At 40.0% G+C, this 121,896-nt stretch overlaps 4 protein-coding genes across 6 annotated transcripts; 1 reads left to right on the plus strand and 3 right to left on the minus strand.

The window, feature by feature from the left end:
* Positions 1 to 23,903: 23,903 nt before the first annotated feature.
* On the minus strand, positions 23,904 to 36,524 carry RWDD3 (RWD domain containing 3). Its single transcript, XM_082054526.1, has 4 exons — positions 36,394 to 36,524; positions 30,297 to 30,781; positions 29,474 to 29,589; positions 23,904 to 29,375 (listed from the first exon to the last, which is right to left on the minus strand). The coding sequence occupies exons 1-4, from the start codon at positions 36,476 to 36,478 to the stop codon at positions 29,261 to 29,263; spliced, it is 801 nt and encodes a 266-aa protein (XP_081910652.1). The 5' UTR covers positions 36,479 to 36,524; the 3' UTR covers positions 23,904 to 29,260.
* Positions 36,525 to 42,305: 5,781 nt separating this feature from the next.
* Positions 42,306 to 49,527, minus strand: HCCS (holocytochrome c synthase). The gene is made up of 7 exons (XM_082052669.1): positions 49,394 to 49,527; positions 48,688 to 48,836; positions 47,817 to 47,965; positions 47,056 to 47,204; positions 45,842 to 45,961; positions 44,982 to 45,068; positions 42,306 to 44,732 (listed from the first exon to the last, which is right to left on the minus strand). Exons 2-7 carry the CDS (start codon positions 48,800 to 48,802, stop codon positions 44,534 to 44,536), a joined length of 819 nt encoding a protein of 272 aa, XP_081908795.1. The 5' UTR covers positions 48,803 to 48,836; positions 49,394 to 49,527; the 3' UTR covers positions 42,306 to 44,533.
* A 2,621-nt stretch (positions 49,528 to 52,148) lies between these two features.
* LOC309440273 (TLC domain-containing protein 4-B-like) lies at positions 52,149 to 86,581 on the minus strand. 2 transcript variants are annotated; one of them, XM_082053749.1, is made up of 9 exons: positions 86,420 to 86,581; positions 85,834 to 85,960; positions 84,531 to 84,706; positions 74,020 to 74,185; positions 69,306 to 69,395; positions 65,399 to 65,457; positions 63,453 to 63,547; positions 61,392 to 61,465; positions 52,149 to 58,667 (listed from the first exon to the last, which is right to left on the minus strand). In XM_082053749.1, exons 4-9 carry the CDS (start codon positions 74,172 to 74,174, stop codon positions 58,352 to 58,354), a joined length of 789 nt encoding a protein of 262 aa, XP_081909875.1. In that variant the 5' UTR covers positions 74,175 to 74,185; positions 84,531 to 84,706; positions 85,834 to 85,960; positions 86,420 to 86,581; the 3' UTR covers positions 52,149 to 58,351. The 2 variants fall into 2 exon arrangements, with proteins under 2 accessions (XP_081909875.1, XP_081909876.1); XM_082053750.1 differs by lacking the exons at positions 84,531 to 84,706; positions 85,834 to 85,960; positions 86,420 to 86,581 and adding an exon at positions 79,399 to 79,489.
* Positions 86,582 to 94,395: 7,814 nt separating this feature from the next.
* On the plus strand, positions 94,396 to 117,637 carry ALG14 (ALG14 UDP-N-acetylglucosaminyltransferase subunit). 2 transcript variants are annotated; one of them, XM_082054064.1, is made up of 4 exons: positions 94,396 to 94,966; positions 97,191 to 97,264; positions 102,124 to 102,246; positions 117,115 to 117,637. In XM_082054064.1, the coding sequence occupies exons 1-4, from the start codon at positions 94,840 to 94,842 to the stop codon at positions 117,343 to 117,345; spliced, it is 555 nt and encodes a 184-aa protein (XP_081910190.1). In that variant the 5' UTR covers positions 94,396 to 94,839; the 3' UTR covers positions 117,346 to 117,637. The 2 variants fall into 2 exon arrangements, with proteins under 2 accessions (XP_081910190.1, XP_081910189.1); XM_082054063.1 differs by having other exon boundaries at positions 94,449 to 94,966; positions 97,113 to 97,264; positions 117,115 to 117,622.
* The last annotated feature ends 4,259 nt before the right edge of the window (positions 117,638 to 121,896 follow it).

Raw genomic sequence — 121,896 nt, forward strand, 5'->3', positions numbered from 1 at the left:
CCAGCATAAGGGCTGCCTCTCCTAGGAGATGTAGAAAACAGTACATGCAGGATTCCACTTGGGAATAATCACTCACAAGCCCTCCTCTCTCTGGCTCCTTTCCACATTCTCCTCCATTCAGACAGACAGCTATATACACTTTGTGGTTTTGCTCTTTTTCCACACTGAGTTGAACTCTCAAAGGTGAATTCAGGCAAGAAAACCTAAGGTAGAAGCTGGTGCTGCAAACACATCACCAAATGGGTCCTCCCACTCTACCAGAGGGAAAGTGCTGTCTTCAGGAGAAGCTCATGTGTTGAGTAAACCGGGATGAGGAGAGAGAAGATAGGCATGCCTAAAAACAAAGGAATGTGTTTACAAACATCACAAAGAAACTATCCACGTTTACCTGCCACAAAACAAGTCCTGCAGTACTGGAACCATGACCAAGGGCATACAGGGAAGCCCAAAAGAGCCTAACCTGGGCAACCAGAAGTGTGTTTCAAACCAAATTGAATCAAGTGCACGTGCTTAGACTGATGGCAGTAGAGGTTTCCTTCTCCATTTTGGACATCAGCTCCTTTCTCTCCTTAGCCCATGTACCTGGCAAGCTCCCTGAGATGTCTCCAAAATTCCAGCAAGTATACCAATTTCTGATCATCCGAATGAGGCTGTTGCTAAGCAACACCTTTTCTCTCTCTCTTCCGAGTTTGGGGGTTTTTTGGTTCAATTACACTTTAAAAATCCAAGATGTGCTGGATGTGAGAAGAGAGAGAAGAGGTTGTTTAAAGTTTTACTAACACTATCACAGATTCTCAAACCAAATAAAAAAAAAAAGTAGTTAATATTCAGAACTTTCAAGTTTTTTACCAAAACAATGCCTCAAAAGAAGCTCACTTCTGTGGGAGACTAATTTTTATTTCCTATATTCTTCTCAGTCTTCAAATGAAAAACAAGTTTGTTAATAATATGATACTAATGCTTATGTACAGCCTGTCTTATACTTTAGGGGCTTCAGTGCTGATCAGCTTTCTTACATCCATGTAAGTTTAAGTAAACGTGTGAAACAAAAAAAACACATAAGAGGTGAACTGAAGCATGCAATACGAATGGGGGATTGTCTCTTAATTTCAATAGATTTTTGGATCAGACCTTAAGAAAAGAGTCAGGCCATCTATAAATTTCCTTGCAGACAATGCACATAAAATTATGAAGCCATTTCTGTAAAGCAGCTCATTAATTTAAAAGGGTGGCTGATCCCTGAAGGGAAGACCCACTTCAACAGGAAGGTTCTGATGTCACACCGGGATTTCATTAGTGCATCAGCTAGAAAAGATGCTAAAATAAAATGTAAATAACTAACTAATTATGCATGCACTACAAAATGGAGCGCCTCCAAAGTAATTAGAAATGTCCATACGTGGCAGTTGGAACTGTCGGCTGAGCACAGAGGGTTCGTGTTCTCCAGCTACGACAACTGAGCGATCATGGAGAGTTTCTATGCTGCAACAGGGCAAAAAAAGATAGCATTTCATAAGTGCGCTGTCTGCAACTAAATTTAAATTAATAAAATTACAAGGGATTGAACCATTGCCAAAGTGAGACATTCTGGGTTCATCCTTGTCTATCAGATACCTGTGTTAAGGAAGGCTGAAATCTTACATTAGCAGAGAGATGAAACTGGTTTTTTTTTTAACAGAGCTGAACGCGGTAAAGACAAATATAGTTCTGTATATTGCCAGCGAAAATAGCAGGAGCTACGAGAGAGGATGAACATCATGACAAGTTAGGAACTAAGATGTTTCCCTTTCCCTTCACCAATTAACATTTTCTTTTATTTTTGTGTCATTATTTTACCTGTAAAACCAAAGGATTCAATGTAAATGCTTCATTATTTTTTAGAACTCCTTGTTAGACCGTTTTAATCCTTGGCACAAAGAGATGTCATTTTGAAATTATTTTCCTTCTAATGAAAGTACCATCTTTGCTAGGAGACATAGGGAACTTTCTTTGTTGAGAATACAATTATGCAGAATGGCACAAATTTTGCTGTCATTTGTAATCCTAAAACACCCGTGGAGCTATTGAAGCTACATGGGCATTTCAGAGAAGAAGCTATTTTAACTCTTAGACACTCTCCACTTTTTTTGCAGCAAGAGCTGTCACTTCCCACTCAATTCTGCTAAGGCATCACTTCTCTGCTGCAGCCTGAACTGAGCCCTGTTCTGCCACAGTGATGTGATGTTCTGTACCTGGACCAGAGGTTCTGTACCTTCAGTCAGGTCACACCTGTAGGAGCATGACAGTGGGCATGGCCTCAGCCTAGTCCCTTCTCAAGCCTCCCCTCTGTTTTGATTTAGAAATGGGTACACTACGGAAGAGCCTCTTATGTCTCTCGTTCTTGGCTAGGTAGATGCTTCTGCTACACACTTTTTTTTTTGTCATATAGTAAAACAAGAAAACGCCCCTCAGTTTTAAGGTTCTTTATGGTTCACACTGTCACCCAAGCCACAGTTTCTCCTCCTATAGATCAAATTCCTGTGCTTTGTGCAAATGTCTATCTTGTTATTGCCTTTGTCATATCTACTCATAACTTTTCCTACTGCTCCCAGCATATAGCTGAAAATGCTCCTATGTAGGAAAGCCAGATCCCTCCTCCTCTCTTCTTTTTCAGAGCTCACATGTTACAAGAGGCACTCCAGCTCAACCAGCAATAATCTTGCATATGTTTGTGTAATTCCTTATATGCCACAGATCTCTTCTCTTTAAACCATACTGGATTAAAAACCCCAAACTACCAACTCCCTGAGGCTGTTCTGTATTTTACTTCTCTTGCGCCTTCAGGTGGAAAGCAGAGCTCGGTGACACCCCAAACCAAAGTCCAGCTCCAAAACAACATCAGGTCTAGTTACCAGGTACCCCTGCAAAACAAAAGCAGTCAACATCACACTTGTCATCATAGCCTACATTTTGGAACAGACGCTAGATAAAGTGTAAGCTGGTTTTAGTCTGTGTTTTCAGTGTACTTCTTAAGTCTGGTTTCAGATGCATGCTCCTGGAGAAAGCACCACTGTTCCCTCGCTCTCCTCTCATGATCCCCTGAAGCCAGCAAGTCTGCTTCATTAATAACTAAGGTTAAAAGACGAATAAATTTGAAGCAAATAATTACACTTTCCCAAACAAGGAAAGAGCTGACAGTCTGGAAGAACAGTGCCTTCTGGTGAGAAGATCCCAAGATTATCATGGGCTCAGTTGCGATTTCTGTGCAGTTCTTTTTTAAACCTTAGCATTCGTTTACCTTGGTGTTTGGGGTTTCTATCACAGGGCTGATTTTTGCATGTTTTAAGGGAGCAGCTCAGGAGCGAGGTGCGGATGGGAACACCAGCTGGCCCCTGCAGCAGCAGCGGGGCTGAGCAGGGTCCCCTCGCCCCAGCCTCACCAGCAACGCATGTTACATACATCGCATGTGGTGGTTGCCATGGGAACCACCTGCATTTTCCCAGGCAGAGAACACAGATGTGTGCAACCCACCAACTCGCTCGTTGTGAATTATTGCTTTCTCAAGGGTTCAGTAACTTACAAAGGCTCCTCTCCAGAAGTTGTTTGAAGTGTTATTGAATAAACTCTCTTTTGGGGGTATTGTAACCACACTGTGCCAAGAAAGGCAGGTCTCTGCCCAGAGAGAACGGGGAGCAAAGGGGTGGGAGGTGGGGTGTGCTGGGGGCAAAGGCCACCATCCTGCAGAGCTCCTGCACGGCCATGGATAGAAATGGCAGCATTCCAAGGAGGGATGTCCTGTATAGAAAAATTTCAGCTTAAATACATTGCGCATATTGTGGCTTTGATTGATCAATTATAGCATGTTTCACTGGAGCCACTACCGTAAGTCCTTAAAACCCCTGGTTTTGTTTTCTGTGTGTTATTTTTTTTAATAGCAAGTAATTTTCAAAAACACCTGCAAGTTTAAAAACCTACCTAGATTGCTACGTTGAAGCTGAAAATCAAGGACAGGGCATGAACCAGGTGGGTTTATTTTGGTATGATTATTAAATAAAAATAAATGCTCTTTTCAAAGTTTTAGAAGTGAAAAATATTCAGTTTAATGATGCAGGTATACTCAGTATACACTTTTAGAATTACACACACACCAAAAAAAAATAGTTAGAAATCCTTTGTGCATAGAATTTAGTCACCAAAATAAAATAAAATGAGCAGTGCATTCACAGTTAATTAATTATTTGCCTTGGTAAACTCTCCAGAAATAAACATAGAGTAAACTAGAAATCTTCTGGTCAAGGGGTGAACACTTGATTCTGAAAAGACAACCGATCCAAAGGGCAAAACACACCCAAATTTCTCTGGGAAGCATTTTCTGTGTGAGCTCTTACAACTCTATGTGCAGTCTTCAGCTTTTTCCTTTTTTTTTCTTTTTTTAGAAAATAAAGAAGGGGGAGCGCTGCTTCTGGTTTATAGGCTACAAGATGGGATTTGCAACATGCCATATTTTGTGTGGTCTATCAAGCTACTACTGGTTCAGGGAGCATACTATTTGCAACTGTTTTCCTGGATAATAACACCATGTGCAAGTGTTTTATACCTGAGTCATATAGAAGGTTTATAATCCAAATGTATAAATACTCAAATAACCTTGTGCTAAAGCAGGTAAGAAATGCTAGAGGGAAAACAAATAACAAGAAATCATGTTTGGGGAAGGAAAAAGAAGAAAAAAAAAAAAACACACACAAGGAGAGTGAGGGAAGGTGCTGCTGCTATTTTTCTAATGCACTGAGGTGGTTTGTGAGGAGCTTTACATTTCTGGAAGATAATGTTAAATTATAACCATACTTTATCCATTCAAATCATTAACAAGATGATTTAAGCTGTCTCCTACCGAGGACCTGATCTGAGGGTAGCAATACACAGGAAAGAAGGTGCTTCGCTGCTTGCTATATTCTGGAAGTATTACTTAAATTACATTCAAGTCATCAGATAATTATGAACTTTCTTTTCCTTTATATTTGTATGGAATATTTATTGAATTGCACAGTGTGCTTTTACAATAAAGTGCTTTTTACGTCGGTTTCTTTGTTCATCCAAAATAAAACTGACAGTTATCCTTTTATAAGCTATTCTGAGAACATTTTCTCTTCTTTGAAACTGATTGATGCACTGCTTTAAATGTTCCTGCAAATATCGTTTCAATTCAAGTTTCTGCATAATGTAATAAGAAGATAAAAGAATTCTATACTTCAACAAGAGACATTACAAAGCAACTAGAGACATTATCAAGGGCATTAACAAGCTCCTAATAGCAATAAAACCTTTTAACTGTCTGATGTAGAACACGCTCCCACCAAACCACCACATATTATGGTAATTGGCTTCAATTTCTGAATCTTTCATTGTAAAGTTATGAAGAGTTAGGTAGAACTGAAAACTGAACCTGGAATCCACAGTTTAGTTGCTTTAGTGTTTTCTTTACAATACACAGAATCAGCATGAGTCTCAGCTGCAGCAGCAGCATTTTATATTCCAGTTTAAGGCTGATGATTCTCATCTTAATCTTGTTTCTCAGTATTTAAATGTATATGGTTTCAGTCTTTCTAACAGCTTATCTTTTGAAGAGTATTACAGTGTGTGAATTAGTCATATTTCAGCCACTTCATATGCTCATTCACCGGAACACTGGAAGTTTAGAAAATTAAATATAACAACTTCAGAACTCTCGTTTTCCTTAGGAAATAACATGGGGTATGTTGCTTGCTTTTCTTTTCCAGGTTCCCTTCTCAAAAACGTAAAACTCAGGTTTCACCCAGTGTTCTATGAAAATAAATACAAAATTCAGCAAAAGTGAAACCAGAACCTGCAGGAGAAATGTGGAGAAGTGACATGAGGCTCTCTGGTGATTAACCTGCAGTGTAAAGCCATATGTCCCGCTGACATGTCTATCATACCACACCGTTCTTCATAGGCTGCCAACCTGTTTACTTGAGAAGGGCAATCCTGTCAGTATCTAGAATCATGGTCCAAAAAAGAAGCTGTCACTTCATGTCTCTGGAACCATCCTGGCTTAATGGACAAGATGCCAAGAAACAAAGTATAGCAAAAGAAACTCCAAGGGGGAAAAACAAACAAACAAACAAACAAACAAAAACCCTATAATGTTTCCAGCCCAAAGCTTGGTGTTCAGACACCACAAAACCCATCAGGCTTGATCTGCACTAAAATGGTTGGCTTTTGGGGCATATGTGCAAGGTTTACCGAAGAAACACACACTGGAAGCACAGAACGGGATGACTGGACTACAAAGAGGGAGGAGCTACCTCATTTCTGGAGTTCTTGCTGATGGCGTGCAAGAGGATCACTTGGACTTCAGCAAGATCATAAAAGCACAGCATGCAATTTCTATCTACTCTGGAAAAGTGGTTCCACTATTTCATGAAATGTTTAATGGCACAAGCCTTTCATTACAGTGTAAATTAAAGTAATCCTTTATTATCACCATTATCAAAGGCTGCTTTAATTAGACTCACTTAAAGGTTTGTTAAGGTTTTTGACAACAGAGCACACAATTATTACACAGTTACAAACATGCTTTCAGCACGGTTATTAACAAACCTCCTGAAGCCTACTCAGAACTAAAACAAAGCCAGGACAAAGAAAATCCCTTTCCCTAAAACCCTGAGAGTGTGCTCTCAGTGTGCTCTTCCTCCTGCAGTTATTGCAGAAGTTTGGAGGGTTTAAAAAAAAAAAACTTGAGGAGAAACAGAATAAACCTGCAATGACACCAATTATGTAGGTGAAACATTTTCTCAAAACATTGTAACTACTGTGACTTCACTTTCATATAACATGAAATGGAGTTTTTGCTTGACACCAGATTTTCCTTATAAATTCCACTGAAATCTGTATGGCCTTGCCTTTTGCTTATTCCAATCTACTGTATCTCTGGTGTTAACTCATTAACTCCTACGAGTGACATGTCAGCCTTGTGAGAACAAAAATGGCATCACTCAATGCCATATTATGTTACACGTTTCTGCAGTGAATCAAAGCCTACCGCTAATGTTGGTCTTTGTCATGGACCAGCCTTTACAATGGTGGCATTTTTAGGGCATTTTAGAAGAATTTCATTGCCAAAGAAAAACGTTTTCAAGTCGTTATTTTACAGGAAATAAGCAGAAAGAAGTCAACAATCGCAGAGCATGGGAAAGGGAATAATCAGGTACCACAACGCTGTCTTTAGTATATAGTCAAGATAAAAATCTCACTGATACGGCTTTGAGAAAGGGAGACACGTTAGTTATCCCCTGTAAACACGTTATCCTCAGATTATCGCTAAGGCTGAATGACAGCCCAGCCTTTCCAATAAACCAGACAGTTCGGACCTAAAGTTTAAATCACCGTATTAGCGTCTCAGAGCGAAAGAAAACTTATCCCGAGCGGCGTGGGGAATTAATTAAAACCCGCATTCCCGTTGCTGGGGGGAGCGGAGGGGCCGGCGGGGGAAGGGCCGGGGGGGCGGCAGCGGGAGCCCCGGCGGGACCCGGTGGCCGCCGCGGTCCACGAGCAGCCCCTAGCGGAGCCGGGAGGCGCGGAGCCGAAACCCCGTTCCCCGGGCCGGGCAGCCCCGCCGGTGCCGGCCCCCGCGGGGGTCTGCGCCACAGCCATGGGCACCCAGCGCAGCTCCGCTCCGCCCCCGCGCAGGCTGCTGGAGCACAGAACCCGTCGGCTTCTCCTGGTGCTCTTCCCGAATTTTTCTCCTCCTGGAATTCGGGGGAGGGGGGGCGGTGCGGGGAAGGGCAATGTTCCAAAATGTTGATTCGTCTCATGAAAACGTCACTGTCTTTAGAAAGAAGGTTGAACAGACAAGCTGCTGGACATTAAGGGGGAATCCTACTAGAAACTTCCTCTAATCGTGCCCTATGCTGTGTTTTAAAGGGCATCTATGATGTTCGGGGTCTAATATGGAACGCAGTTTTAGGCAATGAACCTCTCGTTTAGCGAAGACACCAGGAGGAGCCCCAAAGTGCCAAGATGCCCGGGAAGGCGGGAGAAACGCCCATGGAAGTTGGTCCCTGCTCCCCCGGGGCAGAGCTGCTGCTGGCCCCCCGGGGCTGCCCCACTCCCCCAGCACACCACCAGTAAAGCTCAAGCTGCTCCATGGCCTGGGCCTAAATTTAGTCTTAACAAAGACTGTTGAGCTCTTCAAGCCTGAACCGTTCTTCCAGTATACAGGAAAATGAAAGTGGTAAGATCAGACAGTTTCTGGTTACAAAAATCAGTTTGATTATGATTTAGAGAGATCACTGAAATCAAATAAACCACTGAAAGGGGGATAAAAAGCTCCTTTGTAAGTTTCTACTAAATGTCACTTTATTTGAACAAGAGAGAGAGGAATGAATGTGAGGAAAGCAAACAGTGTGAATAAACTCAGCCCTAACTAATGATTAATAATTGCTACTTATCTGACATCAAAAGGCCTCACAAGAGCCCTGTGGGACAGAGCCCTCACAGGCACCAGGCTGCTGTACAGAGACATGCTAAACCCCAGTCTGGGGATCACCAGGCTCCTGCATGTGGTGCCTCTACACAATATATCCTATGTCCTTGTAATTCCCAAATCACAGATGTCTGGACACACAGAGCACAAAGCAGGGCAGGTGCTGCTCAGCGCCAGGTGGCTGCATGAGCAGGGTGGGCAGCTCAGGACACCTCACAGTGACCCTGTGGACCTACCTATCTTGCAATAACCTTCTCATGAGGACAAACCAAACCACTACACACCATCTCCCCTCCTAATCCTGCCTCCCTTTCACAGACAGAGCTGGATGCTGTCTGTAAGTGCTCAGACACATCCCTGGGTCAGGACAGGATGAGCAGCCCATGTGCTGCCACTGAGCTGCAGGACCTGACTGCAGGAGTTTCTGTATCAGCAGAAAATGTGAGATGAAGTACATCTGCCTAAATCACAAATCAATCTTTAAATAAATAAATAAATAAATAAATAAAATTTAAAAATAAAGAAACAAAAAGACACTCACCTTTAAGATCCCCATTCGAAGTTTGAAGATCATTCCAGCAGTAGGAGAAGTGAGCAGGACTGGGCTCTTCTGAGTAAAAGCAGCTAAATTAGCCAACCAAAACAAATATAAGTGGTTAAATACAATCTAAAAAGACTACAGTGGGCAAACAGATCCTGGTCTAGAGTGTCCACAGAAAATCTGAAACCTAGACGTTTAAGAGCTTAAGTATTAGGGTGTCCACCGCTGAATTTTTGAACAATATATCCACCCATCCAGGCCATCCTAATTTGGATGCTTGTCAGCCTCCTTTTTAAAAGCTGTTTCTCTCATATTGATGTAACATACAAAGGAATGTCAGTGTATGAACCTGCTCAATAGGCAGAATAAACAACAAGCCACTGATCTTACAGAAAAAAAAAATCTCCCAGGAAAGAGTGGAAAAGTAGAAAAACCACAAGAATGTCTTACATTTGACTTCAGAGAAACCTGTTTACACAGTTTGCAGCATTACTTTATATCATAAGTGCATAAGCAATTTAAGGAGTTGTTACACAGTGTAACAGATGTTGAAATACTTTACAGATTTAACTAGCAAATAAAAGCCACACCACGTTGCTGTCACCTGCTTCAGCGCAGAGGGCAATCGGTGACCCCTCATTTTTATTTCACAGCATTAACTTCTTTCTCCATCACGGCCTTTCCCCTGAGTCCCCATTGCCTTCACCTTTCTGTCTCCCTGGGTCAAGGGCCCCATCTCCACACTGTTCCTGGGCCCCTATTTCAGCTTCCCCTCTCCCCCACCTTTCCACTTCTGAAGGACAAAAACAGCCAAAGCAGAGAGGCCAAAAGAGACTTATTCCATGGTCAGAGAGACCCAGGTGAGCCTCTCCTGACTCTCACCTGTCTCCTGCTGGGTCTCTGCTGCAGGTTGCCTCCAACACTTCATGAGGAATATTTTCCATTACATTTTTCATTTCCAACTCTCAACCTTTCTATCATACAATTTCAGGTTAAAACAGCAGGAATTTTGTACAGCTTATCTAGTTCAATATGATCTTTCTGTCAGCTGCTGGAAAAAGATTAGTAGATGTTGAAGACAAAAGCCAAAATCCAGCTGTGATTCACATCCAGCCTCACCCTAGAAACTTAACCACATCCCAAATACTGGAGTTTTTCTAACTGAAAACAAAGGGCTTGTACACGTGACCCATCATTTGTAACTTGAACACTCACCACAACACACTTTCCACTATCATAATCAGATTTTCCTTGGCTGTGCATGGTTTTTAGTGATTAACATATCATAACAGCTAAAACAGAAAATACTATGTAGTTTCAGCTACTGAACCTGTATTTAGGAGCTGCTCAGGACTGCCAATGCTGCTCTTGCTACAGGCAGGTAAAACAAGAGCATGAGAAGAGTCATGTTGGCTTAGACCACCCATGCACCCAGGCAAGGGCTCTAATCATGGCCAACAGGGAAAAAAAGGAGAACACATACACCTACAGGGATACTCCTGGCCATCTCTGCCCTTATAGATAATGCCTTTGTATTTAATAAGAAAATACACACCAAAAAAACCCCAAACCCTGGCATTTCCCCTTGCATTCCTAAAGGAAAAGAGAAAGCTGCTGACAAGAGGAATCTCTCCCCAAACCAATGGTTTTCAGTGTTCCTGCCAGCACAGCTCTTCCAGGAGATCCAGAGGAAGGTCTTGCCCTAAACACATAGCTGCTCTACAATGACACATGATTTATATGTATTATACTGGATTAGCAAAGAGATGAATGTTATTTCTGCCATTTTAAAACTATTCCCACATTTACACTTTATATATCATCTCACAGAAGGATCCGTACTCTTCCGTTAGCTATCACATCTGTACCCTGTACTCGTTTCTTCAATATTTTCCATCTCCCTTGTGTCAGAGCAGGGGCTCCTGGACCCCACTGTGTCACAGCAACTGATCCATCGGAAAAGGTGCACAGCCTTTGTAACATTCAGTGAAGTTTAACAGAGAGGACACTTTACTCCTCCCACCAGCCCATGCCTTGCAACTTCATAGTTGCCTGTGGAAAGGCAAAAAAGCTTGCGAGTCACTGTCTGCTTTCTGTTCCGAAGAATAATACCTTTATAATGGAATTTTCCAACAAGAAAATTAATCTGGCCATATAATCGATTAGGATAACTAAGAAAATCACAGCAGAATGTCTCTGCAGCAAAGTACCCAGATTCCAGAATTTTGCAAATCCCAGCCACTAACTGGCTTGATCTTCTAATTTACACTGACACCACATAACAATGACCCACCTACGTCTGACATAAAGCATAAATTAATGCTTGTTAAACAACAATGAGGGGAAGTGTAAGCCCTGCGTTCCTTATCTAATGCCTTCCCTCTCCTCTGCAGAGAGAAGAGGATTTGCTGTGTTCGGTCTATCATCTTCTTTGGTAAACACTAGTCACTGGAGTAAATCTGATAAGTAGGCTGACTTCTGACTCTTCGTACATATTTGTGTCATATATAAATATGTTGCTGGCGATATTTTCTGGTAGTAAACTTTATAAGGTTTTTCTAACCCATTAAACAGAGATGCATTATAGAAAAAAAATATAACATAAGGGAATGTCAAAGTATTATAAATATAGGATTAGGAAACTTGCCAGCAATATCTACTGCTGACAGCTGACTTTATTAAAGTTCATCAGCATTAATTGCCTCATTGTTGAACGACTTTTGCATGTAATTATCACCAGTCTAAACACAGATTGCCTCAGGTACAGTATCTAATGTGATCATGTGTTCCGAATCCTATTAAAACAGCTGAGATGTAGCAGAGATTATTCTCTCCCAAACAGTAAGAAAGTGAAAGAATCAACAGAAATAGGAGGAAATTTTTTTGCTTAGCCTAAATAGTGCTAATTTCTCTGTCTTATTCCAAGGTTTCCAGCAATGCTTTGGTGCCACAGATGCTGAAGCAAGACTTGGAGATGCCAACTCTATACCAGTGTCATTTATCTCAAGGACAAGTGAACATTCCTGTGCCCCACTAGAAAGAAAATGCCTGAGGCATGATTGCTAAAATGGGCTTTAAACGTCATGCTATATTTTAATAGACAGAAGGATGGATACATCAATGTCTAAAATAATAATTCTTAGACTATATTTATCAGAACAAGGCAAGGCTGGAATTGTAATTTGAAGAAGTCTGAGCTCTAGTATTGTGAGCTAATACCCAAGGAGAGAGGACACACAGACCCTTCTTTGAAATTCTATGCTGTTTTAAGATGTTTTCAAGATCTAAAGGCTCAGCATCAAAGATGAAATTTCATACTTTTTTTACACCAACCTAAAATCTTCACACCATATTGTCATCCCATTCCAAACCCCTACTTTCTCAATTAAAAAAAAAAAATCAATAACTATTGTCTTTCCTCAATGTACCAGCTCTTTTGAGACTCAACAGAATACACTCTACTCTTCTGAATCATTACATGCAATAGACACACAAAGATTTTTTTTAAAAAATAAATAACATTAGATTTTGAAATTTTGCTTGTAGATTAATATTTGAAGTCTTCAAAAAGATCATCTCAAAAGCCCCAATATCATCTTAGGAACGTTTTGCTCATCATAGCAAATTTTGTCAATGTGAAATACCCACTGTTCTCACATATATGCCTCCCTACACAAACACCTACCTATCATCTACCAGGGTTCTGGAGTGACTTTTCAGAGAAATTAATGTTCAGGATTGTGTTTCATCCCCAGATTTAACAGCAAAGGACTTCAAAGGTATGTTATGCAGTATTTAAAAATACAGCATGAAAAGCTATATTGAATAAGGTCTTTCAGCACTGAAAAAGGATTTGACTATGGAACACAGCTTCAGAAATTTTACAATAATTTTAAATGCTACTAAGCTGTTCTTGATTTGATGTTGTGTGTTGTCAGTGCTTTTGCAGTCTTCTTGTAAGAAAAGTAGCTGCAGACATAAATGCTTGAATAAAGTCAAGACTTGTCACATATTTCCTTCCCTTTACCCCTCTCCCTCCCCACATTGCTTTTTCTCTCAAGTTTATTAGCATTAATAACTGGAAGCACTGATGTAGCCTTTTAGGGTATTAGACCAAACCTGTAAATTAATGCATTGGTTCATCACAATTCATTAATCAAGCCTGTGCTGGATTTAACAGACAGCAGATTATTAAAGACACCAAATTACACAGACGAAAAAATCCAGCTCCCAGAGGGTCAGATGTAATGTGAATGGTTTTGCATAAAACCATAAACCTGCTATTAAATTAAAAACAGGCAAAAAATTATGTCCACTGCTTATCTAAAGTAATTTTTTTTAAAGGGAAGTTACGCTAATTTACTTCTTAACTGGTCCTGGTTACACAGCAAAGGACTAAAGGTTAACTGCAATGGCTCCTCTGATGCTTGGTTAAGCAACTTACACTCACATATCCTGACTGAGGTGAAGAAATTAATGAAATTACTACTGTAATTCATTACTAATGGAAAATTGTCAACACTTTCAGCTAGCAGTTCACACAAATATTCTGCAGACATGAAGACCCAGTGCAGTGACTCATGCTCTTAGACTTGCTACTCTTATTTCAAGCCCTAGCACCATTCATCACAGCTGAACTTTATGCCACGGTATCCAGCAAAGTTTAGCAACCTTTGATCTCAATAGCTGAGGTCTTTCTACTTCTGTGACATGGGTTTCTGATGGAAGAAAAACTAACATGTAATTTTCAGCATCAGTCCAAGGAAATGTTAAAATGAAGAGAGGAGAGAGGCAGAATCACTGCAACCAACATTCCAAGTATAACCAACATAGGAAAGACTGTAAATTGCCAACCAATGATGCCAAAAGCAAATAGTATAAATGAGTGTAAACTTTATATATCAATTACCAATTCAAAGGATAACATTTATAACAAATAGGGAGTGCTAAAATTTAGTGACCAGCCTCAACAAGACTGGCCCCTTGTGCTGCCCTGTTTCCACAAAAATAAGACAGGGTCTTATATTAATTTTTGCTCCAAAAGATGCTTACTTTTTTACATGGATAGCTGCCTGGACACTATTTAAGTTGATTTTTTAATGAACTGTAAGTAGGGCTTATATTTCGAGCATCCTCAAAAAATCCTGAAAAACCATGCCAAAGCTCATTTTTGGGGTAGGTCTTATTTGGGGGGAAAGAGGGTATATAGCTCTCTTTTGCCAGGTTTCCCTTTATATTCTTTACTAAACCACAGAACAGAATATCAAACTAAGACAGGATAGCAAAGTTGTCCATTCCTAAAGAGAGATTCATCTGTTACGATACAATAGTTGTCATCTACAGATAGCAAGAATATGTCATACACAGTGACTTTGACATAAATAAAACATTTAATATTATTTGACTGTATATAACATGAAAGTCCTAAAAAGACCATTCTTTTATATTCATTTATAGGAAAACGTTGTTTTATGCTTGTGGATTATGCTGGGAGGGAGCTAATAAAGATAACCTTTATGATCTTCCCATTGATTTGCTTTTTGTTTGTGAGCAAGAAAGATACAGTTTCTAATGGCCATAAATACACAAGAAACAAGAATTGTGCAGCATGATTCCCAATAGAGCAGCAGGGTGAAATTAAGCAGACAGAAATTAAAGTTTGAATATCAGTACATTTTTTCCCACCATGGGGAAAAGCAGAATTAGAAGAGGTAGGGAAATCTCTACCCAAATAGGAACTCAAGAAAGCACACCCAAAGCTGCTTGGACTCTGCTCTGTGCATCCCACCGTGTGAAATGGAAAGAAGATCTGCCACAAAAACGTTACCAGCATAGAGAGAGCTCTTAATGGAAGAACACAGCAGATTTGCTGTCATGTCTTTCCCTCCCTGCCTGTGGGGAGTGGGGCTTTGCAGAGGCTCAGCAAGCACAGCCAGAAAGTCCCTGTACATTACCTCTTCTAAGTGACAGATGGTCTCCTCAGGAGAAGCCAGTACAAGTAAAAGCCAGAAGGATGTGCACTAGGGGAGAGCCCCTCTGCAGACGTTACCCATTCCCTGTACTCTGTCCACAAACATCCCATCAGCTGCTTTCAGGGAGCGAGTGCAGAGGCAGACAGAATCCCCATGCACCCCAAATGGTGTTTCTCAGGCTGAGCTTTTGCCGAGTTAAAAAATGAGCATTTCTCCTAACTCAGTGAAGGATCCTACAAGAACTCAAACTCCAGCTAACCCTGGTGTCCCCGCACACACCGAGAGCAAAGTGGTGCACAAGGCATCTGTCTGCTTCACTTTGCAGTTTTACTCCCACAGATTAGTACAGCAGTAAAGCTCAAAAACTAGGTAATGCAACCTAGAAATCAAAGGAATTACAAGGTCTTCACAGACAAAGCTTGCTTGAAATGTATTTAATGTAAAAGCCTCTGGTTGTGTTATGTAAAACATTAAAACGAATTACACCTCTAAGTTAATTATCACTGAAATCAGCTGAGTACTGCCTTTGCATACACATCTATACTGATAGACTATAATATATGGTATCAAGTACAGTCCTTTTGCCAGTATCCCAGACCATATCTCTGCTTCAAACACTGGACTCATAACATATTACAATGCAAATTAGTAACTCTTCTATCAAGATGTTAGGCCGTTATTTGTAAACATCACTTTAGAGTTCAGTGAGATGGTATACACAGTCCCATTCTTCATGCCAACTGTCCTGAAATACCTGAGAGGGTTAGGAAGAACCTTAGCACACATATGTAACACTGCTGCAATAGCTGGACTTCTTTATATTACAAGGAGGTGAAAACAAGAACTAGTCTGACAGTAACAACAAAGTACACCTTCCTAGCACTATAAAATTACAACATTTCAATGTTGAATGTGTTCCTTAATTATATAAAACCCTGCAAAGAATAGCATGGTTTAAATTTATTATGCAAATGCTCTTAATTTATGACAGATTGCTACTTCAAATAGAAGTATTAAATCTCTATTAGATTTGTTGCAGTAATGCACTAATATGCATCACTAAGGTCTTAAATTTCTAAGCAGCAGTAGTGTTTGTTAGATGCAAATAAGGATTACCTTAATTAAAACACTATCCTCAGCATCTCAGAAGATTTAATCCAAATCTTTATATAGGGCACACTCATTATCTATCTCTAGTTAATAAAAATATGACCTACTTTGGTTACATTTCAGAATTTAATGTTGATTACCATTTTGTTAATAGAAATAAGATACTAAAGACTTTAAAGACAAGCCAAAAGCAATTTCACCAGCCTAATTAAAATACTATTTAATGGCCTCAGAAGGAGCTTTATATTTATTCATAACTGTAGAGGTAGACTTTCTAAAAATGTTTTTAAAATATCAGATTAGACAACAGACTCCTAAAAATATACCTAAGGATAACAAGTGAGATTTATAACAAATGAGCTTAAAGCAGAGCCTGAAGAGATTCAGAGGAGAACTCCTAAACCCCACAGGGACACTTTCCAACACACGAGCTGTTCTGATAAGCTCAACAAGACTCCCCACTTCTGTCGAAAGAGGCCCATACCATGTGTCTTTGCAGAAGCAAGGCTTAAATTAATCATAACACTCCAAATGTAGCGTCAAGTTACTGCTAAGTAGTAGTTTCCAAGGAGACATGATGCTTATCAAAATACTCTGATGCACTGCAGCCTGCCAGATCTAAGAGTATCTGAATGGGTTAGTGCACTGCTTAGCAAAACACAGCTTATTCTGGATTAAATCAGGGATGCAGCAGGCTCAGCAAGAAGGCAATGTTTTGGGAGAGCAGGGGGAATATATGTCCTCTCTGTAAAGCTTCTCTTGTACCTACTACTGCTGTATTAAACGGGATAAAGGGGGTCCAGAGAGACCACAGCCAGCTGAAGCATGTGGCCAGAGACACCGTGGGGCCACCGCTTGCCCAGAGCCATCCACTCACCTCTGTGGATTTCCCAAACCCATGCACAAAGTTGTTGTTCCACAGCTTTGCTCAGCAAACTGTAGCCTCCCTGTACATATCCTCTTCTCCATACAGAAAGGTTGGACAAAAGCATGCATCCTATAGAGACAGCGTATGAGGATTTGTCCTTCAAAACCCTTCATAGGTACCACTTTACAATATCCTAAACCGGGGGTGTCAAACTCATTTTCACCAGGGGCCACATCAGCCTTGCAGTTGCCTTCAAAGGGCTGAATGTAATTTTAGGACTGTATAAACATTTATGTTTGTTCCCTGTCCTACACCAAAATACTCCTTTTTAAAGGTAAGAATGTAAGGTGATGGCTGAATCCAAACCTTTGTCCTTTATCACCCAAAAACCTCTAGCGTATAGAGTTTCTCTTGCTAAAATGAATTCAGACTGGACACTTCTAGTTATTGCTAGGATAGGTTTATTGAAAGGTTTTGAGGGACTGGAGAATCTTCCTGCTTTCAAGAGACAAAATGTTTATGGCCTTCTACTAAGAGTTATTATGAATTCCTACATAGTAAACCTGAAAGTATTATGGGTGAATAATGCCACAAACTCTCACTAGGGTTCTCACCACAAGCGGAAATTTCCAATTTCATTAAGTCAATACATACTGTTTGCTCTTGATCTCCAACATGTAGACCCACCTGCTCCAACAAGGAGTCCAAGTAGCCAGTGGCTACACCAGGGGTTTACGAAGGCTGGGAGACCAAATGGCAGGTTCAGGCAAGACAACATTGTTCAAGGAAGAGACCATGGGAAGGTGTCGCGATGTGCACAGCTGAATGGGACCAGGGGAAGCTCCTGTGCAGAAGACGACTGTAGTTGGAAACACAAGGAGCAGGGCTGGAACAGCAGTGACCCTTGTCTGCTGCTTCTCCCCCTGAGTGACCCTTGTCTGCTGCTTCTCCCCCTGGCACAGGGCAGGGAGCTGGAGGGGCAGCGTGCCACTGAACCACTGGGCACCCTGTGGCCACCGGGACTGGCTACCTCTTGGGCAGCTGGCCAGCAAGTGGGGGCTGCTCCCCCCAGGGGAGGTAGGAGGCAGGCGTGACGCCCCTGGCACCCTGCAGAGCCTGGCTGCAGCCACGGGGCTCCATCCACACTTTCTGCCTCCACACATTGTGCCCTGCCTGGCACGTTCTGCTCCGTCCCACCGCACTGCTTTTAGCACTGGTTTTTAGTCCAATGTCTTTTTCCTTCTCCCTCATTCAGTATTTCCACTCTATTTCTTCTCTACTTTGTAATTATTTACTGGCCCTATATCACTAAAAAGGGATGCAAAAGCTCCTTCCCAACTGCCATATAAAAGTTCAGAAAAAACAAGGGTAACTATACATTATCCCCTCCATCTCTCTTGCCAGGCTCAGTCCAACAGCAGCAGCCATTGCAAACAGCCCTTTGGCTGCCACATGCCCAGGGACAGCAGTGTCCGATCCCAGCCCATCCCCCCCGCAGGTCCCCAGCCTCCTGGTGCACCCACCTGCTGGGCTGTCCCCTGCAACCTCTCAATGCTGGTCACTGAACACAAGGGGTTAATTTTATGAGAGAAGGAAATTTTTAAGCCTAAAAAAACTGATGACATTAGAAAGCTCATTGTAAATTTTACATAAAGAGGTCTTGTCTCTTTATCATGTACATAAATGTCACCCACTGAAAGACTGTTGTCACAAATGCCTCCCATGAGTGCCGGATCTGTCTGTAACGCAGCATATAAGAAGCTTGTTCTTCTGGAGATCTGCACTTTTCAGCAATTATTAATTCCTTAAACATTTAAAATAGACCTTTTCAATTGTGCTTTCACATCTTCAGGTCACTGCAGCAATCTCAGCCCATGTGGCTCATAGTCCCATTTTAGCATTCATTTTCAAAGACACATAAAACACCCAGACGAGCCAAGAGTCAAAAGCAGGCTCCTGAGGCTAAGATATGTTTTTCCCAAAAACTCTTCCATATGTTAATATAACTCCCTTTTACCAGGTTTCATGTATGAGACAAGGGATTCTAAAATATTCCTTATCTCAGGGAAAGCACAATAGTCAGGATTTTTCCCCTTTCAACTCTCAGCTACTCCTCTCCATGAGAGCATAGGCTGGAAAGACGATAAGGAGAGTATTCTAGCAGATCTATCCCTCTCTTCCTCTACTATTCAGAAAGCAAAAAAATAAAAATGCCATTACCTCCAAAATGGAGGCAGGCTTTTTGTGAGATAAGCCACTCCTCCACACCATGTATTCCACCAAAGAGATTCATATTGGGTTCAGTATCTTCTAATGGTTTCATCAGTTAATATTAAATTGGTTTCAGACAGGAAAAAAAAAAAAAAGAATGCTCCTTGCGCTGCACTAAATAATTTGCCTTTATATAGACTGCATAAACTACATTTCTGAAGAGGAACAAACAATTATTTTTCCATTTATATAAGTGATAGTGGATGGATTTTCACAGATTGACAGTCTGTATCCCATACTGTTGGTATTTTCCTGTGCAGTTGACTTTCACTATTTGGTCATTTTCTTGCACTTTACAGATGGGAAGATATTTCATGATAAAAACATATGGTGTAGCACAGAGCTCTGGAATTAAGGTCTTCCCATCCTCATGAGGGCAAGATGGTGCCTAATGTCAGGGCTAGAATTGCTCATACATAAAAACAACCTGTGTAACAACTTGGACAGTTAATGAGACAATGTGGCACATAACGTATGTGCGGTGACAGTCAGGTGTCCCTATTTCTTCCAGCCCCAGTGCAGGGGCCAGCCCGGCTGCAGTCACGCCGGCTGCTGCTCCTTCAGACAGCGGCTGTGCTCACACAGAGCGCAAGAGAAAGCGAGGAAGACCACTCACAGCTTTGGGCACAGACCCACGCCTGGAACAGGCAAACCTCTGCTCTGCTCTTCAGCTCAGCGCTGCAAAATGCAGCACCTGAAGCGACAGCCAGGCTGCCTCAACCACAAGCATCCTCCATCGGCAGCCGTGGCTTTACCACAGCCAGCTATGGTTTCCTGGGGAAATGACAGCTCCCCACTGAAAACTTAGGATGCTGCCATCATAATGTAATCACTACACAAGCACGTTTAATTGCTTTCCTCTATAGGTTCAGTATAAAAGGGGTTGTGAAACAAAATGGACCAAACAAAGAGCCATCTGCTAACCACCACACATTTCTGTTTTTTACCACACTGCACAATAATTTTGCAGAACTGACAAAGCTTCCTATTTCTGCGGAGGCTCAGTTTTCTACAGGTCACTGCAAAGTCCACCCTTTCTACTTTGTATCTGAAGGGAAATTACTATCTTTTGTAACAACTCACACAATATTTGACCTTGAGTGACAACCTGAGGTCTATTGCAGGTTATTTGTTCACATACTAGTTCTTGTTCAAAGGTTTTAGCATGTTCCAACATCCCCTCTGGCTTTAATAGGAAAATAAAACAAAACCAAAACCCACTCCTTACCTGTGCAGACAGTAGTCTCTCAAATACATCCCTTCACAACCTAAGAGCTACCACTTCAGATTGCCACAAGCTATGTTTTGTCATGAAAGTCATCTTTTCCCAGGCCCTTCTGCCTCTCCTGCTTGCCACTGGCCACTACAAAAATAAGTCTGTTACACAAGCAAAAAAAATCTTATGTTCAGGATAAAGAACCAGAGATATTCAGAAAGACTTTGATAATTCCATGTGAATGTGTTTTGAGTTTTGCTTGTGTTTGAATGAGAGCTACAGATTTGTTCAAAGTTCTGTTACCTCTTCATGGTATGCTTCCAGAAGTGCATCCCATTTCTTTCTGCTATTGGAAAATGGCATAAATAGAATCTCTTGCTGCTGGCTCAGGAAAAAGAAAAAAAATCCTTATCTCTATCTAGAAAAATCTTAGACCCCTCTGCTGCTACTCCTAAGAGTCTCTGCAAAACACTGAGTAACAGGAATTACATGCACTCACATCTGATAGTTTATTCCACAGCAGCTGAAATTTTATAACATCCATTGCTCCTCTTTTAATGATTTGCCGTCAATAAGAAATCTTCAGTGAGCTGTAATCCGTTCCTACTTCAGATCCATAGGAAACCTAACAACTAAAATTTCTCTTCGGACTCTCAATCTCACTGTATACCTGAAGGCAGAAAAACTTTATTTTGCTGCTAAACAATTATCCACAACTCATTTGTTTCAACTTAGCAATGAATTTATAGAAAAAAATCCATAAATTCCATTAGTAATAATCAATTATTTCCATTTTTTACATAGCTATTACTAATATGCAACTACATATGCAACTACAATGCAAAAAAACGCAATGATCAGCTTTTCATTGTCCCAGCCACCAAGAACATTCCAGCTTTCAAAACCAGTGCTCCCCAGTACCCAACAGCTCCACCTTCTACGACGACCCTCTTCCTTTGGAACTGATTACAAGCTTTCAATTTAGTTACCTGTTCCAATAGATTTGATCGGTTAAATAAATGTTTCTAAGCCAGCATCGGCGCCCCTGTGGGAGCCCAGCTTCCACGGCTGTATAAAAGCTGAGACCTTAAAAACGGTCGGCATGCTACCTGTACTGCCAAGCTTTGCCTTCAGCTGTCCCATTTCCCGCACAAAGAGCTCTTCAGCGTCAGCAACAGGCTCCACTGTAAAGAGACCTGTTCTGTGCTGAGCACTAACATCAGCTTCTACAGGAGCTCAGAAAGGTGGCAACTTCGAACCGGTTTGGGGACATGTTTTATTTCTGCTCTGCTTTATGATTGTCCTCCTTCTTAGGATAATTGTTTTCTGAGCAGCAATATGTAGACGAACAGCTTCTCCTGAGGTTTTATCACTATTTCTTTCGTTCTTTTAAAAAGTGTTCCCCTGATTCTCCAAAATTAGTCTGAAGAAAACCTGTAGCATCTTTTAACAATTAGTATTGTAGGAAGTAAATAACAATTCATAGCAAGCAGCTTTCAGCTCCCTTTCTGCAGCTGCCATAAAATAAAAATAATAAAAAGTAGCCAGGCGGCGCATGGCTGACGGGAAAGACACGCACCCTTTGCCAGGCTCCAGGCACTGCCCAAGCACTGTCCGGCCCAGAAACTCTGAGGACGCCCAACTGAGTTTGTAGCATTTGTCTTGTCAATGCAAAGGTAACACTGAAGTCCTCCTTTGTCAACACCAGTACCTCAGAAACATGATTCTGTGGAACTCTTGAAGCCATTCCTGTGGAGTATTTTCTTTCCCTCTCATTTTTGCTCTTATTAGGTGTGCCTTGTCTAACCCACAGTTAAAGAGCGGTTCTTAATGCCAATAGCAAATCCTTGACCCAGAATGGGTTTGCGGCACTTACATCTTTTAATGCCACTTGACCGCCATTATCATCCAAAATGACCTTCGTAATTAATGTGGAACTGAAATACATAAACGTCCCAAGATGCACTGTTTGAGCAAGGACCATCTAAAATTTCCACACTAGGTCTCTACAACAGCAATGCAGAAAAAGTCTCATAAAAATAAAACACTTAGCTGTGTTCTCTGATTCCACACCTAAACAGACATCTTTTTTTTTTTTTTTTTTTTTTTTTTTTTTTTTTTTTTTTTTTCTGAAAGTGATCTGTCAGTCCTCTTAGTCCTTGCTTTCCAGGACACCCATATCTGGCAGATAATCTGCTCCTGGGAGCTGCTGGTCACCTCTTCCATCGATGCTCCCAGCCACCCAGAGGTACTGTAGCCTGGTTTCCCAGTTTTACAAGACTTTTGGAGGTTGTTGCCTTAACAAAGCCTCTGCCATCCCTGGGTCATTTGAGAAAAATTTCTAAGAATTGCTCTAATTCCTTTGCAGAGAGCCTGCAGCTCTTGCGTGAGGTTAGTCATCTCTATACCTGGGAAAACTTCCATTACTTGTTCTCAGCTCTACACACCATTTCTGCTAAAAAGAGGAAATTACAATGAAGCAGCGTATTTATTTCAGGCATTTCTACTTGAAGCTTGGATGCAGTAGCAATTTCTTTGATCTATTCCCAAAGCTCTTTCCAGAGAGTAATCAATCAAAAAAACCTTTCTTTTGGCTTCTCTGCGAGCCACATCACCAGTGGTTTTATTGCTGTGTGTTCCTTTCTAACACTTCCACTTCTACCAAATAAAAATCAGCCTCTGGCATAGTTCTATCCACACAGCTCAGCTTCTGTTTAGCATCTCATATGGACAGTGTTCTCAAGTAACTCCATTATTTTACTTTAAAAAAGAACTGCTTTTGATATTATCTTGACTGAAAGGTACTCATAGCATCAACTACAATAAAAACATACCCTGCCTCTATACTACTACAGCATCAGTGATCGATCAGAGACCAACAAAGCCATTTTGTGTTGATGTGTTTGTAAGTGCAGCCCAAGAACAGTAAAGGTACACTGATTTTCGCACCTTCAGTCTCAAAATGGTGGCAGCGACTCTGCTCTGCAGTGTTCTCGGTGACAAGCACAGGTGTGAACCTCAGGTTACGAGGCCCCGTGTCACTAACACAAGAGGAGCCCCAGGCTGCTCTCCCAACGCGAAGCTCAGATCAAGCAGCAGCTGACCCTTCATCTTCTGCACAGGAAAAATTAGCTCACTTCTCCACATGAAGTTCAACTAATATCAGCTAAGTTATTCAGCAGAGCAGTTAGATGTCGCCAAAACTGGTCCCACAAAAGGCTAGAGAGCACCCACCTCCAACCAGCAGCTCCTGGAACGCAGCGAGTTGGACTGTTCAGTTCAGCTCCAGCAAACAGTGATCATTTGACTACTTGCCATATAAATCAGTCATCATTTCTTATTTGCAGGAATGTAAAAGGTGACAATAGGAAAAGAGGCACAAAGAAGAGTTATTGTTCTCATGCAGAGATCTTTTGTATTAAGTTTTATCCTAAAATGACCCTTTGCATCCAGGTTACAATAGCAATGCATACATACATTGAATCATAGACATTTACAGTGGGAAACACTAATAAAATATTGACCCCAATTCAATGATCAGCTATGTTCTAATGCAGGATACGAACAGATTACTTGTATTACATTAAGAAACACAATGAAAATTAAAAAATGTAATGATTATTATCTTATTAGCAAAAAATTAAAGCACCCAAATGCATAATTAACTGAAAATATTAAGGGATTTATTTGTAGAGTCAAAAAAATTCCCTAAATTATGTGTCTTTTAGGCAAAATTTTCTGTTACTCCAAAGAGTTCTCTTCACTACAGGTTAATACTGTGAGGTTAGAAAACACAAACTAATATTGACCTAAAAGCCAGTATATGAAAATAAAACAGAACAATAACCGTGAAATGCTATTAGCATATTTATATTTCAAGGTCTATTTATGTCTATAATTAAGCCTATAAGCAATCACAACTCATGCATAAAATAACATAAAATTAAGTATACATATAAAATATAAAACCAGAATAGAGTGCTGCCAGTGTTGCATGTGTTATGCACAAAGAGACAGGATGATAATGTTTAATACTACTATAAGATATATGCAAGTTGATTCCAGCAATTGCACTATTTCATAATATAAGCAATTTTAGTCTCAAACTCTGGCAGAAATACAGTGTGAGCAACATTTCATCTTCTTATTTCAAAGGAACTATAATATGATTATGTTTGTATTTTTCACAGATAAAGCTGAACAAATCAAGGGACACCAGGTTTTAAATCATGCACATGTAGGGTTTATTAAACTATTTTTAAAAGAAACCACGTAATCAAAATATTTTTCCCCTATGAAGTTTCTTTAGGCTCATTACAGTACTTCTGCATATAATTTATACTAATCTCGGCATTTTTTGTTTGTTATTCACAAAGAAATAAGAGACAAATAGCCTTATTATAGGACAAAGAGACAGAACTACAAACCCCACAAAACTTAGCCTTATTCACAAAACAATCACATCAACTTTCAATTTTTTTTAATTGATTATGTCAAGGATTTCCATACATGAGTTCTTACAGTGTCTCATTGTCCCTGTAACAGCAAATACCAAATGGGGCAGGTGTACAAGAACTATCTTAATGAGACTGAATAATTTTAAAAAGCTGGTGAATTCCCAATACTGATGATGTCCCCTGCTAAAAGTATTTCCCTCCTGTGGAACTTTGCATTACTTGCACTAAAGCCAGGCTCATCTCCTGAATGGTAGGCTACTTCACTGGATGTGCTGCTCATAAAGGTTTATTTCCAAGAGATTATAATTAAAACCTTTAAATATAAACAGTACCTATTAATGCTATAAATAATGCCTTGAAAGATTACTACAGAAAGGGTGTTTTATTCCTGCTCCTCTCTCTGCCAAGACAGAGATGGTTTTATCAACAGACCTCGGTCACAATGCTGGTGAGTAACGATTCTAAAAAACGAAACTGTAGAAAAGATTGATTTCTTGCAGAATGGAGTAATTTAATGTGTTACTACTCCAGTGTCCTCGTTTCTGCAGACAACACTACTCTGCTGTAGTAGTAGCATACATATGCAGCAAGACCCAATGTTACGTCTAGTAGTAAAAATTATCTGGATCTCACGTTGCCCCTTTGGTTACTTCAGTTTACACTTGCCACACAAAGGGTAACGAGAGAGAAAAGCTCCTCAAGTGACCAGACCATTCTTCTCCTCATACCACAGCAAATGCAGACATACAGCACTCAGGAATCATACAAAAGGAGTGGAAAAAGTAAACATGTGCCATTTGCCAGCAAACCTGCCTGATGCAGCTGGTGCCATCTATTCCCGAGACTAGTGGATGCGCATCCACGCAACGGCAGTCCCGCACAGCCTTCCGAGGACCAAGCACGTCTCTTCTGGATTAGAATGGATGCTTTGGGTGCCACGCATTCATGCAAAAACAGCTGTGCAAATAGGGCTGACCATGGGTTTGGGGTTTTGCTCCTATTTCTATGTATCTATCTTTCGTTGTCCTAAACACTTCATTCTTCCAAGAGTCATGCCTATTGCAACAGCTTTCATTTTAGCGTGGTTTCCAAAGGGAGCAAGAGTTCTGCAGCTGTGCTGTCCGTGTGGAAGCACGCATGTTTACGCTCCAAAATTCTCCTAGAACTTTTGAATTCAACTCACTTCAATTAAAATGAGAGGTTAACAGCCTGAAAGAAATCAAGTTTCTATGACTTTGATGAAAACAGGTAGGAGAGAACAAAAATGCTATTGATAATTGAATGATTTATGCAGACAGCACCATCAATATCAGGCACTGGGGGACCCACCTGGCAGAGCAGCATCGTAGATGTCACTTCCCAAAGAAAGGCTTCATGTGCACAATTGTTTAGCAACAAAGAAGTCCACAGGAAATGATGCTTTACTAATCATACTGGTCTAATAACTACTTACAATATAATATCCACAAGAAAGCTAGTTTATTTGTTAAATCACTTTTTTTCTTTGTGGATTTCTTTTTCCTTGCAATTGAATTGTCCGATTCTGATAGCTACATACACTTCAATAACTTTTTAGACAGTGATACACATTCTTTAACAATTCTCAGGAGTTTTGACTTAGTCTCCCTGCGTTTTGCTCTTCCGTGTCTGCTTCAGCTCCCTTGGAGGGCGGAACATGCATTTCAATGACTTCTGTGCCCCAGGGGCTCGGAGGCTTGCCCATCTCTTTTTGCAGTAAATGCAAACAAACCATCAGTTAACAGACAGCTGCAACATCCTTCCAAAAGAACAACCTTTAAAAATATTGTTTACTTGTCTGAACACAAGATATCCTCCTACCCTTCAAAATAAGTGACTGATTGATGGGTAGGAAAAAGCATTTGCTTTGACAGAATCAGACTGACATCAGTTTTCATGTTCTCTGCTGTCTGAATAGTATCAAGCTGATCAGATTTGTAATTCTTCTGAAGCACATCAAACCAAGCAAAAAACTGCAGTTCTTTCCTACGCTGGATTTGTTGATTTGTCCAATGTAAGTTAGTAACAACTTCAACTATGATAAAAATCCATTGTATAAACCGCCTTTTACAACTCCTGAAATACAGAAATCACCAAGATGCTTATCACAACTTCATTTGGCAGGAAGATGAGTACAGATCAGAAGAGAGCTGCAACTTACCCGATTGTCATTTGCTCCTTAACTTCTGTTACTTTTTTAATTGGCTATTGCAGAATGCTAGCTCTAACCAAATAATTAACCAAGAAAGCATCAGGCAATAATATACAAGAAAATATATGAGTTTATATCCAAGTGCAACTGGCAACCATTGATCCTACAAATGGCTTTTCTTATGCAGATAATTGCAGTAGGTGTCCAAGTAGGGAGGAAACGGTTGGAGGGTCTGCATCTAATCTTGCAAGAAAGATGACCACAACAACTGTGTGCCTCAACTATTTTTGCGGTCATAGGCAATTTGAGATCACATGATGAGGTACACTATTCAACCCACTTCCCAAAATCAGCCAAGAGCATATGCAATGGAATGATGTGCAACTTGGATAAGGCCCTGGCCAGACTTCAATGGCCAAGAACGTGATATAGGTTGTGCTGACTATTCTCCTTCCAGAAAAGTGGCACATTTTAAAGAAAAGATCTGGCTGAGGACATAAAATCCATCTGGCAAAACCTTGCAACATTTAGATGTGTAGAGATACTGATTACTTTTTCTTATGCTGCACATGCATTGCCCTTTTCTTATTTTTTATATTTGTCCTATCTACCACATAGTACAAGGGAAGAGCCTCTGCATCTTTTCAGGACTTTATACTCCACTAATACAGTTTTTCAGCATAGATATTTTAACAAAAATAGCTCAATTCTGAAACCTATAATTTAAAATATATGTTATTTTAATGTTTTAAAGATACTTGTTCTATTCTTCTTTATAAAAGCAAAAATTCATCTACATGTACACTTACAATGATAGAAAATTAGGAATCCACTTCAAAATAATACAGAACAGATTTGTAAAACCTGTTTAACCCAGTCTGTTTTCAACTGTGTCTGAAGTACTACATGTGCTACACACGAAAGACTCATTAAGAAGAGCTTTTACTCCTGTCTCATTAAATAAGCTTCAGTGCATAAAATAACACGCAACATATGTATTTGAGACACTCCATATTAGGAAAACTACCAAACCCATCAAAAATTTAAGAAACTCTCAAGTAGTCTATAACCCTTTACGTATTTGATATCTCAAACAGTAAAACCTAAAAATCTGAATAGTGTGCTTTAGTTGCTTTTCTTGTATACAGATATGATCTCACGGTCTGCGTATGAAACTGGAAATCAAAATGTCTTACATAATGATTTGCCAAACTACACTATGGGAACCAACCAAATTGTACCAGTCTTCCTCCACTACAATGGAGATAAATTCCTGTGCATTGAATTGATCAAATTTATTCAGTTAACAATGAATACTTGAGACATTTGGCTTCTGGGAGTGAGTTTTAGAGAGTAGTAAAGCATATGTTTAGTTACATCCTAAAACCAATTGAAATAGCATTCCTAGTTACTGAGAAACTCATTAGTTCAAAATTTTTTACTACTGGACAATTTATCTGGTCTTTGTAAAGAATGGTATCAGGTAAATTAGAAAACAAAGGACATTAATAATTACAAGAAATAAATATCCAGTTCTCCCTAGGCAAACAGAACTTCCACAACCTAATTTGTAAAAATGATGTCTATAATTTGAAACATCATATCAAAGCAAAACACATACTAGTGATTAAAAATATATATATATATATATTTATAAGCGCTGTCCAAGACCACTGACCAATCAAAAAAAACAAAAAGCTAAAGACAGGGAAATTTTAATAGGGAGTTATCACTTAGCAGCTTCTAAAATGACAGAACTCTTGAGAAACAGAAGCCTGAAGTCTGTATATATACTGCTCTGACAGTTTAATTGAATCAAGGTTATCTAAAGATGTACAGACAGTAAAACCAGATAAAGTGCAAAAAGGAATCCGTAAACTATCAAAGACAAGATTACAATTTGCTTTACCTTAGCTTTTTAATCAATTTAAATTCTCCAGTTGACTGTTTTTACACATTTTAGAATGAAAACTAACATTCAAAAAGACACTTCTAATTTTTTTCAAAAATTTATCAATTCTTAACATATGAATTACCTTCTCCTTCTTGCAAAAGGATTGCTACTTCTGGCATTTTTTACAAAAAAGCTTTAACAAATGAGTCCTTTTATCTTCCATCAGCATCTGTAGTCAACTACTGCTTGGGTCAAAGAGTCCAGTGTTTGCTTTTAATATTATTTTAAGAGAGGAGGCACAAACTCAGAGAAAAGAGCAGTAAGTCCTGCAGTTTCAAATTCCTTTTGTAGCTCATCCAGTGTTGAATATTCTTTGACTTCAAACGTCTGAAACCTACATTGTAAAAGGGAAACTCATGAATATGCCTAGATTTGTCAGAATGTAATTATCGATTCTATTACTTTTCTATCCACAACAGTACTAAATTATACCTTTTGTGCTGTGACTGTACTTGTGTCTCACACAGTACACTCATCATTTTCTCTTTGCATTTCTTTCCGCTTGAGTCCACATCCACCTTAGAAGTTTTCTGAAGAATCAAGTACTCCTAAATGACAAAAAAGAACAAGTTATTAAATGTCATCTAGTATCTTTGACGTTTAGTAAAATGCAAAAATCTACACGAAACATACAGATTTTTTCAGAATATAGCAATTAAACTTTGAAAGTGCCCATCCCAAAAAGTGCATGACTGCTTCTATTCACCAGCTTGAAGCTAAGTGCAGTCTTAAGTGATCTAGAGAACATGAGTTTGAAAAGCCAAAACATTCTCCTCCAACATCACCACAAAAACCTGCCTAATGCAGTGGGAGTTCGTAAGTACAAACTAGAAGTTCAAAGCCCAAGTGTGTGCTGGGAGCACCACATGGTCTAAGTCAAGCAAAGAGACAGTCAGTAACGAGTTAGAAAAACGTCTGTTATTAATTTCTCATCAGAAATTTTCTGTTTTCTGGGACACGTAGGAAATACAGGAGACTGAACCTAGGCATATTACAATCAGGAAACACAGGGAAGACAGGAGTATAATTACAGCAAAGAGATATAGGCCGCTGGTCTGCAAGTATCACTGGTTTCTTTCTCATAGAATATCTTCTTTTCCTTAAACACAGAATAAAGTTGTTGGGCCTTTCTACTCTTCTAATGATCAATCTGTTTCCAAAATTGTTCATCTTAGAAAAACACACACAAAATATTCAGACACATAGGTTTCAGTGGTAAATCGATAGAACTAGTCAACATTCATTGTTCCTGCACCTTAATGTTACTCCTGTCACCCTGAAGAAGAATCAATATTATCTTGCCCATGAACATCAGTCTTCCAGTCAGCCTTAGATCTGAAGCCCATTTTTCCACAGTTTTGACATATTTTGCCTTTGCTCTCATGTGATCTAAATGCAAAAGGATCATCCAGATACCATCCTCTGTACTTGTTCCACTTGACAAAGTAGTTTTTTCACTGCAAACTGTTGCTGATTGCTTAATGACGTATTTAAGATGCTGCTGTATCCAAAGGATCAGATCGTGTACCATGGGTTCAGAAAGATGCTTCTTTGCTTGTTCAAGTAATTTATCTTTCACGTCCATACACTGGGCCCTTGTAAGCTGGTCTGAGTTAACAGAAATATCTGGTAGAACTGATGGATAATTGACTGGTAAATGAAATAATAGCTTTAAAAGTACATCTGTATCCAGCAGTCCTTTCACGCTGATTTGAATTCTAAATGTGATTCCATGTGTCTCTGGAAAATATAAAAATCAAACAAACAAAAAAACATTAATAGTTTGCTTGAAGTTGAACTACATATATATTATTAAGCAATTTTCTTTAGCAATTCAACTCAAATAACTGCCATTCTAAACAAAATAAGGGATGTGGCAGGGAGGGGGGCACTTCAGGGGGGAACGGGTTGCAACCAATGGCTCAAGCTATTCTTGCAGGGAATCCTGAAATGAAACACTGCCATATCATACTGGAAGGAAAGTTATTAACACATTCTAAAAAGCATTCACACCTTTTGGCTCTTTCAAAGTCTAGACAAGCCAGTAATAAAGAATTGTCTCTCTTAGAAACACATAAGTCGGCTTCTACAGCTCAATAGCAGCAGCAAGGACAACTGAAAATGGAGACTTTTCTGGATGGACTCAGCACTGCCCTGACTTTGCTCCTAGAAAAATCCCTAAGACTTTAACATTAATACCAGTGAAAGGCAAACAGAGTAGTACTGAGTATTTTTTAGGACAACCATTCAAAAGCAGTTCCACAGTAAAGAGAGACTTGGAAATAAAAAAAGTCAGATTCGTTGTCCCCTACAACTTTCAGAGAAAATATGCTTAATTCTTTTCTGCCAACTTCTCTACATTTACAACATTTGGGTTGACATAATGAAAACATCTCTGCTGTACATCTCTCCCTAGATATTACATATATATATATGTATGCGTATACTTATAAAAATGTATGTGTATATATCTGCATATCAACTCAAAATCTTTTGTTGGTCTATTTCAGAATAGAATTATTTTCAGAGTGAAAACAATATATACAGTATGAACCAGGAAGGGCAAAAGACCACATCCTCCTGATAAATCACACAATCAAAGATGCTGAGTATGAAACTTACGTACAGTAGTTTCTGCAATAAAACCTTCTTGACTAAAACGTTTCACAGAAAAACAATACAAAACTTCATGAAGTGAAAAGCGGGGACAAAGACCTAACCTACTTTTGCTCCTCTGCCATGAAGAAAGAGGGTATCAGATAAAGATGATCTTCTTCAGATGTTCTCTGTTTCACCCCTTTGATGCATTCTAAACACTTCACCCCTTTTTCTTTAAAAAAAAATGCTAAAATGTCAGGTTGATTCATTCTATGAGGGCAAGAGAAGCCAGATTTGAAAGGCAGATTTGAGGAGAACTGGATTTCAGAGGAGCTCTTTTGAAGTGACTTGCCTTCTTCTCCCCCTACCTTATCTTACTTTCATTTAAATGACAGTCTGTTGAATTATGTTTGATTAGTACTGCTGATGCCACTAACCAGTCTCAGTGCTCTCTGTGATTTTATATTTGAACCCTACTAAATAAGTGAAAGAACCTGAAAGTGACTTGGACAGACAGAAGCACTTCAGAGAGCTTAGCCAAGGGCTTGTTTCCAAACCTCCCTCCTGGGTCATACAAAGAACTCCAGGTTAGGGTAGTAGCAAAATAATATAAGCAAACCCTCCAGACCCAATAATCAAACACGAGCATTATTATAAAGAAGACTCCAAACACCTACAACCTATTGCTACCTAAAGAGAATCAAATCCAGTGCTGAAAGTAGTGGATGCAAATCCAGCTACTTAAATGAACTTACACCAAATCATGCCCATATCTACAGGCACTACATGGCAAATCCTCATTCCCTGCCAACAGGAGTTGGTCTCCACTCTTCTAAGACCCTATGAAAGGTTCCAGGCTATTTTTAAGGCAAGTTTATCCCATCTGGCAGCACGTGGCTCTCATTCATGGGCAGCAGCTATGCAGGAGGACCTGAAGCCTTCACGTTCCAACCTCTGTCTTCTGCCCTGACAAACGTTTCTTACTGGGCACCAACTCCTCTGCCACTACACCAGGCTCAGTACACATAACCACAGGCAAGAAGAAAAGCCTTCAGTGCACCTCGTGGGACCCCCAGAACCTCCTGGCCACGATGAGGGTCCCCAAATGCACACAGCAGCCCTTGCCCACCCGCCCCCTTCCAGCTGCCCCTCGCCAGGTACATGCCAGCTGAAAGCGACCTGCACGGGGCAAAACGGGACCCGCGTTATTGTATTCCTGCCCATGAATCACTTTATTTTCAGCTGTGTTGCCAAGAAATTTTAAAATGCACAGCCTATAAACGAGTTGAATACTACTCTATTGCCAGCCTAATTACAGTGACAGAGAAACATGTTACCTTTCTGATAATCCTCCTAGGATTTTTTCACTAGCTTGTCACAACAGATCTCACCAACTCAGAACTGAGGGATAAACAGACCGGCCAACCTGGCCCCTTCGGCAAGGGCCTCCTGCTGCAGCCATCAGACTCTTAAGCCTGCGACAATCTCACACCTTTCGCTGTGATGATGAACTAATCCGAAGGCAGCGCACCCCAAGTTGCATCACCCTGAGCCAGCACGAAAAGCCCAGCCGTGCTCATTTACATCTGCCTCAGACTTACTTTTAAAAAGGAGAGCCAGTTCAAAATGTTTGTGGGGCTACGGCATCTAAAGTTTATTTAAACACTCCAGCATCCATTCTCTGCACCAGCACTGCAGCCGCTGGCAGAACAAAGAGCGAAGCACCGTCGCTTGGCGTGACGGGGCTCTACAGAAATATTTCCTTTGTTTGCACACGCTACAAGGGCTGAGTTGTCTCCACAGCAAAATGGTGATTATGTCTGAAATAAAAAGTTGGGTATGACCGTTCTGTTGGCATTTAATGTGCAAATAAGACTAAACTCAATACATTTTAACTCATTTTCCCCCATAGCTGCATACTTATCAGCATATTTAGCTCTAGCGTACTTCAGATTTTTCTTATGTTCCATGTCAACCAGACAGATAACTCCCTCCTCCCCTGCCCAAAGGCATTTTATGCAACACATGCAGTCTATTTTTAAATTCAGAAAATGGCATCTACTAACTTACAAGCTTAGAATATATAAATATATTTTTATAGCAAGCTTGGCGTGCAAACCAGAGCAGAACAGATTAACAAGTAAATTATGGATTTCTATCTGCAACACTAATCTTTGTAAATAGGTATGTAAGGTAAAAAAATATATGCTGTAATTATTTAAATTCATCAACACATTGGTTTTGATAAAAACATATTTTACATCCTGAATTGTTAAATTCTCGAAAGCCAAAGTTTTCAGCATACCAAGAGATCTGCAAAAAGTATTTTCTTATGTTTCTCAAAACCATAAATCCACAATGGCCTCCTTTTTGATGCTGTGGATCTACACGCAAATTACTCTTAATGTATTAGAGACAGCCTAACATAACAGTCTTACTGAAATTTACTTCTGTGCACTGTCAATGACAATCTATATGCTTTGAAGAGATAAAGCAAACATAAACTAATGAAGTTAACTGTATACAAAATTAAGGATTCTGTAGCTCCAAAGTAAAAGACATAGATTCCTAAAGTAAGAAAACTACCAACAAACGTTGTTGTAAATAATCTGTTCAATTCCAGCAGAAAGCAATGGAAATCAACCAGTTACTTATGATCCTAACATTTCATGAACTCGGCCTGGCTAAAGGCCCTGCAAGGTCACATAACATCAATATAATAGCCTGTTGCTGTTGTGGACTCATGGCACCTCACTTTACATTCCAGGAAGGTTTCTAAGCCTTTTAAATCCTGATAACTTATAAACACTAAATCATTTTTCTGTATACGAAGCACAGGGAAGTATGTGTGCATATTTCTCTAACAGGTTTGGAAGAAGAGAACCTGTATATGCAATGTTCAGATATGTTCACATTTTTTAAAAATAAGTATCTGCTAAGCCTGGAAACTATATTTGCAAACTATGCCTGAAATAACATTGCTGAACTTTTTGACTTTAAGAAAATAAAACTCAGCCAAAACATTTTATCCATCATATTTTTAAAATACACCTCTAAATACCAACCCAAAAAATGAAATGGCAGAACCACCTGCCTACACTGGAGCAAGAGGTGTGTCACGCAGATCTAGACACAAAACAACTCTGCTTTTAGATCACCCCAGTTACTTGTGCTCCACACGGACGCTATTGTCTTCATCTCTCTGAGGCTGTCTATACACAAAGTCCTCTTTTCACGTAACCACTTGCTGTTCTGCACAAATCTATTTCAACAAGTATTTTCAAATAAAAGTTTGAGGTTTATTCAATTAATTTCTTAGTAACTTTTTAGTTAAAGCGAGTCACTGAAGAGAAGCCACATGTAAGTTCATACCAAAGCAGTGAAAACTTATTTTCAAAGGATGGCTGAGGTTGGCAGGGACCTCTGGAGGTCCTGTCCAACTCCCTGCTCAAACAGGACCACCTACAGCAGGCTGCCCACAGCTTTTCAGTATCTCCCGGGATGGAGACTCCACAACCTCTCTGGGCAACCTGTTCCAGTGCTCTGTCACCCTCACAGTAAAAAAGTGTTTCCTTATCGATCCCAGTTCTTTCGGTCTGAATACAAGCACAGACCAAGCCTGATGGCAGGCCACCAATCCATTTTTAACAGTGTTCTCCAGGATTCTCCCGCAGTCCACCCAGCGGGAAGCTGCATGCTGGAATTGCTAGGAGCTGGGCAGCACACTGCAACAGCTCCCGGACACCAGGAACGGCCAGTGATACAGGATATATGCATATTCTGTGTGTGTATGTATGTATGTATTTATCTCCAACAAATGTACAGAAGAGTTGTCACACCTGTACTAGGCGCTAAGCAAAATGTCCTTATGCTCTGGATCTGAACAGACACGGACCCCTCTCATAGCCCACCTGAGGCTTTCTTTAAGCCTGACAGTGACTGCTGTTGTACACTGGAACTACCGAGATTTATTCTCCCTTGCTGAAGGGGCATCTTCGCAGCACTGTGACAGCACAGACTGATAAAAGTAATCTCTCGTGTTCTGACCAGCGTGGCCACCATGGGTGATGCAGAAAACACGGAGTAAAGGTGTCCACAGTCACTACGCTCCCAGGAGCAAGTACCGCACATCATCTCACCTTCCTACCTACAGCAAACACAGAAGATGAGCCTTAGTACCCTGTAACACCTACAGCAACATGCATATTGCTGAAGCCAGAGAACATTCAGCATGTCATAAGGCCCAGGTTATTGCCTTATCCCCAGAGATTACTCCAGGCTTCTTATGCACAACCACAGCTGCACTCCTCTTAAACATTACAGGACAAGTACCTGATCTTGTTACACGCGTGAGCTGCAACTGCTAATTCACCAGAACAGCAGCCAGCCCGTTCCCAGTGCTGCTCATCACCCACTGTTAATTACCCACGCGCCGCAATCTGCCAGAATTAAGGCGATCGCTAGTTAGGAACGAGTGGAACCCGCTGGCACCTGTCCCCTGCAGAGGCCGGCAGCACACACGCAGCAGGGCGCGCAGGCAGCAGGCATCTGCGGCGCGGCCGCTAACAGCCAGCGACTACCGCGGCGCTGCCGCCGGGCAGAGCCCCCGCAGCAGCTCCGGAGCGCCGGGCCGCCCGGGCGCGGCAGCGGGACGAGCCCCGGCCGAGCTGGGTCCCGCGAGGGCAGCGCGGCGAGACCCGGCCAAGCGGAGCGACCCGCGGCTCTGGGCACAGCAGCGCGGCCGCCTCCTTCACCTGAGACCGCCAGCACCTCGCAGGCGTCCGGCTCGCAGTAGATGGCGGCCAGAGCCGACAGCTCCTCCAGCGCCAGCTCCGACATGGCCGCGGCGCAGTGCGCGGGCCCGGATGGCGGCGGCGCCCCCTGCCGGCGGCGGGGGATCTCGCCGCCACCGCGGCCGGTGCCGCTCCCGCCCCGCGGGGGCTCGCCCGGCGCCGCCGGGCTCGGGCAGGCGGGCTGACGAGCAGCCCGGCAGGCTCCGAGGCAGCGAGCGGTAACCGGCAACACCAGGGGCGGTGGCGAGAGCCTCGCTCCCTCGGCGCCGAACGAAATGTCCGCCCGGTGCCGGCGCGGCGGTGTCTCGGGTGTCCGGCGGGCGCGGCCCTACCGGACCCACAGAAATACCGTCTGGTCGTCCGCAGGGGGAGACAATCTGCTGAAGCGCTGCCGCACACACTCGTAGGGGGAAGTTTTAGTAGAATATAAATCTACATTGCTTGTGTGTAACTACTGAGGGTTCATAATCCCGTGAACGGCATCCCCCTGAGGTCTCCTGCAGCCGACGGTGGTGCTGACTCCCAGCTAGCATCACTCAAAAGAAACAGTCAATACCTTCCATTATTACAAAATCACTTTTAACAGAAAGGGTTGGGTGGTTTACTTCTTCAGAAAAGTATATCATGCTATTTTCAGTTCCCTAAATTCTGCCGAAATGAGAAGGAACAGGAGGACCCGAGGTGCGGGGCGGCAGACGGAGCTGCCGGTGGCGCTGGGGAGAGCGGCCGCAGCTGCCAGGGGCTGCGCTGGGAACTGGCCTTGGAAGCGCCTCCTTCTATTGTTAAGAACTTTTCTTGCCCCTGGTCTTTCCCCCCTTCTCCTCATCCACTTTGCATATTCCATTTTACATGTTTAAATAAAAAACTCGATGTAAATGTCTTTTAAATTGACACTATCACAAGACATTGAGGTCCCTGTGAATAAGTTACTGCACTCTGACATTTGGAAGTCATCAAATGAGACAGTATAATGTCAGCTTGATATTTTTCACACTATGAAAATATCAGCTTCACGTCAAAAGATCTAAATTCCATCTTAATGTAATAAATTTTCTTGTATTCACAGACTAGTGAAAATGCTAAATATTTAAATTTGAAATGAACTTCTACAGTTACAATCTGGCCTTCATATTCCATTATTATTAAATTGGAAGTCAAGATCTTATTTTCATTCCTTTTTTTAATGATTTCTTCAAACATTGCAATGTTTGATAGAATGACATTAGCCATGTTCATTTCTCTAAATGGATGCTTTCCCATCAACATGTGGCAAATGAAGTTCGAAAAAAATCTTGCTTTTTAGAGTCAGCCTATATTAAACCAGCCTCAGCATCGTGTCATAAATCGATATGCCACTGACAATACCAGCATTTTCCACTTTGCCTGACAAGGCAAACAGAATGCAACCTTTCATACCTAGGTAAGATTAATCTTCCCAGTGTTATTTGAAAAAGTAGTATCCTTTGCTTTCCGCTGACTGTAATTATGGCCCAAATCAATTAGGTGTTGCGTCGAAAACCACTAGTGATTATATATAAAACTATACATTTAAACCTGTTTTCCTCTGACCTGAGAGGCGAATGAGAGAGGAGGAGTAGACAGACATCTGGAAAAAAAGTGACGATTTGGAAAATCCATCTACCTCTTCAACAGTCATTTCCATACCAGCTGCCGACCCAGCTACCGCACCTGTGAGCAACTAAAAGCACATGCTCGAGAAGGCACTGAAGGACCACTCCAAACAGTCCAAAAAACACTACGGTTGCCCATTTTGGGGTCACAAGACAAACACTAACAAGGAACCCATAACCTCTGCTGCAGCCGGGAACGGGATTCCTACCAGCCACAACGCTCCTTAACTGAGTTAAATAGCACTGATTTTTCAGACGCCTTAGAAAGAAGACATCATTTCTGTTACTAACAACTGCATTATCACAATGGTAGTTTTCCCAAAAGTGGCTCGTACAACAATGGTCAAGAGAAAGCAACATGAAAATCTGTAAAAATCACTCCAACTAATCTGAAAGGCAGAAGCTTAAAGAAAATAGAAGGAGTAGCAACCCCTGTAATTGTGAAAAATTGTGATAAAACATGGAGATGTTTTGCTCAGTATTCTCAAGTACAGGTAGTAGAAAAGTTATCTTTTTTTTTCCCCAAAGCACATGTTTTTTAAAGTTGGAATAAATTCATTTAACAAAAAAACCCAAACAAACAGAAAACAAACAAAAAGACCCACACACACACACAAAAAAAAAACCCAAACCACCAAACATGCTGCAAATTAAAGTTGCCAAAATTTGCGTGGTTTGTTCTATTCAAGATTTTAATGAAGTTTTGCTCTTTGGCTTTTGAAAATGTACGAATAAATTCTCATTTTTATATACATACATATATAAATATATATAAATATATATATATATATATATAAAGCCTTCTCTAATTTGAGGAAAAAAAAAGAGGAAAAATCTTTTCTATTAGTTTTCATTTTAAGTATTGTATGAGCAAGTTTTTTGAGGATTTGTGGTCTAGCATTGCTTTTTAAAGGCACTTGCATTTATCCTCCATGCATCATACTGCTCTAAGTCAATTCCCTAAGACACTTAATCTTTTGGCAGATGGAAACTCATTTTGAAAGTCTCCTAATGATCAATTAAAGCATTAGTTATCTCTACAGACAGGAGGTTTATGGGGTCACAGCCTTCAGAAGCTGGAGGCAAGAGCAGCAGCATGTTAAAAAAATAGCTAAAACTTTCTGTAGTTACCAGAAAACTGGCACTGGAAAATGAAAATCATTACTTAGTTTCTTTTGTGGATGTTCAGTTTGGACCATGGCCTCTCTTATAAAATAGTAACCATCACATTTATCTTCAACATATTATGGCAAAAATACCCCGTTAAAGACTATCTATTCTTTTATATACATTTTTTTTAACAGGGCCTAGTAACAATCCAAATATTTCCAATAAATTTACATTATCCTTTGAAAACTGGATTAATTCAGGCTCCAAAGACATGTACCCATGCTGCAAATATGCAGAACTATCTTGTGAGAAGCCGCCATTGGAATCAGTGGGACTGTTTCCAACGATTCCAGTGGCAAATAAAGCATCATTTCACACATGCTCAAGGCCACACATTTAGGTTTGGAGTCCAGACTAGTAGTCTGACCACAAGTTCTTATACAATTTGATGTAAAAGTAGTAAGACCAAATAGACACAACTGTCACATTCATAAAAGAATTTAACATTCTTTCTCTAGGAGTTTGGTAAGCCATTTTTCCTTGAAGTAGCTGCACATAGGAGTGATGAATCCATCTAGTAAAACTAAAAAGGATGCTTTCCACAAAATTACATATCCAGCATGACCCTAGAAGATTCCTACTATTACTAACATTGCCAAGAGAATCAACGCTTACTTGATTCACTACTTATAGATCTTTGCCTGCAATTTACCTTGCACAAAGTAAGACAGCGTAATACATAGAACACATTTTCTTCCACTGAGAGTAAAAATGCATGAAGTTTCCTACCAAAAATTGTTGAAAACTAGCAACGCTGTTTATTTTCAAAAAAGCAGATATGTAAAGATGTATGTGTGATTCCAAAGACATAAGCACAGCAAGCATTATGAGTAGCATATTCTATCCTCCAAATAAGTTCATCTTCCATATCAAGTACCTCTGTTTGTGGAACCTTACAACATGGATTTTCCTCCAGGTGTAAGCAAAGGAAGACAAAGGATTAAGGTGTAATTTAATTTAGTAAGTGTTGGGGACAGATCTCTTTAATAAGTAAAGGAGTTGCATTTTTTTTAATGGGCATTTCTACTCTCTATTAAAAAAATACAACATTAAGAGTCCAAAAATTAGGTTGTGCTCCTTAGTTTAGCAGTTCCCTTCATTTTCAGCTGCTAAGCTACAGCAGCTTTAGTATCTGTGCCTTCATCTTGTGAACTTTGGCACATTTGCTGTTATTCTCCCACACTTTGACACAAGAGTTGAACAAACAAAATGGGAGTGCGTAAGATGACACGCTATTTATGATAGTTTCCAGAGCACTAAGAGATCCTTTGCCACTCTCAAGCCTTTTGGAGGAAGAACAATAATCATAGTCATATTTTAGATTTCACATAATTATTTACAGAACACATGGAAGTCCTGATAGTAAATATTTTATGTAAATGTTAGCACTGTTGTCCCATTTAACACTAAACTAGCATACCTCTTTCACATCATAGTTAAAAAATGGTAATACAGAACACCATGTTTTGGCAGTAAAAAATAGCAATAATCAAAGGACACAAATACCTTCTTATCAGCAATACAATCTCGGTCTTCTATGACAAAGTAATAACAGAAATTCTAGGGCTTAGCTGAAAAATTCTTAAAGAGATTGGAGACAGAACCACTGGCCTACTATCAAAAGGATGGAGCAAAGTTGTTTCTAGGGGAGAAGGAAAAAAAAAAGGGAAATTAAAAAAAATAAATATTTAAAAAAAAGGTGACAGAAGAGCTATAGCCCCAACTTTCCAAAGTGTGTGCTACCAAAGGCAAAACATCACCGGATGACTCAGCCCAGGTGGGAACTCCCAGCATCCCAAACCTATGGATTACAGGACACCCGTGTTGGGCACACACCGGCAGGACATCCTGCGGGAGAGCAGAGCCGAGCCAATGCCACTCAGCACAGAGGGTGTTGTGGGCACAGCATCCCCGTGTTCGGCACCCCAGCTGCAGGCTGGTCACTGGCTGCCCGAAGTGATGCCATAGCAAGAGGCCAAAACCAGGTATTTGAGTGCAGAATGGTCTCCTGCTCCAGGCAGTGCAGATCACTACCGCTCTGGACTACATACATAGGGCCTGAGACCTGATTGCAGTTGGACCGTAGTGCCGGAGTCCTTTTCCATCAATTAGTCACAGAGATTGTAGTTTCTGAGCACCACTGTATCCCTGAAGAACCCATCTTCAGCTGCAGACAGACCAGGAGAACTCTCCCAACTTCTTTATCTGCAGGAGTCAAACAGAATAGGTCAAGCAGGGCTTCAACACAGTAAAGCAGAACACAGGTGAACTTTAGATACCTAAGTACAGAACTGATCTAAAAAGCAGCCCTGCTTTAGGGGCAGTGCCCATGTTTTCTCCTTTGCACGTGCCCGAGGTTAACCTGGTTTGAGATGCTGGGCTCCCAACTTCCATTTCAGCCTGACTGGGAACCTGATGCTGCTGCAGAATTCCCTGCAGGGCCTGATCAGCGTGCTTCTTGGAGCTTCATGAACTTTCCACACCTTTCTATACTTACAAAGAAAGGATATAAGTGTATTTATTTATGCATATACACACACGTTACCTTTAATCTAGCCTAAACAATAGTTTTACAGTTATAACATCCTTCCAAAAGATTAAAAAAAAAATCAATTTAAATCAGTGTTTTTCAAGTTTACACTAAAATTCTAATCACTGGCATCCATCTTCAGAGAAACAGTGTACTGCCAACATGTCATGCAGAAAGTAACCCAAACATAAAAGACAAAATTCCGTGTTTACTTCCTTAAGTCTTACTGCTTGTAAAAATGAATTATTTTAATTTACACTCCAAGGAGTATTTAAAAAAATAATAAATCCTTGCATTCCTCTCTTCAGAAGTTAGCCAGACTCAGGATGAATATATTTGTCATCATATGCTTTTATTCCCAGAGATGCTAGTTTGGCAGACACTTGATTTTAGTCCTTGATTTTGGTTCTGTATTCACCTAAGTAGATGAGTAGTATATATTCAAAGATGCGATTAGTTGTAACAGACTATAATATCATATGACACATGCAAGAGCTCATCTTAGTAATTTTTACAGCTAAATATATGATCACCAAATACCAAAGTTAAGAAAAGTATATTTATTTGACTCTCCTTTTTGTTTGATGACAAAGTAGTACATTAAATTAATAGCACAGAAAAGAACAATTTTGAATCTATGTGAGATGGAACATACCAGAAGACGATAAACACATGAAGTGGCATGTGACACTTTTCACCAGATTTAGCAGAAATTACAATTTCCATAACGCACTCAACATCACACTTCCAAAAATCAACAAAGTCCTTTTGTAGCATCCGAAGCACTGAATACATTTTCCCATATTTAGCCATGAAAAATACAGAATTCTTTGTTTACGAAGTTAACAAACGTATACATCAACCAACCAACCAAACACCACCGCAAAAAGCAGTAAGTCTCAGTCTTTGCTGTTAGAATGGAGGAGAAGCTCTTTCATTATCAGATACACTTCATACGAGCTCACACATTTCTCATATCTCATACATACATTGCCTACTCAGACAGAGTTGGTTTTTTTATTTTTTTTCAAAAAAAAAAACCCTATTTTCCTTTTTATATATATATATATATATACATACATATATGTGAATCAGTAAAAAGATGACAAAGGAATAATAAAGTGGAGAGGGGTAAGAGCGTGGTTTTCTCTTAGGATTCTGGACTTCTGGGCAATATTTATTCCTACCACACAGGACAGTTGCCTCTGATGTGGGAACTATTCATCTAAATCAGTACCTTAAAGTATGGAAGCTTCCCTGCATATTTTTTTTCTAAATGGGAAGTTATTTGACTGAAACATTGAGGGGTTTTACCCTCAAGATAAAAAAAAAGCTTCCAGTGTCAGTTAACAATAAACAGATTCGGCAAATGAGTGTACAGCTGGTTCCCAGTTAACGTTGTGAAGTTTCATAGAGGAAGCTTCTCCCATTTGAGAGCTAGAATGTGATACTCTCTTATTCCTTCCATTACCAAGTGTTTTACATGAAGGACTCATTCTCGAGACTACTATATGCCGAACGGGAGAAATACCTTAAATTCAGGGGTATGTAGCACCTGAAATCCACCAAGCAATGCAAATGTAAAGCTATTACAGTAGAAGACTAAAAAAAACCAAAAAGTAGTTTCCCTTGTTAAGCAAAAACTTGAAACAAATCTTCAAGCCACACAGCATTAACATGCATCACTCCTAGAAAGCACTTAAATCAACCTTATTTCTTGGCACTTTTGATACCCTTTCAGCCAGGTTATGTATCTGTAATATGCCTCACTGTAATCACTATGTAGAAATGTGTACGACTGTGTACTCATACACCCTTGTGCGATTCTGTATTATATAAAAAAACAAGCTATGGTACAGTTGATGAAGCTAAAATGCAAAATACAGATGTCCTGCATAACAGGTTCTTTAAATAAGGCTTAATAATTCTGTCCTGAATGTATTACATGAGATGCACATTAAAGACATGAAAATACTAAAAGAATATAGTTTTCTTACATGAGAAAACAAACCTCTTAAATAAATAAATAGCCACTAAATATCAATTTTACTTTTAAAACAAAATTTTTAAAAGGAGGTAACTTACACTCATTTCCTGCTTCTAACAGATGTTCTGTTCAAAGACAATTTGCAGCTTAAGGCATGAGTGTATTCTCCTTTTCAAATTAACAAACCTTTAAAAACATTCATACTACACTATACTTCAACAGAATAAACTTGACTAAAGTTTTTTGAGGAACCATGTATTTGAACAGCAGAAGTGCCCATGTGAAAACTGACACATGGTTTTATATAGTTAATAAAACATGCAGTTTGAAACAGTCCAAATCCTTGACCCTTTATTAATCATCTAGGTATCCAAATACTGTAACTACATGAAACCGTTTATGAAATCTCCAGTTTTCACTATTTAAGTAATACTCAAAACTCCAGTCAGAATCAGAAACTTAATGTATTTGGTGTAGCACTGGAGTCATGAAATGAAAAGAAGCCAAGCTTATGCAGAATTTGTGACAAAGATTTCCCAGCTCTTAAGAAAATTAAGATACATGTTTTTGCTACTATAATTTTATTATTTCATTCAAAACACCATAAAGCATCAGTGTACCTAACAACAGGTTTCCTCATCCTCCCTTCCCACCCCCAAAGAACAGTGGTGATGATGAAAATAGTGACAGTTGCAGTGAACTTCTGTTTCAAGTCCTAGGATTCACTTATCCAGAGTCTAGGAGGAAAGTGGTTTACTTTTCAAGTACACACCACAGGAGTAGTTACGAGGTCCACCGCCACCAAGCTACCTTCATTCTGTCCCACACAGCCGAGAGAGAGTCAAACGCAGGGCGAACATCCAGGATAGTGAACTGGTAGTTCTTATCTACTTCTCCACCATCATAGTAATCAATAACATATCGCACTTCTTTTCCACATCGGTCAACAATCCAGTCATGTCTGTCAAAGGGAAGCTCATATCTGCAAAGACAGGTAATAGATCACATAGATATTTTAATGGATATTAGGAACCTGGCAGAGGGAGTTGAAGTCCTATTTAAGAAAATTTATTTATCCAGATACAGTCGTCGCAATAGTACTTCTATCTTCTGGTAACTGTAACTTGCAATTCCAGTTCTTAAACATATTAAAATTAATACTACACCATGTTTTCAGACATGTCCCCCTACCCTCCCACCTCCTGGAAGACCATCTTCCCTTCCCACGTACCCCATCCAGGAACGTATTCTGGCTCTTGGTGAATACTCCTTTGCTTTGCCTCCAAACCGCATCAGTGATGGTCCACACGGACATTCCCTGAGCACACAAATAAAAAAGTAGTATTTTTACCTTTTAAAACAGTCTTATTTTAAGTGTTTAAACCACTATGGTAATTTAATTTAGTAACAGAAAAACTGAACAAGGAGAAGGAACAAAAGTTAAAAAAACAATTACAAGTGATCTAAACCAGCTTCTTAAAGGTTTGAAAAGTCCCCCAGTTTCTGACAGCGCATACTGCTGGTATGATAAAGAACCATTGTTCTAATTTATCAACACAGCAGTTCTCCGCGCATCTAATCCACGGATTTAGTAGATTAAAGAACAGAAAATTGTAATCCAAGATACTGTGTGACAAAGACCATGGAATACCAGATAAAAACGTCTACATACACAATGCTTAACAAGTCTGTCTCTTCTATGAACAGGGACTGACGTAAAAAGTGGCAGTTTTACACCCATCACTTTGAATCTAAGTTTACATCTCATATCTTTGTTGTAACAAAAAGTTTTCAATTAAATCATTTCCAAACAGATAAGTAAGAAGTAATTTATCCAAATCCACATTATACACACACTACCAAAATTTTCAGCAGTTTTATCAATATAATAATTACTTAGTTCTAGTTAAGCTCTTCTGGATAATCTTCCTCCATATTTATCAAAATCCAGGCTCCTACAAAACCATAACTTTTGAGACATATCAGCATCAGAATATTTCTGTGAAAACTAAAGAGGCATTCTACTTTAAAATGAGTAACAAGAGCAAGAGCTAAACCAAGGGATTTGCTTTTCATTTCATAGGTACATACACAGCATGAAGAGCTTCCCACTTCAAAATCTCCTTCCAAGCTTGCTCATTATTTTGGTTGTGAATCTTAATAATGTTGGTCATGTCTTCACTTGTTATGTCATCATCTTTCCACCTCCATCTAAAAATTAAGAATTTGAAAAGTTTACAAGCATTACAGCATAATTACTACACCTTCCTCAACTCATCTGATGGGCTTTTGAATCAAGAGACTTAACGTTTTATGCAAAGACACAAAGCAAGTATGGAAACTTCTGTCTCATCTGCTTAAGTATCTTGAGAACCACTTCATTTTCTGTGTCGAAGTGTAGTTATGAAAGTTACCATCGCAGAGATCCACAAATTCTAGTTAGCTAAACTAACAGCTTAGCTGGGTGAGAAAGTTACCAGAGTGTGGAAACATCAGCATGTCCATGATATTTGTAAAACTGCTTAGGAAAAATCCCACCTGCATTCCTAATGCACAGAAGTCCTGTATTCAACACATTTTGAATATGCTTAGAAATACCTTTCGTCTCTCTGACCCTGCACTATCACTATGCATGTGCTTCCTTTTCAACAGGCACAATACTGAGCACATCTAAGTGTTTACAGGATCGAAACTTGTGTGTCCAATATAGACTGCCTATGACATATTGTCTTAAGAACAATATTGATACATAGAAAAAAGAATAACTATTGTTTTAATAGTAATCGCCTTTAAAGTTGATCTGAGAATGACAAACAAGTAATTACAAAAGAATTAGGAAACAGCAGCACAGAAGGTTTCTTAGGTCACAGGAGCCATCATTCAGTTAGATCTTGCCTACCCTGAATTTTTAAGACGACTGAAAACATCTACTTGTCAAACAATTTTCACATTTTTAGCAATTTTGCAAAGTCAAGTTACATGTTCTCACAATCATAGAATTTTTACTATCAGTTTGTAGGATTAGCACGAAGCTGATTTGAGTGTGAAAGCTGCCAATCACACAAAGTTTTGTCTATGCCTATGCACTGACTTTTAAGAAAATTTTCAGCTACTGGCAGCTGCTTGACATTCCTACCATCTTGCTGATCACTAGAGCAGACATGGTCTTTGAGACCAGCTCATCTTTTAAAATGAAGCTGTTTATATGCTTAGAGTCCACAAATAACAGGTGAATAATAAGTAATTATATTACTTAATGAATTTCAGGCTCACAGACTCCATCTGATAATTCCCAGTGTATTTACCCTTTTCTAAGCATAGCATTCCAGAACATTTGCTCTGAAGGGTAGACCCATTTCTTGTCAGAATGTGCTCTAGGAATGGAAGATTCTTCTCTAACAGTTGACAATGGAAATGGTTGATCTGGGGATGGCTGCTGATTAGGAGGAGGCATCTAGAAAACAAAGAGAATCAACAAACTAGAGTATGAATTTTTTTTTAATGTTACAGTGTTGGAGAAAACTCAAAGCATGATCAATCAGCTGCTATAAAAATCAAGAGGTTCCGCCTGTATTTAAGTTTGCCAAAAATCTCTCTCCTTTGCAGTAAAACTCTTTTCACATGTTTGTAATCTGAAGACTAAAGGAACCCCTTTGCCTAAACTTCAACTTTCAAAAAGGCAGCGTTTTTTGTAAATTGGAGAAACTCTTGGAGAGATCTGAATCAGAACTTATCCATATTGCTATTACACAGAACCTAAAACCTGCTACTGTAGCATAAAAACCATGCAAGCAACTAACAAATAGAAACAGACAGCAAAAGATATTTACAAACTGGCAAACTACCTTCTATCAAAAAGATGTAAGTTTCAAGAGAATATTAGATAATACGTAACTTGTTTTTATACAAATATTTGCACATGAGAAAAAGCAGTGTTAAAAATTTAAAAAACAACATTTGCCAGAGTTTCCAGCTTAGATGGTATCATTATTTACATTTTGGGAATAGTACTGATATTACAGAATAAACGAGAGTGAAGAAAACATCCGAAATAAGCAAAAGTTACCATATTGCTAGGATCTATGTCATCTTTCAACTGAGATGCACCAGGCTTCACTGGACATGCTACAAATTCATACGCTCTTTCTTGATGTGCAGGAACATCATCTGTGTTTTCAGGTCTACGATCAGGAGTCTTCATGTGCATTGGACAACCTGAAACACAGGAAAAAAATCACATTTATTTTGTTACAAAATGAAAACTCCCAAGACTTGGCAGGAGATGGAAAACAGTTCACTGAATGCTCATATAAACACAAACTAGTATTTTGCTTTTTCTTCTGAGCTTAGCAGCAGTTTTAACTGTACTCTTTCTTGCATTTTAGGACCCAGCACCATAGCAAGAGCTAAGCTTCCTACATAGTCCTTGAATGCTCATTTCCCACCCCATGCTGGCCCCTATACTGAATGGTTTGTATCTAAGATTTCCACAGCACTGTTAGTCCAACACATGTCGATCATGTCAACACAAGAGCTGATGTCCTTCTTCTTCAGACACTTGTCTTATCCCACTCTTCTGCTACCCTTTTCCAGATGCATGTTCTCTAATGACAACCACCCACTCCCAGTTACCACCCTGCGGCATCCTGGTCCCGTGCAGGTGTAACACTAGATGGGAACAGACCTGCAGAAGCCCTGTGAGATGTGACAATTGGAAGCAACCCAGAGGTTCTACACCAAGCACCTGCTGTCTCCACAAAGCAGCTTGCATGCTGTTCTGCTGACTCCTTTTAATGAAAAGCTACTTGAGAGCTATTTTTAGTGAAGAAAAACCTCAAGTTTTTATTTGTAGAGTAATTCCTTTTTTTTTCCCAAATATTTTTTAACCTATTTTCCACATAAAGAGTTTATTTCACTTAAGTTTCAAGAACAATTACCGCTCATTTTTTCCTGATGCATAGGACATTCTGAAGGGGGAGATGCCGCCTGATGTTGCTTGGGTGCACTGGGCGGCTGAGCTGCAGCAGCCGGGGAGGACGCGGACAGACCCATGGCTTCCACACGCCGGGCCTTTTACTTCAAGGCTCTAAAGAAAAATAAGCAAACACCCGTGATACAAAACACAGTGGTTATTTATTAAGGTGAATGCAAGTACAGACGTTACTGCATGACAAACTACAAAATTAAACAAAAAAACGGTTTAAGTAATAAATTTCCAGCCTAAATAACAATCCACGGTGCCGATCCGGGCTGACAGCAAAGAAGCCGGCGCAGGCCAAGGGCTGCGGGGCCAAGGGCTGCGGGGCCAAGGGCTGCGGGCTCCCCGAGCTCACACGCTCCTACAGCCGCCCCTGCGTCTCCTCGCACCCACCCACGGCGGGACGAGGCCGCGGGGGCTCTGCCCGCACCCGATGCCGCCGCAGCCCCGTCAGCCCCGCATGGGGCGGCGACACCCGCCCGCCCACGCTCCCTCGGGCGGGAAGAGCCTCGCGAAGCGCCGCTGGCCGTGACCGACCCCGCTGCCGCCAGCAAGGTCAAGCCCGCCTCCTATGCCCAGCCGGCCCGGCCCGGCGGTGTTCGCCCTTCCTCAGCACCCGTCGCCCGCCGCCGCGTCCCCAAGCGGCGCCGCCGCCCCCTCCTCACCTCAGCGCGGCCCGCGGTCCCGCTCCCGGCCCGGCCGCAGCCCCCCGACACGCGTCCCGCCTCGCGAGAACGCAGCGTCGCCTCCCCGCTACGCGCATGCGCCCGCCGCCGGGGCCCCGCCCAGCGCCGGCAGGGGCGGGGACAAGCTGCGGAAGCCCCGACCCCTCGGGACCGCCCCGCCTGGGCCGGGGGGCGGTGGAGCCAGTGCCAGGCGGGGCCCCGGGCCGGCCCGTCCCGCTGGCGGCCGCTCTCTGCCGGGGCGCGGTGCTGCCTGTAGGCGGCGGCGTTCAGGGGCCCAGGGGCTGCGGGAGCGCCGCGCCGCGGGCTGCCGGCGGAAACGCCGCCTCCGCTCACGGGTATCGATCTCCCACCGGGGACCGGACGCAGCGCGCCCGGGTTTAGTTATGGCCCGTTTAAAAAAAGTTGTTTCCAGATTTTGCAAGAGCAGCGAGTGTGTCGAGGCTCGGCTGGTCTGAAATCATGACGTGGTGCATGAAACCGCTATCCCCTGCAACTGCATGTAGTATTTTTTTAAGTATAGTACTATTTCAAATTATATAACTACCTGAATTTAAAAACTTATTTTATACATTCCTCTCAATGGTGCTTTTAAGAACATGGTCATATGCCATCTTTCAAAATAGGATCTTTTTTCTTAGAAAGGATATTGCCACTCAGTGTGAACATGAAAAAATACAAGTATGATGCAATATCAAATATCCACCCTTTCACTCACTTTTGACCTCTTACAGTCTTCAGTATGTGAGAGGAAATTGCTTCCTACCCTTTCTGCATGCAGAAATCATCAGTACAGCACATTAGGTCTGGAGTTAGGGAAGCGGCACCACATCAGTAACTGAGTCTCTATATGCCTTAGAAAACACTGTGGTTGCCTCCATCACTGCCCCCGTTTTAGGCATATTTGGTTTTGCTGAAATCTCTACATCTGCATTCCCAACACAGCTGTGCAAGCAGCACTAAACAAGACAGGATCATTTTAGTCCTCACTTACTGCACCTGCCAATGCAGTTTAATAATCAGAGCGTCCTGCAGACCAGCTGACATCTCTGCCTCCAAGTGCTTCCAGCCAGTGGCAGAACAACTCTGAGGCAGAACATTTTCTGTCTCTGATGTTCTCAAATGGGGAATCGGTTCTACACTTCCCCTCAGAGTGCGTTGTGTTATTGGTGTCAGTGTGCTGCCTCCCTGCTTTCCACCTTCACCACAAGCAACAGCTGCACGACTTATTAGTCATTGCAGAGATAAGAGCTTTCACCCTGTATAAGATAAGCCAAGTAGCAAATATTTTTTCCTCAATGTAAAGCATTACAAACCACCACGGTCACAATCTCAACAGAACACACAATCTACCCTTAGGTGTATTACACTGTGAACTCCAGAAAAATCAGAACAACATAAGACGATACAACAGTAGTCCACCATCTAAAAAAGGACAGATATCCACTGTGAAGGTTAAATTAAATTAAAAAAAAAAAAAAAACAAAAACACAACACAAACTAATGGAGAATTATCATTATCACACCAATACACGTACAGAAAAAGTTTTCAGCAATAACAGAGTAATTAAAAAAAAAAAAAAAAAGAGAGAGAAAATTAAGAGCAACTTTGCACCAGAACAGAAGCGAATATACAAAATAGTTTCTATATCCTACATCCTAGGGACAGTGTGTTTTTTCACACTTTAAGCAAGACTTGTTGAATCTGTCAGGTAAAGAACAGCTCAACAAAAGGCATCTCTTGTTCCCAGCCACACTCAGCCCCCCCTTCCCACCATTCACTGTTAGAAGCTGCCCAGTGCCAACCAAAAAGCCTCCCAGCCAGCCCCCATTGTCCTTCCCCAAGCAGTCAGAAATCTGACCTACATATCATAGCATCTGACCCCAAATAAGACCGCCAGGCATTCCCAGGCTGAGTCACTTCCAAACAGATCAACTAGTTAATAAGTAGATTTCTACACTAACAGTGTAAAATTAGTACCCTAAGAATATAATTTACAAATGGAACTAAACTCCCCTTAAAAGATGAGAAGAAAAAAGTAAAACCCACAGGAATGCTTTGTGTTTTCTTCTAGTAATTTAACCATTGCACTACACAAAAGCAAACTCAAAGAAACACGAGCAATTCCTGTGCTTGGAAGCCAATGGTTAAGATATAAACCAGTAGGAACTTCCTCTGAGGATGCTCAGAGAAACCCCCAAGTTTTACCACACAATTCATACTTCCAGGACATTCAATAGCTGCACATACAGAATCGAGGAATTGCCATATTAATGAACCTAATTGCCCATCTTAGTATTTAGTAAAGAACTATGTAGTGCATCACATTTACAATATGCTGACAACAGCAGCTCTTTATCCCTAGAGACTTCAGACAACTGTCCAGCTTATGTCCCAAAGCATGTGGTATTACAATACAGTGCAATATAATTGTATTATCCAGTATAAGTTTTTCCTTAATACACAACATATAGTTTGCTACATATCTGGCCCCAGTGATGTTCTACATAGAACTTCACCCTTTAAAAGTCCAGCCACCCGAACAGCAGCATTGCCCAGAACTCGCACTCCCTCCCCACCTTTTTGTAAAGACAGAGCACAAAATGTCAACATACCATATAAGCCAGTTGTTTTCAAACTGAACCCAAAGGAAATTGTGCTTTCATGATGCATTCATTAGATGTACATAAGCTTTTACCATATTAAGAAAAAAAAATAAATCACAAAATAAGAAACTGTGTTCCTTTCCTTTATTATGAAGTACCGATACTTTGCATACAACATGCAATTTATTGCTTATTGACATTATTGCATATATCAAATGGGGGGGAAAAAAGAAAAAAAAAAAATCAGCCAATATATTTTTATGCAAGCTCCTAAACTGTTCAAACAAAACACAGAAATGCTTTACAATATCACTGAAATGCAAACAAATAATTCAGAGTTTTTTTATAATAAAAAGTAAAGTTAAACCCATAATACTTAACCATTCACCTTATTATGACTGATTACTTTTATCTGTAGAATTGTTATATTGCATTTCAAAGTTCTTGTGCCATGGTAAGGATTGCTACTACAACCAGGCCACATTACTGTTTGAATTTAATAGTGTGATCCTGACATTTTGTGACAGTATTTACTGCAAACCAGATTGTCAAGATTTTCCAGAAATCAGTCTAGCCAAATCTACAGTTTTTGTCCTTGCTCTGCACATAAGTTAGACATATTTATCAAGTTTTTTTATACAGAATATTATGTAAACATTTTTGAATTACGGGCCCCATTTTTTATGCCTAACTTGTAACTCCTTTGTTCCCACCAGTTTTTGTAATTTGGTTTTATATCAGGTTAGCTGTGCTTGTGTTAAATTATTTTACATATATAAGTTTCTGTAGATATTTAAGAACACACTGTTTGGTATACGCATGCCAGAAGCAAATCCAGAATATTTGAACGTGTGCATATTAAGTGTGCAAATTATATAGCTGAGCTCATGATTAGCCCTTTTCCTCCTTTCCCCCTATTCATATGATGGATTTCTCTTGTGAAACTGGAATACAGTCACAAACAAAACCAATATATCCCGCATTGCATTAAAAATGTTATGTTCTGTATTACAGCTTAGAATTAATATTTAAGTGTTGCTTTCAAACCTAGCAAATTCTTTAAAATACCAAAATTTAAAAACTTAGAAGACAATTTACATGCAACATGTTCCACCTGGGTGCAGATTCTCATATACTTAAATATTTATAGGCTCATAAAAGCATGCCTGTCCACAAGACAAGTACAATGTTTGACATCCCACATATAGGTTAAAAATAAAGATACACTACAGAATATGTTATTTTCTTTTGTACTTTCAATAAGTAGGAAGTTATAAATAGCACACTGAATCATTTTATGGTTGATACCAAGCCATGTTGAACTCTTCATAGTTCACTCTCTTAAAGACATTTCCTTTACAACTAGATTAAAAATTGAAATACAGTGTTATAATTAGATGCCCTCTCAGTGCAGGACAACACACAACAAAACTGATCACAAAAGAAATTTTGCCAAAATATTTCTTATACCAAACAATACAATTTATTCTTCGTAGCTACCTTCCATTCTTCACTGAGCTATAAAGTGCTTGGTGGTTATAAACAGGGCAAGAATGTCAAAGGAGGTAGCTAGTAGAGATTTGTAATGGGTAAGAAACCTCACCAAGTGTTACTACCTGAAAGTGTGATTCGATGGTTAATCCCACATCTCTCAACATCCCAAGCAGCACAGCTTTCATTTCCACTACTATAAAAAGAACCTTCAAGTTGCTTTCAGAAAATCCTAAGGCCTTCATCTGTTCAACAAAGAGACTTTACCCAGGTTTGGATGAACGTTACAGTTCATACGTATTGATAACTTTTTCCATTTGCCTGCTGTCAGGATCTCAGCAATGAACTACCGTTCTTTTTCTAGCTGTCAAATGTGTTCCATAGGCAGAGACACTCCATCAGGAACAAATCCTTCCTCATTAAGTTCCTTGTAGCCAGATAAGGATGTTGTACAGTAGGCTATTAAAATATGAAAGAGGGCTGTCAAAGTCTTCCACACTTGCATTTTTTCATCTGAAAATTCTAGTCTCTTTCTATTTGCTTTATTGATGGCCTTCACCAGTAGCTAACACTGCACCAGATCCTAAGCTGGAGTAATTGTCAAACAGCCCTTTATTTTCTTCCAAATGGCTCAGCACAAGCATCACAAAACAATTTTACAAACTTGTCTATTAAATTATCTTTTACGGAAAACTTGTAGGTACATATACTTAAAACACACATAAGTCCATGAGAAAAAGTCCTCTACATACAGCAATCTACAACCGATAACTCATTTTATGGAGCTTGAAAATGTTAAAGAATGAAGTTTTGTTTTCCACTGTGAACAGAGATACAGAAGCACCTAAACCTTTCTGCTACGTATCAGTCTGTAGTTCCAGCCACAGCAGCAGGAAGACACCGGGGTCTCTACACATGTGTTCTGTCTACTCCACCTCTCCTCTTTAAACCTGCCAGAACACATTTGCTCACTTGTGTAAGCTTTTACCGCTAGGTTAACAGTAGTTTTGCAATATGAGTAATCTTCTCCCATAATCTTCTAAGATGGAAGTCACTATCTTCCAGACACTGTAATTAATGTAATTTCTAATAAAGTTCAATACAAAATTTAGAATTGGTAAGAATTTTATATATAAAGTCAGCTCCCCTCATTTTCCTGTGCATAGGATATTTTTCATTATTTGACAGATTCTATGTTTTAAGCAATTAAGTTATTAAACTATGGAGCTCACCCAAGATAGCACATATTTATAGAGGTAGAGTAGGCTTCAGAGATGTAATTCTTACCACTGAAGAATGCACACAGACAACCCATAAAACATATCTGTAGTGTAAAGCTCTCGACTTCATTGAAATCCACTGGAACACTCACCGAGAAAATGAATATTTGAAGTACGCTTCCTTTGTGCAAGCACTGTATCCACACATCAATTATAAATGCAAAACTTCACCTACCATTCCCCTGTAGTATTTCTGAAAGTGATATTTACTCATCTTTTGATAGAAAAAGTTAAGCCATAAAAAAGGGAAACTTGCATTCCTACATCCAGCCTTAGCAGTACAAATAGACTTTCACATGACCATCATGCTCATTTTACATCGCCTGCTACTAAAGAGTGTAAAAGAAAAGAAAAACAAGATATCTGAATGTTTTTTACAGGATTAACTCCTTCCATTCGATGTGTCCATGGCAAAGACACCTGGTGACATACCAAGAGTCTGCTTTTACACTAGACAATGCATCGGTTAAAAATACAAGTTTTAAGCCACTAATAAGATAATAATACATTCTAAAGGTAGCATTTGTTATTATGCTACTTATCATGCTTCTACTTTCTTGCATAAAAAAGCAAAGACACAAGTTGCAACATTAAATTTCATCACTATTTCACCACAGTTTTTAAATTAATAAAGTGCAATTGAAAAATGGGTGCCACAGCTATCTAATTTGCTGTATTATAAGCTTGTAATGGCAGGTAAAAAATGCCCTATACTAATGTATTCAGTACATCACAACTTTGCAGACTGTTTACTACAGTCCTTGCTGAATACATAAGTGTTAATCACTTTTTTCATCATAAAGTTTTCTTCTGACACATAGTAGATGCATCAGGACATAACTGCAATGCATTAAAAAAATAGAAAATTTAAACCTAATGCATTGCAAAATATTGTTTTAATTACATTAATTTTGTACAGCAATCCAAAATATTACACGTTTTAAAATAATTATCCCACTACTCTTCCATTATGGATTGTTTCCCAGAGTGTATTATGTAGGAGCTTTTTTTGTTTGTTTTCAGTCTAGTTTTAACATAATTTTATTATAGTGTGACTTAGGTTTTCCCTCCCCCCCCATCAGACACAAGTCTATCCAGAAGTGAAGGAAATTGATCATTTTAATTAATGTTCCTCATGGGGTGGGGGGGGAGTTCAAGATCAGTGCTAGGAAGGGATGAATTTCAAAAAGTTTACAAGAGTTATCATATTAAGAATTGCTTCAAATCATCCATCTTATCAATGTTTTTCATCCTGCTTCTCAAATAAACAGATTTCTACTTTCAAACACATTCTCCAAATTGTTTGAATTTACTCTATTTAAAATTTATTTTAGAAAGAACAAGCTATTACAAAGTGATTCCCTGATCTAATGACTTAAAAAGAACAAGAAAAAAGTATTTTGCATGCACCTTTAAATCATAAAGGTGATAGAAACATAGAACCTGTAGCCTAGATTTTGCATTAGATACACTGAAATCACTATTTTAAAAGAGACCAGGTTCTGCAAATGAGTACAAAAGGGGTCTGTTCCTTTCAGCACAGAGGTCGCCGGATCAGCTCTCCAAGGTGATGGATTTACTGGTACCCATGGAAGGTACCACGCTCACCCAAATCGTACAGCTCAACAGATTAATCACTGACTTCCCCAAGGCATAAACAGAACCTTTGTCTGCAGGCCTGAGAAGTATTAATAAACACAGAGTAAAAAAAAATAGAAGTATTAATGATCCTTGATATCTCCCTTAACAAGGCAGGACTGAGAAATGGTTTGGGAACAAGCCCGCCCAGGTGCGCAGTGGGACTGGGCTTATCAAAGCGCGCGTGACGCCGGCCCAAGCAACAGTCCTGGCGTCATTTCACCTGGGAACTAAAGCGGCCACCACTGTCACTGGGCAGTTCAGCCTCCCCTGGGGTGTCACAGACCTCCAAGTGCTGGGGGATGGGAAGGCCACGTCCCTCACCCTGGGACCAAGGCACCTGCAGCCCTACTGCAGAGGGGACAGCCCGTGTCAGCCGCTGTGCTGCAGGAAAACCACTTATACTACACACCGTAAATATTTTAAGCAGTTTGTTTTTAAACAAAAAGATAAACAGTCTGCTACAGTAATCGGGATGTGCAGGGAAGCACTGAGTGAAAATGGATGCTTTTAGCGCACCTTACCAGAAAGGATAACAAATAACAAGTAATGTCAACAAAACAGAACAAACCCAGAATTCAATCGGTCCCAATTCAGATACAGTTTAAAGTAAGCAAAACAAAACCAAACTACACACAAATACAGCTCTGGACAATAATTTAAAAATAAAAGAAAAAATATAAATTAGATACTAGACTATTCATAGATCATAAGATTCCTCTCTGATGTCCTCCAAGCGTTTAAGTTTGCAGAATAAGGAACAGAGTATCTCTTGACAAATACATGGTTTTTAAAAAAATAGAACATTGTGCCTACAGAAGTGAACTGTCATTCTACAAAATTACCGTACAGCTTTACAGAAGTTTGGCACAGTTAATTCAATAATGTTTTTGGCCAACATCTCAGATTTCCAATGTGATTAACAAGGAAAACGTGACAAAAAAAACTCAATGCTTGATACTAAATGTGTTATTTCTGCAATAAAAGAAAAAGAATTATTACTGCAAGTTACAGATCACATATGCAGAAGAATTTTCTCTCTTTACAATTAAACTTTGCATCCAAATAGCTAATGGTTAAAAATACTCTGAGAAGAGTACTAGCACTTCTCAAAGGTAGTAGCAGCAAAGGAAAAAGCACTCAAATAAGAATGATGCTGTTTCCACACATAATTTACCATACTATTAATATATTATGAAAAAAATTCCTTGGGCGATTAAGATGTACTATTGCATAAAACCTAACACAACAAAAGTGAATCCTGCCCATCAAAATCAGAGTATTTTAACATTTTAAAAGATATTATGTAGTCTTATAATACAGCATTTTAGATAAAATTATTTCATAAATTTCCCAAAATGGTTTGCATTCATATAAGGCAGAACAAAAAGCAGTAAAAGACTTCACAGAATCAAAGCTAAATTTTTAGCTTTTCTTGCAAAAAATTAAAAAGTTGTCAAGAATTAAATCTTGATTGTTATTCCTAGAAGAAAACATAGAAATGTGCCAGGAAAATTGCACCATATCAGGAGTTCGGGGAGTTTGTTTTCTAGAAAAAGAGTGATGTCAGTATTCACTGGATTTATAAAACACATTAATCTGAGAAACCTGAGTGAAACACTTTGAACACACTGGTGTACAACAAGCAAGGAACCAGTCTGCTCCTTTCTAATTCCAGGAGCTTGTAACCACTTAGAACAGACACGTGGAACTCAATGGTGGGAGCTTTTGCTTCTATTCCTCATGGGACAGGATCCGCCAAGCGTGGCCCTGGGTGTGCAGGCAGTGTGGCTGGGGACAGGAAGGTCAGTACAGAGGTAATACCTTGTTTCCTTAAGAGGAGCATCCCATGGCAGAAATGTGCACTGCTTCAGTGAACCCTAATTATTTTCATAGCAGAAATTTCATCTTATGCATACTACTTCTAGTCAGATTTTCCATTTCTATGAGTTTTGGCTTCCTCCTGTCCAATAAGACAAATGACTTTGTAGCATCCTTTTGCAATTTTGACCATCCACATCACATTCATAACATCCAGGACAAAACTTGAGATAATCCAGGCGCTCTGGGCTGCAAATCCTAATCTCTGGAAAGCTTCTGTTCCAAATGAAGAAATTACGTGGCTGTAATATACAGGCATGACGGCAATCCTCACCACGAAGAACACAACTGTCATCAGCACACCATTAATGATGTTGGCCTTCGAAGATTTGGGATATCCCAGTACTTCAAAAAACCACCTGCAAAAGAAGCGTTCACAGATACCAGACAGTCTTGAAGCCAAGGATTTTTTTCCTCTAATTAATATTTTTATTAATTGCTTCTTCCCTTATCATTTCTAAATTATTGCACTGTGTTTTGGCTTAGTTGCAAATCCTCCTGCTTGGCTGCATATTTTTCCCCCCCACTTAAGCGGTGTGTGATGTCCCGTACACCGCAGAATAACATGTAAAAATAACTTGATTTGCACTGTAAAGCAGTTGACAACCAGTGTGAATTTCAGTGACTGTTGTGCAATACAAATTATCTTCTAAAATGATAAATGCAAACTTATTACTTGTTCCTATAGTTTGCACCAACAGGCAGCTAAAATTCTGTCTGTTTCCATGAAAGTAATTCTAGCATTGTATTTGGGTGTGATAATCTAGATAGAGCTCCAATTTCCAGTGTCTCGGACTTGGGATTTTCTGACTGCTTCTGTTCAGCCTGAAACCAGAACTTCAGAACGAGATATGGCTAACGACACTGGACAGTGTCACAGCTAGGTACATTACGCATCAGAAAAGTTAAATCTAAAACCCCCCTCTCTCACTACTACTACTGAGTCCTAACTGGTCTTTAAAAAAAAAATGTTGCATATTAATTCCTTAGTAGACAGCCATAACTTATCTTTCGCCCAGCACACAGAACCTGCAGGTTGAACTCCTAGAAAAAGGAACAACACATTCTTCTAATTCTTGATCATTCACATGCAAACCAGAAAAAAATGCAAGGAAAAATTTATGCAACAATGGCAGGTTAAAGACGGGACCAGAGGAAAGTTACTTAAGTCACTGTATTCATGATGGCAGATAGGGAAGTAGAATAATCAGTTTATTTCCAAGAACATATGAGGATAAAACTGTTTAACAAAATAACAGTTCTAAAACTGTTGTGTTTTGTTTTTTTTTTTAAGTAATTTTTACTTTAATTACCTACAGATTACAATCTAGGTAATTACAGATATACTAAAAAGATTTGCCAGGCATCCGGCTCTAACAGAAATACTCCAGGAATTCGTTAAGAGTGCAAGTGAGACAATTAAAATCCAGGCACTGGAGGTGGTGGTCCAGCCCAGAAGCAGGATACCTCACCACAGCAACACTTACCAGACGATGAAAAGAGAGACCTTTGATGTATTTGGTCAGACTAGCAATCAGAGCCTGTACTTTTGTTGATACATACAATGCAGATTCCAAAAGTAATATGAAAAAAGGTTTTAAAATATACTGTGATGTGCCAACATGGGTAACTGGACATCTGTTTAAAACCTTCTCTCTCCCAGCAAACTCAAAAAAAAGTCAGTAATTACAATTTTACCTACCACCATTCACAATTAATTACGTAAATTCTGATACTAACATTGAAAGATCTAAATGCTCAGCATGAAGACAACCTCCAATTAAACATCCTTAATGACACAGATAGGAAATACAAAGAAAATACTACAGTTCTGAGATTAGAATAACATTTTATATTTTAGTAATAGCTATTTTGGTAATCCTAAGAATGTAAACAAGAAACATAAGTCACTATCATTATCCACTACTTACTGTCTTAAGGGTCTGGTTCTCTTCAAATTTAATGAAAACAAAACATTCATGGACTAATGAGATGACATCCCATAGTGCAAGGGACTTTATCTCCTACAGTGATTTCTGTTTTTCTGAGAAAGCAGTAAATTTCGGTATTCAAAGACACATGATCTCCCCATAGGCATTTTAAAAGTATAACTTATATTACTTTTAATAGCCAGATGTATCACAACACTTCCTAACGCCACAGTCTGCAAGGTAAGCATCAGTACAGGTACCTCCGAAACATGGGATGAAATCCTGTTTTGGCAGAATTCAGCTGGGAGAACAGCCATTCACTAGGACATGAATTTCAACATGGAAACCTAGAATATAATACAACCTTTTTTCTTCTTCCCCCCCCCTTCTTCCCTGTATTACTAAAATAAATTTAAAGAAGTATTAAATTGCTCCTCAGTTCCTCTGTGCACATGGAGCACACACTATATTAGACTATGAACTCCTACTCAGCTCTACCTGGGCAACTGAAAGCAACCGCTGGAGAGTTCCGTTATCCCACCCTGCCCTCCCATAAGTTGAATTTGCTAAGCTAATATTCAGAAGAGATCTCAGCACAATCTTTTTTTTTTATTCTTAGAGATCTGAGGAATGCTACAGTCTCATAAAATATTTCAGAGTTTACAGTCACAATGTAGTAATTGGTAATAGTCAAGATACCCTGTTCGCAGGATTACAGTCCCTATTTGCCTCACAAATCTTATCCTTCCTCTACCAGACACTTGGGAAAGAAAACAGATGCCACACACGTAGGATCAGTAAAGCAGAAATACACCCCAAAAAGTACAGGTGAGGAATACGCATCTGATACACTGAAAGATCCGATCCAGTGCAAAACCGTGTAGGAAGAGGAGAGGAGTGCAGCACTGCCCTGCACCACAGCCCCTCTCCCCAGGTGAATTGTTCCTGAGGCACATCCCTGTCCCCAGCCGGGCCATGGTGGCTGTGAAGCAGGGACAGAGGCCGCCCTCCCCAGGGCAGCGGGACACGGCACCGACTGCCTTCCCCTACCAGCAGACATTCAACAACAAAAACAGCTTCTGAAGTAACAGAAATAATAATAATAGAGACTAAAATTTAAAAGAGTTATGCAAAAACTCCCTAACCACTTACCGCTGATTGACAAAAGGAGTGGAGAATTCTGCAAGCAGACGGAAGTTTCCAAAATAAGCCAACAGACCTTCGCTCTGGTTAGCGAAACAAAACAGACACACACACAAAAAATCAACAATGTGGACATAAAATCTTGATTAAAGTCTTCAAGTATACATAGAATGATACAATGTCTCAACTTCTTTATTAAAAATGATAAGAGTTTGCCAGCTGTGGCCAACATCCTTAACACTTTGAAATGAGGTTTACTACAAAAGCTGCAATTGTCCTTCAGGTATCTCGAGTCAGTAAGTTCTTACTTTAAATAAATTTTTAAAAGACTTACAGTTAATTGGCAATGGAAAGCTAGCTAGAGAAGACTGGCACAAGTAGTCATAAGTTATAATTACAATTACGCTATTGCTGTCTAAGAAAACTGTAAATATTTTGGATTTCTCAATGTTTAAACATCAAGCCCTTCCTCCTGTCCCCCCGGGACAGGGCAGGGGCAGCACGTCATTTCTGCACTCATGTCCAATACCTGCGGGTACAGTGACACCCATGCATGTTGTAACCAAGCGCTTTCCTCCCAGTGACAAAGTACAGGAAATTGCAGGTACAGTGACACCCGTGCACGTTGTAACCGAGCGCTTTCCTCCCAGTGACAAAGTACAGAAGATTTATTTTTTTTTAAAATACTGTCAGTGAGTGTCCTGAACAACCTATGGAGTGTGTGTCATGATGCCTCTGTGACCCACCACGTGTACCAACACCCGCAACTTCAGGCATTTCATGTCAGTTCACGCTATGCCAAATGGAAAATCTGTGTCCTTAACCAAATCCTCTCCTACCTCCAAGAGCAAGTTTTGAAACGAGATACTTATGAGTAGCTTTCTCTGAAGATAAGAGAATGAGAGTAACACAGATGTCCGCAGGCAGAGCCATATCCAAATACTAAAAACTGATTTAAAAGAAGGTCACACTAACACTACTCTTTCCATTTACTCCAGAAACAACTAATGAAATTTCTGCATCAGGGATTAGCCTTGGTAGCAGTATTTTCACTTCTCTAATATTCAACTCTAATTCACTTTAATCTGTGATAATATTAGTAGATCTAATTATCTTCAACCTGAAACCGAGTATTTGTCAGTGTACTTCATTCCCTTTAAACCATTACGCAAGAAATCTGACAGTAATCTGGCATCTTAACACTTTTAACATCATAAGCCTGGGATTCACACAGTAGGCAGGGAAAGAAGTGTGGTAAATGAAGTAAATTGTATTTTAAAAGATTTCTTTATTTACTGAATGAGCTTTTTAGAAGAAATTCAGGAGCATTATTCCAGAGGTCAGTGGGATTTCTACCAAGTCACATGGGCATCTTTGAGAAATTCCAGCAACAGCAGTGAGTAACTAAGTCTTTATCCTAGAACAGTATCCTTCTCTTCCCCTTTTCCCTTCAATGCATGTATGCCACAGACATTTATAGACATATACAGTTAATCGTCCATTGTTTCCCCACCGAAGTAACCCTAAACAAGAAGTCTCAACAGATTAAAGCCGCAACAGATTAAAAAACAAAAGCAAAATCCAACACGAAAAAGGAAAAGAAAGAAACACACCCAAGGAAAAAAAACAATATACCCAGCTGACTGTAGTACATTGACCAGAGTTAAGGATCACTGGCCTTGCAAATAGGATCACGAGCAGAATATAACCACTTGAAACCATTTCCTTCCAATTTTCCTGCTAAATTCAGACATGGTTTTATTTGAAACACTTTTCTATAACCATGTGAAAAGCCTCTCTGTCAAAGCCTCTCTACAGCAAAGACTGAGAAGGGTTTTAATTCCAGCAGTTAAATAAGTTACACATCTTTGTTGAAGGACTGTAACATTGAAAAAGTGTGCACTTACCACAAATGGCTGATAAAACCACTGAGAAAGTAATGACAATTATGCCTTTCACAAAGCTAATACACCAACAAAGGAAGAATTTTTTAAGCATTAAGTAAGATCTATAAAAGCATTGTCTTTAATACCATCTACTTCTTATGTTACTGGAAAATACAGCACTCACCAGTACAAAATAGTAAGCATACAGAGCTGCCAAGTGATGTATTACAAAAAATTTGTCACCAATTGCCTTCCAGTAGTAAATAATAAGCAACAAATCTACGAGAGAAAAGAAATAATGATAAAGAACAATTTAGTATACTACCATTGACCTCTGAATAGTGTTTCTCTAAGTTTTAGAGGTATAAATGCCAATATATGGCATCAGTAGAAACACTCTGAATTAACTGTCTCTGAAGAGAGCATCTTTATGCTAAAGACTTTACTTTAATCGAAGCGTCAAGCAACTGTACTCTTCCAACAGTTGCCATGAATTACCAATTTCCACATCAATGAAAGTACAGAGGCAACAGCTTTAGCTGAAATATTTTGGATGGAAAAAGAGGATTCTGAATCTCATAGCAAGACCTCATGCTTATGAACCCAAACATTTCAAACAAGTGACCAAAAAAAAAAAAAAAAAAGGAGAAGGGGCTACACTGGGCATAGCCAATATACAAATACATGCAATAAATGAAGGGATCTATTCCGCTGTTCTGGGGAACTTTTGAATCAAAAAGTAGTTGTATTAGCAAACAGGGAACCATTTGCCAAAAATATTTTGCAAGTGGCACTTGGAATGAGAAGCATGTTTGCTTCATTTAATAAAAATTTTCCAATTACTACAAAACAATATAGTGGACCTGAATTAAAGTTATAAGGAAAGCTCTGACAGAAAAGTTCCTCCTCCTGTGATGGTCTGAGATTTCAGAAGACTTACTTTTCTGTACTGGACAATCAACTTCTGCTCCTGCTTTCTCCAAATGAGTGCTTTGGACTGGAATATTAGTGACCAAAGTTCCAAATCAAAGATTGTACCCGTGTGTCTTTTGTATCTCCAGTAAGTGCCTTGATCTCTTTTATATTAGCTGTCCTCAGGCAGGACTCTATCTCACCTGACAGAGCTATTCCACTTCCTATTAATTAAACATTAACTATATAAGGACATGAGAGAGAACAAGTGGCGAGGTTCAGGTCTCTGTTCAAGGCATTCATTAATTCATAATGAAAGTCTAATGCATAATTATCCAAAAAAAGATACTAATGCATTTCAACATGGGCGCTGAAGTTCTTATGGAAAAAACAGATACTTAAACTAACCCACAGTTTAACTGAGTGTGCTCATCACCAGATTGTCAGTTCCACTGTGGTGAGAAATCTACTTTGAGAGACAGTCACGTCCACAGCCCAGTCTCTGACCATCCTAACATGAGAAGTTTTCCCTGAAAATAGTCCAAGTCACAACAAGTTTTTGCTTTGATAAGTCAGTATTATCCCCACACACCATAAAAGAAAGCTCAAAAAACATTTTCTATAATAGCAAATTCCCCATGCCAACTTCAGTTAATAAATAACTAAGAACACAAAACATATGCAGTGGTAAATGCCATACCAAGAAAACACATAAAAATTTCCATGTTTTATACATCACTAATTTTTGTCTTAAAGTGAGACCAAAAGGTGGATGGGCAGGATACTAAGTCGTCATTTCCCTCAGTTTGTATTGAGGTTTACTAAAATTCCTCTGCCAAGATTCTTAGGTCACAAGAAGAAATATATAAAAGAGCTATGGGCTATAGACACCCTGAAGGGAGTGAATGGCACTGCTTTAGCACCTTCTCAACCGGCTGAAGGACAAACTGAGCTGGAGTTGGTGGTTGTGTATCAAACCATCACAAAGCCACAGAGAGGCATTTCCCCAGTGCTTGGGGAGGTATCATTCCATCTTTCATATCCACTGGCAAAATCCTCTGATTTCACCACAACCCACAACTCCATTAGCAATTTTAAAAGCCACAGTAGAAGCTGTATTGTATGTACATATCACATCTCCAAGCATTGTATAAATACATAGGCATAGCAACTCAATGTAAATATACAGGTTGTGTTATATACACGTTGCATAATTACCAGAAATGAGGTAGCCTGTGGTAATAGCAATATTCAGTTTCACAATTGAAGGGTCACCCCTGTAAACACACCAAAAATACACAGTTATAGCCTTTATAACACGGTAATTTGCAAAGGACATACAGTTATCAAACACATAGTGTCCATCTGGTCACCTTATTCTTGGCCCATGAGTACGGCGTTACAAGATTTGCTTAAGAAAGATCCTGATTCTTTGTCTAACCAGATATAAGACATTACTAACTACCCTGATCAGGATCAGCCCCTGCCTTGGGGTCGAGGCTGCTCCAAGAGCTTTGCTAGAGACTAGAACTGAAACCCGCCAAGTACCCTGAGCTGGCTCCTCTGGAAACAGAAGAGCTTTTCCTGTTCGTAAGAGGATGGATGCTTCTGGGGATAAACGGAGTAGAAGGAGACAAAGAAATTATTTGCCCGTTCTTTGAAGCCAAGGAGCGTTTGAGGAGAAATGTTTTCAGAGTTGTTTCATGCCTTCTGTCCCTTCCCTTTTGGGGAACAACAATCTTTGTTGTAAACCTTTTGAGAAAAAAGGAACACAACTGTGCTTACAGCCACCTCCAATACAAAGTCTAACTGAGCTAGAAAGCAGTAAAATGCTATTACTTAGTTATTATTTTTTAATCCTATTTGAACAAAACAGCAGAAAAGATTTCCTGTATTATTGCAATGTGTTCACTAATTTTTAAGGCTTTCATCTAAACCTAACTGCTTCCCTGAGTGAGAGGGTAGCTTACAGGAAAATAGAAGGACTCACAAAACCAGAATTCTGCCATTAGGTGAGGAAAAACGTTACTAGGAGAGCCTAGAGCTCACTCCATCTCTTAAGATTGGCAATAAGGGCTCTCTCAACTGCAACTTGAGGCAGCAAAACTTTTCCATGGCTTCAAAACCTGGTTTCCTCAGCTATGTATGTTGTGGGCCGAGTGCTTCTTTAGGTGTAGTTCTTCTGAAAGTCACAGCTAGACACAGCACACAGACAGGACAGATGTGTTCTCACCACTTGAGCAGAAACTCTTTAAATAGGTACAGCCCTTTCCTTCGAGCTCCCAGCTGCAGAAACATGATAACCACACTTGTAAGTGTTCCCAACATACTCCAGCACATGATCACCAAGATTGAGCCTGCGCTCGAGAACCTTCACATTCTTCTCCAGAGAAGATGCAAAGGACTGAGTAAACAAAATTGGTTCCCTTGGTTCTGATTGCTAAGGAGGTGTGTGTGGCAAATGAATTACACATGAGCATGCACAGGCAGATATAACAAACAAAAGTTGACATGACTGACTTTCATCAAACTTCTTTGCAGATACAGAGTCACACAAAATGCTAATCAAATGTCAGACTTCAAAAAGTGTTATAACTGTGGACAGTCATATGAAAAACCCTGCTCTTCTGTGAAGCTACAACTTAATTCAACTGTTTGCATCTTCTTTACGTTCACTTACAAACTACTGAAACTAGATTCACAAATGTTTCTTGTATCTTTCATACAAGGCTCCTGCAGAGCAGCTCCTGCATCCTTCATCAGTGACCAAGTCCTACAGCTGCTGCCTGCATTTCAAAAGGACATCAGATTTCCAGGCCTTGCAACAGTCTATCTGGCATTTCCCATGTCATTTGTTCTTTAACTCTTCAGTCTTATTCAACTAAAACCAAGACTATGTGGATACAGCTACGAAGCAATGTAAAAATAATAAGCAACTTAAGATTTAATGTACAGCCACAAAAAAGTCTGGAAAAAATGGTTAAAACTCTACACAGTCGGCTAAGGCTTTAATTACTGTGTACTGCGAACCAATATGACATGTGGGGGAATGCACAGACTAATGCTAGCCTGAACAATCTAATGTAAAAGGTCAGCCTTAGAAAATGTACAGCTGCAAATTCTGAGGAAACCACCCAACAATCCTGGCTTCACTGGTTGTATTTTACTTGCAGGCTGCATACAAGTACTTGTAAAGCCATAGCCAATATTATGTTTGTTTTTACTTTGCACTTAATCATTTGCGTGAACATGAATTCTAATAATTGAAACTGTTTTAGATACATTAAATGATACTTCACACATTTTTAAGTTATTGGTTTAGTAACAAAAAATACTGATTTCCACATCTAGATTGTTCTGTGCACGTCTAATTGACAAATTCCTGACAACCATTAAGGTAATTTTGACCGAGAAACAATTTACAGCAATACTGCCATGAAAAGAACCTGAAGATTTGATTTAAAGCACACAGATTAGATATACTCCCAGTTGATTTTTTAATATAAAGTTTTCTTTGCTCTACCAAACGTAGAACCAAATGTAAAACCACTGACAGCAATCATTGGAAACATATCTAAACAGAAGAAACTATTTAGAAGCAAAAATAGAAATGTAGAAAAAAATTCTCCCAAAGGCAGATGGATTTTTTTTTAAGACTTAATGTTTTTACATAATCTAGGATGCTAAGGCTCCATAAGCAAGATTAAGTTTTCAATATAGTATTCAGAAATATCTAAAATAACTTTTCTGAAACTTAAGAACAAAAAGTCATTTGATTTCTGCTTAATTTAATTTTTTTCTGGAATTATACCAGGAAAATTTGGTAAATGTGAAAATACAATTTACTTATCATCACCAAGAGGTTTTTATTCCTGCCATTCAAGACTTCTTTTGTACTGTTTAGAACAAGGTCTATTCAAAGCAGGATAAAAGCTTCTATCTGATAAAGCTTACCACAACACACACTGAGAGTTATAATAACATGCTGCTTCTCAACATGGTTAACAGATCTCATAAGCTATTCATTTAAGATACTTGGACTCTCTAAAGATACCAGAATGCAATGAAAAAAAATCCAAAACAGCCAACTATTTAATCATATATCACTATATACAGAAGAGGCCAATGTTACCTAAATTTGTGTTATGAATTAGTGTCACATTTATTAAAGCCACATAAGTCAGTGGCAGAGCACTTCAAGCACCCAATCCATTCTAGTTCACACTTCACTGTCATTAATTTATGATATCAAAAGAGCAGAACAAGCATCAGATGTTATGTGAGTTTAAACTGACTCAGTGTGGTCCTTTGACAAGGCTAAAAACAACAGTCTATGACAGAAATATGAAATGAAACTTAAAATATTTAGTCTTCAGGAAAAATATGTGTGCTTCCTTCTACAGGGAAGGGGTTCCAGAGGATGATGAGTGACAATTCAAAACACCAGTAGCGATCTGTAATTAATTCAACTGAAACAAAGCCATCTTGTTCCTGCTCCCTCAAAAAAGTGTGAAACAATGTAACTAGAAATCAAGAAAACACAAGCCTAATATAGAATATTTTGTTAGCTAGAGAAAATACTAGAAGTCCATTTATTAAATGGAAGACAGTACCTGAGACTTTCATACTTTTTTTAAAACAAAGATTCATAGAACCTTTATGGCAGGTAGAAATATAAACATCTTATTTTATCAATTTAGACCTATGTATTTTATACACATAATCGGCTTTTCCAGCTCTTTCTCACACACACACTTTCCAGACCTGTAACAGCATTTCAATTTCACATTAAAATTATTACAGTAAAGAGCATAGTTTCAGTCATGCAGACTTTCAGTTACACTCTTGGTTATATGCTTTAGTAATTTAATACGCTATTTCAAATCAATTGCTTATATTTTATCTATTCCACTTCACAGAGACACAATGTACTATGACATTAATACTGACAAAATAATTTGGAATTATCAAATAGTACATACATTAAAATGGACATATCACAACTGCATATTTTAAGGGAAATGGAACAATTACTTCAGTAACTACTACACTGCATGATTATTTTTTTCCTTCTCAATTATGTGGTTTTATTGTGTAAATATAACATATACATAACATGCCTTACCAGAGGTGGTCAGCATTAACAGCATCATCGTACAACAAAATGTAGAGGCAAAATCCACCAACCACCAAGGCGTGGAATGTGGACACTGTCCTGAAAAAGAGATCACAGTCACATGGAGGTAATGCCATTCACAACTTCATATACTGTGCTTAAGGTAGGATGTTTCCAAGGACATTTTCAACTGCACCCTGTGCACGTCTGTGGAAGACAATCATCTCTTCTTTATGCTACATCTAATCACTTATACAATGACAGATGGGAAAAACAGTCAAAAAGAAGGAATGTATTTATTAGATTTGGGGCAGGGTGGTGGGGATGTTAAATAGGGTCTTAAAGTAATTGAGATCTATGTTTTCCCCCAATTGTCCTATATACTAATGAATCATCAAAGACAGCATGACATCCAATTCTCTAACAAATATTTACTGTGTTGTCCCATTTGCTGGAAAATCTGTATACATTTCATATTCAGATCGGCCCACGAGTCCTGCAGCAAGAGGTTTCTCCGTTCTATCAGGCACCAAATTAATAGATAACCCACAATACATCTGCCAAGTTCAGGTTTTGAAAAGAGGGGTATTAAATGAAGAATCCTATCAATGACTTTTTCAGAAAGAATTTCTAGCACATTTCACGTAGATTCTGGTTTTCAGAGAGAAAACTTTCATAACAAAAGGTTGCAGCCAAGTATCTGAGGTATAAAAGCCACAGGTTCACATGAACTACCAGCTTGCAGCTTTACTTTACTTTATGCTCCTCTTGTCCTGTATAAAGTCACAGCAATCAGAGCTGCCTTGTCCATACTTGGGTACTATACAGTTTTTTCCCCAAGACACCAGTCTCAAGCATACAGGCTGCATGCACACTGTAGATAAACTCTGAATGTTAACAAGCCCTTAAAGAGAATTACCTATTGACAGAGGCCCCGCAGGGTTTCTGCCAGCACAGTCAGGGTCAGTCCTGCCCTTTTGAGTCCACACGTATTCTTGGAAGGTAGAACAATGCAATGGGCACAGGTCCAAAACATGTAACCTTGTCCCTCTAGCCATGGGTTTAACACTACTATAATCTGCATCTCATTCTGTGTAGCTACCGTCTGCTTTCCCACTTCCCAAGTGGGACTAGGAAGAAAAAATACTAGGTGCCAAAATAGCTCTAATGAATCGGGGATACAATTTGAAAGATGCGAACTCTAACTTAGATGCTGTGTGATTGGAAACACCTTTGCACTCACAGCATTAAAGATATGCACACAAATGTATAGATATAGATGCTGTTTGTTATTAGTCTTGTCTTTGTACATGCTGAATGCATGTATTTGGAAAGTATTAATATTTTAAATGTGCATTAGTCACTCTCAGGAGTCTAAACTCTACCATGCAAGATTTTAACAAAACACCTTATTTCCTGTGGAAGACCCTGCAAAGAAAGCATAGGTTATAATCCCCAGCCTCTTGCCAGAGGTTTTATTATTGTCTATTGGAATGAGAAGATTCTGTAACTTTTCATAGAAGAAATCTCTATTTACAATTTGTTTAGAGTGTCACCATGATATTTCCAGCAGTTTTTTCAATAGTGTTCAAAAAAAAAAAAAGGAATGGAGATTAATATAATATGAAAAGTCAAATGTAGGAAGACTGATGAGAACATTTACTAACCATTATTGCACAGGTTGGGTTTTTTTTTTGCCTTTTTTTTAAACAAAGGAAGAAAATTTAATTATCGGAATTTTAATTATAATTAATAGCTTAATTAAAATATCTACTCTTGCAACACAGAATTAAAAGAGAGCTAGGAACTTTGCTTCCCTTTTTAAACAAAGTCTGGTATATAAAACTAATGTTTGAGAAATACCTGGGATTTTCAAACTTCAGGAGAGGATAACACTGAAAGAAGTAAAATTTGTCCTAAAATACAGCTCATTAGTTTACAGTTGCAATTTGTCTCAGAAGTAGCTGTTTATCCAAACCTTAGTGCTTAGAATACAAGCTGTACACAAGCACAACACTTGAAGGGGGAGAGAGGAAAAGAAAAGAAAAAAGGGAGGAAAAAAAAAAAGCAGATTTCCTCCTCCCTAACTCTGGACTTTGAAGTTTCTCCACAGAAGAGAGGACAGAAGAAGGGAAATAGTGCAGCACTTCATTTTAACATGGAATCTAGGTCAAGCTATCAGGCTCTGCACACATCCTTGAAATTACTGTCAAAGCTTGCATCCTTTAACTCCTCATTAAACTGCAAAGAAAAGTTGCACTAAGTTGCATACTTGTCCCTTTATTATTGAATACATATATATTTTCACAACTGCTTAACAGCAGTACAAACGTATTATAAAAGAGGTGACAGGAATTTATGCACAACAAATTAGAGTTATACTACATCTGCATCGAAGTATAGTTTTTAACTCATTTTGAGTCTACGTACTTAAGATTCCAGAAGCAATTAGTTTATCGCTTCCTAATTCTTGGAAGGTCAGAATTAACAAATTGACAGTATGAAAAACATAGTCCAGAGCTGCAGCTCAAATGCCTGGTTACAAAACTCTCCAAACTGTAACAATATATTTTTCAATGCTGCAGCTCATTTCAGGCAGATGCCCAATTCCAGACCCAGCTGAGCTGATAAAAATGCACAACCATCAACCATCCTCTGTGCCAGTTTCCTTCAGGACTGCCAACAGAACCATTTGTGTGAGCACTCCCAGCACTATTCAATATAGGGCAAAATAACAACCATCTACTTTTAAATCATTTAAGTTAATGCAACACATTTTACTGGGAGATAGTAACTTTCTACCTGCACAGCTGCCTGCAGAGTACATATACGTCCATCTACATTCTCTGAATATATAATATATTGGGGTGTCTCTACATTTTGGTGAAACATTAGAGTGATGAGGCAGTTTGACAAAACACTGTGTTTGATTAGCGGAGTCAGTCCTTTGTAGAAACGCAAGCACTGTTAGCCTGTCCGTCACTTCATGCCCTCCTCAGGTATAATATCAACAAGCTGCTGATGAACATGCTTTGTGTTTCACGCCTTCTAACTCCGGAGCTGGATGTAGCACTGGACCATGACTCACCTGTGTGCCAACATCTACATCCTCCTACCAACTCCAAGGAAACATGTGGAAAGAAGTAAAAAGGACAGAGCCTGGGGAGCTGTATCGAGAGTTAAACAACTTGCTAGAAAGTAGCCAAGAGATTACAGAGCAGCATATTTTCAGCACACATCCAATGTGTGAAACAATTCATATGTTATTATGCAAAGGACTACAATTTAGCAGGCACGGGATAAGTTCTCAGAAAGCCTATTATGCAACCCAAGGGTCACTTGATGTGGCTTAAAGACAAAAGTTCAGCTCCAGCACGATAACAGTTTGGTCTAGTTTCCCTGATTGCCTCTATTATCGATTGTAACACAGAGGTCCCCTAAGATGCACCGATATCATGAACTCGCATCCTAAAAAGTTGTTCCAGCAGATAGGTAATTATTTAAAGGTGGAACTGAAATTAAGATGGTGCCCTTAAGAACACTGTATGTGGACGTTTGCCAAACGGAACAGCAAGACTATTTGAGTTGCTAATGCTGCCTAGAACAATGGAAACAACTTTAGAAGCATCCACCTGATATTGCCTTTAAACGGCACTGAGGAGCAACAGTGATACGACTAATGCATTTTGAATGCCGTGACAGCCATACAATACACATTTTTGAGCTTCAAATTCAAGAAACATCTGAAAAATATTTTAAAGTTGTAATATGCTACTCAAGCATGCAGTTATACTGTATAAATTAATCTCAACCGGAGAAGCTTGTGTACTACATTATACCCTTTTGGAGTAGTATATTGCAAATAAAACCTCAGTGGTCATCCCATTTGCAATTACTACCCTATACTTCCTTTATGGCTTAAAAGAGAGGAAAGCGCCCAGGAAAGATTCTCAGGGTAGAACAAGTTTCTAACAGCGCTCTGAGGAGACAAGTGCAATGCAGGTGGATCCATCCCAGTGGCGGAGCTGCAGAAACACAAAGGGAGTGAGGATGGATTTTAGATTGAGTTTCCACAACTCCTTCCTGAATGTGTACCCTGTGTCTGTCACAGCTTTCCTTCCTCTTCTTGCAGTCTCCTTCCCCATCAACACACAGATGTAACCTTTCTAACCCTGCCTCACTCCAATACTACACCAAAGATTTATCAAATTTCTTGGAAAATCACAACATATATAAAACAGGTTGTAGTGCAGTAGTACCGCGAGAACAGAGAGCAACTTGCTTTGCACCCGAAAGCATAACCAGAGATACACAAGCATTTAGCTCATGGAATAAATTACAATACTTTTGATTTTCATGTATGTTTGGTGGAAGTGAATTTTGTACCTCTTCTCTTTATTAGAGGTATCACAGAGAAATCATTTAAAATAAATCCACTTCAGCTTATTACCTCTCACCAGTCACTGTTTTCTTTTTTTCCTGACTTTCACTTGGGCATTACTGTCTAACAAAGCATTCTGTGTACAAGTGTTTGTAACGCTGTGTGTTCGAGAAGGGGCCTGAGCATTTTACATTCAGTCTTTCAAGTGCCTAGAGCCATCCCTCTAGTCTTCACAGATGTTTAACTAATAACGTTTTCTCCAGTTTTATATATACACGCAATGGTCCAGGTGTTGCCAATGTCAGATAGGTCATTATCTACAGATTGTTTTGAACACTCTACCTTGAATTCCATTCGATCTTCCTTTTTTGGCTGAGATTGTTAAAACCAGGTGTTACTCGCGTTGACACCCAAGAGCTCAAAACATGGAACAGGAGCTGAAATACAGTAAAACTGGCAAGAGCAATGCCAATAGTCAGGTTGCTGAAGGTAGCCATTGTTCTTCAGCCTGTGAAGAAAAGCAGAAGGAAATTTCAGTCCATTCTCCATTTAACTACTTTAAGCAGCTATAGAAAGTGTTTTTGAGAGTTAACTCACCAACAGAAATATTATTCACTAGAAGTTTCCTCCTGTTCATGTAAGCCTTAATAATATAAAAGTATCCCAAAACTGTTATATGTAAAAGTTGCATTTTGGTGGATTTTGTGTGTGTTTTATTGCTGTTGTTTTCTGATTTTTTTTTTTTTTTAATTAACATTTGCATATGATACATTTTCATTGCCTAAAGTCGCATGTATTTTATTTACAGGAAAAGGGCAGGAACGCTCACTGACCAGTGCAACCGCCAGCTCTGAAGCCTCCACTCCTGCCCCAAGAAGCTCCAAAGTTAAAACTCATCTCATTCTCACCAGATTGACTGCTGCTGACAGGATTTTTAAAAGCAACAATGAAATCAGATAAGCATAGCAGAGAGTTTTCCAGGTCAGCCTCAGGAAACAATAGCCTCACTGCAGCTTCATGTTTGCACACTTGACAGACCCAGCAGTTCTCAACCTGCACTTAATTCACAGCTGTGGGCTTCTCTTGGTGATAGCGTACAAGACGGCATATTGGAGCTTTTTTCTTCTTCACGTAGAAGTCTAAACTTTGCACAATTTCAGAGCACACTGAAAAGCTTCCTATCATCAGAGCTACTGCACTTTTCAGATGCTGGATGTTTAGCTATTTCATGTGGCCTAAATAAATAACTAAACGATTCCAAACATAAACGTCAGTCTCTAAATGCTTCAGTCATTTCTCCTGAGTCACCAGTACTTTGCAAGACAGAATGACAGTGTTGTGAAGTGTTTTATACTCCAATACTGGCAAAGGCTACAAACTCATAAAAAGTCAATTTGTAATAAGTTGAACAGAAAAGGGAAAAAAATATATAGCTTCATCTAACATATTTAAATATTTTAATAGCCATTTAAGTAACTTCTGTTACTTATTTTAGTTTTAGTGAAGAAAATACCTATAAATAAAATGAAAACTTAGGGGCTAGCATAATTTGATGTTACTACAGCGACCTAATGGTCAACAAAACCCAGTACAATTATATAATACATTTATATCCACCTTTAGTTCACATGCACTATAGAATAAGGGATCGTGCTTTAGATTTTTGAAATTGTATCTGCATTGCAGACAGAAAGCAACTTGAACTCCAGAGAAGGAAAACAAACGAACAAGAAACACAGAAAGAAAAGTCCACCAGTAAAAATAATAACTTTTAAAAAAATTAAGTACAATATTCTCACCTGATGGTGTAAATAGTGAGAATATTAAACCATGCTTTGCATTTAAACTTAGAACTTCAACCAATCTGTATTACATACAGATCAGGAAAAAAAAATACTTTTGCCTGCAAAGATTAAGAAGCAGAAGGTTCAACAATCTCAAACTTCCTTCCCGCCCCACCCCCCTCCAAATTGAAAACTTTCTCTGACTAGTACCCACAGTAAAAGCTACAGCTATAGAAGCAGAACGCAGAATAAATAAGAGCAGATTTGCAGAGTGCAACTTGCATCCATATCAAATGGATTTCAAGTGTTTACTTCAGACCAGCTTTAATGCTGTCCTAGGGACTCCACACTCTTAGGTGGTTTTTGATGTGTTCTTCAGGCCGATCTTCCTGCTTAGTTTAACCCAAAAAGAATCCAGCTTGCACACTTTGGGACAGCTACGCAACACAAAGCCAAGGGCAGTAAGTGATGGTGGTCAGGAGATTCAGTTCATAAGTGCATTTTTACTCCAAACTAAAATTTTAATGTGCACACATTGCAGTGCATTGCAAAAAAGTCTGGTTCATTCCAGTTGTTTATCTGATGACCTGTTCTAGTTCAGCAGCATAGTAGTCACGCATACTTTTTAATACTAATCTATTAAAACTTTCAGTTTCAAATACTATCGTGGAGTATTCAGTATTCTCTCACGTACTTTTTACGCTATTCTCCACATACTTCTCCATTTGCCTCTACTGGCCAAGAAACAAAATATTAATCAAACTTTATGCACTTTTTACACAGTTTGAAGTACTAGAGACAATGGGTGTTAAGGCTTATATTCTGAAACGTTTCCATTTGAAGGAATAAAACAAGCAACTAAATTTTAAATTTTACAGTTTAAACCCACTGCTGAGTGCTGTATGGTACCCATCTCAGATCCTACTCCTGGGGCCAAAACCTTGCTATTACATCATCTCATTTGTAGAAAGCAAGTCCTCTCTTGGGTGACACAAAGAAAAAAAATCAGCTGATTTAATTCCTGAAGTGTGTGAAGGAAGCCAAAACGCACGTTGAAGACAATTCTCTTCAGAAAAATAGCAAAACCATTGACCATCAATCATACCTACTTCATCCTTTTGACTAAAACTTAGCAATTCTCATGATGCTACCAATTTTATTCACCTGCAATGACTGTAAGTAGTACCTCTGAGTTTCAAAGACACTGACATAATCTCTTAGACAAAAGAAATCCATACTTTGTTTTGTTTCCTTAGCACCAGAAGATTTTATGGGGTAAGTAATGTTTCGGTGTGTGACAGGTGTCCATAGTGCAGGAGATTATGGAATTAAACAAAAAGCCTCCCAACCAGTCCTTGCAAGAAGTGAATCAGAAGAGCTAATCTTACTTCTAAGGAGCTTCGCCAGGGAATTTGTTTTAAGGAAAATCAGTTGCGTGGAAAGCACGTGATCCAACTTTCAGAAGTATTATGTACCTCTACATCTCCTCAATTTTAGCAGCAAGTACAGAACTGTGATTCCAGCGAGGGAGAGAGTTACGATGGCAGCAGAGAAGAAGCCAGCCACCCAGCCTCTGTGGTTGGTCTCACAGATATTCATAAGGTGAAAGTGATTCAGAAAGTGATTTCAAATGTGCTTATCAAGATGCTGTTTAAGTACATTAAGTACTAAGTCCAGGAATAATTTCATGTTTTACTTAAGCAAATTAAGGCTGCTGTATTTGAATTCAAATCAAGGGCCAGATGTAAACACACTGGTTCATGTGAGATGGAAGAACAGTTCAACTATAAACATTTTCTCGTATCTCCAAGTTGTTTTCAACTATATCCTGTTTAATACGAAAATTAGCTGTTGTTTCCCAATTTTTTTATTCAAAAGAAAATATCACTCAAGTTGTTGAACCAAAGCTTATCACTTAAAAGAAACATAATTAGCTTCTGATTACATACAATTTCTTTGCCCTTAAGACAATGGCCAGTTACTAAGTCAAAGGCAGCTTCAACTACACTATGTTTTTTCTGCCCCAGTATCTTCTTATAGCTATCCAGCAAAGTCTGATCTAGATACAGAACTTCATGGATTATATATGAGCAGACACTTTATCCTCCTAACTGCATAGTCATTGATTACCATTCAGTCAGCTGATGCGCGTTTTGAGTTAGTGGCAGGCTGGGTGGGGAGGGAGGTGTAGTGTAACTACTTTGCAATTCGGGGAAAAAAGTATTATATCCAGGGTGGTTCTTCACTATTAGTTTTTTAGCAGTGAATTTCCTGAATTATCCAAAATTACTGTCTTAACCATTCAGTTAGACAGTAATTACAAATGACCAGACATTTACTCCTGCAGTTTTTCAATGTGGTCTTTAAGTAACTAAGTATCAAACACAGTAAACTAACAACTTCCAGCAAGGTATTTGTTACAGATGGCCAGCACAGTACCAAATTGCCCCAGTAATTCTGAAAAAAATCTATAACATAGCTTTTCAATCATACTAGGTAAGAGCTGAAAATACACTCTTTTCATCTGCTATTAGCATGCTGTAGTTTTCTTGCAATTCTGTTTCTCCTTTAATTTAGAAGAAAAAAAATGCAACAATATTAAGACTCAACATTCATTCACCTCCAATATGAAAGCATTATGAATATCTGATAGAAACAAGTCCACACGTAACTGAAAGATGATAAAGGAGTAGAATCAATGGCATTTAGCATTTATGTTCTCCTCATTTTACTGTTTCCACATCAATTTTTCAAATAATAAAAACAAGAAATGCAACTGTACAGCCGCAAGACATAGTAAGGAGGTACAGAGAAATGCATGAAGCCCACACCTCCTACTTTCTTCAAGGCTGGATTTCACGATAAATAGGATCAATTTCCAAACAAGATTACACCTTAAAGCTGCTAGTGATACCAGGACATCCTACTCAGCCCTGTGCTTTTCTGAGCTGTTCAAAACTGAAAGCCAAATCCAACTGTAAAACTTGCCACATTGATTTGCAAAGAGCAGGGTGGGACTACTGACTGTTTGCTCATTTTATAACAAGCCTACGAAGAAAACATCTGCAGTGCTTGATTTTTGCTGTAATGTTCGTTCTGAATAGTAGTTTCTATTGCTCTGATTAGATGTATCCTACTTAGCTCAGTAAGCAGCATTAAGGAAACACACAACAAAACTGAAGCTAGTCACAGCTTAAGCCATTCCCTTTCTAGGTAAGGCTACTGATACCCCGAACTCCACTTTGCTGTCTGCTCTTAAAACTCCAAAACAACTGGCAGATTAGGCACGCTTTTTATAATCACAGGTTAAACAGGGAGAGCCGTGCGCTTCTATATCCTTTACCTACACCATCGATGCCCTCAAAGCTGCAGGAAGTTTGCAGTCCGAAAGCAACGGGGAGGGGAAAAACCCCCGCATCGGGAGGCGGCACCGAGCGGAGGGGCGCGCAGGGACCCCAACAGGCAACCTCCCGAAGCAGCGCAGCGCTGACGAGCAGCCGCCGGGCGCTCCCCCCGCGCCGGGCATTACCTAGCGCTCCCCGTCGGCCGAAGCGCCCGCCGCTCCACCGTGCCCGCCCGCGGCGGCAGCCCCGGACGGCTGGCAAGCAGGCTGACAAGCAGGCAAGCAAGCGGGCTGGCAGCCGCCGCACACACTCGCCGCGCTGGCTCGGACAAGGGCCACCCGCTGCCGCTGCGGGAGAAGGCAGAGAACAGGCGTACTTGGCGCTGTCGGAGCGGCGAGCGCTGCGGCCCCCCGGGCCCCCGGGGGCGGCGCCGCGCAAGGGACGGCCCGTCGCTGGCGGAGGGAGGGAAGGAGAGAGCCCCTCCGCGCAGCCCCACGGGGTGGGGAAAAGGGGCTGCACCGCCCCCACCCAGCCAGCGCCGCCCCTCCGCACCCCGCCGGGTCCGCGGCCACCGCCCTCCCTGCCCTCCGCACCTGGGAGCGGGGCTACCGACGCCGCGCCTCCGCCATGCTTCCTCGCAGCAGCGGGGACGGGACAGCCCTTTCCCAGGCGCAGGATGCTCCGCTGGCGGCGGCGGAGGCTCCGGCTACGGCGATCGGGTTACGGCAGGCGTAGCCTTAAAGGGGCCGAGCCGCCGCCGCCACCTGCCGCCGAGCTCGGCTCGCCGCCTGGGAGGGGAGGGCGGCCTCCCCGGCCCCGCCCGCCCGCCCGCCCCGCGCTACCGGCCACCGCCCCCCGCCCCACAGCAGCTCCGCGGGCCGCGCAGGCACGGGCTGGGAGCCGGCGGGCTGGCTGTGGGTGCCGCGCCGCCTGGGCAAACAGCCGCGCAGGAGCATCGTTGGCTACACTGAGTAAATAACCCGGGACGGCCCTTAAACTCGCGGTCTGCGCGGTTCGAAACGCTGCGCTGTCACAGCGCAACGCAGCGCCCGGCTGTGCGGGCAGCGCGGCGGGAGCGAGTCCGCGGCCGGGAAACGTCCCGCCGGCCGCCCCGGCACCGCGGCTGCTGCCCCGGGCCGCGGAGCCTGCGAGCTGCCAGAGCGGTGCGTGTGTGCCGCGATGGCCCGTGGGTCCCCAAATCCTGCTGAATGCAGCTTATGTGTTGGGGGAGGAAAAATTCCTGTTAGCTCTAGCATCACACCTTCTGACAGCATCTTGGTCACTTCGCCTTTTATTTATGTAGCTCCATTGTCTGAAATACATAACGGAAAAATGCTGATGTGACTGTTGGCGTGCTAGGAATCCATGTATGCACTCCCTGATGGCACCATACCGCACAGGGTCATCAGTAACGCAGCCGCCATACAGACAGCAGGTAATGCTGATACTTGCAATTTTTTTAAAATAAATGCTGTGGGGTTTGTCAAATTATTTTTAATTTTACATTTTTTAACTGTTGTATTTAAAAATCAAAGAGAAGCAAAAATATGATGACAAAATTGAGTATTATGATGGTGTCTGGTTTTTTGCCAACTAGAAAGCAGGACTCTTCCTCGTGGCATGCTTCTACTTTACACGTCCTAAACCACCTCAACTCTCTGTTCAGATCAGAAATTTTAAAATTCTCCTCTCTCCAACAACATAATGTTGAAGGTATTCACATATCTCACACTAGATTAAGCTGCATCTGTCAAAGAAATCATCTACCCCAACTATGTACGCTAATCCCTCTTGCAAGATGCCTCGCATGGCAGGAATGCTGTGGCTTAAGCATGAACAGAAACTGCTGCTGGCTTGCCTCAGTACGCCGATCTGTGAAACACAGAAACTTGGGCACTGATTAATGAGGCGCTGCCCCATCCTCGCTGTGGAAATGGTAACCTGTGGGAGGTGGGCGGGCACAACACCAGCATCTGCAGCTCTTTCAAGTCATCTCAGCTTAAACCATTGCTGAACATAAATGAACTGCCAGATAAGTGTTTGTGTAAACATTGGAACTACGGAAGTTTGACTTCCTAGGGACTCGTGTCTTATGGTTGACCAGCTTTTAAACTGAACCTTGTTAACAAAATTCCACAAGGCATTCTCAGCTAAGCGACGGAGGAGATCCCATTCCTGCTTCCAGTCTCCTTCCACTCCAGAAACAGATGGACAAATGAAGACAGCAATATCATACCAACACAATTGCTTAGTGAAATTGGGATAAAAACCTCATCTTTTACTCTCATATTTTATTCCTCATATAAGGAAGCTTTCAACCTATTTTCTATTATGTCTACAGTTTTTTAGGGAAACAGAATATTCACTAAAACCTAAGAACTGCACGGTGGGATCATAAACCACTTTCAAGATGACATAAACTAGAAAAGTTATAACTTTTTCTTCAGTAATTGACCTTCCAATGAACAGCCCTCACCTTTTGCTTAATCCAATATCACTGACTTTGCAGTTCCTTTATACATACTCCTTGCCCTCTTAAGTTGTAACAACTATGGCAACAGTCTTCCATATGAACAAGCAGTGGACTTCGGGGGTGACAGATGACCTGCAGTGGCCGTGAAGGCACGAATGGCTGGCCTAGGGCCTGCAGGCATAGACAAGGACTTTCCAGGCATGGTTAAGAACCAAAGGCTCTGAACAACAAGCTGTGGCAGATTTAGCTGCCTTGTTTTATGATGTTATTTCTCCCAGCTGCCTGAGGTCATGATCAGTCTACTAGAGCACAACAATGAAAGTAGGTAGTTTTTTAATACATCAACCTGTGACATGGAGTCTCCACCACACAAGTGTGGTAATACCTAGCAGCAGGGTAAAGCAGAGAGTAGAGAGTGGTAATGTCTTAAACTGAAGAGAGAGCTCTGCCAGAGACCACCTAACAGAGCTCTAAGCCTCAAAATAACCCATCACCATTATACCCTTACAGGTTAGGAAGGGTCTAGAAGTCAAACCAGACTCTCCCCAGACCTCTGTATCAGGCCTGTGTAGCACAGCCTACCAAACAATTCCCTCGGCCCAGGGTGCTGCGTGGGTGAAAGAAACTAGTTTAACCTGCCTCACTGCTCTCACCTTGGCCCACGATCAGCATGTTGTCGAGCATGCAGCACATCCTGAGCAGAGGCAATACCATCTTTCAACACCCCAGCAACACATGCTGGGTTGAGTGCTGCTGACTGGAAAGTGGAGAATAGTGATGCACTGAGGATTCCTGGCTGGCAACTGCTCTCCATGTGAGCATACAGCAGGATCTCCCTCAGCTTTTCGATAAAGAGAATTTGCAGATAAAAGAGAACTGGCTATGGGGGTATGAAGGCATTGTAGTAGAAGGGAGACCTGTAGACATGGTTAGATACAGCTATCATAAGTCCAGGTTGCCTTAGATTGGTTGTCTGTCCTCTTTTCCAACCAGAAATGTTCTCCAGAAAGATTTTGAGAATGGCCAGTATAACTGCGACTGTTGGTATCTAATAATCTCATCAGGTTGGATGTTACTGCATATATGCAGCAGCCTCGCCTTGGATGCCCCATGTCCACCAATCCCCCAGAGCAAATACACTAGGCCTGTATTGCATGTGCAAAGCAATTCCCCTCCAAAAAAACAGAGTACTCTACCACTCCTACAAAGTGTTGCATGAAGTCACCACACAATTACTTTGAGCATTTCCAGTAAGTCTCAAAAGTGTACTTGTGCTTAGTGTACTTGTGCACCTATTTCTGCATCACAAATATAGTAGCCAAAGGGTGGGATAAACAGTCACCAGAGTAGCATCACAGCAAACTGGTTGCTATATAGTGACCACAGCTGGGCTTTCACGACTAATGCATCTCTTCCTCACTCCCTTGTGATGTGCAGACACCATTTTGCAGCAGCTGCAAACGAAAGCTGTCACTGCTAAATGGTAACGGGCGAGAAGCTCCCCAGTAACAAATGCAGCTTCTAAACCTCAGCTTCAGCAGTGGCGGGGAGTATAGGCAGTGGGCACGCTAAGGCAAGGTGTAGAACAGAGATTTAGGGATACAAGGTGAAAAATAAAATTATATTCCATGCCAACAGAAAGATCACAGGGAATGTAGGGAGCACGAAGGTATCAGAGTAGCATGTGCAGGTAACAGCATAATTCTGTTGGCTTCAGCTGAACCACCATACTTACACTATGTAACAGAAAAATTGGGCTCCGCCTTTCATCTATGCTTTAATTATATAGAACGTCTTGGTCACATTGTTGATTTTCACCTTCATGCCAATTAGGACCAGGAATTCCCTAAGTGAGGAACAAATTCTGCTGAAATAGAGGGATTCTGCTCAGACAGTACAGTAAAGAGAATGTAGCACAACGTAAGTTGAAGTCTGCAGTAATCCATCCTCAGCCAAGTTATACACACCTGCTCTGTACCCTTCTCTTTTTGTAACTGACTTCCAGCATGGCACTTCAGGTATGGTAAAAATCTGTTGTCAGCTGACTGCTTGTAGCTCCCACTAAAATCCATGAGAGTGATGTGACCATGAATAGAAAACTACATGGTACCCTTTCCTAAGTACGCCTGTAATTTCAGAACTGTGCTTTCTCAGAACAGAGACTGCCTCTGCCAAGAGCAAAGCCTTTATCATGATTGCTGTACTGAAAAGTGAGGCTTATGTGAAAAAGGAAAACACTTCTGGAGCACTTGCAAATTATTTCAGTTGTGGTTTTGAACTTACACAGGACATAACTAATCTTTCTCTCTGAATTTACCAATTGTAATAAGAATAGTCTTAATGAATGTTTAAAGCCTGATAGGTTTATGAAAGAAATTATATAACATGGTGTTCTAGCAGCAGTGAATTGAACTCAGTGACCTAAAAAATGCTTAGATTTCTTTCCATCTTCGTAAGTTCCTAGGTTTACCTGTCTGAAGAAGGAGATATTCCCAGAAAATCAATTATACATGTAAGCAAAAATATCACAGAGATGAAAGAACATATGAAAGAAAAGCACAATTCTCCTTTCACAACACTGTGAATCAAGAGTAACTCCACTGAAGCCAACGAGTTACACTGGTGTGAGTGAGAAAAGAACCAGCTCCATTGTCTGAAAATTGCTCGGGCCACCCATGGAGTTCAATTGCAGTAACTGTATGCAGCTAATAGTGCACTGTTTAATTCAGAAAGCCCAAGACTGAAAAGAGGACACTGAAAAGAAAGGGTCTGGATTCATTTCTAGCTAAAAAAACCTGAAAAATAGCAGGAAAAATGGTCAATCGAAAAGGAAAAAAAGAAAGAAAAGATATTCCATTTATAAAAATCCTCCCTCCCCAAAAAAATTTGCATAGAAAAAACCAGACTGAATCTGTGTGTTACCTTCATTTTCCAAAGAGCAGACACGTTTTGTGTGTTGATGCATATTGTGTTTTACTTACTGAGCATTACAGAATGTGAGTCTTACCTTTCCAGCACAGGTCACTAACATATCCTGGCATGTTTTTAGGTAGTAGTGTACTAAACAATACCTACATTTTCCCCCGCTTTATTTTAGTTCCTTTAAACACACCCTCCCTTTTTCATCTTAGATAGGTTAGTTTAGCTTTCCGAGCCCCTCTCCCCCCATGCAAAAAAGCATTTCTGCCAGTAGTACGTGATACTCAGCAACGGAACAAAGGGTTGTTTCTAGAAAGCTGCCTGCTCACTAACCTCCTCCTGTATCTTGGCCTCCCTTCTTCAGTTCTCTTTCAGTTTTTCTGTCTTGTCTTCTCCATTTCTCTCTCATCACACACTGTCTCTTTCATCTAGTTACACCTCACTTGCCGCATTACCCTCTTTATTGGTATTATTGTCCCGATTGTGGCCATCCAGAAGTTACTGAGGACCTGTAAAACAGCACACTGTGAGTTATGCTGCATTACAAACCACTACACCGACACACTATGTCAGCATTATGACAAAACATCAAACTGCATTAAGACAGACATGTTGAATATGATCCACAGAACCCACAGGAATGCCATCCCGTTTTTTGGTTTCCAGGTCATTCCGTCTCCTCTTTCCTCCCCCCACCCCGGCCATGTTATCCTCTATTTTCTTATCACCTTTTCCTTTTCTGTCACTTTATTTTCTTTCTCCCCACAGTCATTTTCCCCTGGTTTCCTTCATTGTCTACATATCATTCCTCCATGCATTTTCTGTCCTCCAGTGTGGCCACACAAAGGACTATAATGGAGGCAGTACTGCAGCTTTGTTAAATGTGTCCTTGGCTCTTTAGCAGACAAAGCTGCACCTGGGTGCATCTTTGAGATCAGCCACTCAGGCTCTAGAAAGCGTTCCATTCCCAAGGCTTAAACCAGAGAGCTCCGAGATTAACATGACTTCTCTGTTCCCTAATCTCCAAGCTGGAGCACACCAGAAACAGCAGGAGGAAGCTAGAAATAATACCAGATTCTTTTCTTCACATGCACATATTTCCTTTTGCCTTGTGCAAGTCGAGGCTCTTAGCAACAAGAGCACTGTAGAGTGGGGTAGTGACTAGAATTTGATGATCTCAGAATAGCAGAAAATGAAAGAAGATGTACTTTGCAATGGCATACAATTGAAAAGCATGAAATTGGTGCCAAGCAGTGCTAAAACCAAACAAATAATTTCCCAACAATTCAACATGCAAAGGGGCAGAAAGCAATGCTTTTTAAAATATTCAGACTGTTAATTAAAATCACCATAATTCAAGTAGAGAAGAAAACAGTGCTTGTAGATACTAGGTATTTTGTTTCACATGAAAGCATCAGATTTTCAGGAGCAGCACATCAGGTAAAAAGGCAGAGCACATGCTTGGGATAGTAACACTCATCTGTATGCTAAAGATAGCTCTACGCCTTGCTTAGATCAGTCTAAACTTTGGCGCATGCTGTAGCAGCTGCATGGCATTTAACTATGCCTCTTGCGGCACGCACCACAGTGTGCAAAGAATGGTTTATTAAGATATTTTAATGGCAGATGTATTCACCTGAAAAGGTTAAGTAGTTTCTTCAGACAATATCGTTTCCTCTGAGTGTCTGTCAATTTTTAAGATTTTGCAAAAATATGTTTATCATTTTTAGTGCTTTTTCCATCCTCTGTTGATCAGTGAAAGCCTTGAGGAAACAAGGAAGGAAAATTACTTGTCAGTGGAAGGAAACAATGAAACCTGGTGCACACTCACATTATGTATGTCTAAATGCAGTTGAAATTTATTTTAAAAAAACTTGAATAAGGCAAAAAAATAATTGTTTTTCAGACAGTTCTCAATAGAATACTCAATAATGCTTGTAATAATCATATATTTTTCAGATAACATGATTTTTAAATTGATATCTCATAATTTAAAAAACATAATACTTTTGGGATAGATATTAACATGGTGTAATACATCATTTCAAAAAGAAACAGACTTTATGTCCTAATTTTGTCAGTTTAGGAGCTCCAGAATGTACTATTCATTTTTATTTTATTGCTAATAATGTCTTCTAGCAAGGACCCTGCTTCTAGCAGTACTACTTGTTAATATTATAATTAATTGCAAATTTTGTATTGACACTATTCTAGCTTCTTACCTAGAGTTTAATTCTTAGTTTCCATTGATATCAGCAGGCCTAGCAATTTTCCCCGTTTCTGAAGCCTTGATCTGCATGTTATTTCATACAGGCAGATTTCTGGGCCTCTGTGCAATTCTAGTCATATGAAGGAGATGATGCTCTGTACTGTAACTTCCAAACCTAAGATCTAAGACAGCAGTCCTGGTAAGAAAGATACAAAAAGAGAAGAAACAGTACATTTAAATACATCACTGCTAAACCACAGAATTAAAGTTTGCCTTTCAGCTCAAGTGAGGAGTTTTTTTTAGGTTTCCTGTTCCAATGACACTACTCAACACCATATACATTTTGTGCTGATGAGCAACACTCAGTCTGATTGATGTACTGAAGTATCTACTAATATTAGAAAAAAAACCCTAAACCCCAAAGACCATTAAGAATAAAGAAAAATACAAAAATAATCCTAATTCTATATGTGATAGATATGAAAAAATGCTAAGGTGGAAGGGTTTCACCATAAAAATGTATCATGCAAACATTATAAACAGCTTTGAAAAGTCTCTTCATGAATTGCACTGAATATATTGTGTAACTGAATAAGTTGCAGGAAAACTGCATTGTAATATACACTAATTACCTCATCTTGGTTTGTTGGGATTTTGTTCCAGTGATGCACATTTACTCTTCTTTTGTTGTACACATACACAGTTTGCTGTAATAACTCGTCTGGGACTGCTTAAAGAGCCAACATTTCAGCACCTGTTCATTTGATTTGCTGAATAATGAGTATTACACCCCTGGCGTTCCTCTGCGATGTCCTCTTTTTCTATGTGGAAATTATGTCCCAGGGGAAACAGGAATCTCCACACTTAAAGTGGGAACTTTCAGATCCCAGGTGTCTTGGGCAGCAGCACCTGCCCATAGGCAGAGCAAGGCGTTCCAGTCCAGTGCCATGTGTGTACTCTGGACACGCCGTATGCCATGTGCATACACTGAGCATTGGATCAGACATCTCTGACCCACCGGAGGTGCCAGACACACCGTGCAGCAAGCCCGTGATGTTCAGAATCCAGAAAATTCGATGCTCATGTATACAGGCCATCTGGGCACTGAACAAACTCTTATACATCAGGTTATCTTAGGGAGAAACCATATGAAGCCAGGTGCTGGAGCATGTCATGCTCTGTGCCCTGTCTAATTAATCTTACTTAAAAAACCTCACATATTTAATTAAATCTCCTTGAAACGGGGGTAGTCCTTTTCACCTGACTTTTGCATAGTGCCTGTCTCAAGGAATTCCTGTATGTTGTGACAATAAAAAAAAAATCTAGATGAGAACATGGTACTTCATCTGCCCCATCACCACTGTGGAAGTTACAAGAATCAAGGTTTCTCATGATCTGATTCTTAACTACAAAAATACACAACAAAAGGTGAAGGTAACAAGTCCAAGGCAGTAACTCCTATTTCACTTTGAACAGCCTTTTTTCCTTTGTGTGTATAAAGGTAGTTGCAGTTTACCTTACAAACAGTTTCTCAATTAGATTTTTTAATAACATTGAGGCTTATGCAAGCTCTTGGCTTGACTATTATCTACTTATGAATTGCTTGTATTTACAATTGTACCAGTCTTCAAACACAAATGTACATTTAAAAAGACAACATAGTTTGTCTTCAAAGTGTTCTAAAAAGAATATTAAATCCCTCGTAAGATTCCCTATTCGGAAATTATTTCTATTATTTCTTTGTCTTTGGTCAGCATTAGTAAATCAGAAGCCACCATGGAAACTCACAGGTGTTTCCACATGCATAGCTTTTTTTTTTCACTAATACATTAACTATCAGTCAGCTAAATAATTAATATCATAACTCTAAGCAATTGTCTTGTTATCAGTCTTTAATCCACAACAGGAACCAACCAACTCTTTTGACAGTTTAACAATGCATTAAATTCACAATTACTAATGCAAATGGCATATAATTTCCCAACATCCATTTAATCTGTAATATAGGCAAGGGCATTCTGTTCTTGTGCTGTCAAGCATAGAAGAAACAGTGTTACACATTACCTGTTGATGATGAAATAGTTTTGTGTTATCACATATTTAAAAACTGTTAAAATGTAGTGCAGAAGGTGAGTTATATTTGCTATAGCTGGACTTCTGCAACAGCTTTTTGTTAACATAGTTTACTGTGCTTGACATCTTACATATTTTTAACTAAACAGAAGCAATAGAATGAATTTCAGATTTCAAAATCTTAATATTTTGTCTTGCAAGAATTATACACAAATGTACAGAAATTAAAATGCTGAGATAACTTGGCCAGCCCTTGCAAACTCTACAAAGAATTCAATGTATCTCCATTAAGAGCTACTGGAGCCACTACATTCAATTGACTTTAATAGGATTTGGACAAATCCCCAAACCTACAGCCATACCTGGCAGCATCCCCAAAACAACAGTCAATAAATGACATATTTTTAAATACAACTGCATAAAGACAGGAGGAAAAGGAAAGACCATGTAGAGCAAAACCAGAACACATCATCTTTTTAAATATGGCCAGTTCTTTCCAACTCCAGCAATGTCATTAATTCAATGCTAGACCTTTAGAAACCTAAACAGCTCAAAAACCCCGTCCTTTTGGCTCAGGAACCTGTCTGTACAGTGGAGGGTATCAGTTCTGATGCATTTTGTATGCTCATCAGGAGAGGACAGAGAGAGCGTGGGAGGCTGAGGGTCCCTCTAAGAATGCTGAGGGCTGGGGACTGAAATCAAGATGACTTGCAATGGCAGCAGCAACCCCCAGCTACCTGTTTTCAGCCCGGGAGAGGAAGAGGTCTGCTCTGACACAAGTTGACAGATGAGACCAGGCTCTCTCCCTGCACAACCAATGGCCAGTTTTCTGACAGCAGGAATCCAGGAAAGGCTAAACAAATGTACATTGATCCTCATCCTCCTTACAGACCCACAGAAAGCTCAGGAAAACCCCAGTCTAAAGCAGCAGTGAATATACAGAGCACCCCACATGCTAACCGCCAAGCACCCTGCAAATTTCATTTTACATTATAAACAGATTTGGAGATATATTTCCAGGAAGGTAATACCAGACTTCAAATCTATTTTTAGAAGTGTTTTTAAAAAAGGCCTTATTTTTACAGGCTGTGGCCCAAGGCACCCAGTGACCTCAAGGGCCCAGTACTTTTAAGATGCGAAACAATAGTCTCTTTCTCCTGGCTTTTTTAACAGATAGAAGAACATTAGTTTACATTGTGTTACAGCAACTGCTCCCTAAACAAGCTACCCAGTAATTAGAGCAAGGTGCAATATGTCATTTTGGTGCTGTCTACTACAAACATTCTTGCTTCATAAAGTCACACTCGTAATGTGCCCAGATGGCCACCAGACCTTGTGTCACCAAAGCTACAGGCTCCGGCTCTCCAGCCACCGTCCCGCGCAGTGGGTCAGAGAAACAGCTCCTGGCAGTGTGGCTCATGCCTGCTGCACAAAAACATTCTCCCCACAAATTACTACTTTGATTCTAAGTTCCTACGTGGTATTTAGACCCAGACAAATTTCTAAAAACAACCTACTCCCTCGTTCCCCACTTCCAAAAACAACACACAGAGAACTCGCCACTGCCAGAAAGAGCAAAACCTTGAAGTAGTGGGAGGGAAGGATACCTTAGTTACTGAGTTAGTGTGAACTCACACCCGCTTTGCTCTGTCAGTGATGGCAGAGTGGGACACCACAGCACACTGCTGGAAACTCGAGTGTAACAAATGGAAAACGTGAATCGGAGAAATAATCCCATTTTGACAGATAATGAATCTCATTATTTAGGGATCTGGTTCCAGCTTTTTGGCTGTTTAGGATAAGCAGCGTTTAAGTGTTTGCAAATATTGTATCTTTGTATCTAAACAAACCAGCTATCTTAGATATATACGAGAAGAACCGCTATAGCAGGAAGCACAGCACTAACTGTAATGTTAACATAAATATTACAGATGTTATTGATTACAGATACAAATCAGGACTTCTAAGATTGCATTCCTATAATTGTAATGACTTACAAGAAAGTAATTGAAAGTAACTGCTGCTAAAAGGGACAAATTTTGCCACAGACTGGCTCTGATAACATCCTAATTCTGCCATCAAGTGAGATCAGCCAGTAGCTTACACATTTATCAGCTGCCAGCTTCATCGTGTCCCCAATGGTCTAGTGCATTGATTTAATTAAAAAATCCCATTCTTTCTCAACAGCAGAACTTTTTACAACATTTATGATGATGTTACTGTTCTAGAGTCTTCCAGAGGCAGCTTGCATTTCTGACATTAAGGAAGAATCATTAGAAACCCAGTCAGAAGTCTTCAGGTTTTCTCTAATCAAATAACATAGTATCACTGCACTTAATGTTTCTAAGAACACTGGAAGCACATACAAATAATTATTTGTTTTCTGCAGAAAACCAAGTTTAGTTATACAGCATGTTTTGTTTTTCAGATCATACCTCTTAGGAAATTATCTTGCAGAAAATAGGAAGAGTACTTAGTTACATTCAATACATGACTGAGGTTTAACATGATAAATGGTTCCACATGATGACTTTTCCAGTAGTAAAGCCTGACTAAGAGGTTCCTGCCCTCTTCCTCACCCAGCGCCTCCTACTATTTTGCTAGTTTACCCCAGCTGTGCTGATGCAACTGTTTGTGGAGCTGCTCTCTACACCAAACCAAGGCAAAATGACCTCTTTTAGGAAAACAACAGTACAATCACTCTCATTCATCGCTCTACATTTAGAATTAACAATTAGAAGAAAAAAACAAATTTTAAAATGCCAGTTAAGAAGTCATGAATATAAGGTGTATGGCAGCTCCATGGAAAGACCCTCTAGCAGTTACAGTTAGGTCACTTCAAAGTGGAATGTCAGGAAGTGAATGATCATCTGATAGCCAAAGCTGCCTACCTTTTACTTCAGGGAAAAAAAAAACAAAACTTTTGTTTATATTCCAATTGCAGCCTTTCCTATTGGAGTCAAAATAAACCAAAACTACAAAGACAGCAAGCTTTCCTCAATGCAATTTAGTCCTCACCAGTGTAACTTTCAAAGGAGACACGCACCAGATGTACTAGTAAGCTTTCGCAGAGAATATTCGTATACAGAAAGGATAGCAGCAGGCTTTTCATTGGAACATTGTCTCACAAGCAATAAATGGAAAAAGTACTATACCATCTTACAAACCCCTATTTTTTCCTATTCAAGAGTTTCAGAGTTTTCTTTTGGACAATAGTGGTTAATTATTTACAATGAGCATGGATTATTTTTCCTTCAGTACAGAAATTCAAAGCCAACTTTCTGCATCAGTAGCAAAGGTACCAGAGGCAGCCCTTGTAATTACAGCATCTGCATCACTTTCTGAAAAGTGACTATTCAGGGCAAGTGCACTGCTTCTTCGTCAAACACATTACACATTTACTTGGCGGTATTATTGATTTTACAAACTGGAGAACAGCACTAGCCATTGCCTTCCCAGCAGAAGTCCTATACTTCACCTGCTTTGTCCTATTTAGCTAACGTGACCGTGATGCGCTATACTTTGGGAGAGTTACTGATTTTTCATATTAACTTTCACATGCATGTCTAGTGCTCAGATTATTCTCAAGGCACTCGGCAGATGGGAATCAATCACCAAGCACGCAAGGCAGCTGAATGACAGCAACCTGCTTGTTCCATGACTCTTACAGTTCTTGGACTGAAGTCACCCTGGTCCAGAACAGGGAGTTACCTGATGAAAAACCACAAATACACCCATGTCCTACTGAGAAAAGACATAATTAGCAGTGTTATACTGCAAATGGGATCTTCACGGGCTCTACTCAATTTTCACAAAGGGAAAAAAATCTGCAAAACTTTACAGCAACTAGGTTGCAGGCTGTTGTTTCAGCCTTTAAATAGTTATTTTAACAGTCTCACCAAACTCTGACTCTTCCCTCAAGCCTTGCAATCTGCTGTGGAAACTACTAGAAAGCTATATTCCTTATTCAAGCAGAATTCCCAATGAGTAAGAAAGCATTTGTTATAGGACTTTGAGGCAAACTCACTGTTTAGCTTTTTAGATTCCTTGAAAGTCAGACTCTTTGCTTTGCTTCCAAAGAACTGTCAGATCCTCAGTTTCCTAGTCCAAAGAACAGGTATTTCTCTGTAGGCATCGCTCTTATTTTTTCCTCTTGTTTTCAAACAACCTGCCTAGCAAAAAAAAAAAATCCCCACCCTTCCAACTTTGCTGGGTTTAGGTCAGTTTCTCATTAATTTCACCAAACAGCCTTACAGAAGAATTGGGTACAAGAAGGGGAAGTACATACATACTGAAGAAATAACATGAAAAGCAGAAAATACATTGAAGTTTTTTACATCACTCTCAGCTACTGACTCCAGGATTGTTTCTCTGAATAAAATGCCCAATAAAAAAAGTGGTTCTTTAACACTTCTTACGGTGGGTTAAAAAAAAAACAAACAACAAAGGCAAAGAAACAATATAAAAAAGCCTTGAGAAAAATTCCTTAAAATAAACAGATTGCTAGCTACACCCCCTGTGGCAACCTGGGATACATTCTACATCAATGGTATTATTTTCATTGAAGAAGGTGAAATGGGAGAAAGATCACCATAGACAAAATCAGTATTTAAATAGCCTATAGAACTTACTGTCTTGTTTTAAAATAGTTTATTTTTTGAAAAAGGACCATGGTGCATTCTTCCTCTTTCTTCTGTAATTTAGAGATTTTCATCTCTATTGTCCCTAATTATTAGGTTTAGGTAGCTAATTAAGTTGAAAGCAGAATGAATTTTTGAAATTCATGCATCGTCAACAGAACTATTAAGGTAAACCTTGTTGTTTCTGAATGTCAACAATGATTAAGCAGAGAGGATTTTTTTTGTGAGGTTACTCATTTGGGTGGAAGACCTTACCATGGTAATTCTTTTTAATAGTCTCTTCTTAAACAACTGCAAAATTACATGTTGCACTGATGCAAAGAAACCCAAAACATAATCTGTAGAACTGAGACACAAATCAACAAGATTCACTTTACTTCAGATCCTAAGATGGCAAAGGGTAGCTAAAAAGTATATCTTTAACTTGTAAATTATGTAATAATCACTGTAATCCATGCCTGGCATGAGTTTTTGTTAAAAATCAGAAAGAAACATTCAGCTTCCAAGGCTGGCAGGGATACAAAAAGTCCAACTTGTTCAGAATAAGCAAAAGGAAGAAAAACAGCCAGAGAAACCATGGCAGACAGACACAGAATCACAATGTGTTAGATCTATTGTGTTTGTGCACTTGAGGTATAAGTGCACTGCTGTTGTGTTTCCTATGCTTGACAAGTCACTCCAAAAAGTTCTAGAATTCATTGATCCTGACTCATAGGCCAAGAGGAAGGCCTTGTCCCCGCCACATAATTTAAGGACAACAACAAACAAAAGGTACTGTTTCCTGATCATAAAATGTGGTGTCATTCTCTTTCCAGCAAACACACATCTCATCTGAGATTAGTCCCGTGGCTGAATCATCACAATCTCCCCAACAAAGACCAGATGCTGACAGAGGTGAAAAGAGTGCTGATCCGGTGTTCCACACTTCTCGCTGAAATAAAAACCTAAGTATTAAAACGAATGAAAACAAGAGTTATGAGAGGCCGCGAAATATTAATATGCTTCATTTTATGCATTATTGTCGGCTATGTAAAATAACTCCACGTACACAAGCATACCTGGCTAACGCTCATGCCTGTGTGCGCTTGCGGGTTCCTGCAGGAATCCGTACGCGGCCGGGGAGCCGCAGGACTGCTCCGGTGTGTCTCTCGGCTTTAGAGCGCTCCGATCTCGCTGCAGCCCGTGCAGCACAGGGACAGGGGGACAGGCCCCGCAGCAGCACTGACCGCACCCGCCCGTTCCCCTCCCGGCCCCACTCCCCACAAGAACGCTCCGGAACCCCCGGGCTCGCCGGGCAGCAGCTGACGCGGTGCAGCCGGTTTCTGCTGTTCCCGCGGACAAGGGGCAGCTCTCGTCACACACGCCCCGCAGCACGGACCTGCCATTGCCACACTCGGGAAGTGTCTCACACTTTATTACCGCGAACACGCACCACACGCCCGAGGGCAACTGCTGAGACCCGCTCGGGCGGCGAGACCAGGTGACAGCGTCCCCCAGTCCAGCCCCGGGCCGCCGCCGGCCCCACAGCGGCCGCTGCCCGTCCCGCCGGGCTGGCCCAGCCCAGCCTGCTGCACCGCGGGCCGCTATCCCGGCGCCATCACAGCCCTTGTGCAGCGGCGCTACAGCAGCGGCCGGAGACGCGGGGAGATTTGAGCCCCACCGGCTGCCGTACGCCGGGAGGTGCTTCCGCGCAGAGCGGCGGCACGGCCCCGGCCGCGCCATGGAGCCCTTAGTGCCTGTCGCCCTCCTCCTTCTTCTCTTGCTGCTCGTCCCATTGGCGCTGCTGGCGAGGAGGCCCCGCAGCCTGCGGACACCTCCCCTCAGGCTCCTGGTGGTGGCCGGCTCCGGTGAGTAGGGGTTGCCGCCAGCGGGAGCGGATGGCTCCGCAGAGCGCCAGCGCAGGGCTCCAGGAACTACGGGTCCCGGCATGCAGCGCGGAGCGAGGGCGCGGGCGGCGCTCGCCAGCGTGTCCTGGTGCATGCCGGGAGTTGTAGTCGCGCTGGCGGCCCGCCCGCCCGCGGCCGTGTGTCGGGAGCCGCTGCCCGGGCCCCCACCCGTGCAGGCCGGGCGCCCTTGAGGCCGACACCTGTCTTGGGGTGTTTTAGTTCTTAATTTGAATAATTGTTAAGGTTCATCTTTATTTCTCATCCGTATCTATGTCTGACAGTTCGGTCTCTGAACCTTCAGGTGGCACATGCATTTCATTAATAAATGTACTGACTAAAACTGATGAAGGACAGCCCTGTGCAGCTGTTTGGTCTTCTGACAGAAAACGATGGATGGCAATTCAGGGCAAGGTTTTCCAAAGATTGGTACAACCCCCACAAACGTGGCATTTTGTAAGAATTGTACCCAAACCACGTCTCTTGTTTACTCACAAGGGTCTCATGTGGGTCTGTCAGAGGCAGCTCTGTGGTCCACGTGTGTCACCACATGCTAACGGGACACACATGCTGAAGTTGCAGGGCAATTCATTTCCCCCCAAAATGAGGCTACCTTGAAAATCTGTAGTTCCCAAATCCAGGCAAAACTCTGATTTCATCACCTCAGTACCCCTGTGGTTTTTGCACACTGACTGATTGAGTAATAATCGCAGGTCTTTCAGCAACCTGAGTTTGACTGGCAGTTTTACAATTTTTCAGGTCATCTTTACTTCCAGTAGGACTGGAAACATGCTTGTTTTCCTTCAGTCCTATGGAATCTAGTTTGTACATACTAAAAAATACCATCGCTATACATAAGCATTCCAAGTGAAATAATTCCTAAGTCAGTTAGGATTGATGTAATGTTCAAGCTTATTCTTTGAGGCTTCTTGGAAGTAGGAATATCCTGCTGTTCTGTGAATACTCAGAAGATTGCATTAAAATCTGTGAAAGCTTCAACAAGATTGCTCATGAGGCAATCCTTCCAAAAATGTTTGAAAAATACTGCATGAAATTCTGTGGAAAGGCATCAAACTCTCATGCCTGGTGCAGCAGCACAGCACCGGCTGCTTAGCAGGTGTTCGCCAGCCAAGAGCGTCTGACTTGTGGAGCAAAGGTCTCTTACGAGGATAATGGCCCTGGGCAGCAGGGCATAGCAGAAATACTTTTGCTTTACTGTTTTGGTTTGCAGCTTCCAGCAGAGTGAAAAGTAACAGATCCAGGAAACATTTATGCACATACTTACAGGTAGAGTTTGATGTTAAGCCAATCTGGCCTAACAGGTAAAAGGTGAGCCGGCTCTACCCACACACACCATCTTCCCCCTCTCTTCATCCGCTGTTACAAGTATTCCTATAACTCTGGTTCAGGAAACTCAACTGACAAAAAAATATTAACCCTGCTCCCCAAAACCGCAAAAAGTACACCCTCCCCTTCTCTCCAGTTCAGTGCCAGATGAGCTCTTAGAACAAGGTGACCTTGCACTTAAGAGGTTGCAACACCCATTCAAGGGCAGCAGTTAACACGCTTGGCTGGAGCTGCACTGTTGATTCCATAAGCACCTGGCCTTTACGCTGGCATAGCTGTGGAGTGGAATTGCTGCCAGCTCCATGCCCATGTCACGAGCTGGGCTGGCACAGGACAGAGTGCAGGGCAGGGTCAGAGCGCGGTGCCACGGCACAGCTCCCGGCTGCATCCCAGCCAGATGCATCGCACCCCGGGGCAGCTTTGGAGTATGCACTACCATATAACCCTTTGCTCAGTTGTTTTTGCATCATGTACAGGATGTTGAACACAAATGTCGTACTTCTGTGTGATCCTGGTTCAGTCCCATTTAACTGAAAAGCTTCCAGCAATATAGCCTCAGTGGGAGCTGAATTGCCTTCATCTCATTACTTAATATTTAAACAGTCTTAACAATCCTTTAATTGAATCCTCTACTCTCAGAAGAGTGTCACTAATAATAGTAGTGCTAGTAAGTTTTAAAAGGAAAAGTGACTGATTCAGCTGAAGAAATTGTAAGTTACAACATGTTTCATATAACCAACTGCAGTTTATTTTGTTTTTACAGGTGGGCACACAACAGAAATCCTGAGGTTACTTAGCTGTTTGTCAGAGTCATACTCACCTAGACATTATATTCTTGCAGACTCAGATGAAATGAGTGAAGCTAAAATACGTTCTTTTGAACAAAAAAGGGCTGAAACATTCTCCAATTCCCAGGTAACTTGTTAAATGTGCTCTTGTAACATAAAATTATCTTAACACTCTCATTCAAGGCAATTTGGAAGTGATTCTTTAAAAAGATGTTTTTAAGATCAGTAAGTGCTTTTGATTTTCTAGGTATTGAAAATCACTTGCACTGAAGTTCAGCTGAAGGTGGCATTTTGTACATACTGGTTTTTACATTTTTAAAAGTGAACTAGATAAAAACTATTGATTAATGCTATACTAGAAAGACACTGAAAATGCAAAGTAGATATACCAAAAAAAAAGCAAATGCCATTCTTGATACTAGTTTTCACTACCACCTTTCCTTACTTTCTCTTAAAATGGCCTTTACCTCTTGTTAACACGTTAATCCATTTGAAGCAATGAGCGAACATAATTATAGTGAAAGCAGCTTGATCTTCTTGCTCAACAGAAGTATGCACAAAATAAATCTCTCTTAATTATGTATACCAGCTAACCGTAGAAGTGTTATTTGTAGCTATAAAAATACTGGAGCAGAAATATGGTAGAGTTTTTATAATTATATTTTTCAGTCTGGTATTTCCCTCAGTGACATGCATATTTTTGAAAAAATTATTAAATGCTTTCTCTAAGAAAACCTTAATTGAAACTGTATTATTTTTGTGTGTTTCTAGACTGTGTTTTGGTTTGATTTTAAAATTGAGCATTAGTTACACGTTTAAAAAGTATGCAGTACCTCTTAATGTCAGATAGTTTTCTGGTTGATGACCTGAGCAAATGCTGAACTCCTAAAAATCATGGAAGAAAATCTTGTTGATATTTTTATCAAATTTTTGCTTACTTTGCTTAGTTTGCTGTATGATTAACAGACAGCAGTGTGACTCTCAGGGTACTTGAAGTGTGATGTCATGTCCAGTGAAATTAGTGGACAGTATATTTTTATTTAGAAATTTTAATCAGTGCAATGGAAATGAATGTTCAGACTGCAAAAAAAAAAATAGGCTTTTCTGAGCAAGCAGTACAGCATGCAGTTATTTACATGGTATTGATTTAATATGGTGCACTTCTGATATTTCTGTTGTCTTCAGCCGTGCTACTGGGACAAAAGATTGTAGGACTCAGTACCAATGATTTTCAGAATAACCCCTTTTAATGTAAAGCAGCTGCTGCTCAGGTCAGCAACAGGCTCACTCAGGAATGATATTTTTAAGTTTGTTTACCCCACTTTCACCTTGGAAGACAAAGGTTCCTTGCTTACCACAAGCTGCTGAATCAAGTGGAGATGATTTAGTTTAAAATTGAGCGTGTCAGTGGCTTCTCTCATCGTGCACCAATTTTGAAAGTTTAGTAAAGTGTCTGGAGGTATTTCCTGTTCAGAGAAATCTTGTTTGGTAGTCATGTACACAGTCATACACACTTACCTGAAAATTGTCCAACCCTAAATTGTTTAATTTCTTAAAAATACACATTTTGAGTATTAAAGGATTATGCATTTTCCATTACTTCACTTAGTTTTGCTAAACAGCTTCCCTTTTGTACCCTCTCCAACTGCTAACAGATCATGTAGCTGTATTTTCCTTCAACATCGAAAGCCAGAGGAACATTTTTGGCTGCATCTGAGGTTGCTGTCTGGATAACACATGCTTATTTTCCTTTGGCCATTCTTTTTCCACTGAACAAAAATATTTAGAATGAAAATGGAAGATACATTTTGGAAAGTAAAGGTCACACGCCTATAACATATTTGCAAACTTTCAGAGTGTGCTTTCAACTAGTGTGTGTTTTGGCACTGGGGATGCTGGAGATCATCAAGCATTTATAAATCATGTGTTAGTAGCTTCTTGCAGCTTTGAATAAATGAAAGGGAAAAGTCTGAATACTTCAACCTGTGTTCATTCCCTTCCTCATCTTGTCAAGGAAGTAAATTTTTCCAAAACTAAGGATTGGACAGGAGACAGATTGCAATACTAACATAACAGAAAAATCAGTGTACACATTTAACAAATTCCAATATAAAAACCCCACAAATATAATCAATTTCTCTTTTTGATCTGTGGTCTAGCCCAGTTCTAAAAGCTACAAGTATTCAGGGAGAAGAAAAGGAAGCCAGAATTAGTATCTTGCTCACGAGAAGCAAAATGCTGCACATCTACCTACTAAATGTCTCTTGAAAAAACAAAACAAAAACATCCAAAATGCCTCCTATGAAAAGCCTCTGGTCCTGCTATCAGTTTCCTCTCTGTTCTCTGTTGCCCCCAGCTGGTAACTGCAACTGTTCTGTAATACATGGATGCCCCAAGAGCTGTTGCTCTGGGAACCTTCTGCGCTCAGCACGGAGAACGTGCTGCAGCTCCTGCTGACCCACTCGAGCAGCAGAAACACAGCTTAGATTTGTTGACTGAAGAATATGACTTCCTCACCAGCTCTTATGTGCCCATTTGTTATGTCCAAGATGAGCAACCAGATTAATTAACATTTATATAATGCTCATCTGACCACATGTTCTTTTCCATTTTATGTCTCATGAGAGATACCACGCTAGGAAATCTTGTTCCTCAGCAGGAAAAGTAACTACGTAAACCCAGTTTCTTTGCCAGCATTGCAGTATATCCAGTTGAGCATATTATAATAATTCACAGCAGTGGCAATTTTCCATCTACTTTTCCTTGCATACTTGGAAAACAACAATATTGACCAGGTAAAGGACTACATCACTCGTTTTGAAATTGCAATACCCAGTCAACTAATATAGAATTGCCAGTTTGGAACATTTGTCTTCAAGTAACAAAAAAGACTCCATCAAAGATGTAAGGAAAAATAAATGCAAAAATATGACACCATAGAAGATAGGAGAGCAATTTGTTTGTAGTATCAGACATACTAGGCAGTTTTCCAGCAAAAGATGCAGTAGGTGCCTTTGTCTGGAACACTCTACATCAGATGAGAGGCTGGGATTGCAGAAGCACCTGGCAGTGGCTTTTAAACAAACAAACAAATCTGGTTTTCATTCTCAGCTTAATATTTAAGGATCGATTGATACATGGGCTAAAGTCCTAACATATCACATAAAGAATGATGTGCAAAGTTTCAAGCATGTTTTTTTTAAGAACATAGAAAGAAATCAGTTTGATCTTTGCTTGAATTCTGTAAGTAAGTTTCCACTTTGATACTGACAAGTTTCGCTGAAACCAGCTTTTTTGTGATGGAGAAAAATCACATACTTTTTTTGGCAAGTGTTGTTTAACACTGTTCTTCCAGTGAAAGGAACATCCTGAATAGTTCCACTGAAACCCAACCTGCCTAAAACTACCTTATCATACACATATTTCTTGCAGGACCAAATACTACGCAAGGGTCTGAACTCCAGTTACAGAATTTCTTTTTATCACCCGCTCTCTTCCAGGTCTAAACTCCACTTACAGAATCTCTTTTTACTACCTGATTTTTTTCCAAAGCTTCAAGAAAGAGAGAGGTAGCGATAACAAGAATCCTGTTGAATGGGAAGCAGGGGGCATGCTTATTTTTCCATATTCTGTTGTCAGACCGATGCAATCAGAGTTTCAACACCTGCAAATAAAACAAAACAACCAGTTCATAACATCTGTTAACACCTGCCAGCATCACCACAACTGAAGAACCTTATCACAGATAAACAGGATCATTTCAGTCAAGAAAATTAACTTGATATTCTGCATTTACAAGCAGGCTGTTTTGTTTTGATTTGTTTTAAATTCTTTCCACCTTATACATTAAAGCCCCAGTTATTGCTATTCAAGACTCATTTGTAGTTGGTATTTACTGTACAGCTATCGGCAACATAATCTTTTCTGGTTGCAAATCACCAAGGCTAAGCTATGACAATTAGCAATGCTATATTTGGAGTAACTGGGCAATTTTCAGTATTTATAATAATATTTAGAGTCTCTCACTCCCAATATGATTTATGTCAGAGTGACAGTGATCTGGTGTCCCATATGAAGCAAGACAGTGACCATTGTCCAGATCTAAACAACATGTCAGCATTAATGAACAGTGCACTGCAGCCACTATCTTTGGTTTTCATTTCAGCAGTCAAAAATTCATTGGCATTGGGATTGCCTTCTGCTGCAGCAATAGTTCTTAGGTGCAATTCCTCTGCATCAAGGTAAAAGCCATCTGTGAAGAATGCAGGAAGCCTAAATACTGTTAACTGCTTTTAGTGTTCCAAGATAAGCAGAAAACATCTGGTTTTATTAATTTGATACCTTTTACACACAGTAAATCTCTACTTTTTCCTAGGAAAATAAAAGAAAATTAGTTCTTAAACTTATTTTTTATTTAATGATATGATGTTCTTTCCTGTTTCATTATGCAAATATTTTCAATATTCATCTTCCATATCTTTTGAATAATCATTAAGTATTCATTTAAAGGGCAGTGATATGTGCTGTTACATTTTTAATAGTACTCACTGGACTTTGACCGAGAAGTTGTTACGTTTTCTGCGGTGAAAATCCACAAAGAATTTAAACAGGCAAGAGGCAGAAGAGAGTCACTGTTTGGATTGTATCTGATCAGCCCTAGACTTGTGTCTCGCTGACCACGAGATGGGGCACTGCGTTAACATACTGCTGGTGAAGCTGCTGTAGCTCAGTTGTTTATTAGCTTAGGAATGTTTTAAAGTAATATTAGAAGAGATTAAAAATTAGATAGTTCTAGTATTTCATTTCACCTTTTTGCCAGGAGCGCTAAGCACAACACTGAATAAGGCATCTAAGAAAAGGTTTCATACCCAAACATTTCCAAGCTAGATTTAAAAAAACTTGGCACAGACAGATCTAATAACTCTATAGAAAGAGCAACAGCAGTCTTGGAAAAATAACAACTCAGCTTATCATGCTCTCTTCCAGTTCACCCTTGATCGCATTCCCAGAAGCCGCGAGGTTAGACAGTCTTGGAGCTCCTCGGTGGTAACAACCCTGTACTCTATGCTTTACTCCCTTCCTTTGACCTACAAACTGAAACCAGATTTGGTAGGTAAACTTTGAATTATTAAGAACTTGCTAATCTGCACAATAAAAGCATTTGGAATATCAAGAAATTGCAGACTGTATCTCATATGTATGCTTAGATTTACAGTTCACAGGAAAAGCACTTTTGAATGTAAAATTAAAGCTGAAAGAGATACAGCAGCAGTACACCAAGAAAGAGAGAACAGGTTGTACTACTGGTGAATTAGAGTAGCAAATACCAGTTTTCCCTCTCAGAGTTTTCAGGTAACATCAGAGAGTGTCACTCCCTAGTTCATGCTGGCAGGGCTGGCACAAACGAGGTTGCTGGTTCTTGATAACATCTCTTCGGGATTGCAACAGCACAAACTGTGCCTGAAAACCTGGTTATCCTGTGGGCTGGTCTTGCTCCTGAAATGGTATGACCAGTCTGGAATGGGCAGGTTCAGACCAGCAGAAATATATAAAGATTCAGTTCTTGTGCTTACATGGACTTTTCAGCTACGTGCATATTTATTTAGTATTTGGTTGACTGACGTTAATTACCTGATGACAAAAAAATATCACTGCTGAAGTGGCAACTCCTTGTACTTCAGTACCTTTTTCAAGCTTTTCACAAAACTGCACTCTCATGCTAATTACAACATTCATTTAAAAATTCACACACTTAATCAAGCCAGAAGTATCCAGGGTTGTCATATTAGAGAAATAAAATAATTAGATCAATAAAATTTTGTGTTAATGCTAGACTCAAAAGAGAGTACACTGGACTCCCAATTCTTTAAAAGAAATTTTGGTTCAAGCTGGCTTTTAGCTAGAGCTACTGTCACCTTAAGGAATCAGTTATCCAGACCTGAGGGTTGGGGTGGGTTTTTTTAGTATTATTTTAGCAGAATTTCAAATTAATATTTTATGGGTTTTAAAATATTTTAATGAAACCTGCAAAAACTTCTGCAGTTACAAGATATTTTTCATAATTTAGTAGCAGCATATATACACCCACTGCAGATGTAAGCAGCCTTTTTTTAGCTCTCACTGTGAACTCTACAGCTAATTCTAAAGAGGCTTGTAAATATTTGTGGTGGTTTGAATGTTTAGAGAAGCTGCTGTGAATAATTTGATCTCATTGGCTTCAAAAGTACTGGTCAGTTCCTATCCGATCAAATGCTACTTGCTTGCTGGAGTTTTCAGAACAGTTTAGTGTGCAGAACAACAGAAGCAGCTTTTTGTAGTTTGTTTGGGTTTTTTTTAAGCCCCTTCTGAAAACTAGCATTAGGAGGGAGCAGAAGATGGCATACAGTAACTTTATTTGCAGGGGAAATAGTAGAGAGATGTTTACATGAAGTGGACATCTTACAGCAGAGGTGAGTAACAAATATTTAGGAATCACTTTGCTACATCACTGGTTTTATTTAATATATATACTTTTTTAAACTTATTATTGCAAAAGAAATTGACTGGAAAAATCTCACTGTGTAGCTTATCACCCAAAGCGTCAACAGGACATCACAGAAAAAGAGCAGGAAGTTACTAATCTAATTCCGTGGTTTCTCTGTTTACAAGAGGCATTTAAAGTGACAGTGGGATTTACATGTAGAATTACTAGAAACTGTGTTGGGGTTGATATGCTGTGATAAGCTGTAGAAAGCCTAATGCTTTTGAAAAACATTTGTCCTTGTAAAATTAAGAATACATTTTAGCAAGGCCTTTAAGCCCTTTGTGGCGTTTAAGGGACCAACTGCCTCAAAATGCTATCTAAAGAGTCCTTATCCGTGATTAGAGAAGGGCTGGAGGGGAGGGTGTTCCCAAATACTATTTTGCCAGGTACCATCATCAACCACCACAGCAGCTGGTATTGCTGCTGGCAGGAGCATCTCTGGCCTTGTGCCAAATCTTACACCACTTGAAAGCTGCTTGCACACTACTACTTCTACACACATCTTAGTTTAAGAATTCTGTAAAATATAAGAAGTCAGAGAGCTGTAAATATTTCAAAGCATTTCTCAAACAAGAGTGATTTGGGGATTAAAATGCCTCACATTGCCAGTGAAAAGATTCTGTGTGGTATGTGGAATAACTGGTAATATTTAATTGCCTTTAGAAGAAAATACTTGTGGTAAATTGCAATTCCCCCTACTCTTAGCACAACGTAATGCTTAGTAGTTTAAAGAACTAGAAAGGGTGGGACAAATGCTAGCATTTGCAGGACTCATCTATAACTTTTGGCACGACAATCAACACCCGAATTTAAAAACAAGCACTGTATTACATCATGCTGAGAGCTTCATATTTTTAAACAGTAAAGCTCATGATACTGTACATTTTCAGTCTAGGCAACTGTTTTTGTTTAACTGCAGGAGGGAGAGACAACTTTGAGTTGCTTCTAAGTCATTTGTACATTTGAGTGATTCCCAAATCCTTACACTTCCTTTTAGGCTTGTCAGAAATGTGTGTGCCTTTGAAGGAATGACTGAAATCTTCTCCAGACACCCAAAAGCTAGAGAAAAGCAGAAATTTTGCACTTTCCAAGGAATGCAGGGCAAGAGAAGTACTGCAAAGGGAGCCTGAACCATTAGGCTCACAAAGGCAAGATTTGGAGCAGATAGGCTTAGGTTGGTGTAACTAGCATATCTGTGGAGCCAAAATAGCTGTAAAGGGGAAAGAGCAACCCTGGCTGCACAGGAGTTACTTTATATGTGCTTATTTACATGAGCACTGTGTCTCCTTTGTATCTCACACCGATCTTCTGGCAAAGCTTCTTAGTTTACTTTGCATGAGAAAGCAGTTCCATCTAACCCTTCTTCAAGATAGTGAGCGGCTTCCAAGAGACCTTTGCTGTCTTGCAGGACTTGACCCACACTTGAAATGGGCCTCCAGAGAGTCTAAGAAATGTAAAAGTTAGCTTAGTTGTTCAGTTTGAGATCATCTCCAGGAGGCCCATTTCTGACTTATGAACATCTGTGCTCTGCACAGTTAAGTCCCTTTAGAGGTATTAAACCAAGTAACAAAATTAAGATGTCAAAAGTGATGATCAGCTTCTGTTCCTATAGCCAAGAATTACGGAACTGTAAGTATCAGAGTGTTTTGCAGGCTGGACAGATTTTACAACATGTCAGCCTTAGATAGGCTTTCTATGCAGAGGCCTAAAATTCCAGGAAAGCAAGTCTTGTGCCAGCACACTCTGCCTACACCTTCCTTTCCTCAGAAAAGCTTTTAAAACCATTCATCAGCTGCAGCCAGATGTAATAGGCAGTCATAGACTCAGAGACTGCCAATTCCTACCACAAAAACAGGCAACAGGTCAGAGAAGGAGGACTTTTATTGCCCTCACTGAGAGAAAGGCTGAGAAGAAATGTAAAACCAGAATAAGATGTTAGAAGATCTACTATCTTGGGAAAGATGCAAATCCTACTTGGACAGTTATAGAAAACTAGACAAGCTGCACAGAGATTTTTCCCAAAACCAGAAAAAATTACAGAATCTTACACAGATTATTTGATGTCCAAAAAGGAATAAACTGATGTTACAGCATTCCTATAATATGCTTGAGTCAGTAAGTTCAGAGGAAACCAGTCGTCTGTTCTCTTGCTGCTTACAGAACTATTGTCCTTGTTGTCTCTGGACTGATTCGCCAACCCTGAAATGAGGTCTCCAGGTGATCGAGCCCTTTGGCTGGGTTGTTATTATTCTGGTCATTCTGGCATACCTGAAATTCAAACTGAAAACTAAGAACATGTGTCCACCACACAGCAGAAAGCTGTACATAGATTGCATCCAGTCCTTGTTTTCAGCCATGGATGCACTATGTAATTGGGTCAGTGATTTACTCTCCTTTAATGTAATTAAATTTCACCTAGAATTGCACAGAAACACTGTGAGAAAAGCTCCATTCATTAGTGGATTGTGCATCCTGAACCCTTAGGGCCAGACTTTTTTTGCTTTTCTGGGGACACTTCTCAGCAGTTCCTACTGCCTCAGTGTTCTACAGAGGCTGAGACAGATCTTTTCAGATCACTGCTGTTTGGAAAAGCCTGGGTTAAATCAGGCAAAGAAGGCCGTCCTTCCACATTAGGGCCACCTACCCATGGGAAGTCTGTAGTAAGAAGTTTACATTTGCACAGCAAGTACAACAAGCTCTCCCATCTCCCTCCCACCAGCTGTCAGCTGAATGGGTGTTTCTAGAAGCCCAAAAGCTGCACAGCTGATTTTGCTTCTAGCAGTCTACCAGTTCTCTTATGACTGCACCTCCGATCACACAGGCCTGGTCCCCTGACTGGCTAAATTCGCTACAATGGGCTTCTGGAGTTGTTACAGAAGTGTTCACACAGTAAGCTATGTGAAAGGAGATCATTATTTCATTTATCCAAGATTTTCCGTTCTTTGTGCCCTGCTCAAAATGTCTTAGGTTCACAGGACTTTAATAAATTACTATGATGAATAATAAGTTATTGTCCCTTATGTCACAGTTCTTATTAGAACTTTGTGGAAAACTACAAAATCTGGGTGGTGGCATTTTTCCTCTATTTACTTCGTAACAAGTGAACTTTGTATAATACAGTATTAAGTCTCTCTGGTGCATTCTTTTGTACACTGAATCTTTCCCCACTATTTATAATTCTTTTGGACCAGACTGATTTTACAGTATGTCTGATCTACTATTGTTCTTCTGGGATAAAAACAGGCGAGAGTATGAACAGCAAATTAAGACTGTCAGCGATACAAATTGTATAGTCTAAAAAGAAAACAAGTTAAGCCATCCAAATGTGTTTAACCTCTCAGTGTTAATGAAGACGAGACTTATTCACCCCTCCTCTACCTTGTGTGCTGTGTACAGCTGCCCTGCAGCCACAATGGAGAATTACCCTTTGCTGAGCACAGATAAATGTCTAAAGCTATTCAGATCAGTTAGTTTACTGCCAGGTTGTAGCTCTTTTCTTTCTGTGACTGCCTGTTAGACATGCCTATAGACACTGCATTTCAGAGGGAGGATAGAAATAACAATAAACATGAACTGAGATCTTAGATTTAAACAGAGTTTAAACTAAAGATGGATCAGTCTTAACTCCTCAGCTATCAGGTTCATTATGAACCTAATGAACACCCTGGTCACGCTTCCATAGACGTTATAAAGCATGGTTTCAAGTGAACAGTGTCACTAAATCTGACTGCTGAACCAGGCCACTGGTACACAGATACAGATTGTAATACCTCTAGGTTTTGCATTGTAAAGACATTTCAGACAGGTATTTGATGCAGATTCTTGCTATACCAACTGCAGTGATTAGGTGGTAGCCTCAAATATGTTTATATATACAAAATACCAGTTTTAGCTTACCTAAAATACTACTTTCATGTTCTAGTTAAATTAATGCTTGACTAATGAAAGACATGTTGAGATTTGCAATTTCTTATTTCCTTTTGAGTAGAAGCAGGCTACTATAACAAACAGTACTTTTTGATATCAGGAGATAAGCCCTTGTTTTTAAATAGACTCTAAAAGGTTAGATGGTATTTCTCATGGTACTCTCACCAAGAGACTTTAGTCAAGCTCAGGCTCAAACAAGGTGACCCTTAAAACGATAACAGCTTGCTGAAAGACAACTAGTACCTAGTGTTTGTAGCTACAAATGTAGTTCGTTAACCACCATTTCACTTACTTGGCAAAAGCTTTTTACTGAATTGTTTCATGACCAACTTTTTCACCCACATGGAGTCAAATTTCCTCTGCTTCCTACTAACTTAGCAGCAGCAATAAACCACAGACCCACTCCATGGTAATATGGGCAGGGAGTTTATTCTCCAGCCTGCATCTGCCTTGGTAGTATTGTTCTTTTTTAACCAACCTTCTATCCATCTCTGACAGTTTCTCACAAGACTCACTGGTGCCACTATCTCTTGACCCAAATTGCTGGTGGAGATCATGGTGTTTGGTTGGTCCCACTAGTCTGGGTGTTAATTTTTTTATGACCAACACTAGCATTCCAACAGACTTGAGTATTAGTACCACTTTCTCACCTGTCATTTATTATTATTTTCAAGTAATTTGTTCTATGTTTCTCATTTTACATTTGGCAGCTAGAGTGGGGAGGATGCCGAGCTCACATGTCCCATTCTGCTTCCACATGCCTGCAGAAGCATCATGCACACAGATAGAAACTACCACTCCAAAGGCCTTTTAATCCCAGTGACAGACCTGCCACATTTCACCTGAAATATAGGGGCAGTTACGCAGGGTGCCTAAGGTTACCTTCATCAAAAAGCAAGTCAAACTTGCATGTTTCTTTATGCATCAAAATCTAGATTCTCAAAATTTCCTCACTAAGTTGTTGCCTAACTTCTGAGGCTCTTAATGACCCAGTCATCTTTCTTTTCATGAGCTGAGCCCCTAGGCATACCCAGAAACAGACCCGAGCTATTTGCATCTTTACAGTGTCAAATAGCCACAGGCAGAGCCCAACTCCTGAGCTCTGCTGAGATCCAGAAACTAGAGCTTCTCTCACTACTTTGCGTGTGGATGCTGATCCAAATCACATCTGCTGGTCCCCTTCCCTTGTCTCTTGCCCCTGGGGGCACTCAGCTGGTAACTCTGGGTCAGGCCACTAAGTGCTTAGAAGGCAGAAGTGACAATGCCTTGTGCTGTTAAAACTAAATCCTGTTGTTAAATCAAGTTCCTGGTGCTTTTGTGGAACCTCTCCTTTTCTCCCATAGAAAAATCCACAAGGCAGGATTTTTGTCTCCCTCTCCCCAAGCTTCTATAAACTGAGAGCTGGGAAAACGATTGAGTTGGTGATCCTTCCCAATATATTTCATTCTATGCTGAAAATACTCAGAAAAAAAAAAAAAAAGTAGTGCACATTAGAAACCCAACTGCACAGTGTGCTAATTTGCTAATTTAAGTCCTTGCTATTCCACTTTCCTCATCCCATTCTGACATTCACTGATCTTCTTTCTCCTAGTTAGGTAATCTGCCTGTAGGACCACACATGTCTCTGCTTGTTTTGAAGAGCACCTTACCTACTGTGTGTATTGTATGAAAATAACAAGAACCAAAACAACAAGATGCACAGAAGTGAACTAGAAGTGTTTTGCGGGCAATGCCACAAGCTATAGGCACTGACCAGCCTGAGCACAAGCTGTTGCTATTGAACACTGTAACTACCTGTTTGCGTCCGGATGATTCAAGTGATTTAGACAGTAGAAAATTAAAGTATACCCATGTATAATTCAATTCTACTTTAATTACCCAATTTACATCAGACCACGCATCTAGATTTTTTGTCCTAGCCTGCATGCCGCAGGTAGGTTCAAACAAAAATCAGGGTATGAAATTTTAGCTGTTTTTATTTTCAAGTTGTGCACAAAAGTGAATAAAATAAGGATAAGATCTTCACTATTCAAAAAGAATAAGCCACTAGGTAATGACCTTTATATTGTTTAAACAGAACCTGAAATTCTTCTTTCTCTCCACCAATAGCAGTAATAAGCTTTTTTTTCAACCTTAAAAATATATTAAAAATTCTAAGCTAGTTTTCCTTGAGTTGAAAACCTGAATTTTCAGACATGTTAAAGAGCTAGACTAGCAAAACTTTAACAAGGACACTCCCTTCCACATACTTAAGTATCTATCTTCTAAATTCTCAGATTTCTCTTGTTTTTCATATTAGCAAATAGATTTATATTCCCTAGAAGGGATCTTGTTTCTATCATAACTGCATTACCTCCATGGAGACAAAGTTTCTCTTGAAACCTTTGAGAGTTACTCATTTGTGAAAGCAGTAACAATTTTTCTCTTTGCCATCCAGGCTTAAATTGTGATCAAAGCTACGAGCAGAAGTTGGTTCATAATGGATATGACCTTTTATGTGTGAATATATTTTAAAATAATTATATTCAAAAGAAAATAGCACATACATTTTATCTTATTCTCTGAGTATGCTACTGAATCAGAATGCACACTAATAAAAAATACTCTTCATACCTGGAGATCTCCACTGAGAAGGATATACAGGAATCTAGATGCATCCTCTGTGAGGAGTAAATTATTGTTTTCCTGTTGATAAAGTAAAAAATACTGGTATGAGAGAAAGGAAGCACTGTACACCAAATCCCATAGTGAGTCCATAGCAGAGCTGTGGGTACAACCTGGTTTCTTGACTCTCCAGGCTTGCATCTTGGCCATGATCTCATAAGGTAAATATATTTACAATTAAAATGGGTGATATCGTTTCACCAGTGCTTTAGTTTAATTTTACAATTAGAGCACCTCCAGAGATCTGGTCCCACAAGTGCAGGGCTGTTTCCCACAGGTACAGGGGCTGTTGAGGAGACGCTGGGCAGGGACCTGAGCTGAGTCCCAGGGCAGCAAGTGGGAACAGCTGAGACCCAGACTCCAGGTTCCAGCTGCCCCTGCAGGCAGCACTCAGTGCTTCTGTAGGTGAAGGAGAAAAATAGTCACCTTGCAGGGCACTGATAGGAAGTTTTCAAAGCAGTAAGATAATACTAAAAGCAGGCAAGTGCTGATGAGCTCATTAGATGCTGTATTTTATATAGCAGAATAGAAATGAATTCTTTGCAGATTCTCTCCTCTTGGGCCACAGAAGCAAACAACCTCAGCTCAGCAAAACAAAAAACACACAAACAAAACCATTTGTTATTATACCCTGAAATCATACAAGGCAATAAAATACTGCAATGTCAAGCCCCTAACTCCTACCTGGTGAGTGCAAGAGTCCAGAACTAGCCCTGACATTAAAATGAGCGTGTTGTTATGGTTTTTCTTTTACTTTTCCTTTCAGTGTCCAAGGACTTCTACTCAGCTTTCACTAAATGTGACTGTACGGTTCCCCTGGCACTGAATTCATTCTCTGCTCCATTTCCCTTGTTTCTGAAAGATCCCCTGGGTTATTCTATAGTCAGATTTGTGGTTTCATGAGGGAGGCTTTCTTTATGCCAAGACAGAGTCTTCTGCCCCTCTTAGTTTTCTGTATTTATGTGTCATTGAATTTTGTTTATTGTTACTTCTGGTACCTTTGTGAAAGGTTTATTATTTTTGTCTGCTATTGTTTCTAGAATTTCATAAAAGGTGATTTTTGTAAGGTTTCCATGTATTGTAACTTGCTATGGTGCTTTTTGTTGTTGTTGTTGTTATGTAAGTCTGTCTACCAACAGCACAACATTTGGGTGTCTGTCATCATAAAATAATATAATATATACAATATATATAAAAAATTATATAATATATATAAAAATATATATAATATATATAAAAATTATATAATATATATAAAAATTATATAATATATATAAAAATTATATAATATATATAAAAATTATATAATATATATAAAAATTATATAATATATATAAAATAATATAAAATATATAATGCCCAGATTACGATCCCTTTAACTGCTTTCTCTAACTGGTGCATTTCCTTGCTGACCTTTGGAAACTCATTCCCAAGCCAGAATTCACTTCACCTGGCAAGGTGAAAACTTGTCAAACTTGGTCCAAATGAAGGAACTTTCTGCTGAAAATATTTTTGGCTGAGGAGTTTTGTCAGATCAGTAGATGGTCCAAGTTTCTTGTCAAAGGTGATTGAGATTGGTTTATATTCCTCCTTTTTCTTGATAGAGGAATTAAGGAATTTGGTTTTGGTTTTAAATAAAGCCTTATTTGCAAGCAGGCAAGCTTTTATCCTAAATCTGTTCTCTGAGAGTATGGTAGTATAATCATGTTATAAAACTCCTTTTTCTTCTGTGCTAACTTCTTTTCAACTGTAATTCAAACTGGTTTTCCACTTCCTCTCTTCCATGCTTACTTTTTTTTTGGCCTCTTTCCCTTGTCTTCCTTAATATATCAGGAACAGCTATTCTAGTTTCCTTGCCTTTTCTGACACACCACAAAGATATTTTCTGGGTTTTCATATCTTAATACACTAAACAATTATTTTTTGTTTGCACATGTTAAATAGCCATTGAAAGGAAGTATTTTTCAACAAAAGCCAAGTTTTAGCAGTCCAGCAAAAACACAAACAGAATTATTTTTAAAATTACTGCTTTTAGGCCCACACTTGTTCTGGAGAAGCAGAAAATACCTATTCTTTTTCCCCCTACATTGTTAAAAGTATGGCTGTTTACTTCCACAGATAAACAAAGGTCATGCAATTAAACCCAGCTTAGATTAGTTTTGTATCACTCTACTAACCTTTGCCTCTTCTAGTAGTTCTCTATCACCATCATTCATTCCCTTATTCTTACTTCCAGTTGTTCAGCACTGTGAGGAAGGGACCAGGACTGAGGAGATCACAGCAATGTCCTAAACACACTCTTGGGGGGTAGCTGATGAGCAGCACAGTTGACCATCCACACATGCTCCTCACCCCACAGCAGCAACCAACACCCCCACACCACAAACCTGCCCAGCCCCAGGAACCCGGGTGGTTTTCTGCTCTCGTCCAGGTGGCAAAGGCCAATCTCTGTGGAAGTCGTTAAGGAGAACAGCTGGTGTTGACAGTTTCTTATGCAAAGCAAATCTCACCTTAGTTTTCCACTTTCTACTACGTTTAGGGGGATTTACATTGTCCTCTCTTTGTTGTAATTTGGGAGCATAAGAAGTACTCAAATACTTGTGCTTATTAAAGATATACAGCAAATGTATGTCATATTTATAAGAAAAACTGCGAGTTTTCTGCTTTACTCATTTCTGTTTTAACCAGTGGCCTGACATTTAATCCCGTGAAGCTCTGAATTGCGTTTTCAGTATTTTAGCTGGTAAATGTCATTCTGCTACAGTGCTGCATTCACCACTCCAAAGCAGCTTTTATCAGCCGTGGTGCCCTGTGCCAGCGTTCCCAGTGTGCCAGACTGCTGGCTTAGCTTGTTTTCTTCCAGCAGCCATAGAAAATATATGAAACAGAAAAGCAAGAACTATTCCATTTTATATGAAAGTGATTAATATGAAATTGGATTTATAGAGAGAGTTGCTAAGTATTAATGTTGTATTCTGATCCTTTACTTTTACACCTCCATTAATATACAGATTGATTAGTTTCTTGTACTGTTTAAAAGTCTGGTTACATTTAATTGGTAAAGGATTTTAGTATGCTGAATTTGGTTTATAAGGCCTAGCTGTGAAGCCAGGCAGCCAGTGAGGCAATTTAACACTTAGCTGGACATTTGTTTGCATTAGAGGTGAATGTAAATGGTGTAAAGAGACCTGAAGCACCAGCTTCTGGAATGACCCCTGACAGCTTGTTGGCAGCAAAGTTGGATAGTCCAGTGACCAAGAAAGTCCTTGGGCAGTTGCAGCTCAAGAGTTCACAAAGGTGACACAAAAATGGTCTTTGGCCCCTTCTTTCCCCCTTTCTGCTGCCCCATCGACGAAGGCTGAACCAAATAAACTAGAGCTCTTCAGAGACATATCTCATGCAGCACAAATATTTTACAGGCAGCCTTGTAGCTAAAGTAAATAGATATTGGGAAACACTTAACCCTGAATAGCCAGTTGACCTTGTAGAGGCCCTGGTCCTTTCTTGCCCAATAGATGCCTTCTCCACAGCTTACTAATGATTGCACTGGATTCCCTGAGAGATATTTATATTCTGCTGGAGGGGAGAAACAAAAGCCTTGGTCTTTTCAAGGTAGAAGGCGTCAATCATTCTCCAAAATTTACTTCTGGCCAGTGTTTTGAAATTCACTACTCGGACAGTTCATCTTCTCTCACATGTTTAAGTAAGGGTGTAGATGATTCACTTCCTTTCCACCATCAACAAGTTCATATACTGGCAGGAGCTGAACAGCAGCATTTCAAGCTTATAGATTCCACAACGGTTCCTCTTCTTTAGAATGTGCATATTAGTTTTGTCAGAAGTTTCCCCTGTATCCCTTGATGAGTGTCTGATGTTGGATTCCAAGCAGCAGGACCACTGGTCTCCCTTCCTGCTGACGGTGTGAGAGGGAGTAAGCAGGACTGGTCAGACCAGATTTTTGGAGGGGAATTGCCACTCCAACATGTGAACAACTGCACCAGTTCTGGGTACGACATGTCTCTAGACACGCACTGAAGGTTAACCCAAGGTTAACTTTTAATGATCAGAAAGGTTGATTAATAGTTGTGACTTACAGATCATGACCCCAAATTCAGATAGGGATCTATTTGTCTGTTGGCTTCAGCGGGTTTATACCAGAGTCTCTTTCATGAGACAGTTGCTAAACCTGAGCATTGCAGAATAGAAACATCTATAGTCAGAGTATTTTAGGGGCATTTTGCATACAGAGATCCTGTAGAGCCACATGTGCTTTGTCTGGTTTGAATGGGTATGTGTGGAAGGGGAAGGAGCAGAAGATGTAGGAGTTATGATCGGGTCATGTATTTTTAGAGATGCCTAGTCCATAATTTTCATGATCTTTTTTCCCCCATGGAAGTACTTTTCCATGAATCAAAGGGCATCTGAGAAGGAGCTTACAAATTTTAAACAGTCAGTAGAAGCTATAAATTGAGCATATCATATCAAAACCTGGGTATTGTAAGGGTATTTTTTTATTATTTCAATTTTGATTTTTGCTTTTCTCTTTTGCACCTCAGTAAAGTAATAATAGCAAGTCAGTGTGGCCTTTTGAGCAGTGCATAGATTCACAAATAGATCCATTTGGTATTGTTTCTTTACATGAACTTTTGTGCCTACAATTAGTTTGGAATTCATTCTAGCATTTACCTTTGTGTGTGCATCTAGACACAAGAATACCAAATACCAAAAAGAGTGGAGCTACTAGCCAAGTTTAATAAGGAGGGGGAAGTAGGATGAAGTGTATGACATGGTGGCTTGGTAAAGACCATTATTGTAATAATTCAGCATTTTTATAAAACCTGTTATACAAGTCTCAGTTTCTGGGCTGAGGAGAATGTTAGGATGTCTACCAGATCAAAATCATATTTGCAATTGATATTTTTTAGTATTAGACTCTGGAACACTTGTTTCTTATGCCTATGCTTACACTACGGTAACAAATGTTAGACATACCTAAACATGCCTTAATTTAGATATGAAAAAACAAACATAAAACCCATTCGGTTCAAATGCTGCTTCTCAATGCCGCTATAAAACCTTGATGCCCTCTGCAGTTGGTGCATCTGTTGCCATGTAGCAGTAGCACAATCAACATCATTGCAAATTAATCAAACTTGTCAAGAAATAGGGCAAAATGCATGGTTTAGTTCACAGGTGTGGAAAAGTTTATTTGAAATGCTACAAGGCAGCATGTGTGGTTGGTTTGTCTCCTTGCTTGCCAAGCCAAATGTATAAAAAAATGTATCTTCATTCTCAGCAGATTGTAGAGTAGGTTTTAAAGTCCCAGCATGGATTACCTGAAATCAGGTTCAGCAGGTGGTTTTAAACCGTAGTATATTACTCTGATTTCAAAAATCAAGTATGCCAAGTTGATGTGTTCAGCTTCCTTGCTTCTTAGCTATTTATTTGCTAATACGAAAGAATTACACTGCTGCAGTTTTCTTCTGCAAGTATTTGTGGCTGTTGATACCCTAAAATCTCAACATTAAACCAGTATACAGCATGTTGCTTGTAAGGGACTTCCAGAAAATGTCAGCAAGTCTTGGTTAAATAGATAGTTCATATAAGATCAGAATAATTTTGCATACAGTATTGCTTTCTCTTGATTCTCATAAGAAAACACTGCATTATGGTCACCACATCCCCGAGCTAGATTTTTGGGGCCATCTTAAAGGCAAAGGAAAGGAGAGGGGAGAGAATCTGGAACTCAGCAACGCCAAAGCTGCTGCTGATCTTAGCTGAGGCAAAGTGCTGTGAGCCAGTTTATCGGTGGGATCTTGCCACAAAGCAGGGAGGGAAGCATTCAGGAATGATTGCTACACCCCGGAAACAGAAACTCTGGTATTCTTTTTTCCACCACCAATACAGTATCTTTCACAAGCTGGTGAAATTGGAAAAAAAAAAAAAAAAGAGTTTATAGGATATAGAGCCATAATTTTATAAAAGAACTCTTTATTTCCATGTAAACCCCAGCTGTGCACAAAAGTGCTGATTACATGGTAGTAGTTAAATTTAGTAAGAAATTCCTTGCCTGAAATCAATTTTGATACCCACGCAGAGTGTCTAATATACCCTGGTTTTAACCTTTTAAGCAATCTGTTTTTCAGTTTACCAATGTCTAAAATTGAAAGACCACTTTATTTTACTGTTTTCATTTGTAAGTGAATTTAAGATCCACTGCTACAAGGACATGACACGTATTTACCAAAACACCTTCCTTTTGTATGCTTGTTTCTGTGTACTAGTGTTTATTAAAAGAAAAAAAAAAAAAAAAAAAGGAAGAAAAACCAGTCATGCATGTCAGCTGGTAAATTCTGATGAAGGTCCTAATTCATCAGCACATTTTTGCTGAACTCTTAAGTGTTTTGCTGACTTAAGCCAGAGCTCAAGAGGTTTATAACTGTATCCCAGGTTTAGTAATCCTAATTAAACTTCTTTCACCAGATTATGCCTTAATCTGTCCACAAATCTCATGATCGATACAACACAAAGCTGTCACTGAGGTTCGAAGCTGTTTTAGTTACCCATGAGTCAAGGAATTCTGCATCCTTCATAGAAATTGACTGCCATCTCAGAGCTTTTCTCCCCCTCTTTGACTTGTAAAGAAAGATGATATTTTTTGGCAGCTACTTTGAAATTATGTATTTTGTTTGCTGCATTCCTCCCCCTTTCTTTCCATATTCAGCTGCCTCTTCTGTTTTTTAAAATATCTTTGGAAGTAATTTTTTTGTAAATGTAATGTTATGTGAATATATACACTTTAAATTATTTACCGTATGAAAAAACTCGTGTTTTACTTTTGTAAAATGTTTCATCTCTTTTAGATACTGTGCAATGGACCAGGAACATGTGTTCCTGTCTGTATATCTGCTCTTCTTCTTGGGCTTCTAGGAATAAAGAGAGCAATCATTGTGTATGTAGAGAGCATCTGCCGCGTGGAAACCTTATCCCTGTCTGGAAAGATTCTTTACTACTTTTCAGATTATTTCATCGTTCAGTGGCCTGGTCTAAAGGAAAAATATCCAAAGTCAGTATATCTTGGTAGAATCGTGTAACAACAGAAGACAAGCTTTACCTAAAATGAACTCTGCAAGCTCCTCACTGAAGAAATGCATTCATGTAGCAATTTCTTTTCAAGGTTTCCTGTCAAGAAATTAGGCTGGTACTGGAAAAGAAGACAATAATAAAGATAGCTCTATATTTAAGTACATTTTTGTGTAGTTGTGTTTATTGCCATCACGTAAATCTGTTCACCAATACCCCATAATGGCCTTAAGTCTATGCTCTCTCTGTTTTCATCTAGCTTTCCTGCTATGTGAATGGCATTTTTTGTCTACAAATAAATATGGGAATTTGAATGAATGTAACATTTCCTGTAAGGAAACTTTGTGTAGTTTTCTAAATTGTAAGAAACAAAGTCTTGTTCTAGCACAACAGAGTTTATTTCCTGTATGCTAGCAGTGAGGTCCCTTGTGAATCCTTATAGTATAAAGGAAACTGTTATATTAAGTTGGCTTCATGACAGTTTGTACTCTACAGTCTTCCAAAACCCCCAAAGCATCTAACCAGTATCATTTTTCCTCTGGGCTTGTCAAAGCTGTCCTTATAATCTGTAGTGCACCTTTTGAAAATTGTTGCTCACTTCTTCAGATAAATAAAAAGGTGACAAGTGTCACACTACAGGCACAGTACTTACAGATTTAAGAAGTACTTCCTTCAAAGCTTATGTGCAAAAATCCTTAGCAGGTTTTCATCATGAAGAACAAACTGTCACTTGGGAAAGTTGAACTGGTTCAGGCTCTAAAATATAAAAAAGAAAAGAAAAAAAGAGTGTTACTGTCACTAGTAGGGGAAGGAACAGAATTTCCCTCTCTTTTCCTGATACAGTGAATTTGACTTTCAGTATATGCTGTTTTCTCATTTTAAGCACCTTGCTTTCAGCAGTACAATATACACTGAAGATTTTATCATGGAAAATGGTATTCTGCGCAGTGGAACAACTTTTAAAAGGTATTTTGTTGGAGCTAAGTGTGTGAGAGTCTACTTTAGCATTTCACATTCATCTGGCAAAACGTAATTCTACACGCTGTTCCACCTATAAAGCAACATAAACACATCTGTCATCTGTACACTCACAGAGCTGTGTGTCTGGCTACAAGAACATATACAAAGAAGAAAGGTCGGAGAGAAGCAGAAGCGCTCTGCAGAGCCAGGCTCGGTGGTGCCAACAGCAGCTCCTCGCGCTGCCGCAGGAGGAGACTCGCTCCGAAGCCTGGTCCTCGGCGTCGGCCGTCAAAACCTTGCAGCAATTATTGTGGTAGGGATTGGGGGGTGGAATTTAGCTGAACATAAATGGTGATTCCCGCTGTTAGGAAATGAGGGTCTAGAGGAATAGTCTGCTTTATGCAGAAAATCTTTAGAAATCATCAGAAAACATTATGCAGAAAATTACTGTCATGACATTGCGAGGGCCTGTGGGGAAGCCAGACGTTATAACCTGTCCAACAGGCTTAGTAATCCTTAGTGTAAGTAGAGTCCCTTGATGTGGTCACATGTAAGTTCAGAACAGAGAGTTTTTGTGGTTTTTAACCTAGATTATGTCTGACATTAGAGCAGTTAATAGGTTAAGACTATGTGGGAAGGACTCTCTCTGCAGTACACAGTCAGGTCCTTGAAAATGACCTGGCTGAAGTAAATCTGATGTGTGCAAGGGCTTTTTTCCCCTAAACTGGAGTGAAGATTGTCTTATCAGGACTTTCTGCACAGTTGCAGACAGTTTGGTAAATTGGAGATACACTGGACTTTATTATGGCTAATGGCAGTTTATTTTAGATTAGTGCTCTCTGCGCTGAATCTTGCTGTGAATCTTGCTTTCTGTTTTGCCAGGGAACTGGAGCAGAGGGAAGTGAGGACTGAGGCAGCTTCTTCCTGTGTCCCGGGTAAGGGGCAGCAGCGCAGGATCAACGCCCCCAGGCTTAGCGAAGCATGAGAAGAGGAAGGCAATGAATGCTCCCATTCATGCGCCACATCCCGCGCCTGAGCAGCCGCTGACTGGCAGCCAGGCAGACTCCTCTGCCTCCTCCCCAAACGCAGCCAAGGCTCAGGCAGCGCTGGGTTCACACGCTGCTTCTGTTTAGAGAAAAGCAGAACGTGGCCCATCTGCATCCTTCTCTAGATTTACACCTCGGTGCGGCATCTCTGTTCCTCCACTAGAGCCAAGCCCAGGGCAGGATTTTGGGGTTTGGTCTGCTTTCAAACTATGGGTTCATAAACTTTGTGAGTCTGCCCTTGAATGCTGGGGATTTCCAGGAATTTTCTTCCACCTGTCACCTGCATGGCAGTGACTACTGCTAAATGAAATCACTTGCCTGTTCAGACTTGTAACCTCCCGTGTAAATGCTCTGATGGTAATGGTAGATTTCTTCACAAGAGGCTGCTCTGAAAAACTGAACTGGTGCAGGCCAGCAGATGTGGAGGAATCTCATTTTCAAGGACTTAGGAAGACTTTTTCTCCTTTACTTCACTGCCAGCCTTTTGGGGAGCAACACTGAGAGAATCTCTGCCTCTGTTCCCCCAGCAGCACGTTCTTTACACTTATTGGTCAACCTGGTAAACACAGATTAAAATAACAGATGTAAAATAGTTTTTAAACAGAATAATTGGCAATGAGAGAGTGGGATGGTACACATTTCCTTGTATTTGTTGCTTATTTCCTTACTGGTTGCTGGCTCAAGTGCCAAGTTGAGTTAAGGCCACTTACACTTTTCATCAGTTTATAATTAAGTCTTAGTAAGTGAAGACATGGGTTAGAAATGACTCAGAAGTCTGTAAAGTTGAAGCAGCTAGAGCTACTCAGGAGACCTCAGAAGTGGAAAGATCGTAGCCTAACTCTGACCAAAGCCTTCAGCAAAACACTGCATGACAACCATAGGGGATAGAACACATAGAAGAGTTCCTGGCTTGAATTCTGTTAAAGGAAGCCTTGTTATCAACTGGATTGACTTTTCCTTGAAAAGATTATCTCAAGTAACTGCTGGTTCTCTCCAAAAGCACAGTGGAGCTGAAGTAAACTAGCATTTTTGTTATTGAGTAGCTCTTATCTTTTGTTTATAGTAGGTGGGTACAACCAAACTGCCATTGTTCTAGGGGAAAACTGCATTCTTCCTGCTCCCAGCATGGAACAGAAAACAGTGCTCCCAGGGTCTGTCCAAAGACTTAAAGGTCACTGACTGGATTCCTAGTGTTGAGATTCTTGGGTTTTGCTGTGTGTCATTCTTTCCCTTAAATATTAACATTGAGGCAAACACTTTTATGTTATGTATATGAGGGACATTTGGAGTGAAATGTATTACCTCTTTTTTCTCTATTTCCGAAAGAGAAAAACATAGTATCTTACAGATTTAAAGTAAAATAGGGAAGAAAGATATTCCTAAAGAAAACGAGTATGACTTTATGGAAATATCATCATCAGAACTGGTAAAAATTCAAAGGAGAACAGAAGGCATCCAAAAATTCCTTCCCCAAGTCCTAGCCTGGAAGTCAAATTCTAAATGAGTTTAGTTATCAGATTGTTTTATCCAGATATGCATTAACTGACAAATATTAGGTATTCAGAGATGCTTCTCTTTCGACTTGCTTGTCTTCTAATGGAGAGTTTATATTGCATGTACATTAAAAAATGGGTTAATTTTATTCTAGAAAACGAAGGGAAGATAAGAGAGTACCACTAGTTGGACTGTAATAAAATAACAATATGAGAAGAAGGCTGACTCTTGACAAAACCAGCTTAGAACATTATTTCCAAGTTATGCCAGCAGACAGCTAAACAGACTGATCTGAAAGCTAAACAGACAGATCTACTTACAGCCAAATTTCTTACAACTCTTCAGTGACCATTCCAATAAAGTTAAGCTGCTCTGTAACATTTCTGCAAGCCATTAAGGATTTCTGGGGACAGTACTCAAAGTTCCAAAAGTAACTTCAGAAGTTGCAGTCACACAATTCTTCAGACACCTGTTTTCCATGCAAGAATGCCCTGTCATAAGAGATAACAGTTAATGCCGTGAAACAAAAGATTGCTGTATACAAAGTAGTACATGCGCCATTTTAGAGAAATGCAAATCAAGTTTACAAAGCAAAATGATCCTCTAATATCTGTGCAAGGGGCCACAGAGCATTAACAGACATGGTAAGAACATATTTTCCATCCTTTTCTCACCCCCAAAATGAGCTGATCAGCCCACCTTAGCTAATGTGCTATCACAAATCGCACCCAAGCAGCAGCCTGTGTTCCTGGAACGGGAGAGAACGCGGCTGTGTGTGTGGAAGAGTAGCTCAGAGACAGGTAGGCAGCGGCACTTGCACAAAAACCTTTGCTTGGTTCATTGCCAAGTGGCACAATCCGGTTAAACACATTTTTGCCCCACAGTTCAGTCCTAGGCAAGCAGTGCAAAAGGCTTGCGGTCACCATTTCTCTCTAAGGCCTGCGTCTGCTGTGGCTTCGTGATGGAAATGAAGGGTTTTAACAGATCCTTGCTAGATGCCTTCACAGGTGCTCAAACACATTGTGCACACAGTACTTGTATTTCCCTTCAAATCATGTTTGT

This window comes from Streptopelia decaocto, assembly GCF_964273445.1.
Source record: "Streptopelia decaocto genome assembly, chromosome: 5".
NCBI lineage: Eukaryota > Metazoa > Chordata > Aves > Columbiformes > Columbidae > Streptopelia > Streptopelia decaocto.

What these genes read in the sequence shown, in the direction of transcription:
- HCCS (XM_082052669.1), bottom strand. Translation starts at nt 48,802, where the DNA reads ATGGGTCTGTCCGCGTCCTCCCCGGCTGCTGCAGCTCAGCCGCCCAGT. An exon ending in ACATAGATCCTAGCAATATG is followed by an intron (nt 47,205 to 47,816) that starts GTAACTTTTGCT and finishes TTTGTTTTCTAG; the next exon opens with ATGCCTCCTCCTAATCAGCA. An exon ending in AATGCTATGCTTAGAAAAGG is followed by an intron (nt 45,962 to 47,055) that starts GTAAATACACTG and finishes CTTAATTTTTAG; the next exon opens with ATGGAGGTGGAAAGATGATG.
- ALG14 (XM_082054063.1), top strand. Translation starts at nt 94,840, where the DNA reads ATGGAGCCCTTAGTGCCTGTCGCCCTCCTCCTTCTTCTCTTGCTGCTC. An exon ending in CCTGGTGGTGGCCGGCTCCG is followed by an intron (nt 94,967 to 97,112) that starts GTGAGTAGGGGT and finishes TTGTTTTTACAG; the next exon opens with GTGGGCACACAACAGAAATC. An exon ending in AAACATTCTCCAATTCCCAG is followed by an intron (nt 97,265 to 102,123) that starts GTAACTTGTTAA and finishes GCTCTCTTCCAG; the next exon opens with TTCACCCTTGATCGCATTCC.
- RWDD3 (XM_082054526.1), bottom strand. Translation starts at nt 36,478, where the DNA reads ATGTCGGAGCTGGCGCTGGAGGAGCTGTCGGCTCTGGCCGCCATCTAC. An exon ending in CGAGGTGCTGGCGGTCTCAG is followed by an intron (nt 30,782 to 36,393) that starts GTGAAGGAGGCG and finishes TATATTTTCCAG; the next exon opens with AGACACATGGAATCACATTT. An exon ending in GTGACAGGAGTAACATTAAG is followed by an intron (nt 29,590 to 30,296) that starts GTGCAGGAACAA and finishes TTTGTCATTTAG; the next exon opens with GAGTACTTGATTCTTCAGAA.
- LOC309440273 (XM_082053749.1), bottom strand. Translation starts at nt 74,174, where the DNA reads ATGGCTACCTTCAGCAACCTGACTATTGGCATTGCTCTTGCCAGTTTT. An exon ending in AAGATCGAATGGAATTCAAG is followed by an intron (nt 69,396 to 74,019) that starts GTAGAGTGTTCA and finishes TCTCTTTTTCAG; the next exon opens with GACAGTGTCCACATTCCACG. An exon ending in ACTCCTTTTGTCAATCAGCG is followed by an intron (nt 58,668 to 61,391) that starts GTAAGTGGTTAG and finishes CTTCTTTTGCAG; the next exon opens with GTGGTTTTTTGAAGTACTGG.